Genomic DNA, 144,179 nt, shown 5'->3' on the forward strand with positions numbered 1-144,179 from the left:
CTCGGGGCTAATTTAACACCACGTGTGACACAATACTTGCTCTATACGTAAACACACACAGAACACACCTATCCAGTATCTACATGCATCAGGTATATGCGCCGTCAAGGTATCGATTAAACTCGCAAAGCCTCCGCTGCAAACGTCGCCCAGACCTGAAGATTGGGGGTGGGGGGGGCCCGAACAAAACAAAACAACAACCACGAAAATCGACGCGAATCGCCTCCGCGGCCCTCTTTGTGGTTGTTGTCGTTGGTTTGAAAAGCGGCGCTCCTGGGCGCCGTCACGCAGAAGGGATGGGAGCACCCTGCGATGTTGGTCTCAAACCTGAGCCTCGGGGTGCAGGGGGTGGTGGGGGAGAAAGAGGAGGAGGCAGCTGCTTCTCCGAAACAACAAAAAGAGATTTTTTTTTAACTGGAACTTCACCCTTGGAATTAACCGCAAGCCCCCCACCCCCCCAAAAAAAGGTGAAGTCTGAATGCGGCCTTAATTCGCGATGGCTTGTTTGCGCGGTCACCATAACGACTGTGGGTGAGATATTTTTTTATTCTCCGAAATTTTCTGGAAGGCGGTGCGCGCGCGTGTGTGTGCGCGTGGGTGTGCACGTGCGTGTGAGTGTGTGCGCGTGCGTGTGTGCGTGTGTGTGTGCGCGCGTTTGTGTATGCGTGGGTGTGCGCGTGCGTGTGTGTGTGGGGAGCGGCAGTGTAGCGGTTAGCGCGCTGCGCTATGAACCCGGCGATCCGGCTTCGATTCCCTGCTCACGGCCAACACCAGTGACGATTATTTGAACCGGTCATGGGCCTCCCCTAGGTCCACTCAGCCTCAAATGAGTACCTGGTTCGGTGTGTCAACATCGCCACTAGGGAGACAAAGGCGGCCGGGCGTGGTGCTGTCCACCCACCCCCTCGTGTGCCGTGCCGGCCTTTATAGGTGCTCGCTAACAGCACTTGCCGCAACAGTCTGTTACAGGCTATACAGGCGATCTTTGTTTGTGCGTGTTGGTGGAGGATTTGTGGGGGTGTGGAGAGGGGTGGGTAGAGGGGGGGGGCGTCGTGCCGATTGCCACATGGGAGGAACCCCAATTTAATCTTAGGCGTTGCGCCACGAAACTAAATGTAACAACAGATTGTGTGTTTGTGTGCACGTTGGACTTCTTTCGCGCCGTACGTAGTCAACCGTGATAATCGGAGGTAGTGGGGAAAGGACAACGAACTACACACAAAAAGCAGCTCTGAAAAAATGATCTTTCAACCAAGATTTCAGAGTGCATAGCTGCCGGTGGCTTCCTAATATCAGAAGAAAGAGGTGTTCCAGACGGCCGCAGAAGCGCGTCTCAAAGCGCGCGACGCGGCGACCCGTCTTTGTTCCATTGTTTACCCAAAAAGCCTCTGCCAGGATGACCGGATATATATGCGTGTACTTGGGTATGTTGCCGAACGTGCTAATTGGAGGCGCCGGGGCAATGATAACAAGCGAAACCACGACAACACCATGAAGAATCAGTTCCAAAGAAATGAAATTAGAACCTACACGGGAGACCGAAGACGCAATTTTGACCGCGATTCAATTGAAGCGGGCTTCTTAGGCTGGCCACGTCTTCATCGTCGTCGCTGGAACGGACGATGGCCAGCGGGCCGAGAACAGCGACGGAGCGGCAGCCGTAGGGAGTGAACGCATCGGAGAGGAGCGTCCACCGCGGAGATGGAGCGGTAACATCGGCTCGTGTGCGGGCGCTAGACAAATCGCGACATCACCCGGCCTTCACAGATGGCGACGGCCGTGGGAAGACTTCGTCCAGCAGTCGAGGACGATGACGACCACGACGAGCCTGTACAACGGTAACAATGATATTAATAGTCGTGGTAGTTACGATATAATTTGAACGTGAGACGTGGCCACCAAACGTTACGTCTTTCCTCCTCGCACGTAGACGAACGTGCTAAGCGGACAAACGGAACCGCTCCTTGTGTGTTGATTTGAAGCTTTCGTGACTGCAGGAATCCATACTCTTTGGTTATTTCGGTAAAGTCACGTCGTTAGAAATAAAATAAAATGAAACAAATCACGACGTTTCGATCGCAACACAAGCGGTCGTCAACAGGCACATTTGCCTGATGACGTTGATATTAGTTCAGGCACCTTTCTTTGCCTGATGTCGACCGCTTGTGTTGCGATCGAAACGTCGTGATTTGTTTTATTTTATTTTTAACTACGTGACTTTACCGAAAGAACCAAAGAGTACGCTCCTTGTGTGTCGAGTTTGTTGTCAGTCCCACGCACCTCCGATGAGCGCGGTTGGCTACGTACGGTGTAGAAAAAAAAAGGTGCAACATTACATGCACACATACCCTCGACGAAAAATTGCAGACAAACAGGAAGGTAGCTACGCCGCCGGTAAGCCATCGGCATGCGTTACCCAACCTCGGCAGCCACCTCGACATGAAGATGTTTTCAGCCAATTCATGAACGTTTACTCATGCGGGAGGACACCGGAGCATCCGGGGAAACCCCACGCGTGCGAGGGAGCAACACACGATGCCCCACACAAGGGAGAGTTGATATTAGTTCACATGTTGCCGTTCCCCTGGCGAGCCAGGGTACGGCACCTCTTCGACGCTCCCGGAGAGCGAGTTTGGCAACTTCTGCGTGGCGGTGATCCACCAACCCTGGCTACTGCCTCCACAGCGCTGGATCACTATAGGCGGCCACGTGTAGCAGCAGTAGCAGCGTAGCCATCACCACCACTGCCATCACCACCACTGCCATCACCGCCACCACCACCGCCGCCGCCGCCAACACCGCTGCCACCACCACTACCGCCACCACTACCACCGCCACCTGCATCACCACAAACTGCACCACCACAACCTCCAGCGCCACCTGATGATATAAATATTCTGCGGATCCTGATCGAGAAACTCGGCGCGGCAGACCTCCCCGCCCCTCCTCCCGGGGGTCACCACGCGAGCCCACACACAGACCTTGGCAGTCCTCCGTGGTACGACCACCACCACCTCCACCAGCACGATGATGATGATGACTTTTTGTTTTGTTCGTGCATCGCTCGCACAGTTTCGAGACGCGCTCACACGTCGACGCCCGCCGCCGTCTGTCGATTTGTTGAAGTGCCGTGCCTCCCGTTGCCGAGGCCGCGGGGCTGTGTTGTTGATTTTGTTGTTGTTGCAGAGACAACACGCAGATGATCGCGCGTATCCAGGGATTACGCGTAAATGCAGAGAAGGGCGGAAAATAAATGTTGGCCAATTCTTCTTTTTTCGGGGGGGAAAGGGGTGGTGGGGTTGGTTTTGGATTTTGTTTCAGGACTTGAAAAAAATTAAAGGTCAACGGTTACCCACGGGTTTCTGAGTAATAGTCAGCGCTCAGACACTCGTGCAAATTCCACGTTACTGTGCCGGGGTCCAGTATCTCGGCATGGCAACCACTGTTCGCATTTCATCAAGTGGTTCTCACCACGTCTCGCGAATTCTATTTTTTTTATCCCAGGAAAATGGTGCTGTAACGATGATGATTGTAGGTTTGGTGCTCCAGGTTTGGTGATCATTTGCCCAACCAACTTAGCCAGGGGTGGAAAACCTACGACCCACCGGCTGGATACCGCCCATGACTTCATTTATTACGGCCCACCACCACCACCACATGAAACATATAATTGAGAAATAATCCCCAAAATGATAGTTATCCACCACTGCAAGGATCTTAGCTGCACTAATCGGGAACTAGAGGGGGAGATTGTCAAGCTGTAAAAACCACCATGCTGTGGTTCCCAAACTCGGGTGAGTCGTGGAAATTCCACGTTCCTATGGTGAGTGCAAGGTCATCAAAGGACGTCCTCTGTTTAAATGGGGGGGGGGGGGGCGGTGGCGTGGTGATTAATGATGAGCGCACTTCACTACTAATCTGTCAACTTGAGTTTAATTCCAACCACGGCTAATCGTCAGTGGTGAGTGACATCTGAACAAGGCCGATCCCGACCCTGATGCCTGCTGTATATTTTGAGTTTGCATGTTCTCCCCGTGGTGGCATTGGATTTTCTCTGGGTCCTCCGGTTTTTCCTTCCACATTTAGAAACATGCGTTTACAGCAGCCAAATAACGTACGTGGCTGCTGTACAATTTTCCACGTGATAAGCCACTTCGTTGAGCTATCATTCGTGGCCACGTCGCTTCTGACAAAGAGCTGTGAAGCTCAGTGGGGGCCTTACCTGGTGGGGAAAAATATAAAATAACTTGACCAACCTGCACTGACCAGCAACGGTGTGGTCATGGTCAAACATCCTCCGCAACCGGCACGGAAATGCCTCCTTCTTCCTCCAGCGGTGGCCGGTGGCGAGGTGCCGTGAACGTCTGAAAAGTCGGAACGGCCGTTCTTTCCACGAATCCAGCCGCGCCGTAAAGTTTCGAAAACTCCCCTTGGAAACCCGCTCAGGCGCGTTTTATTACGGCACGGCTACATTTTTAATGCAGGATTTGATTTTAGTTCACACGCGTGTGATCCACGGCGGTGGCAATGGCGTTCCGCGGTTCTTTGGAGCTCACCCGACAGGGCTGTCAAATGACAAATGCGACGATTTATACCGCGACAGGCAGCACCCAGAAGCAAGCGAAATGCACGATGTCTTTGCTCGTAGTGTGCGGTGTGTGTGTGTGTTTTTACAACTGTATTTCAGTTCTGTTTTTATTGTGGTATAAATGTTTAATAGAATTATATATGAACATGAGATGAAAACGCTTTAGGTCGTGTTTGTAAAGAGCTATCCTGCTAGGTGTGAATTATTTGCTGTGTTTTTGACCAAAGAAAGAACAGGGAGTGATGCTCCGCTTGTTGCAACCGTTCGCACCCCGCACTTGCAACACAGAGGCCTCCGGTTCGATTCGATTTCCTGGCGCGGCAGTCGAAGCATTGGGGCAGGTTCGTTAAATCCCCACCGCCTCTGTTTGCACGGCAGTGGCATTGTGTACGACCGGCAGGTCGCGTGTGCTGGAGTAAAGTGTGGGTACTCAGTCGATCGATGCAAGATTTGTACCGCGTCATATTCAGCGGACATCTGAGATGTAAGACGAAAAAAAAACATTGAGACGTTAGACGAAATTAATCGGAAACAGAAAAGCAATGTGTTTAGTCCGCTCTTAAAAACACCGATTGTCACAGCTGGACGGACATCAGTCGGCAGGAGACTGCTCCAGACCACGTGGGGCTGCAGATTTACAAACTCCGTCCTGCTGTTCTGCGCCGAGTGGATCTCACGCACAGAGCACCAGATCCCACCTCCTCCAAGACATCTGGCTCAGTTTTACACGGAGGCTTTCGCGACCAATATTATTCATCATCAAGGTTTTTTTGGGTTGAGATCGCGTAAGCGTAAATGTGTCGTAACCCTCCGTTACGTAAACAACGCGCCTATTGGTTACTACTGGCTCAGCGTGGAAGAGTAGGCCAAGGTACCCTCTAGACGGGGACACTCTTGGGCTCCATGTAGTATTTGGGAGGTCCTTGTGCCAGCAGTGGCGTGAGCACGTCAGTTGCAGGGCTGCACCTTTACCCCCCCCCCTCACGCAGTCCCAAACGAGCGGCGGTTAGTGCGGTTTTGTGTCGACGTGAGAGGTACAAATGCAGGGGGGGGGGTTGGGGGTGTGTGTGGTCGGGGTGCGGTAGTGTAGCGATTAGCGCGCTGCGCTACGAACCTGGCCACCCGAGTTCGATTCCCGCTCACGGCCAACTCTGGTGACGATTATCTGAACCGGTCCTGGGTCGACGGCCGGGTGTGGTGTTGGCCACCCAACCCTCTCGTGTGCTGTGCCGGCCCTCATAGGCGCTACTCTCTAATAGCACTTGCCCCAACAGCCTGTGAAGGCTATACGGGGGATCTTTGTTTGTCTTTGTTTGGAGGGGTTGGAGGGGGCTGGTGTGACGAAACGAGTGACACCGCCGCTCTCTGTGGCTTTTTAAACGGTGCGGGTCACGGTGCGGCGGCCTGGTCTAGCCACAACCCGGCACCTTTTTTTTTCTTTTTTGGAAGAGGCCAAAAGCGTTGTCGCAATGAGGAAGTTTTGCGTCCCCCCCCCCACTGGCACTTTTCCTGTTTTGACAAGAGAAAATTTATTGCGCGGTGGCTTTCGCATCCTAATACCGCACCGGCCACGGCTGGATAGCAATCTTGGCCTGGGCGCATGGGAAGGAGTGGGTCTGCAGAGATAGGGCCCCAACTGATTCATGGGCTGGTCAACGAGATCTCATTCACTCGCACGAGCGCAGCATCTCTCTTTCTTATACAGCACTATTTTGTAAGTATATGTGGGTTGACCCCACTGTAACTATCCTCGGGTTATCATTATCATCATCAGCCATGATCAATCCACCGTTGGATGAAGGTCTGCCTGAACTGTTGCCATCATTCAAGGTCTCTGCGATGCAACAATCCGTCTTGCGCTGGCATGTTTCACTGCTGATTTCGTTGCTTCATCTCCGCGGTGGACGTACTGTTAGACGTGTTGCCTCCTCCATGTTATATTAACCTATAAACTAAAGCAGTGGTTTATAAGCTGGGGTGCACGCAGGCCTTGGGATGCGAGATGCCCTTTCTGGCGGTGCGAGACATGGCCTGATTTCTTTAGAAGGTAAATCATCGACAACGCAAATTAAGTACGGGCATGTAAGTACAACTACTTTGTTTAATCAAACCCCTGTGTGTTTATCAACATCATACATTTCTTAACGATTTAGAACCAAATGGGCGCAGGCTGCAGGAAAGGTTAAGGACCACTGAACTAAAGGGTTTCACGTTGCACACATTTGCGTTTCAAGACATTTATATTTTTCATACCCGTTCGTTTGTGTGCATAATGTGTCGTGGAGTTGAGTGGTGTGCTTGTGAGCCCAACAACCGCCGTTTGATTCCTTGCCATGCCCGACATAAGTGTACGAGCGCTGACCAGAGCGGTGAAATAAGTGTGGTCAAACAAATCCCATGCCTGGCATTGTGTGGTGGGGGAGGTCTTCGTTCAGCAAGTGGATTGACAAAGGGCTGTACTTCATAATTATTGCCCATCCACTTCAATAACGGTGGCAGTTATAATGGAACAATTTTCCCCGCACGTTTGGAGATTCATATCTGACTGCGATTAACCTGGGCAAATTCGGTTAGATATTGTCTCGTTCATTTTCTCTTGAGGACGTTCTGGGGCTATTTGGCTGAGTCCCACGTGCACTCGTTTTCGCCACACCTGGCCTTGACTCGGCAAGCTCTAGAATTGAGGGTATCGTCTTTAAGCCACTAATAATTTAATTTTCAGTGGTGCATGTTGTGCATGGCAGCTCCAAGCAAAAAAAAAGCACGTGGGCTAGTTATTTACTCACTCCCCCCCATAAAAGTGAAAGACTTCACCGCAGCCGCTGCACATCTTTCTTTAATAAATCCTATTAACGCCGTTCTCTGCTAGAGGTCCTGCCCAGACTCCTGACTGTGATTACAACTGAAGGCAAACAAAGTCTAAAATACGACCCAGGGACCCCCAGGCACCGGGTCGCAGGGGCGCCTGCATCGCAGTGCTGGAGAGCGCGACCACAGAGTTTGAGAAGTCTCACAAAGGGAGCGAAAGCCGCCTGCGCGAAACTGCGAATGCGTCGACCTCGCGAGCCGTCACTTTGCGGCGACGTGTGCCGTACTGTTGAGTTTAGGTGATATTTCGTGAAACATATACGCGCGTTAAACCTCCCAGCCTAAATTTTAAAGAATATTAGCGTAACTGGGGCAGACGTTATTGAAACCGCGATAGAGAGAGAGAGAGGGGGAGCTTGCAGGCTGCATTCTGAATGGATGAATGCAAAGACTGTTTTGATTCATGGCGCTGCTGGCAATTGTGGTTTTCCGCGCTTTCGCGAACATTTTACAGGTAGTTTAATCTGCTCTGAGCGCTCTAAGCTCCCTTCCAAGACTAAACTATCGTTATCGGGCACGTTAAGTTACGACAAATATTGAGGTCGTTTCATTGCAGCCTGCGACGCGGATAATTTGTCCCCGCGTTGGGGTTAATGCGCGTCCAGTTCTTCATCTTTCACGAGCGTCATGCGGTCTCTGTGTGCGGCCTGCTAGTAGGGGGGACTTTACACTAAGAAATTAACTTTCGATTTAAAGCTTTCGTGACTGCAGGGATTCATCTTCTTGGTTCTTTCGGTAAAGTCACGTAGAATGGAAATAATAAAATAATAAAAATAAACATAATTTCGATTTAAAGCTTTCGTGACTGCATAGTATTGATTTGGAACCCCCCCCGCCCACCTCCTACGCATTTTCCATATGCTGAATTCCTCTTGATATGCAAATTATTTTGTTTAGGCGCTCTTCTTCCCACCTCCCCCCCCTCTAACCCAGCTTAAATATACGCTCCAAGCTTGGGGTGTTTCATTCTTCGCCTGAGGATGGCTGCTTGCGTTGTGGCCGAAACGTCGTGAGAATTGTTTTATTATGTTTTATTTTTATTATTTTATTACTTCCCTTCTACGTGACTTTACCGAAAGAACCAAGAAGATAAACATAATTATATACAATTCTCACGACGTTTCGGCCACAACGCAAGCAGCCGCCCTCAGGTGAAGAGCAGGTCTGTCGGAAAGACATTCATTCATTCAGAGGCTATCTTTCCGACAGACCTGTTCTTCACCTGAGGACGGCTGCTTGCGTTGTGGCCGAAACGTCGTGAGAATTATTTTATTATGTTTTATTTTTATTATTTTATTATTTCCCTTCTACGTGACTTTACCGAAAGAACCAAGAAGATAAAAAAATGTACCTTTACAACTTGCGGGTCCTTTCGTCAATCCGCTGCTGGATGAAAGCCACCGGGGACGTGCCGTATCGGTTTACGGGCGTTGTTTAACCATGCCTCACCTTGTCGGTGGAAGCGAGGGGTGGGCACCAGGAATGGTTCGGATATCCCCTCGCGACAGATGTTGTTAGCCATGGCCGGGGATGTGTGTAGCTGCTGCTGCTGATGACGATAACTCAGCAAGCAAGGGGTGGGTTTCACTGTGTTTGTCGCACGCCCGCATCATGGGTGCACCGCGCTCTCTTCAGGAAACCTCATTGCTTATCGTGAAATGAGACTTGTATGTGCTTACGTGTGTTGAACTTCTTTTCCACCTCTACGTAGCCAACCGTGCCAATCGGAGATGCGGGGAAGGAGGGCGGCTGGGACAACAAACGTAATACAAAAGGCAGTTTTAAAGCGATTACTTTTCAATCTAGATGATTTAAAAGTGCATAGCTCCGGTGGCTTACTAATATCGGAAGGAAGAGCGTTCCAGGCAGCCGCAGAAGCGGTTCAATGGCTATCAGCCACAATCCTCCGCTGCCTTGAGGATGACCAGAGTCTGCGTCATGGTTTTTGCCCCTTGACGAGGTCACTGGACCCACGACGTGCGTAATGCTCTTTGTTTCCCAGGCATTGCGAGGTCTATCGCTGTTTTAATTTTGCACCCCCCCCTCTCCCCTGAGTCGTGTAATCTTGCTCCGATGAGCTCATTTAAAAATTATTATCATCGCTGAAGGCTTAACAGCTTAAACTGTCCAGTGCATTGCATTCATCGGATCTAATGCGCTTCATATCACTGAGCAAATATGTGCACGACCACCGTTCTTTTGATCTATATCTCAGAAAACCAACAGTAACTATGCTCTTTTCGGCTGGACCTCTTCCAATAACCGCCCAGAATTATTAATGCGGCATATATTTCTCTCTCTCTGTCTAAGGGACTGGTGGTGCAGCGGTTATAGTGCACTGTGCTTTAAACATTTCGTGACCAGAGTTTGATCCACCGGACGCAGTTAACATCAGTGGTGAGCGATGGCTCATTGACCAGCATGGAGAAGTATGGCTTAACAATCCTCATGACCGACGTGGCCTTCATCGAGCAGTAGATGAAAAAATTACTTTAAGTTAACTTAGATTAATCCCCCTATCTGGTTCTCTGTGCCCTATTTTTTAACTGCAGCTGACTGTCGTGTAGGTTTTCGCGGATGTGCTCGATAGGTTTCCAATGTGCGTTCGGATCGTGGAGCGAAACGTCAGACATCGTGCCGACCAACAACGTGGGACAACTCGAAAACGCACCGGACAGCTGTACAGCTGGCTCCATTCAGAGACTTCAAAACACCCAACTTATTTCTGGACACCACTAACATTTATATATTTTAAAATATCAAATGCCGTTTGCATCTATCATCTGCGCTTGCACGTGAGAATACTTTGAAGCCAACTCAACATGTTTTATTATTTTTGTTAATGCCAAGGGATTGTGTTAACCTCTCCTTCCAATCAACTCAACTGCAACAGCTTTGAGCTAAAATTTCTGCAGCAATCATAGGGTTCTGCAGCTGTTTCAGCAAAGTCCAAGTCTTAAATCGTTCGACCCTCCCCCCCCATCGATAATCCTTTATTCAACAGCGAGGGTCTCATGCGAGTCTCAATAATCTCTCAAGCAGCGATGTTATAACGATGCCTCAATTCATATCGAGTCTTGCGCTGATACATCCGTCGAATCGCGCGTGCAAGAATCGATGCCAATATGGTGTATGAAAAGGGCTCATGCCACATAACCGATCTGGCCACGAGAGACCGCTACATTAATCACAATATTAAGTACATTTTTCGGAAAAGATCAAGGCGATGAATTGGGACGACGTTCACGCCCACATTTTTTTGCTCTCTGCTGAATCCTACTTTGAAAGTTTGGCCAATTCCTCATCGAATGCGTGAGCATTTGGCAGGGAACCGCAGTGCCCGGAGAAAACCTAAATGTACGATGGTGGGAGGGGGCTTACTACCACGTAAGTATTTTACCAAAGAGAGAAACGTGTCAGCAAATCTTCGAGCAGCTCCTTGCCAGTATACAGGCCAGTTCGTAACACACTCAGAAGCACAGTATATATAACTTTTACTACTTTTCTTAAAAGTGTCAATTACACGTGGCAAATGACTCACAAAACAGAGTTTCTTAGACAAAGCACTCCAGGTAGTCCGCGTCTCAATGTTTATTGCCATTGCATTAAGAACATGTTTGCTTTTGTACCGATCCCACTCCCACACACCCCCCCCCCCGCTTTTTTTTCAACGTAATTTTTTGTTTGGAGTTGAGCCCCCCAAGTTTTTTCGAATGTTTTTTTGTATTTGTGGAAGTTGTCGGTTTGGAGCCGCATGTTGGGCCCTGGGCTTGTGCGTGGAGCCGCAGTCCAAACAAGTCCGCGGCGCTCGTAAAACGCCGAGCGGCGGCACCAACTTTTGTTTACGCGCCGAGCAAACACGCGGAGGCATTGTTTGAGCCGCCCCCGCTGTAAACACACCAGCTTCCCTCCAGGTCAGCTGACCCGAGGCTTGGCCTCCCCTTGCTCCGCCTGACCCACGTGACTGGCTATCGGAGGCAGGAAGCTTTGGGGTGGGGTGAGGTACCTTCCGCCTGACACCCAGCAAATGTTTCCCCCAGCCCGTCCGGCCGCCCGGCCGCCCGCCCACTCGCCCTCATAAAGCCCTCACCCTACCCACCCCCTCTGAGTGCACCGGTGGTGGGCACTAGGAGTAGTAATAGGGAAGCTAAGTAAACACTCGGGTAACCAAGCCCCCAATTGACGAAGCCGATACAGTTACACAGAGTAGTGGGCGCAGGGGAGGAACGCGCAAGCGAAGGGAACCCCAAGTAGTTCAAGCTGCGCGGAATTCATGAAGCGGTAGGGGCTCGGTATGAGCGACGTATGAGGGCACTAAATAGTTCCAAGGATACGCACACGTACTAAGCCGCCTTGCGTGCAGTGGCGGCACGAGGAATACACAAACAAAGCAAAGCTTCGGGACCCAAGTAGTTACTTTTTTCCAAAATTCATAAGAAAAAAATCCGAATTAGCAAAACATGTTTCGTCGTTCCCATAACATTCCTAAAATAATTCGAAATAATATGTAAACTGAATTATTTCACCACAACTGTAATACAATTAAGTTATTAGCGTTGAAAGTTCATGCAGAATATAATGTTTGTAGTGAAATCATTTCTGCGTTTGGGCCACCAATATTGTCTGTGAGGCACCTTTTTTGTTGACATTGTTCCTACCGCACGGCCCTGGCAATGCCAGTGGCATTGCCTGCCAGATGAGCTGCCCGGGAGAGTTACGAGAGCGAATAAAGAGGTCAGGAAGAGTGCACAGGGTCACCCATGCGTACGTGGTCAGACTCGGTTAAGGGTGACCTCAACCCAGCCAGGAGGGAGCCCTTGGCTATGCTGACTGGTGCGGCTCATCCAACCTGGGTAAGACTTGCTCCTTCAACATCACCCAAGCGGATAAGCCGGTGAAGGTGGAAGAGCAATGAGCGTTTAGCGATGATGGCATTGTCGTGGGCGGCGCGCTCATGAAAGTGAAAACAAAGCGGAGGGCACGGCGATCGGCTCTGCGGTGCAGTTCATCAGCACCGCCGTGAGCTAAAGTCTCGGTGCGTCTTTGTCGTTGACACTGAGCTCAAGTGACGCAGCGGCATTGCGTGGTTGGGGTGGTTGGCATGGGCCCTGGTGCACAGGATGAAATGGGGCACCGTGCCTATCCGATTCTCCCCCCCTCCCTCCCCCACAGCGCTTCCTAGCCGAGCGCCCTCGGGGTTGTGTGGCCTGCTGCATCTGGCCACCTGCACCCCGGATAGCTGTGCCATGGTGCGCAAAGTCTGTGAGTCTGCGTAATTCTGTCGACCATTTAAGAGGGTTTTTTCTTCTTCTTTTGGGTGAGATCGCGTAAATATAAAGGTGTCGTTAAGCCCACCACCACCACCACCCGAGACAGCCAATTAGTAAGGGTTGTCACGTAAACAAAACTTGTCAATTCCTTACTCGTAATATTGGTCGCGAAAGCCTGCCTACGTGTTAAGTTTATCGAGTGTGAACACATGGGTCTCTACGCAAACTTAAATGTGTCTACGTACGGCTGTGGGTCCCTATGAGTGCAGTGGCCACGGCACGGCACTGGCTATGGTTACGAACAAAATTGAACGCAGAGGAATGCTGGAAATTAAGTTCTTCCACGAAATGTTTGGACTTTTGAAAAATTACGCAGGCAGTTTGAATCCTTATAAACTGTGTCGTGGATTTTTGTGTGAATAGTCCGTGACTTTTTTGTTTGCTACTTTGAGCGCACTTAATTCTCCAATGTGCTGGAACCATTCCCGCAGTGGAAACACATTTCGCTTGGCGATGGGTTTTCCCTTTCGAGCAAAGTTAATTTGGGGAAAGAGCTACTGATTACATTCAACGTTAAGCAACGCACACTGCAGGGAAAAAACCATGTTGGTATTATTTTAAGCATTTTTGTTGTTCTTACAAGAAAGTAATATGTTGCTTACCAAGTTTGTTAGTAACAAATCAAAACCATGTGTTCATCATATACAAAACATTTTTGCCAATTTTGTTTTTACATGAATCCAGCAGTCCATACTTTCTAAAAATACAAGAGTACAATTTGGTTGTTTCGGCTGAAAAGCTAGAAGTTTGTTTATTTTTAATAGTCGACTGGGATAATGCATAATGTATTATGAGCATAATATTGAAAAATAATTCAATTGTATAAAAATAATACCTGAATGCCATAGAAGTTCTACCAGTGGCTCAGGTCTGTAAACAGGGTAAGAGTCCTACCCCACAAGCATCCCAACTAAGGTTGCAATCTGATCTGCTGACCAAACGCGAACATATTTCACACTCAGCCGAGTTCGATCACAGGAGGTCGCCAACGCAAATAACAGCAGCCATTTTTTTTATAAATCAGTTAAAAATAAAACCTCAACATTTCAATGCACTGTGTGGTGAACACGAGACGGTGGACCTTAATGAATAACTGTCACGAATCAGTCCTTAAAGAGTCGCCGCATGCGGCTCCGCAGCTGCGGGATCGCCGACTCCCCTGGTCTATCAGGACTTATGTTGCCTTGCTCTGCAATGAACTTCCACGCACTGCCACTGGAGGTGCACACAAATCAATTCCTGCCACCCGAACGCAGATGTCAGTTTGGGTCAAACCAGGACAGGTGGCAAACCCCGAATCTGACCGCGCATGCACATTTGAATTTCACACGTGTCTATCACTTTTAGTGTCCCTATATTGAAACTAGCATTTAATGTTCGTTGAAAGGTTTTGCCAGTTTTTTTGGACCAACATCTTACCCACGTGCTCACAACATGTCACAGATTGATGCCACAAAATGCCTCCCAGTACGGTAATGACTTAAAAAAATGCAGATATTTGGGGGGGGGGGGGGGGGGGAGTGAGTACAGTATAATTATTGCATTTTTTTGTAAGTATAACAAATGAGAAACTATAAGCAAAGAGCAAGTACAGGAACTCAGGAGAGAATTAAGGTTAAAGTCTAAGAATTGTGCAGTGAGTGGTCACGCTTTCGTTTGTACGCTGGGCTATGGATCTCGACGACCTGAGTTTGATTCCTGGCCGAAGCTAACTTTAGTGACGACTGATATCTGAATCGTTGCTGGATTTACCCCCTGACCAGCGCGGTGTAGTATGGTTAAGCAAGTCCCATGACCGATACGGTGTGGGGAGAAATTTCATTCGGCATTACGTATGAAGAATTCAGAAAATACAAAATTTAAGCAAGGTGCAATCTTCTTGGTTCTTTCGGTAAAGTCACGTAGAATGGAAATAATAAAATAATAAAAATAAAACATGTTAAAATAATTCTCACGACATTTCGGCCACAGCTGTCTCCCCGACAGACCTGGTCTTCACCTGAGGACGGCTGCTTGCGTTGTGGCCGAAACGTCGTGAGAATTATTTTATTATGTTTTATTTTTATTATTTTATTATTTCCCTTCTACGTGACTTTACCGAAAGAACCAAGAAGATGAATCCCTGCAGTCACGAAAGCTTTAAATCAAAATTTAAGGTGCAATCATTTAGCAGTTACAATAAATGAAGAATCATGAGAATTGTGAAAGTGTAATGAGCAAGTACAAAGACTCTGCGCACGCATAAGAATTGGAGTAAGTATAAGAACTGACCGAGTTCCAATAAGAGTGATGCACGAGCAACCAGAATCATCATCACCACGATCTGCGGCAGCAGTAAAACGATGAAACAATTAAACAGTTGGCGACAGTTGGCAAGCGGACAATCTACAAACTAAAGTGAAAGTGCACGAGGTCACACGATGTCTCAACGGCAAAAAACTCTCGGTGACTGTGGAGAAAGGAGAGGCAAGCACACACCCCCCCCCAACCCCCCACTGGATCAGCAGACCACCCGTCACCTCCTCTCCCGCCATCTCTGGGACTCTCCAAACGCCTCCCTGACTCCACCGCGGGCCACTGGCATTCCCTGACCTGCACCCCCACCGACATCATCATCGTCGTGCTGCTGTCAGTCCCACATGCTTTCAAATGTACGGCGACCCTCACTTACACTGATGATGTCTTGTCGGCGAAAGTGGCCCCCACGCCACGCCCTTTGAAAATAAGTGAAGAAGAACTGCCCGGCTCCCCACTCCGACCACCCCCGCTACGAGCCCACCCCGTGCCCTCTCTCTCGACCTTGCTCTTCTTTGCCCGCTTCTCCACCCTCCACCCCTCCACCCTCTCTACAACATTTTTTGTTTCCACCGAGACCCCCCCCCTCGCCACCGCCGCCGCCTCCTCCTCTCTCCACTCTGCCCTGTTGCACCCCCCCCCTCACGGAAGCAGTAATACACTGCGGGCGGGTTCCTGTACTCATTAACGCCATCCTCTGGGAGGAAGCGTCTTGTGGCGCGCGTGCGCCCAGCGTTTGTTTGTGTGGCCCACACGCAGCTGCGCAACGCATTGCGTGCGCAAAGACAAAGATGCCCCCCCCCCCTCGCACACACTGTGGGGGGCAAGCGCTGTTAGCGAGCGCGTATTAAAGCCGGTGCGACACGCGAGGGTGGGTGGGTTTGGCCAGCACCACGCCCGGCCGCCTTTGTCTTCCTGGTGCTGATGTTCGCACAACGACACCGGGCGCTCATTTCAATCTGAGTCGACCTAGGAGAAGCCCAGGGACTGGTTCAGGCGTTCGTCGCCGATGTTGGGCGTGAGCGGGAATCGAGCGCGGGTTGCCGGGTTTTTATCTTTCAACTAATATTTGTGGCCAGCTCGCTTCTGAAAATAGCTACGTAGCTCGGCGGCCTTACCTGGTAAAATAAACATATTTTAGTGAAGCGCAGTGCGCGAACCACTGCGCCACCGCTCCCCACACATGCACGCACGCACACCCACCCACCAACAGACCTGCATTCCCGCCCGCTCACCCAGTCTCCCCCATCTGCACTTGATTCACTCATCCCCCAATGCCAAGTCAGACTGTTACACAGCCTCTGCTGCATTCACTCCGAATACAAAAAAACTAAATACGCAAACTCTTTTGTTTACTTACATTTGTATTTGCATATTTACCCATTCAGTGGGCCATGTGGCACAGTTTGCATTGGGTCAATAATATCGCTAACAACAACCCAAGTGTTCCCCTGGGCGGCGTGTTTAGTGGCCGGCTAACTTGTAGACGTGATTTCCCCCCCCCACCACCACCACCCAAGTGTTTGCAAGAGGGAATACAAACTTGTCCTAGATGTAGCGGACCGCAATAGCGGCGTGGAAAATAAACACTGTAAATCCTCTGGGCGACTTTGCACCCGCTGGGTGGACAGCTGTTCCAAGGGCATCCTTGCACCCGCAGGGCGACAGCGAAGCTGTCCTTTCACATCCCGCGGAGGATCTCGCCGCTCTGGAGAGAGGCCCAGGGTTAGGAGATCATCACAACACGCTCAGTCAGGGGGGTGCCTGGCGTAAACCCCAATGGGGGGACCTAAAACAGAATTTATTTTAAATGTGTAATATCCGAGTGCGATGACAGTCGAGGTATAGACGAGATAACAGATGTGGCGAGATAGGAGAAATGAAGACGGAGTTGTTGTGGTCAGTCTGCGGGGCAAAGGTCTCGGCCGTTTCCTCCGAGTCCTTCCTTTCCCTCATTGCCTACGTCCATCGGTGACCTCCACACTCCGTGATGCCGTCTCGCTGCCATTTGTTCCGAAGTCTTCCTCCGCTTGTTTTGCCTTCTCCCGGTCCTCTTGCTCCGTAGTTTAATTTTCCCGAACTCTCATCAGAACGACCTCATTGGCTGATCGATGCTAATCATCGACGTTGCGCGTATTGTTGGCGTTGCCAATCGCCCTGCCGCTTTAATTCTTTCACTGAACCTGGTGCAACTTGAGTGGGCCCGAGGCCTTTTTGCTCGGTTTTCTCGTGCCTCGCCGACCCGCCGCTGATCTCTCTTTAACCGCAGAGAAGCGGCCCTCGCGAAGGGCCCACTCGCCTCTTACCCCAAGACAACATCGCGGTTGTTCCTGCGTCGGTGCGGGCGCGCGAGTCCTAGAGGCCTCTGCGCTGGGAAGCCGGGGCAAGCATTAGGCTGTTGACAGCTCTTGGTGCTTGGTTAATCAGGGCCATCGTGGGCTGGGCTCGTCGAGGTCCTGGTCCACCTCAAGGCTCATCATCGTCATCAGCATCAGTGCAGCGATCTGCGGGGAATGCTTGAAGTTGCTGCTGCTGCTGTGGCCTCTCCCCAGGGAGGCTGAGACTGTTGACGGCTGCGCCTGGCGTGATGAATGATCCAGGCCCGGGTGCAAGGGTCAGCCGAGTTTGGGGCAGCGGGGGTAAATGGAGCTGACGCCGTTCTGCCGCAACGGCTGTGAGGTCGTTCCTGGCAGTGGTGGTGGCCGCCCACTGGGGGGCCTCGGAGCTAAATTTATTTTCTTGGTGGGCCCCCCACGTTTTGATCCGTAAAATATTTTTTAAAATGCGTTTTCTTGGGTGCTTAAATGCCCCCCGCCCCCCCCGGCATCTCAAAGGCATCTCAAAGTGCCTTACATCTCATCTCAATGATTATGATACCCAGCTGTTGCTTATTTGTTTTTGACCGTGCAAACTCAGAGCGTGGTGACGGGAGGGAGATGGCGGCAGGAGCCGGAGGTGTCGTGAGACGAGAAAACAACGTGGACGAAAGAGGTGCAAAAGGATACAAGAAGAGAAGCGAGATACAGATGAGGCAAAGGCGTAGTTAAATGAGAGAGATGTGGACAAGAGACAGTGTGTGTATGTTGAAGATTTTTCGTACCTTTCTTAGCCAACCGTACTAATCGGAGGTGTGGTGGGGAAGGACAACAAACTAAATACAAGAAGCAGTTCTAAATAAATAAAATTTATATCTAGATCTAAAAGTGCATAGCTCCTGTGGCTTCCTAATATCGAAGGGAAGAGCATTCCAGACGGCCGCGGAATCGCATCTGAAAGCGCGCGATGCGGTGATGCAGTGAGATGACAGACGGGAGCTGCAGTCAAGATAGAGACGAGAGAGAGAGAGAAAGACGAATGAGCGTTTCATGTTAATTGCCTTGTGATGCTTATTCGGCTCTGAGTTCAAGGTGATATTCGGGGCATCCAGAATTTACTTGAATGAATCCGGGACTCCTCGAGCCAGTTCGGTCTCCCAAGTTTCCCCGTGGGTTTCTTATGCCCAGTGCCATCACGGAGACACTGCCCCTGCTGCCCTCGAATCTGGAGCTCCACGGACAATGTTACTCTCTCTGATGTTACTCTCTCTGATGTTACTCTCTCAGATGTCACTCTCTCTCTGCCTTGCGGTGACCACCACAACCACGTGACTTTTCTTTCGTGTTGTGCGCGGTGCTTTTAGCGCCGCAGCGCGTGCATTTGTAGCGTTGAATTTAATTTGTTTGCTGGTGACTTTGTGTATTTCATATCGAAATCGCCTTAGGTGTTGTTGCTGCTGGCGGCAATAAAAGTTGTTTAAAAGTCAAAAGTCTCTCTGCCTTGCTGGCTGCGATGTTCACGACCCGCCGCGGAAACGCCGAGTGAAAGGGAAAAGAATGGAGCGTTTGGAGAGAGAGATCGGAGGGCATGATGCAGGCTGCACAGCGATTGTGCATCGATTAGCCGGGTGAGGGGTGTAGCATAGCTGCGCGCAAGCGCGGTCTCTCTTCACGAGCGAGCGGTCAACGCAATCAGGCGAAGGGCCTTGCAATCCGCGTGTACGTTTAACACGCGGCTCGCGAAGCTATCTCCGACGTAAGCCAATTGCTCCCGCTGCGGGGTGCGTCAGAATTTCCAATGTCGTGCCAAATATGTCCCTCTCTTGCCCATTGTTTTGGTCGCAGTCGCTTGTTCGCGAAGTTCTTTTTTTGCTGCACGAAAGGAAATTCGTCGTTAGAGGGAATGCGACTGGAGCCGGTCACGGAATATGTGTACAACTGTCATCAAAACGACGACGACAGCTGGATGTAGTGTGTTTGTAAGAATGAATTTGATAATTAAAGCAGCACGCGCGTGTGCCTGGATGATAAACGTTTCATTCAGTGCGTATAGCCTGCTGTAACACATGGATGCGAAACGTGGACATTGGCAGAGACAATGGAAACAAAATGAATGCATCTTAAATTGCGCAAAGAAGCGGGGAAAGATGCGTGCTGGGAATTACGGCAAGAAACGGAAAGCGGAATCTATAGATCGGAGAACATGGGCTTGGGCAGAAACATCCTCATCGCGACAGGGAATGATGTCACCAGTCTCGAGCCTGGTGACAGAACAGCAGCCAAGAGAGCAAATGCGCCATGGAGGCCGACCACTGTGGAGATGATGAAGCGGACGGTATCGGCTTGTGTGTGTGTGTGTGCGTACGTATGTGCAATTTATGTTTAATTCGTAGTTTCGTGGTAATACATTGAAGGTGGAGGGGTTACCAGCCCCTCGCACCCGTCCAGAGCCCCCGTTTAGCCACAGTTGGCACAGTAGGGGGCACAGGTGGTGCATCAGCCAGTCATCTCGGTCATCTCAGTCAGTCGACCCGTGGCACCTGGGTCTGCCCCGTGACCTCCTGCCAGCGGGCGTTCGACACTTCACGTGGCCTCAAGGTGCACATGGCCTGGCACAAGCGTCGTGGTGACGTCACCGCCACTTAGTGGCGAATGGCGGTTGTTGTGTATATGGCCGACCGTGCTCATCGGAGATGCTGGAAATCGGAGGTCGGCAGGGGCGAGATGGACTGCCGTATCGCGGAACGGGGAGCGATGGCAACGGCTTGGGGCGGCCTTCATCCGGCAGCGGAGAGACCATGCCGCTGTCGATGATCATCATTTGCTTCACCGCCATTAACGCTTTCCCGCACGCCGATCCTGGTCATCATCGCCTTGAGCGGTCATCCCAGGGGCCCCAACATCATCCCTTAAGCCCTCCCTGCCGCGGAGAAAATGACCTCGTGACCCTGACGCCGTAGCAACCGGAGTAGAAAACGTCCGAGAGGACGACCACCGTGGAGATGGATCAATGGGATCAGGCGCATGCGCAGCTTGTGTGGGATTGTTACATTGTGAGATCGTGAGAGATGGCAATGGTTTGGGGAGGGGGTGCTTCATCTAGCAGTGAACAGACCTTTGCTAATTATTGCGATTTTGATTCACTGACCTTTCTGAATGCCGCACATCCCAGGTGCTCCTACGTCATCACACAAGCCCTCTCTGCCAAGGTGAAAGTGACCTCATGATTCCGATGCAGTGGCATTGCAAAACGGCAGCTGTGCCCGCAAGGAAACAATGTGAGTGGCATTGGCTGGAGAAAAGTAGGGCACCCAGGTGTCACGTGATTCAGTGCGAAAGTCACCCACCTGCAGGGCTATGAGGTTTTTGTATGTGTGTTGAACTTCCTTCCCACCGTACGTAGCCAACCGTCCTAATCAGAGGTGCGGGGGATGGACAACAAACTAACAGACAAAAAGCAGTTCTGAAGAAATGAGTCAGTGCAGCAAGTCCAGTGCTGGCTTATTGGTTTCTCTTCTTCTGAGCGTTTGTCCCACTCAGTTGGCCTCTAATATCTGAGTCCTCCCACTCCGCAGTTTTCGATCCATTACCAAACACGTTTATATCTGCGAAGGCTTCCGCCCCGTGTGCGCGTGGAATTTCTCTGGGTACCCCAGATTTCCACCCGACGAAATCGCCCAGAATGCGTCTGATGTCGCCGGCTAAGCAGGGCTGAGCCTGGATAATGCTTCGATGGTTGACGGCCCAAGTGCAAAAAAATACTCGTTTTAGGCTGTGGGGCTACGTGCTTGGGCATCAGAGGACAATGCGGCAAAGTCCATTGTTGCACTGCGCGATGCTGCAACAGCTATACTCATCAGCCACACGACCGCGCACTCACCTGTGTGGTAGAATCACACGGCATGGGGAGGTCACAATCCAGCAGTGGGTTGACGACAAAGGCCTGGACGTGCAGCCCCATTTCTCTCGCGCAACAAAATACCCGGTGTGGATTTTTTCAAATGTGTCAGGCAGTACCCTCCTGAAAACGGAGTCTCAGGAGTCACTTGGGGACTCATTTTAAACATTTGCCAGCCCTGGCCCCCTTCCCACCGTTCACCCAGCGGCGTCGCTCTCCAGCTCTCCAGCTATCAACGAGGATTTATAGCCCACGGTGCTGTAGAGACGGAGAGTCCATTCACTGAGCGAGAGGTGGAATTGCAGTGGGCAGCTTGTGCCCTGGTGTTGCTCGTGTGTGTGGCATTGGTTGAGTAATGAATGCTTGCGCTGGCATACAAATTTGGGTTGAGTGGTGGCATAGCGGTGAGCACACCGCGCTTTGAACCCAGCGACACATGCTCGATTCCCAGCCATATCTGCTTTAATGCTTTCCATCTTACTTGGAAGTAATTATAAAATATTGTAGCCACATAGTATTAATGTATTTAAACGGACAAAGAGCCTAGATGCATCAGATATTGCCGACGACATACGAAGAAAGAGGCTGGGAGACTCAGCGAGGCTTTCCTGAGTCAGGAATTGTAATTCTTAGCACTCTACCTGTTTTCATATTTAGTAGATAATTGCATTATGCAACGCTACCTTATCAGAAAGGCTTGTTGGCCGACACCCTTCCTTAAATATTGTCAGTACCAGTGGGATACCTATTGAGTGTGCAGGAGGTGCAACTGCGCAGAGGCCTACTAGCTGAAGGGCTCAGGTGCCTCGCTACAAAGAGAGGGGACAATTGAACGTGAGACCCCTACCCTATCCCCCCCCCCCACCCCATTGCATTACTCGTGTGGCACAGCGCCTATTACAAGGGACTGGTAATATAGAGACTTGCGCCCTCGTCATTTGCAGTGGCATTCACGTGTCAGTGTGTGAGTGGCAATCACGTGTCAGTGTGTGAGTGCAGCGTGCAGGTCGAGGCAGCAGTTTGCAGCAGGAGGCTCCCTTGCGGTGAAACATCACTGCATGGAGGCGATTTGTAAGAGTCAGAATCTTGAGCCGCAAAATGAACATACACGTGTTGCTATTTTGTTGTTGCTTAGTCTTGACATACATCTATATTTGTATAAACGTGTTATACGAACTGCGTTTTTGTGTTTAGTTTGTTGTCTTTCCCCACTGCACCTCCGAATAGCACGGTGTGAAAGAAGAATTCTAGATTTGAAGTTTTCGTGACTGCAAGGGTCCATACTCTTTGTTCGGTAAAGTCACGTAGGTAAAAAAAGGAAAATAAATTAAATCACGACGTTTCGGAGGCAACACAAGCGTCCGTCTTCAGGTGGAACCGTCACAGAAAAATTGCCTGAAGACGGAGCTTGTGTTGCCTCCGAAACGTCGTGATTTAATTTATTTTCCTTTTTTTACCTACGTGACTTTACCGTAAAAACAAAGGGTAAGGACTTAGATGTGTGTCAGTGTTTTGATGGGTTTGCGGATCTAGAATTGTTACAATGGCTTTGTTGAACTACTTTTACTAAAACTGTTTAAAATGGAGGGCCTAGGTAAGTATTTTGTTGTTATCGATATTCAATGAATGTGTGGCATTTGGAATAGACCCTGCCTCATCATTTTTTAAATACTACACTTGCACTCGGGCCAATGCCAACCACACTACACTACTGACCATTACAGCTCAGGATAAAATGTGCAAGTTGTGGTTACGTTAGTTAAGCTTCATGTCCAACCTCATGGAATTGTTGTGCAGATGTCAGGGAATGGCTGATGGTTTAGACGCTGTCATAAATGCGCTGCTCTGCAGCGAAATATAATCAGAGTTCAATGCTGGATGGGATTTGCAGTGCGCACGATAATATATATACCTGTGACAACGGATATATTTATTTTTTAAGTGCTAAAAAATAATTATTATTTAAAAGAAGTAAAACGAGACGTAAAACATTCAAGTTATAGTTTACCATGGAATTACCACTTTCAATATCAATCACCTGCGACAATGACATTGTATTTGTGATCGATTGTAATATAATGTCGAGGCTTACTTTTAAGCTGCTGTTGTGTTACGGGCAGCAGAAACCAGTTCGGCAAGAGCCATTGTTATACTGCATGTCTATGCTACCCGGCTTCACCAACCGGCTTTGACCAGCATGGTGAAGTATGGTCCTTCATCTAGTAGTGGTATGATGAAATACATTTTCAGAACATTTAAATCCACATGTTACGCACTTCAGACAATGTGAATTGCACGTGATAAAATCATAATTTTATTATCGTGGTTGTGCTGATGGCGGAATTGCCACGACCGCAGCTGCCGATGATGGTTGACTACATTTCGTGTCTTCCTTTGTTGTTCTTCCCCCCGCACTGCCGATCAGCACGGCCCGGCGACTTACGGTGCGAAATAAAGTTCAACGTGCACGCACGCACACACGCACACACGCACACATCATATCAGCGCTATTAAAATCCGTGCACATTTCCCGTAAACTATTTGCCAAGCGAAGAGTTGGGGGGGGGGGTGGTGGGGGGTGTTGCGTGGGGTGGTAAAAAGGGGAGGCCGTCATCGCTTGGCCGGCCGTGGGTCCGCCGTGTCTGGCGTGCCCACTACAGCACCACGTGTCCTCGCGTGTCCAGCATCGTGCGTGCGTGCGCCCGGCGGGAAATACCTTGGTTTTGAACTCTGCATCGCCTCCTCCTACTCATCCTCCTCCACCTCCTCCCTCCCTCCCTCCTCCTCCTTTGCCTTCACTTTCCCAGAAAGTTCACGACCTGCCCACCTGCGGCGCAAACAAGTGTAATAAACACAGCGGAGCAATTGTGTGGAGCAGCGGCGAGCGGGCGGGAAGAAAATCTGGGAAACGGCGGCGTCAATAATAGCGGCGAAGCCTAACGAGCTTAGGAAACGCGGAGTGTGTGTGTGTGCAGTGTGTGTGTGCGTGTGTGCGCGCCCGTGCGGTTAGCGCTACGCTGTGCTATGAACCCGGCCACCCAGGGTTCGATTCCCGTTTCACGGCCAACACCAGTGACGATTATCTGAACAGGTGCATGGGCCTCCCCTAGGTCGACTCAGCCTTAAATGAATACCTAGTGCGGTGTGTACACATCGCCACTGGGGGGACAAAGGCAGCCGGGCGTGGGGTGCTGGCCACCCACCCCCTCGTGTACCGTTTCGGCCTTCATAGGTGCTCGCTAACAGCACTTGCCCCAACAGTCCGTTAAGGCTATACGGGGCATTGTTGTCTTTGTGCGCGCGCGTGCGTGCGTGCGCGTGCGTGTCGGGCGTCGTTCAAGGACTGCCGCCACCATCGTCGCCACCCGTCTTTCTGGCTGCTTCGTGCGACCCGGGCCCCCATGGGGGGGGGGGGCGGGTCAAAGAGCCGCCGTCTCGCGGGGCTCCGCCGAGCCGCAAGATGCTTCCTCTGCTGCCGCGCGAACCGCTCCGCTCCCCCCCCCTCAACCCCCCCCCACAGCCATCCGAGTGTGTTGGTTGGTCCTATTTTTAAGCTGGCAGAATTGCAAGCGCGCACAATTTGTACAGCTGTGGCTTGCGACGGTCAGCCCAGCGGAATTCGTTTGTGTCACTTGGGCAAGTTTTTCTTCGTGCTTTTGTTTGTTCACTTTCAGTAAATGTTTGAATTGTGCTTTGTGTTTTTTTTTTAAATCGCTTCAACATTAATGGACAATGCGCTTCTTTCAACTGCAACGTCTATATTTACAAGGCACATAATGTACCCATTTTATAAAGCACGATGACCAAATAGATAAGAAATTATGGGTGTACGCAGGCTTTTACCCCGCCATACGTAAGCACAACAATCCCCTGACTATATTTTGTTAATTTGCCTTTGGGTGTGTGTCGGGAGTGGCGGTGCAGTGATTTGGCCATTGTGCTATGATCTCAGGCAGATGGGTTCAGTTCCAGGTCATCACCCCGCCAGTGGCAATTTGTGGGTGTCTCCCTTAGATTGGCTCAGCTGAAAATGAGTATCTCCTGCAATGTGGTCAAGATCAATATTGGTGAAACAAACATACTCGGTTTAAATCGCCTTATTGTACCGTAGCCGACCTACATGGATGCTCGATAACTGCACTTGCCCCAGCAGTCTAAGAAGACTGCATTTTATTTGGCGAATATAATAGCAATAGCAATGCCCTTCTCAAAACTGTCTCACTTACAAAGTTGTATTTTGGTTTATGATTTGCTGATGAATATAAACAGCGTGGTTAAAAACGTGAAATAATATAGTTCAGTTAAAAAACACATGTTAATTGATTGAAATGCAATCAACCCTGCATAATGGCGTTGTGCGCCTCTTGAACATGCTTGAGGTCGTTACAAAACGTAGTGTTTCACATTCGATCGGCGTACTTTCACGTAGCCTCTTTTTATTGCCTCTTTTTTTTTGCGGCGGTGCTAGTGAAGTTGTCAATGTAAATGTAGCTACATTGTATTTTAAATGATTGGTCCTTGGGTGGCCGTAGACTGAGCCGGAGATCATTCAATATTCCGCTGCTTGGGCCGTTAGGCTCACGGTCCCATTGGCCCCAGAGTGGCAGTTTTCCATAAGCAGATCTGTACCCGTCTGCCGCGACGAATGATGACCACGTTGTTATTCTTGATACAAATATAGAACGAGTTAAAATAACCACGCGCAAAAAGCTTCATCCTTATCGGACTTTTATCTGGAAGCCTATAATTTTAACTTAGCTCCCCCCCCCGCCCCCATTGTATGGATTCAGCCTGGCAGGAAACCCCGATCTGAATTAGGCCTAAAATATATCTTAAGTGGCCGGGTGGCTCAGAGGTCATGACGCTGGCACCACGGAGACGCAGGGTTCAACATCAAGGTAAGCCACCTGCTATTAAAGCGAGCGCAGTGAGTTGATGGTCTCATCCAGGTTGCCAATGACTGTAAAAAAAAACACCGTAACATTTCATTTAGTTCTACCCTTAAAGTGGCAAAATAGCAGTTAAAAATTAAAAACAACTAAATTAAATCACGACGTTTCGGGCGCGACACAAGCGTCCGTCTTCAGGTGGAGACAACGTAGCGAAAGCACAACCGCTTAACTTTACTGAAAAAAACAAAGAGTTTTTGGGAATAAAACAAATATCAATTTGACTGTCATGCTGCCCTCTATGGTATGCGGACCAGAGGTCACTTTCAGGGACCTCAGAGGTAGCTCCATGATGTCCGCTTCTGTGAAGGGTTGCACTGCTCTGAGAGAGATCCGAATGGATGCTTTATCTCGTGACGTGACGCCGATAGCACAATCGGATTAAGCATTGGGGAGAATTGAAAAAAATATTTGCAAAAAAAAGGCCTAAATGTAAATGAACTGAAAGTAGCGTGTCCCTGCATCTTTGTTGTTGTGGCTGTTGTTCCTGATGTAGTTTTGGTATATATTGTGTTTCGTTTCATCAGTATAGTCCATTGTTTAGCCAGGTTATGAATTGCAGCAATGCCTTATAATAGTTACCGGTCTATATACTCAAATGATAACCCCAGGCTACAGCTGTTTGTGTGATTTTCTGTCTCTATAAAGGGGTCTCTGGTTATGTTGCAATTGTTGAATTTTTTATTGTATGGTTATCGTATTTCTGAACATATAGATAATTTACCACTTTCATCTGTCCAATTTCAAGCATTACCTAAGGGTTAATTCTGCCTTATTATTCATTTATAAATGCTTTAATGTTCACAGTTCTGGTAAAAGGTTGTGGATATAAATTAGGAAATACATATTATGTTCTTGTGTGTTTCAGCAAGGTGATGAGATTTTGGAAGGTAAGGTGAGGCACATTGGCTTGGCATTGATGCTAATAATCTTTTATTTTGATGTCTACTTAAAATAAGAAAATTACATTTTTCGTCTCCATTTTGCGCTAGATATTTCGACATTTTGGTCTTATTAACCTCTATTTATGTTAAAATGTTCTCAACGCAGAGCACATACCGCCATTCATCAGACCAAAAAAAAAAGTTCATTTTTTCTGGGATTGGAATAATCAGTTTTTGTGGGACTCTTGAATAAGAGTCTTGAATAAGAGTCCCACACGTGACCTATTTACCCTCTACAGAGTAGGGGGCATACTCTACCACAAGACTTGCTAACGAGCTTGTTGCATGACGGTCAAACACATTTTATAATATTTGGTTTCATTATCAGAGCTGAAAATTCGACAAATTAAGGGTAAAACCACATTTCCATTTTTTTTGCTGGGCACTCGTTTATTACTGGGCTGAGACCATAAACTCAACATGGATTTGCACACAGGAACTCAGCAGTGCCAATTCCCTGCTCTGACCTTTGAGCCACCCCAGCCACTTCCATTTCGCTCCAGATTAATAATGCCAAGCTCACCTCCAACTATGCTACAGCTTTGTTTCTCGGGCAGAACAGTCACATGTTTCTCTTTTTTGTTCTCAATCAAACAAATAATTTACTTTTTTTCAGAGAAACTGCTTAGAAGCTGCCGGGGCGTTTGTGAAATTATAAGCAATACATTATAGTTGCACCAAATGTATCATGTTCATCGCGTGCGAAAACAAGACCAACGAAAACATAATAAAACCTGCCACTGTCAGTGTGCAGGTTTCATGACATTTCTGCAAAAGCGACTGTGAAACATTTTCACGCTTGGGTTCAGTGCGGTCAATATTGAGAAACTGGCTGGACATTTGGGAACACAGAGTGAGCGGTGGTGTGATCTAGCGTGGGTGTGGTGGTGAAGGTGGCGGCGGTGGCGGCGGTTGAGGTTATAGATTTTTAAGCGATTCACAATGCGTTCTAAGACATTTTCCGAGGGGCATGAGAGCCAGTTTTTGGGCCTCTCCTCGAGCCAGCGAGAATCTGCTGAGCAATGCTCTGGGCAAGATTAACTACCAGCATTTACGATAATCATAACTGGTCGATGGATGAGCAATAACTGGACACGTTTAACCACTAGCGTCTATTAAAGGGCTGAGGCGTTCACTGGCCAAGATAAGTTGATGACATCTTACACTTTTTTTAGAACAGCGCCTGGAAGATGATGCCACAGGACCATTGCTGACGTAACTTCAAATGGCCCTTTCTAGCCGTGTGAAGGACACATCTCTTAATTCCCCGCAAATGAGTGTTCGTCGCTCGTCAATCAAACTTACATTTTAAATCTCAGCTAGATTTTTGGCCAAATTAATACATTTGTATGTAATTTATTGTGATGTTGTTTTTGTTGTGTGTGTGTGTGCACTCAGTGGTGTCTGGGCTTGAGACCATAAACCTGCTACACTTGAGGACCCCTTTTTCACGTGAGGACCTGCTGCCAATTTTTTTTGTTTACTCTTTTGAAACTTTGGGATTTTTTTTCCCATTTTCTGCCAGGTCTCCCTTGCGACAGAGCCTAGTCTCAATTGCCTGTCACCTGGTTATAAATATGGAATTTAATTAAATTATTGATTTATCGATTGAGCTACTCTTACTGGGCAGTTGGGGTTCGGTGCCTGGGCATACCTGGTTGGAATAGGTCAGCGTGGCCCGGAGAGAGAGAGAGAGAGGGTGAGAGGGGGGGAAAGATGGAGAGGAAGACACAGAGATTTCCCAGTGGGAACCCCAAAAACCCGAGGTAAGGCTCCACAAGCTCTCTGCTGTCGGACATTATTGACAGCATGCCGAAGAGGATGACAGGCCTGCAGCCGTACACGATAAATAGCTTACCCTGTGTCTTTGCAACACGGTTAAATGGGTCTTAGCCTGTGCACAGGGTGTATAAAGGAACTTTGCTTTGTTTGTGTTCACCTTTATAAGATGTATAACAATGTTGGATGAATTTATGGAGATTTGAAGTCACCCTGAGGGCACAACACTCCGTGGGAAAAAGTAATTGATTCGGAGTTGCAACTTTTTTTTTTCAAATGTAAAAAAGTCATCCTTCAAATCAATTTGCATTTAAAATTTTAAAGAAGTATGGAATTTTGCAAAGGTAATGAGTGCTACACAGCACTGTTTTTTTTGCCCAGGAATAATTGGGAACCATTCCACATTCTTACAGCAAGGATTATGTTTTTGTTACATCGCTTCATACTTAGCATTTCTTCTATTTTAATGTATCAATGGATTTCTCATGTAATACCTGTTCTGGTAATGGAAATGCAATTTGATCTGGTAGTTAAGTGCAACAAATATTCAGCAATTAATTTGTTGTATTGATTATACTCTAATTGTGTAATTATGAAGACGCACTTGTTTGGATCTAGATTTTAGAGATGCTGTTAATATATAATGACCACGTCGCCAAGAATGCAACTGAACTCGTAGTGCGTTCATAGGTGATCCCCATGCACAGCAAGGTTGTCATCGGGCCACAGGGCAATGTGGTGGGCAGCAGGGTGCAGTGAAGCAAGGTCGAGTGTTATACTGTACTTCTATGCTCCCCTACACATATACTCTCATGCTGAACTATGACCCACAGAGTGTGGGGGAGGTCCTTATTCAGCAGTGGGTTGACAAAAGGGCTGTGCGTGTTCATTAATATATCACATTGACTTAGAAGCAAGTGGTGCCCGCTGCGTGCTATTCATTTATATCTTCACCACAGAGATGATGATGATGATGACATTGATGACTATTATTGGCCGTGTCAACCCAGGCTGTGTTTCAAACTGCCCTTGGACGCCCTGCCACTCTCACCAGCTGAGCCACAGTAAATATTCCAGAGACGCTCAAACGACTCATAATGACAAGCGGTTCAAGATCTTTTTTCCCCTCGTTGTTGCTGCTGCTGCTGCTAAAGTCAGCCTTCGTGCTTTGCGTGGGACACGGACTCGCTGCCAGATGTTACACCGGCGCCCGCAGTTGGCTCGTTTCGAACATAACCGCAGGGCAATGATCGCCCGCAGTCCCACATCACGTCTGTCCTTCCCCCGTGGCAAAATGAGCGTTAGTGTGCGTGCGGGCGACACGGAGCGATGGGACACGCAGCAGAATTATGATAACAGGGCCCCCCCCCCTCTCCTTGCTGATTGCAATAGTGACAGGGCACTTCAGCGAGCAGCTTTATAAAAAAAACATAAAGCCAAAAGACTGATGTCTCGGAACGAGGCAGGGCCAATAATCCTGCACGGCCCTTTCAAGATGACAAGTTCGCTACGCGCTCGCCGCTGGTCGCGATTGTCGTGCAGACAGTGAAATTTCACGCGGTTCGCTGTTGTTCACAATTACATGCTGTGTTTGTTTTCACTCGTGTAGGCCTCGCAGAGGAGAAGAAGAAGAAAAAAAAAGGGTCCCTTATGATCCCTGGAGGTTTAACTTTCCAGGCTCGCAGTGAAAAAATGTGTGCGAGACTTGGACGGCAGCCCAGAGCATAATCACAGCTCGGAAATATGCAAATACGCGATTATAATTACAGCAATTCTCGTTACAAGCCTGTATGTGTGCAAGCCCGCTGCTGAAAATGCCTTCTGCAATTAACTCTGAAGTTCCCCTTGTCACGCGTTCACAAAAGGTTTTTTTTTTACCCGAGGTAATTTAAAGGCACCATCTATAGCCATAAAGGTTTAGCTGCGCTAACGTGTGCCCCTTTGCTTGCTATCATTCACGAGCATAATAAGTGTCTATATAAAAGAGCAAATTGTCTGTGAAATGTATAAATGTTTTTTTTCCTTCGCACTCAATAGTTGAGCTTTAGAACAGCGGCATAGGGGCATTATTTATTTATTTCATTCAAAACGTATACAATGTACATTATTAGTGCTGGGCTTTAAAAAAACATACCATTAAGGCACCACGATAATGGTCTGTAAAGAAAATTATTCACAATTGAAAGGTAAACCGAGGATGTAGTTTTCTCAAATTCCTATTGTACCCCCCCCCCTCCTCTCCCCTATGGGGGGGGGGGCATTCATTGTGCGTCGGCCACACGAATACCGCGGGGAGCCTTCGGGCGACGTCAATTCATAATAAACCGTGGCCAGTCGTTTCACAGGCAAGTATTTACGACGACGTGATATGAATTGGCGTTATACGAAGAAGAAGGGGGGGGGGGGCGATGCGATGCGGGGGGCGGCGAGTGGGGCATCACCTGAAACGTCGCCTAACGTATCGTTCCTACCTAACTCTTGACGAACGCGTCGAGTATTCGTTTTGCGTTTGTTGCGCGTTTTACGAGAAACGCCGCTTTCCCGAGCCAATCAAACTCAATGTACTCGCAGAAGCACGCTCGCTTTTCCGCAACGACCTGTTTGATTGGCCCATAAAGGCGCCTCCCCGCGAGATGGGGAAACGTGTCCTCGCATCTCCAACATAAAACCCGCGGCGTTGCGCTAAGTGACACGGTCTGTAATGAAAGCACTTCCTTTTAAATGACAGCGCGGCCCAACCTCTCCTTACCCCCCCCACCCCCTCAAATGAAGTGGTTGGGTGGACCTCAACTGCCCCCACCCCACCCCCCCTCCCTCCCTGCACGCCCCCACCTCGATTCCCTTATCCCTGGACACAGCACCAAAGGGTGAAGGCGACAAGATTAATCAGTCACCCTCTATCTCGCACTAACACTCCCCCCCCTCCCCCCCTTTTTTCCCCCTTTCCTAAAATAGCAGGAACTTCGGGTCACAAATAAACAACGCAATTTGGCCCTTATCAGATTCAGGTAGGGGGCTATCTTCAGTTGAGCACTTTCATCAGCTCCTCGTCCAAAGTAGACTATTGATACAGAATTCCGCGAGCGATCTCGCGGCTGCTTTGATGAATTGCACTGCCGCAGAAAGGGGATTTTGTGTGTGTGTGTGTTGTGTGTGTTTTGTCTTTTCCAAAGGACGTCGTCGGCACTTTCAAACGGCGAATAACAAGTTTCATTCGAGACTCGATTCAGTGCGGAGGATTGCGTTTTATGCGGGGAACAGAACCCAAAGAGAATGGTTGCGTATAAATGAAAATGTATTTAACTTTACCGCACGTCGTGCGAGAGCGAATGTATTTGTTCTGTCACCGAATATGCTTCTGGTGAGGTTATTTGAAACATTTTGTCCTTCTTAGAAAATTGTTGTGTGTTTTTGTTTGTTCCTGGGTTTTTGTTGTTGTTGCAAATCTATCATTGTGTACCTTTTCTCAAACACAATTCGCCTTTGACGCCTCTTTTCTCGGTTGGCTCGGGATTGTAAGCGGTTGAGGTCACTGGTGAAGATTCGTTTATTTGTGCTTCACACCACGGATTGGACTCAAATTTGGATCGTGCCAGACGCAGAGTTGGACGTTGCCAATTCAGGGTAATCCAATCCCGGTGAATATTGCCTTTCCAATAGACAGGTTCTCGAACCTAAAGCACTCACCACTATGCTATCCATTACCAACAACTATTGCCACATTAATGTCTTAGCATAGAGTAATCGAAGTCACAATACCCAGTAGCGCTCCGATTTTTACGGGAATCCCATATTAAAAACAATTCCAATACAAAGTAGTTTTTACGGCCTATAATATATGAATCTTCAGCCATGATCTACCAACTGCTGGATGAAGGCCTCCCAAAGCCATCACCCTATCTCTTGCCAATGCGATTCACCTATCTCGGTCCTGCACGCGAGACAATTCCATGGCTCCACAATCCACGGCAGACGCCCGTCCTCGCGGGCAAATTCTCTGATTCGGTTACCACCCCGTAGGTAGTCGATCACCGCCCGTCGCCAATTCCAGCGACGTGTTCCTGCCCTAGCCCACTCACCTTTCGCAACAGTGGCCGAGACGTGTCTCTGTCGCGCCCTCGTTCCCCTATCCGCGGTGTCCCTCTCCGTGTCTCTCAATTCCCAGCGCGCAACTCTCTCGCGCACTTTTCAGCTTTGCTCCAATTGTCGTCATCGGCGTCCAACGCTCCCGATGTCACAGCGGGCAATATGCACCCACCACCAAAGGTGCGAAGCGAGGCAGCGGCCCTCGTCTGGCGAAGCGGATTTGGCAAAAGTGCCGGGTGCCACTTATCGGCGCGGCTTTCGTTTCCCTGCGCCCCCCCCCTTCCCATCGCGGTGTCGCGTTACGGTACATTTACGTGACGCCAAAATAAACCGCGTGGAATTATAAAAAAAATTGGATCGCACATTTTGGGAGTTTGGCGGGCGGCTGGGGCGGCGGGCGGGGGGGGGGTGACAACGCGATTCCTTTTTCTCGCCGCTGTTTCCCGTAGACGACGCGGTAGGATTTGAAAAAAAAATGTTCTCGGCCCGCGAAACGGCGCTTGAAGAATGGGGCGTCTGCACGTGGCTCAGCCAGGTGCCGCGGCGCTGATAAGTTGACCGCGCCGATGCTCGACAGCGACGCGGAGGCACGGATGGGTGGTGTCGTCTCTCCACCCCCCGTCTCGTATCGCCCCATCGGCCTCATGAAGGTGTCGCGTCAGGCGTTCGAGGTTGAGGCATTTCAATCTGACGACATCCGGTCATGAATAATGCATTGAAGCTGAGTTATGTATTGTATGGGTGCTTGTGTACAGCGCTGTTGTGGCCGAGCACGTGTGTTCGCTCGTCTGTATGTGTGTGTGCCTTTGTCTTTGTGCGTGTATGTGGGAGCGAGGGACGAGCGGTTAGCGCTACGAACCCGGCCACCCGATTCGATTCCCGCTCACGGCCAACACCGGTGACGATTATCTGAACCGGTCCTGGGCCACCCCTAGGCTTGACTCGGTGATAAATAAGTAGCTGCTTTGTTGCGTAATCGTCAACTCTGGGGAGACAAAGGCTAAACACGTGTAGCACTGGAATCACGGCATCATTGTGCACCATGCTGATCTTACCACGTGCTTGCTAACAGCGCGTGCCCAAGCAGTGTGGTGGAGTGGGTTAGTCGACGATGTCAAAACATCGTTTTGGTAAATCTTGACTTAAAGCTTTCGTGACTGCATGAATACATATTCTACGGGTCTGTCGGTAAAGCTAGTGCTGGCTTCGAGCTGTCGATCTTCACCTGAAGACGATTGCTTGCGTTGCGATCGAAACGTCGTGATATTTAAAAATATATATATTTTTCTATCTACGTGGATTTACCGAAAGACCCATAGAATATCCTTTTGGTATTTTCCCCTCCCACCAATGGTATTCTAATTGTGCTATTGGTAGCAAGTCATTAGACAATACATCTATTTGCAACGCTCATTGAACATTGTACCCCATGTGATTGGGAATGGCCACAGCAGTGATTTTCCTCTGAAAAATCATTGTAATGGCCTTTATAACCTTACACAGTAGGGGGTGCGATTTCCCACTCTCTGCTGTGAGGTAGTTTGCTGCATGACAGCTGAGATTTTGTATTATTATCAAAGCTGAAAATAGTATAAACTAAGTGAAATCCGAAAGATAATATAACGGTGCTTGTGTGCAGTCATTTGCTGGCGGGGCTAATACGATCAATTCACTAAACTTCCAAACCCAGTTTAATTACCAGCAGCTCCCCCGAATTTGAATCCAACATCTTAGCATCGCTGGCTCCGAGCTGTCTGACCTCTCAGTCACGCGAACACCTCATCTGAATTAAATGTGCACTCATAACTCACAATACCGAGTGGCAATTATTAGATGAAGCTGGTTTGTGCATCCCCGCAAGATACGTGGCACAGCGTGGCTGGCATGAACAGGCCGCAGGAGAAAATGTCGTCACTGGCCACACACACATCTTCACCTCATGCGTTATGCCAGCCTGTGTAGGTGCTCACAAACAAACACGTGTCCCAACAGTATCTCATTCGCGATGTGCAATCTTTGCCTTGCGTACACGTGTGTGTGTGTTGGTGGATGCTCTGCTGCTAATCCCGCCACCGAGTTCGAATCCCGCTCACAGCCAACACCAGTGACGATTATTTGAACCGGTCATGGACCTCCCCTGGGTCGGCTCAGCCTCAAAATGAGTACCTGGTGCGTTGTGTAAACATTGCCACGGGGGGGGGGGGAGGTGGCTGGGTGTGGTTGCTGACCACCCACACCCTCGTGTACCGTGCCGGCCTTCATAGGTGCTACTACTCGCTAACAGCACTTGCCCCAACAGTCTGTTAAGGCTCAAAGGGGGGTCTTTGTCTTTGATGGTGGATGCTGCCGCGCTGTTAATGGATAGCGCACTGGACATGCGTTAGAGAGATTGACAGTTCGAGTCGATCTCTTGCCCCACCGCTTCTGTCCACCCAGCAATACAAATCGGTAACAGCGCAGTCGGGCCTCTGATCGGCAGGTCTTTCTGCAGGTGGGGTAAAGTGTGGAGAGTCTCACAAGATGCCTGGCCAGCGTGGTAGAGTAGGCCAAATACCCCCCCACCCCCACCCCTACTAGAGGAGCTATCTCTCACTCGTGGGGAGGACACACCCTTCCGCCAGCAGTGGCGTGAGCAAGCAATTGCGGGGCTGCACCTTTTGTTTGCGGGCGGTTTGACACCACGTGTGCAGGGAATGTCCCCGGCCCTGTGCACTCGGCCGCGTCTCGCGGGGCGCTATTTGTGGAGACGTGCTCCATAAGGTGGAGCTGTTGGCAAGGGAATGAGACGATCAGAAGGGTGGGGGGGCAGAGGGGGGGGGGGCTATGACATTTTGCGGGGGGGGGGGGCGGTTGGGATATAGGGTAGCAATTGGGAGTGAATGCAGTAAGCAGAAAATTAATACCGGTTCATCAACATAACCCATAAATGTTTAGTGGGCCCTTAAAATTCATGCAGTACACATCGTGCAGATGGTCAGCCGGTCGCCGGCTAAATTATTCAGAGTTTATTTATTTATGGTGTAAACACCATTACATATTTTATTTTACAGCGAGTTGTTAAATTATTGTATTCCTTGACATTTGTACGAGTGGTTCATTTCTATCATCTGTATGTTATTGTTGCGAAACAAAGCAACTTTGAGCCATTATAAATGTTTACTGTTGAATTTACAGATGTAAACATTACGCGGCTGTATACAACCCGCCCACACAGACCTCTTTTATTTGCTCTAAATTTTCTTTTGTTTATTACGGTAAAATCACGTAGGTAAAATTTTTTCTAGAATGAAAACAACTGAAATAAATTTAAATCAAATCACGACGTTTCGGGCACAACACAAGCGTCTTTCTTCACGTGGGGACAACGAAGGGTAAGCACAACAGCTTAAGTGTGTCTAAGAGGTGGCTGTGACGAGTAATTATATAGTCACGGGAGATGGAGGGGGCATGGTGAGGAGGGGAGGGGGACGGCGACGATGTCCTCGTGACTTTACCGAAAAAACGGAGTATGGATCCTTGCAGTCACGAAAACTTCAAATCGTTAATTGCTCTACATTAATGGCGGAACGATGCGTTGATTCAACATCGATCCCACATCTCACGACACATGCATCGAATATCGTCTGTAAGACTCGGATGCGTTTAACGTGCATTGCACCTGCGTAAGTGTATCGTGTTTTTACGCGTGATGAGATTGCGTGATCTCGACAGGCACAAGAGATGCTACCGTGCACCACAGTATCAAATAAATATTCGATTATTGAATCAAATCGTGATCCCGAGTCACTAAAATCCATCACCAGGGTTCCTGTGGGAGGGAGGAGGGGGGGCAGAGAGAGTTGGGGCACCTCCGATTAGCATGGTTGGCTATGTACGGTGCCAACGAAGTTGAACATACATGACATAGATCTATACTCCCATTGTCAATCCACCACTGATGGAGGGCTTCCTACGCCATCCGGCCACCTGAGCGATGCGACCAGACGCGCGCTGCTGGTTGATGTTAAGCAAGGAGCATAGACGTGGGAACGTAGAGGTCTTTTATCGACCCCCGGAGGGATGATAGGTTGAGTCAACCGCCAAAAGCAGGAGTTGAACTCGCCAACCTTGCGATTGCGAGCCGCTCGCTTCACCGCCGATAGCGTCAACGAATACTATTAGTAATAATAGTCATGATAGTAGTAATACTTAAAGTAATAACAGTAATAATAGTAGTAATACTTATAGTAATCATAATAAACTTGAAGCCGTACGACCTTGGTGCCCGTTTCTCAATGGCGCAAGTCTGGAGCCAAGTTCATCCAAGATGAGCCGAGCTCTGCCAAACGAGCGCATGAATGGGATCGGCTCTTTTTTCATCTTCTTCTTTCGGATGGGGTGGTTGGGGTGATGGGGTTGGGGTGGTGTGCGAGGCCCCTTTTACCGACAGGGCAGGCACCGGAGCCGCGAAAGGGCGGCCACGGTGTAGCTCGCTACAGATCAAAGGAGGAAGGGGGGGGTTGCCTCGCCACCTCGATTTGGGCCGCGGGGAAACCCGAGCGCTGGGAGCGCGCGCGCATTCACTGCTCGCCGGCCATGCCGCGTCTGCTTTCTCTTCACCCCCCCCATCCTCCCCACAGCTCTTTTTGAGATAACGTCGCGGGCCGCGCTTGGTCCGTCCACTGCTCGGGGCATTGTCGTGGGCGGCGGGAGTGGCGTTGGGGAGACATCGTGTTTGCGATGAAACGGCGAGGTTCCACAACTCCTTTCATTCAGATCACTCCACGTTCAGTTATCGCCGAGGCTGTGGTGCTTTTGTTGGTCGTGTTCCCGTGCGGGCAGCCTTTGAGATTTTTAGGGAACGTTTCGTTTTGTGTTTTGGTGGTTGTTGTTGTTGTTCGCTGTTTTTGATAATGTCGTTCTTGTTGTTGTTGTTGCGGTGGTGTTAAAATTGCGGTGTTTACGGTTTGAGTTTCTGAGAAAGCACGTGGAGCGAACCGTCGGACATTGTGCCAGACAACACGCGATACAACCCGGAAATGCGTCGGAGGCCTATGATGTGTGTGCTTGTGTAATAAACGACTGGACCACGATGTCTGTCCCAGTGTCCTTTATTATTCGGTTCGTGCTGTACACCCACACGGCTGTCTTTACTCTGTAGCTTCTCCACGGTGCTGACTCCAATGTCGGCCCGATCCACAACAGCAGCTCCGCTGCTGTTTCTCTCACACAGCCCCCCTTGGCTGTACTCTCTGCTGCTCTTCTCCCTCCGCAGCTCTCACAGCTTCTTGCCCTCTCTCTCTCTCTCCGCAGCTCCTCCTGGCAGCCACACCGCTGCCTCTAACAAGCAGCCCCCTCTCTCTCTCTCTCCGCAGCTCCTCCTGGCAGCCACACCGCTGCCTCTAACACGCAGCCCTCCTGGCTGTCTCCTCCCGCGACAACTCTCCGTGCCAATTTGCGCCACTGCGTAACTGAATGACAAGGCCCCGTCGATGGCCTTTCTTTAACAACAACAATAGGATCGCGCAACACAGGTGGTGGGTGAGGTGGAAAGCCTTGCCGAGTGTCTGGTGCGTGCCGACATGCCTGTTTCGGAGGATCTTTAGCCGACTTGACCGGTGCCGAGGCCTCCTGCTGCGGCGGAGGCGGGAAGCGGGCCCAGCAGTCTCTGGCGTAGTGGCCCCTACGCCCGCAGCGGAAACATTCGGCCTCGTTGCGCCGAAGCGCAGGCCTCGCCTCCTGACGGCCCCGTTCTGGTAGCACCGCGCGCGGTCTCGGCCCGCCGCGTCCCGTCCATGGAGCGGAGGCGGCCGTCAGTTGTTGAGGGCCCCGGTCATCCGGAACATAGACGGCCTGCGCAGGGTTCCACCCCAGCGCATCCCCTTCTTTGACGGGCCCCCCCGTCCACGCCGTCACTTGTTTCCAGCGACGGAGGTTGAATTGCGCATCGAGACACTTAGCAGCCATCCGGGAAGTTAGCTTCTCATGCCCACACACAGGCATGGGGATCCCTAGATCCCGAGACAGCTCCAACATCTTCCCTAATATGAGAGGCTCAAGCAGGTCCTGTGGCGTCTCAGGATAAGCTGCCATGGCCAGCTCCAGCACCGCACCCCTGAACGCCACGGGCGACTCCTCTGGTGCTCGTTGTCGTTGAGCGAATCGCCGATGCGCATCATCTGGTGGCTCATAAGCATCGGCCATTTCTTGAAAAACACCACATAAAGTTGCCTTCTTATCGGTCGCTATGGAACGGAAGAATCGGACAGATTCGTCGTCCAGAAGAGTCGGCAACACCTCCAAAGCCTCCGCATCGGTCCATCTTGCTGTGCGTACCGCCGCCAAGAAGCGGCAGGCGAACGCGCTCCAGTCCCCACCGACGGAAAATTCTTTAACTGTTGTAAGGTGGCGACTCCGACTCCTCTTCCCGCCGTCTTCCAATGGTGGTGGTTGTGATGGCAAATTCAAAATGGCGTCGGCCCGCGGCGTGGCCAAGATGGCGGTTTGGCGCCACGGAGCGCGCAAAATGGCGGCCTCTTGCCGCGTGGGCAATGGCGGCGGCAGGACAGGCAACGTGGCGGCCCGCGGAGCACCACTTGCATCATCCATCGTCCCTGGCGCGACGAGATGGCATAGATGCGCCAGGACGTCCTGAAGTGCCTCCAGTTGTACCGCCATCGCTTGCCATCGTTGATCCGCGTCTGATGATGTCGACGGACCCGCCACCGCGCCAACATCCTCCACACCCGTTCCCGTGGTCGCCTCAGCCTGGCTCTCCTCCACCACCCCAACAGGATCCGTGGTTGGAGGGAGTTCGTCGTCGTCGGACGAAGAAGCCGATGCAGGCGCCGGATTAACTTTCTTCCTCACTTGTTTCGACATGCCGTTGCACTTCCGACACCAGTGTAATAAACGACTGGACCACGATGTCTGTCCCAGTGTCCTTTATTATTCGGTTCGTGCTGTACACCCACACGGCTGTCTTTACTCTGTAGCTTCTCCACGGTGCTGACTCCAATGTCGGCCCGATCCACAACAGCAGCTCCGCTGCTGTTTCTCTCACACAGCCCCCCTTGGCTGTACTCTCTGCTGCTCTTCTCCCTCCGCAGCTCTCACAGCTTCTTGCCCTCTCTCTCTCTCTCCGCAGCTCCTCCTGGCAGCCACACCGCTGCCTCTAACAAGCAGCCCCCTCTCTCTCTCTCTCCGCAGCTCCTCCTGGCAGCCACACCGCTGCCTCTAACACGCAGCCCTCCTGGCTGTCTCCTCCCCAGCTGCACACCACTCCGCAGCTTCCTCTTATCTTCGGGGTTGGCTCCCGATCGCCGTCGGCGCCCCCCCTCTCCACACTTGCCCGCGTGGCCTCACTCTTTTCCGCTCGCACCCCGACTACCTTCCCCTTCCGGTTTACCCGCTTAAAGCCCCGAACCTTACCCCCACGTCACATGACTCCACCCCCCGTGACGTCACCTCCGGAAGGTCGCTTACGCCCGCATTACACTTGTATAAAGGGAAGGGGTGGATAATTATCAGGTTTTTTTTTACTGTCGTATCAATTGGAACCGGTTTTTATACTGCTGAGAGAAAAAAAGTCAACCTACGAATCGATGGAGGCCTCTTCACTACGTGTCGGTCACTGGTGTTTGACCATTTTTCACCATGCGAGTCAGTCTGGGTTGTGGAAGGAAAGTCTTTGAAAGCAGGATGGCTTCAGATGTTACCGATGTTAGTCATGGCTGGGAATAGAACTCAGGTTTGCCCAGTTAAGCATTCATTGAATTCAAAAGGGTATTGTGCAGCATTTATAAATGAATTGTTCTCAAAATAAGAATGTCTATTGTTAATCCAGGAAAGCCTCGCTGAGTCTCAATAAAAAAAAACATCAGCAGGGTCCTGCTACATTGGGATGTTTGACCAATCCCCTGAAAGAGTTGTGCCTTGTGGTGAGAATTAATCTGGAGGACCCATACCACCAATATGCGTGCTGTCATTGCAATATATATAAGTACACGTAAACACTTTCTTGACCAAATGGGTTTCAGTTTTCTGCAGTTATTGTTTGTTGATTGCATTGTAAATGTACTGATGGCGAATTATTACGTAATAAAACTGAATGATAGTACGGTTATAATTTAACTTAGGACATTCCACAATAAATTCAACGCCGACGCTGAAAGTATGACAAAACGTTGCCAATAATATGCTGATAATATTTCAAGGCGTCGGAATATATATATTTAAAAAAAATCTACTGAAACAAAAATGTAAATAAAAAGGCCGGACCCGCCAAAAAAGTTACTCTTTTCATACGGCCTTAAATGGGAGACGCACTAAATCACTGAACGGCGTTGTTTTGCAAACGAACTACCGAGTGAGAAGCCGTTGCGAAATTCATAAATCACGGAAGGGGCAGCGTCGGCGAGATTAATAATTCAACGCCGTGTGGCGGGAGTCCTGTGAAGGAGGCCCCACTACCCCCCCCCCCGCTGCACCGAGAGGCCGTAGCGAGTTAAACCCTCAACCCGTAAAAAAAAAACCCGCAACGCTTACGGCCGTCGACGTTCGCCCCGGTGTCAGGCAAACACAAACGACGTCGTGCACAGGAGGGGAGGGGAAACTCTAAAAAAATCCCGCCCGAGGAATGAACAGAGTGTTCAGCGCGTGATATATATCACAATGATGGCAGCCCCCTGCTGTACCGTGCGCCTGATGAATGGAATACAGTATGTTTAGTTAGGCCGAGAATTTATGGCCTGAAAAGTAATACCGAAATTATTTTCTTTTCGCTTTAGTTAACGCATATATTTTAAATATATATATCTTTTCGAACATTTTATGCCGAATGCGTAACGCCATTCCTTGGCGTTACGCATTCGGCATGACAGAGGGGTAACTTACGACATTATTTAACGCAATTTTCTCGTAAAAAATTTTGTTCGTGATTTTTACGCTGTGCCTTGGAACACGCCTGACGCACGCTGGAGCTTGGGAGGGTTAATCTTCTTGGTTCTTTCGGTAAAGTCACGTAGAAGGAAAATAATAAAATAATAAGAATAAAACATAATAAAATAATTCTCACGACGTTTCGGCCACAACGCAAGCAGCCGTCGTGAGAATTATGTTATTATGTTTTATTATTATTATTTCATTATTTCCCTTCTACGTGACTTTACCGAAAGAACCAAGAAGATGAATCCCTGCAGTCACGAAAGCTCTAAATCGAAACTTGGGAGGGTTGTGTTGCCTCTGCGTCTCCATGCTGCTGCTGCTGCTGTGTTTTGTCCGTGTTTATGGATACGTGTACTTGTGGCTGTGCCCACACAGATGTGTGTTTTCACGTGCATCTGTGCGAGAGGCGTGGGGATGGGTGGCAGAGGAGAGGGGTGGCTGATTGTGCAAGTGTGTGCGTGCGTGCGTGTAGTTTACCCGTGCACAATCAGGTCACAGCCATTGCCTCCGTATACATTTAAGCAGCCACTTAATTAAAGTGTCGAAAAAGCCCCCTCCCCCATCACCCCCCCCCCCCCCCCAGTGCCAAAATGGTTTATGCTAAATAGACTTTAATGAGGGTCAAATTAACTCTGAAAAAAAGGCATAAAAACAAAACAGGGTGTGGTGGCGCTGCGGTCCGATGTGGGGAGGAGGAGGAGGCGATGGATTAAACAAAAAAAACCGGCGGAGAAAAGTGCAAAGAGCCGGGTTAATGTCACAAGCGGCTTGCCGGTCACGCTTGGAGGCAGTAATTGCCGCCACCCCAAGCGAGGCTCACCGGGTTTTGGTAAGGGTTAGGAAACTGACGTGTAACGGACCAGCGCACACGGCCCACCGGTGACAGCCTCGCTGAGTCGTCCGGCCACCGTTGGGACCCCCCCTCCCCCGGCAGCCTGCCTCCCTCCCCAGCTACCCCCCCCAACCCCCCTTCTCTTCTCTCTCCACCACCAGGCGTTGCTACCCCCCACCCCACCAGCCACCCACCCATCCACCCGTGGGTCCCCGGCGCAGGCCATCCCCAGGCGAAGCCCGTCCGTCTGTCCTGCTGGCGGGTCTGCCTGTCTGACAACCCTGCTTCGCTACGGCGTGTCTCTTCGGGAGTTGCGTGAATCGACCAAGACATTTTGTGTTGTTGCTGTTGTTGAGGTTGTTGTGCTGCTGGTCCGTCCAACACCCTCCCCCCCCCCGATTTCTTAGTATATTCCTGCTCTCTTCACTTTTGCTTGCATCTTCGCTATTTCTCTCGGCGTAAGTTTCTTCTTCGCACGATATTTTTGATCGTGTCTTTTGTGAGATTGTTGGGGGAGGGACGGTAGGGGGGGGGGGCTTGCAGGGACGATCACGAAATAGACATCGTTTGGGCCATCGCTACCACTACAATACTAATCATTCAGACGCTGTCTTTCCGACAGACCTGTTCTTCACCTGAGGACGGCTGCTTGCGTTGTGGCCGAAACGTCGTGAGAATTATTTTATTATGTTTTATTTTTATTATTTTATTATTTCCCTTTTACGTGACTTTACCGAAAGAACCAAGAAGATGAATCCCTGTAGTCACGAAAGCTTTAAATCGAAATTTAACACTAACATTTTTTTCACTTATTTCATAAAGCCAAACAGAGGTCTATCTTGGTGAAATGAGTATTACTTTAACGCAGCCAGCTGATTCTTTTTGGCTCTCCGTAACTACAAGGGCTTCCTGCTGTCGCAGGTTCGACCAATGGAGAGAAACGTCCTATTGCTGTCTCTCTTCTCTCTCTCGCCAACACATCTCCAACACTCCATTTTCGTTATCGCCCTCTGTGGTGTTCATCTTCCTCTCATTGTGAACCCCTTTCCTCTCTGTTTGATCAACCCTCCTCCTTCTTTTCTCTGTCTGTCACCATTCGTTATTGTTTTTTTTAATGAGATAAAAGTTAGATTTGGTAAGAAAGGGTCTATTGTGTTTAAAGATCACAGTCAATTCCGCAAAAGCCTCATGAAACACATATATCGTGAAACATTGTTTTTAACATTAACCACTTTGTTCCAGTAAAACATCCCGATCTGAAAGTCGCCAAATGTCCCCCAACAACACAATTACATTACAGTCAACTTTCCCTGATAAAAAAAAAATCTGCATCTAACATTCAATATGGCTGGTCCCCTAAACAAAACAAAAGTTACATCAAAGGTTCACTTCAATAACACGTGTGCGTGTGTGTATGTAGACTGGAGTGAGTTTAAACACGGGAGGCCAACCCAGGCGCACAAACGATCGCCGTGAGTATTACTCTGAAGCTTAACCTTACATCTGTTTAACACGTGGCAGGCTTTCGTGACCAATATTGTTCATAATCAACGATTTTTGGGTTTAGATCGCGTTATTCATAAATGTGTCGTAACCCTCCACCACCCGACACGGCCAATCAGTAAAAAAGTGTCACGTTGACAAAAGACAAATAGTGAGCTAAAGCAGTGAACTATTTGTCCTTTGTCAACGTGACACTTTTTTACTGATTGGCCGTGTCGGGTGGTGGAGGGTTACGACACATTTATAAATAACGCGATCTAAACCCAAAAATCGTTGATTATGAACCTTACATCTGTCCGTCCTCGACTGGAACACGTTGCACCAGGCCGGGGGCCCACGTGGCGAAACCCAACTTCTCGATGGCGAAGCGGATCACGGCCAAACAAGGAAGAAGGACGCCAACCCGGCACTGCGGATTCCACCTCGAATCTTGCAACGCGCGCCCTCATCCCCCAAAAAATCTGCGGATACAAAATTGGACTCCTCAGCCAGCTCAAGAGCCACCGCTGAAACCTGACGGACGTCATCCTTGAACCACCCGGGGGACTGACGATGACGGTGCAAGGATACCATGGGGCCCCCCTCCTACCCAATATCTTCCATCCACACCCGTTAAATTTTTGCCTCTCTTCATATCCTGCTGCACACTTGACAGCCATGCCACTGGATTACTTTAACACACGTACGGATATAATGCACATTGTTTTTACAATAATCGCCATCGGCGGCAGCCGTGGTCATTGCACTTCTGGATGAAGGCCTCACTGAGTTTCTGCCAACTCTCACGAATCCTGCGATGTAGTAATACACCCGGGCACCTCCACACGAACAGATTACAATGTTTATTGGTTTTTAATCAAAAGCTTTCAAGCTGTTCTTGGTGTGCCTAACAATCGTGCAAATACACGTAATAGACGCAAAACTACATCTCCCCCCCCCCTTAAAAAAAAATCCAGCCGTCACAGAAAACAAACAGACAATTTTGGGTCATAAATGAGACCGTGGCTAATGGCGCACTCTACAACAACAACACCATTGTGCGAGGAGCCACTCACAATCCCTCAGCAGCCACTTAAGCGCGTGCTCGCCTTGGAGAGAGAGCGAGAGAGCGAGAGAGCTAGCCACTGTGAACATCACCTCTGGGCAATATCAAGTGCAGACCCCGTGCGGGAGAGCTGGGCCCCGAGGCTTGAGCTGTCAAGTGTGCAGGCGGTGCAACTGCAACAGGAAGCCCACCGGCTGGGGGGCGGGGGGGGGCGACCCCATGGAATTAATTCTTTCACCAGGGCCCATGTCAACCACGCCATGCCACTGGACTTACGGCGAGGTGCACAGGTTTGCGTTGAGGCCCCCCACGATCTTACACGGATTCCTGTTGACACGTCGAGAGCCCCATAGACTTACAGAGTGGCTCACAGACCCGGCGCAGCGGCGTAGCTTACCGAGTGTGCAGGCGGTGTAACTGCGCCAGGGCCCACCGGCTGGAAGGGTGGGGGTGAGGGGGGAGGAACCCAGGAGGCGGGTTCCGAAGAGGTGGGGAAAAAATGTACAGCGGCTGGCGGACTCGTTTCACCAGGGCTTTAAATCTAGATTGGAAATTCGTCTCTTAAAAAAACTGCTTATTGTTGTGTTTAGCTTGTTGTCCTTCCGCTGCACCTACGATTAGCACGGTTGGCTACGTACGGTGCGAAAGAAGTTCAACACATACGCCACTGATCCGGCTGCCCCCCACCCCTCTGTTTTCGTGAGCGCTCGCCAGCTCACTCAGACACAGCCCCCCCAAACCATAAACTCTAAACTCTACCCCCTCTCCACGCCACCCACCCCTCGATCTACCACTGGTGGGAGTGACGCGGAGGTGGAGATGGGAGAGAGAGAGAGAGAGTGGGCGAGGTGACATGGCTTGCACACACACACACGGGGGGGGCGGGGGGTGGAATGGAGTGGAGTGGGACCCACTAACAGGATTATGAATATCAATGGAGGGTGGCAAAACGGGCGTGAAAAGGCATTAGAGCGGCGTTTACACGGCGCGCGCGGCGAGCCAATTAACGCCCCCCCCCCTCCCGCCCGCCCGCCTCTCAGCTGTGCTTTCCGCGGCTTTATAATGACGGCCCCTGGAATATTTTACACGCGCCTCTAATTTTCCCCGTTGTCTTTTGATCGCTTGTCCCTCCCCGCCGCTCGCCCTCGGGAGACCGAAGCACGAGGCACCCGGGCTCTGACTTAACACTTCAACTTGCCATATGGTTAACATACACATTGCGCGCCTCTCGCATATTTACCGTCGCGATTCCATTTTCATTGGGGGGGAGGCGGGGGGTGTCTTTGGTTTCGTCGAATAATATAATTGGGTCTCTCTCGTGTGTCTGCGAGCTCGCGCGCGCGTGTGTGTTGTTTGTTAGCGTGTGTTGGTGATCGGTGGTGTGGCGGTTAGCGCGCTGAGCAGCGAACCCGAGATCGATTCCCGCTCACGGTCAATACCGGTGACGATGATGTGAACCGGTCCTAGACCTTCCACTAGGTCGACTCAGCCTCAAATGAGAACCTGGTGCGGGGTGTAAACATCGCTACTAGGGAGATAAAGGTGGTCAGGCAGAGTGCTATTCTCCCCAAAGCAGGGTGTTCCCTGCCGGCCTTTATAGGTGCTCGCTAACAACAACGGCCTCAACACTCTGTTGTGTCTATACGGGGGATCTTTGTCTTTGTTTTGTTTGTTAACGTGGGTGGAGAGCGACGGCGCAGCGGTGAGCCCACTGAGCTACAAGCCCCGGCGACACCGCGGTCCGATTCTCGGTCACGGTTAGCATCGGTGGCGAGTGGATATCAGCCTCAGAAGAGGACCGAGTGGGGCGTGTAAAACATCAGCACGAGGGAGACAAAGGCTGCCGGGCGTGGTGTTGTCCGACGCCACGTGCACAATGCCAGCGCTAATAGGCGCTCGCGAACGGCGCGTTACCCAATTAGTCTCTGAAAGATGTCGATTTAAAGCTTTCGTGACTGCAGGGATTCATCTTCTTTGTTCTTTCGGTAAAGTCACGTAGAATGGAAATAATAAAATAATAAAAATAAAACATAATAAAATAATTCTCACGACGTTTCGCCACAACGCAAGCAGCCGTCCTCAGGTGGAGAGCAGGTCTGTCGAGTAGACAGAGTCTGAATGACACACTCCAGGCTTGGAGCGACTATTTAAGCTGGGATGGAGGGGGGACTCTGTCTACTCGACAGACCTGCTCTCCACCTGAGGACGGCTGCTTGCGTTGTGGCGAAACGTCGTGAGAATTATTTTATTATGTTTTATTTTTATTATTTTATTATTTCAATTCTACGTGACTTTACCGAAAGAACCAAGAAGATGAGTCTCTGAAAGGTTATACGGGGGGAGTCTTTGAGCGTAAACGTACCACGTTCTTGACTTCCAGGGATTCAATTCCTGACCCAGTGCAACAGCAGTGGCAGGTGGTATCAGAAGATTTGAATCTGGCCCATGCCTTTCCAAGGTCATCGTCACAGATCAGCCATCATCTCCCCACTACTGGATGACGGCCTAAAACGAGTGTCTGGTGAGGTGCCGTCAAGATTTGGACCGGCGTAATAGAATGGGGTGTTGGTCATTGCTGGCGTTAACGGGTGCTCGTTAACTGCGTTGGCTACATACGGCGCGAACCAAGTTCAACATACATACTCTGCGTACGCAAATTTATTTCCGTTTCATCTTCATATCTACCGTAATCATTATCGACGCTTCATTTGTTTGTATTATAACATTTTCACTCGTCTGATTTGTTAAACTATCACTGAAATATTATAGTGTTTTGCTTCAAAACAGCAATATAGTAATATCCAAAGCGCGCATTTCCCCACGATCGTTGAGACTCGTGCGCTCTAATGACGCACTTCCGATGTAAATTGTAACGCGTGGATGCGTATGCACATGTGCAATTTTTTTTATTCTAATACGCGCCAGATTGTGTTGTTCACGGACACCGTAGGGCCCATTTGACCCTACTTCCCCACGCTGGTCAACGGCTGGATTGCACGCGATAGATAACGCGCGCGCATGCGACTCCAACACATTCGATGGTGCGCGCAAACGAAAACAATGATTCAACCTCACCGTCAAAAGGAGACACAGCGACAAACCAATTTAAATGTGTAACTAATGCTCCAATTTCCGCCACTGTTTAAAGGTGGGCGGTCGCACGGCGATGTGTCCGCTCGCCAGACGAGGGCCGATTTCAATGGATGCGGCCACGGTGCTGATTACATGGTCACGTGCTGCAGTGTTAGCAGAAACAATTCTATTGACTTCATTTTAACGTGCAATCATTTGCAGCCATTCGTCAATTCACTGCTGGGCGAAGGCACCCCCCCCCCATCCCCCCACTCGCTAGCCTCCCACACACATGCTGTTTTAGTTATGGGGGTGGGAAGGAGGGAGGGGGGTTGTTTGGCCATACTTCGTCGGGCTGGTTAGTTACGGATTGCTGAAGGTAGGGGAGAGTGCCTAGGACAAGTTTAGATATACAATAATAATATGTAGTGCATTTTTTTTAAATCGAATCGGATGCAATGTTCGATAAAGTACTCGGAGGCGTAGAGTCAGAGCCCAAAGTGCCTCATTCGCTAGCCTCAACGGCGGCTGAGAGCATGGACGGGTGAGAGCCTGGACAACAGAGCGTCTGAACAGCTAAAAGCCTTGAAGAGCTGAGATCCTGAGCAGCTCAGAGCCTGAACGGGTGATAGCCTGAATGGGTGAGAAGATACTCTTAGTTTTTTCGGTAAAGTCACGTAGGTAAAAAAAGTGACTTTACCGAAAAAACTAAGAGTATGAATCCTTGCAGTCACGAAAGCTTCACATCTAGAATGGGTGAGAAGAGCCTTGAGCTGCTGCTTGAAGGAAGGTGGACAGTGGCTGGATGCTGCGTGTGTGCAGTTGGGAGAGAGTTCTCGGCGGCTGGCGCAGCTGCGGAGAAGCATCGCTCAGCTAGGACAGTCGTCAAGTTCAGCTGAGACTGTGAATCAAGCTCAGGTTAACGCATTCAGAGCGTTGCCAGATTCATCGCGCAGTGCGGCCACCCACGTGTCACGAGTACTCCAGCTTCATTTAACTCACGGAGTTAATGCAATGTCGCGTCCGCAAGGGTCAGATGTACAATGGGTCGTCAAAACTCTTTGAAATAAGTTATCATAATAGCCCATCAATCTTGTAAGCCATCACCAAAAAACATTTTTAATCTAGGCGCAACAAAAAAAACACAAGTGTAAGGGGCATGTTTGACAGGCGAGGTTGCCAGGTGGCTCAAGCATCAGAGGGCATTGAGATGGGCAGTCATCTGTGGATTAATCCGCATTCTCACGAGCAGCGAGTTTCCCATTCACTAATGACTGCACTAAAATAAAAAAGAATCACATAAAATATAGTTATTCACTTGATTAAAAAAATATATTTTAGCTTTGACAATGAACAATGTCAGTTTGATTGCCTTGTAACAAATGTTCTTTGCAGGAAATATAATCAGGGATTTTCTCGTGCGGGTAAAGAAATCTACTGAAGGCACCGCAAAGTCATTCTTCGACACTGCTGGCTTGAAGAGTTCCGAACGGAAATGTCTTCATCTTAGGACATCGTGCCGATTGGACAATTTTAAATATAATCGCAAACGAGCGACACAATTAAACAACCGCAATTGCAATGCGGGGGTGGTTGTACGTCTCTGGTGGGGGCCTTTCTCTGCAGGTTCTGTGTCCATCCACCCGCGTTACAGGCACCTACTGCTGGGCACGCGCAGCCTTCAATTCATCGTCGTCTGAAACGTTCGCTGGGTTCACCACTACACCCCCCCCCCGCCCCCCCACTTGTCTGAGATCCCTCTCTGTCGCTTGTCATTCTGTCACGAGTTTTGTCCGATGATAAGCCATTCCTTATGCCTACTTGCCCTGCCTTGTGTCCCACGGTATTAATGTTGAGTGCGGTCCCTCTGAATCCATATCTTCCTTCTCGTGTCTCTTCGCATTACTTCCAAACAACGTCTTCTTTGTGCGATTTACAGCTTTCTTTTTTCTTTCCAACCCACCAATTTCATTGCCGGCGAACATGTTTATGATCCGGATGTCAAAGATTGGCTGCGTGCGCAACCAATTCAAGACCTTCCCGTTTTTGGACACAATAGCAACCTCTGCTCCTCATGACAACAATTCACCTTTCTTTCTAGATTTGAAGTTTTCCTGACTGTAAGGATTCATACTCTTAGTTTTTTCGGTAAAGTCACGTAGGTAAAAAAAAATGAAATAAAAATTAATAAAAATCGAATACAAATATTATTTATTTATATAATTCACCTTTCACCGACGTAACCGTATTCCTTTCTTGGGGGCTCTCTCCGCGTCTCATTCTCGCCGGTGTTTTATTTTAAAATTGGGACTCGCATTTTTAAATATTGACTAAAGCTGATGCTTGAGCTGTCCTTTACTTTAAACACTTGGGTGGGGCGGGGGGGGATCTCCAGGAGGGTCACCCCCCCCCCCCATCCGCTCGACGGTCCACATCAAGCCACGCTCCCCTCGTGTTGACGTCGCCGGCTTGATCAGCTCACCCCGTCGTGTTCTTGCCGCCCCCCCTCACTCGCTAATAATGTAAAGCAAAAGAAAAATACTCTCCGGCAATTGGACCTGCGTTATAGCTCTGGTGACCGTTCATGGCTCGTTCGACATTGTGCCCGACGTTTCGCTGCCAGTGCCTGGGGGTTTTCTTCATGAGCGTTCGGTTCCAGAAGAAGTGTCCGGAGCGAGGAGCGAAACGTCTGACGTCATTGCCGAACAGCACACGGTAGAAACCCGAGAGATATTTACTTATACTGGTAGGAACCTCCTGGTTACAACAGCCCACAGGGGATTATTGTGTCCGTCCGTCCGTCGTGCATCCAAAAATGGGAGGGGTGGGGCTGGGTGGAAAGGGAGCGGTTAGGTGGGGAGGGGAGGGTGGGGAGGGGCTGGGTGGGGAGGGTGGGGCTGGGTGGGGAGTGGGAGAGGTGGGGCTGGGTGGGGAGGGGCTGGGTGGGGAGGGTGGGGCTGGGTGGGGAGTGGGAGGGGTGGGGCTGGGTGGGGAGGGGCTGGTCACCCCGTGGTGCCCTTATGAAACTCAACGTTTAACCTACTCTTGCCGGCTTGTGCCCACCCTCACAGTCGGCCATATTTTAGGAATACACCACGTCGCCGTTGACCCTGGCCATTGACCGAGCAACCCAACGTTCCTACCAGCTCCCTCCACAGTAATGTGTTTTTTTTATTTTACCAGGTAAGGCCAACTGAGCTAATACAGCTATTTTTCAGAAGCGGTCTGGCCGCAAGTAATAGCTCGACGAAGTGGCTTATCACGTGGATATTGATGGCAGAAAAAATACTCTGAACGCGTGATGTTGATTCTAAACGTGGAGTGAAAAACCGGAGGACCTGGAGAAAAATCCGGACGACCATGGGGAGAGACATGCAAAGTGCAAATATACAGGTGTCAGGGTCAGGATTGTGCCCACCACCTCCTGTATAGCAGGCGAGGTAGTTAACATCTCGCCACCTTGACACCCATCTCTTCTTTCTGCGTCTAGTTTTCTCCTTTTTTAAATCCTTTATATTAAGTTCACTTGCGCGCTTGCTTGCTTGCTTACGACCATGCAAATCTTTCGGTCGTTTTTTAACCCACTTCCCGTGATCCAATCGAGCTGACATTTTCCACACAGACTCGTTGTGCGTGACAATTAATGTTCGTGAAATTTTTTTTCCAAAATTTTACACTTTTTAGGACAAAAATATTATATTTAATTACCAATTGCTTAATGGTGCCATGCAATCATCTGACCCGTAGGTGGCAGCCATCTCAAACCAGAGGACGAGAAGACTCTAGCCGCCACGCATATAAAGGATTTATAGTGAAAAACTTTGTTTTTACGGGTTATACTTGTTTCCGTTCCCTCTGCCTCTCTTTCCTGTCTTCGCGATCACAACTGAAGCTTCTTCTCTCGATCCGGTGGCCTCCGATTAGCACGGTCGGCTACGTACGGCGAGGACGAAGTTCCGCGTACGTACGTACATCTATACCAGAGGCAGCCATCTTGCGTTTTCTGGTCATGTTTTTGTCTATGTTTGCTTTGTTGAATTTATATTTATTTTAAATGTGATTTTTTTTATTGCGTCGACGGCCCACGCTGTGCTTATTGCGCCGGTTTCCTGGTGTTTTACCGCTCGTGATCTAATTCCCGTGGTATAGAGCGGTATTGCTCACCTGCTTGATATGTAATTTGTGCCCTGGCCCTACCCACCGTGGTGTCTCATTGCTTTCCACCACGCCATGGGCCACCTTTAAAATGCAATACGTTTTTGAATTGTGACCAGTTCAATTGCTATAATCTTGCAACGGCAAAAATATATATTACATGCGAGGAAATAAATTAGCAAACGATCCGCTAGCTTTGACCAAATTTCACAGGTGGTAGGCATCGCTTACCTTATACTACACTTTACTTAACCGATTGGCCCAGCAATTGAAATTCGATTGCAGACAGATAATTGGATATACAATAAGAATTTATGTAATTTATTGACTCATTGATTTTTTTAAACGTTTGCCACTGCCACCAGTGATAAACCATCAGCTACAAAAAAGTTTAAACGATATCTTACGGCTTTAATTAAATTAACAAACCGGATTGTTAGGAAATGCAGAGTGAAAAAAATAATTAAAGGACGTATTTCTTTGCCGCAGATTTAATCAGTCATGAATTTGGTTCGATGACAATCTGTAGCCATAACAGACGCGAAGGGCACAGCGCATTCGTTAATGATAACAATGCCCCCTTTGTTTACCTCCTAAAATCCTCACCGAATCTCAAGACGTTTTTTTTCTTCCCCGGAGAGGGCGCTGCATTCGACTGTTCGTACGGAAACCCGAACACCCAGAGAAATCACAAGCGAGGAGAGAGAAACACTCCATGCGTCGCACAGATGGACTCAACATGCAGCTCCGCGGCCATGAAGAAGGCTGCGGGCCCTGGTGTAGGCCAATCCGTTTCAAAGACAATGCATAATATGTCATTATCAGAGCCATCATTGGAACCTCATTTGCCAGTAAAAGGTTCCAATGGTGTAAATGCTTCACCCCGAGCTCTCATACTCTGATGGTGCATTGTCTTTGAGTTGTGAGCCTTTTGGCGTCATCTGGTCCAACCCATGTGAGACTAGGCTCTAAGGAAAGATGTCTCGGGTGTGGACCAATCAACTTCAAGGACAGTGCATATATTATCAGAGTTATGTTTTTTTTGTTTGCATTATGGCTGCAGGTATTGTGGTCTATGCAAACATGACTCCTTGTAAAAAAGGTGTCAGTTTTGTTGCCAGATAGAAGGGTATCAGAGCCATGTTTGTGTTTGCTTGTTGACCACAAGCACTGTGTGTGGTTAATGCTGTGCTGAAAAATATATCTATTTGGTGTTTGAACATCTGAACACAACTCCTGTTTTATTATTGCCTGAAAGGGTGAACACATTATTATTATTAAGGTTCATGCCATCTCGTGGTGGCTACCTTGCACCACGTGACGTTGACGAACGCGAGCTCTGCAAAATTCTGACTCGACGGCGCGCACACCACATCAAATATAAACCACGTGTAAAATATAAGCCATGTCACAAAAACTGACTTGCTCAATCGTTTCTTTTTTTCTTTCTCACGAGTGCGGAAAGTATATATGCCCTCGCGTTAGCCATCTGCGAACCCAAGCACAAAACACTGGCCCCCTTTGTAATGTTAATCTCATGCAGCGCCTACTTAATGCATAATCCTTTCGATGTGCTTTCATTAGTTCACTTTGATAGTTGTTACAAATGTATCAAATTAAGCAAATGACTCTCGGTCCTACCGCTAATTCTAATAATTAGAATTTACAGCCCTTCATCAATCCACGACTGTATGAGGGCCTACCCACGCCCTGACGGTCATGGGGGGGGGGGTTGTTTGACCATACTTCACCACGCCGGCCAGTGGGTGTTGCTTAAGGGCACACCCAGCATCGGCTCGGATCTCAATCACCACCGAGCCTCAAATCGAAAACTCCAGTCGCCAACAGCCCAGCGCGCTAACCACTGCGCCACCGCTCCACTCACAGTGATCCAGATCACACTCGGAGCCTTTATCCAAAGGCGATATCCCCCCGCGACGCTGGATGTGCTCACCGTGACAATTTACCGAGGATTTAAAAAAAAATAATTTTGGGGGGGGAGGGGGGGCAGACATGATGTGGATACACACTAAGTACGAGCGCCGCGAATGACGTGCCGATGATTAGTCATGCCGTCTTCGCCCTGCGAGCGCATCCGGCGAACGCCGCGCGCGGGCAGACAATCCGCTTGGACCCGTCCCTGCTGCTGAGCCGCTTACAACGCGCGCGTAATTTTGTTTTTTTGCAGCCCCCGCCGCCGCTCTGCGGCACTGGGTGGTTGTTTTAACAGCACGCCTCTTTAAGCGGCGGGAAGTGTATTTGACACAAGCGAGGCAGGAGCGGCGGGGGAAGGAGGAATTGGGGGGGGGGTAGGGGCGTGCAGGCAAATGCAGGGAGGCTTCTTGTGACCCATGCTTGCATGAAGCACGGTGGAGGAAATGAATGTCGGAAAGCAAAGAAGATGCCCACGACTCGGTCACCCGCAATGCGTCAGGATCTGCAGGTCACATTGAAGACCCCAAGCAGGGGTTGAGCCTGGTGAGTGCCTTGATGGATGGCCACCGTGCGTGCGTAACAGGTGTTATAAGCTGCGGGGCGTGCGTGTAGGCTATAGAGAGCGGTGCAGGAAAATCCATTGTTCACATGTACCATCTATGCTACCCAGTCTCTATCGCCCGCCGTCACTAATCTGCACTGAAGTATGAGCAACCACCCCTCCCCGTCACGCCTCTCACGGCATGGGAAGGCCTTCATCCAGCAGCGGATTGACAAAAGGGCTCTCTCTACGTGTACTTGTATCGACAGAGGGGGCATTCGCAATTACCACCCACGGCATTTTTACAGCACAGTGTGAGAAGATTAGGATTTTAACAGACACCCATGGTGGCCAACCCAATAAATGCAACTTCAGTACTTGCTTGGACTGCTTAGTGGCATTATGTAAAACATATAAACTCCCTCCCAATGCTGAAGGCTTGACAGTGAACTTAGCAGTGAAAGTGTATTGGGTGACATCCGCGGAAAGGCTGTTAACGCTTCAACTGAGACATTGACAGCTCAGAGTCGGGTGCAGTCTATGATTTGTTTTTTTCCTTTAGTCTTATTTACGTTTTTTTTACTTCTCTCTGCACCGCTCTTGAAGAACAAACATTATAAGTGTCTATCACGTGCTGTCACGCCATCAGTCAGCGAGGCAGCGTGACTGTTACGAAGCAAAGCGCGTGCATCCATTTTACGCTGACAGAAATATATAAAGAAGCAACAATAAGGCAAGGGAAGGATGCAAAACAAAGTCGAGCCTGAATCTAGCATGTGTAGCGGTGAACCCAGCGAGCGTTTCAATAGGTGCGCATAACGTGGGTGGATGAACACATAACCTGCGTGTTTTGGTTTCCGTGTTAAATATTATTATTATACAGATTTTCGGGGGAGCGGTGGCACAGTGGTTAGCGGACCGTCCCACTGCTCCCAGCCACGCGATTTCAATTCCTGGCCACTGTTAGTGGCAGTGGTGAGTGGAATCTGAACTGGTGATGACCCCCCCCCCCCTCACATTTACCAACCGGCGGGGACCAGCGTGGTGAAGTATGGTCGAATAATACCCGATGACCCATGCGGCATGGAAATGTCTTCATCCCGAAGTGGATTGGCAGTGGATTGATAGTGGCTGAAGATTATGATTATTACTGCAGCTTCACAGTTTGAGAAAGTACGCGATTTATGCTTCATCATGGAGAACTATGGGTAAAGGCAAATATAAGGAGAAAACTCCATTCTGTAACTCCGCATATAAATAATACGTCTTAGCACATCAGCCTATTGACTTTCCAGACCAGCATGTATTTAAGCGAGCGACCTCTGGGCCGGTATTTTGAAATCGTATCCGTGCCCTCCTCGTAAAATCTGCCCAACACAGACCATGTGACTCGCGTGCAACGGCTTTGGCGGGCTATGCGGCGTCCCTTTAAAAAGGCACTTGAATAAACACTCAGCCGGCCCCGGGATGAGCTCCTCCTGAGCGTGATTAATGGCACAATTGATCCTGTGATTGATCGGCAGCCTGCCACTGTTAATCACGCACTTGCCTTAGGGCCCCTGGGCAGGGCGGGTGTCCCCCCCCCTCTTACTGCTCGCATCCCGCCCCCGTCTACGCCGCACACGCACTGCCCACACGGGCAGAGAGATTCAGAGAGGGGGGGGGGGTGTGCCCGCAGTAGCAGTGGTGGCACTCAATGGGCAAGTGTTCTTCATTGCAAGACCCCGCGGGTCACTTGCGGCCCCCTGGTTGCCTTTAGTGCGGCCCCCGACAATACACAACACGTGACACCCCCCCCACCCCCCGTCATGCCGTCAAACCCCCCAATGGTTTCAAATGTGTGGCGGCCTTCACACTGATCTCGTCTTATCGGCTAAATTGCCCCCCCCCCAACCCCCTCTGAAAAGGGCCGAGGCATAAACGAACAAAGTAAAAGTAAAGGGACCCAGGCGGTTCAAGTGGCGCCGGATTAATGACAACATTGGGGCATGTGAAGTATCAGCTCTTATTCAAATCTTAAATAAAGACAGCGAGGTAATTAGCATAGCCCCACCCAGATGTGAACTCGGGTTTACTTTGTGCGCGTTCCCCGAAGCCAGCAGTGCGATGCCCTCTCCGTTGTCTGAAGCCGTTCGCTGGACTTACAACTTAGACACACATTTGCAGTTGCTGCTCATTTCATAAACACAAGGAGGAGAGAGATTAACATGAAAAAGACGATGAGTCTGTCTGAACGCTATGTTGCCTCTGTCTCTGTGGGAGGCAATGCAGCGCAGAGGTAACACTTGTGCCTCACAGCAAAAACCGCCTGGGTTCAATTGCCAGATCCGGCACATCTATGTGCGGAGTGTATATGATCTCCCCCTGTTCTGAATGGGATTCCTCTGGGTTCTGAATGTGGTTTCCTACCATAATGATAATCATTATAAAAAAACCCACACAATGCAACTAGTATTGGTCAAACATTGCAATACGGAAAAAATACTTGCAAAATACAGTACTCAATTGAGATCACATGAAGCAACATCGCCCCCTACTTGCTAAACTTTGTCAGGACCCTCCTGACAAAGAGTCTTGAGACTCAGAGGCTTTCCTGGGCGACCAAGCAAAATGCCAAATAAAATGTTCTCTCATCTCGCTAGATCAGTATATATATTAACATTCACCTATTGCACTACATCTCTATTTAAAAAAAAATATTCTGGCATTTTATTCGTATTGTATGAATCGAAACTACGAGGGGGTTGGGGGGGTTGAAAAATAATAATAACTGAGGACTCCCGATGGGCCAGCACTACCATTGCACAATAGGGTGTCAGGGTGGCGAGATGTTAACTCCCTCACCTGGTATACAGAAGATCATGGGTTCAATGTCAACCCTGACGCCTGTATATTTGGACTTTGCATGTTCTCTTCCTGGTCGCATGGATTTTTCTCCCGGTCTCCCTGTTTTTCCCACCACATTTAGAATAAACATGCGTGTATAGTGTCTGGCTGCTATACATTTCCACGTGATAAGCCACTTCCATGCGCTATCATTTGTGGCCAAGTCGCTTCTGAAAAAAAGCTGGGAGATAGGAGAGATTGGGTTGGGGGTGTAGCGAGTGGGTGGTAGTGATCTCATCAGCTACATCCAAAAATAATGAAACTGAAGCTGCACGTGGACTCCTGTGTGTGTGGGAGGAGGAAGAGGATGAGGAGGAGATGGTGGAGGAGTGATGACACTTTGTAATTTTGAATTGTTGGGAACGTGCCAGTGAGCTGGGCACCTCCGATTAGCATGGTTGGCTACGTACAGTGCAAAATAACTTCAACATACACACGAACAAAACACCAGAGATATTTCAGGGCTATATGGGTATATCAGATATATGATTTACAAGCCTAAAATAAAATTTTGACCCAAAAGGCAGTCCGCCCTGTACGTAATAAAACAATCAACCTCTGGGCTGGAATTTTCTAGGGCTAAAATTAAATACCATATTTTTTTCACAGTTGTATTGTTGGTTATAAAATCAACGACATTTGTTAAAAATATCAGCATTCTACTGCTTATAGAATGTATTGCTGGTATGTCGAACTTCTTTCGCACCATACGTAGCCAACCGTGCTAACCGGAGATGCGGGGGAACGACAACGAACTAAACACAAAAAGCAGTCCTAAAGAAATAAAAAAAAATCATAATATCATGTTCTAACATACATCAGTCTCCCACTCACGTCATGCCTTGACTAAATCACCGACAATGCACCTGATCTCATCAGACCTCCGAAGCTATGCAGATTTGAGCCTGGATAGGGCTTGGAATGGCAACCACCACTCGGCATACATCAAGTGCTGTGGGCTGCTGCTGGGGCTGCGTTGTCATGAGAGGGTGGAATTTCGTTCCTTGCACTGCAGCCCGTTCCAACCAAGCGACCACACCGCGGCTTCTCATTCTCAGGGCTGGTTATGAGATCCCGTCAAGGCTATAAACCTGACGCCTGCTGGTCAGCAGTTACCGTGTGTTTTGTATCGGAGGGTGGTCCGTTAAAACTCAGCGTGTTAGAGGAGTCCCACGGCCCGGGTTTGTTTGTTCAAGCCATGAGTTAGTTTATCCATCTTTCCAACTGTGTCATAATGAAACAGCACGATATGCACCACTTTTATTATCACCATTTTATTATAGCCACTTTTTAAGCAATTCCCCCCCCCCCAACGCCCCCTATTGCCCCACCGGCTTTTGCAGTTTTTCTCTCCCCCCCCCTTCATCGAACGTGATAGAAAATCCATGCACACGTGGTTTTTTTTGTGTGTGTTCAAGTCCGACCGAGCAAGTAAAGAGGATGATTGTGGGAAAGGCCTCCATGTGCTGGGACGCTAGGGTCACGTGACCTTTCCACCGCAGCAGCCCACCCCTCCGCCGCCCCCCCCCCCCCCCCCAAAAAAAATATATCAGCAGGTCTCGTGAATACACAACTCACCTTGGCACTTTGTCGGTGTGATCGTTATGATGCGAGCGTTTACAATATTGGATTGAAAACTTTCTGTGTACCGAGACGGTTGTGGGGAGGGGAACAGGGCAGTCGATTCGTGTACGCACGGCAGCAGTAATTTATTGCTCGCTTTCGTCATTGGCGTTATGCCTTCTGTGCATGCTGAATAGATGGTCAATAACATTTAGCGTTTTAATCATAGATAAATTGAAACTTAATGTACCCGAATACTTTTGTGCTGTGAATGGAACAAAAAAAATCCGGAGGCCCTTTTTGAAGGCACGATTTGATAGAGAGGCTTAACATGGAATTTGCTTAAAATTAATGGCATTCCGTTTTAAAATCATTTTATAGCATTTCAGGTTTAGTTAGTCTTCCATCGCAAACTGAAATTTGGATTTACATTTTTTCCCCTCCTTGTTAATGAATGGTTTAAAAAAAGAAAAAAATTGCATACGTATAGAAAAAAAAATGATGTGGCGGTTGCTGGGCCAGGCGTCACCCTAATGAATCCCCAAGATGTTATTAACGAGCTATCTTCACGCGTCTTGAGGTGAACTTTATCAATTATTCATCGCAGCTCGGCAGGCTGTCACACTGCACGCGTCTCCGTGGCACAGCATCTGCCACGCTGTGCCTCTTGTAGCGTCGAGTGGCTGTTCCCCTTCCTGCCTCCCCCCCCACCACCACCAATGCCACTGCCCCCCCATCCACAGTTTTTTTTGTCATGAGCTCAGAGTGAGTGTGTACATATATATGTGTGTTTATTTTTGGTGGGGAGCGGTGGTGTAGCGGCGATCACGCTGCGCTACGAACCTGGTGACTGGGTTCGATTCCCGCTCACGGCCAACACTGGTGACGATTCTCTGAACAGATCCTTGGCCCTCCCGTAGATTGAATGCGTCTTAAATGAGTTCCTGGTGCGTTGCCTAAATATTAGCGCTTGGGAGACAAAGGTGGCAGGGAAATTGGAGTTGTAATCACATGGCGTTCATTATTTACATCGCATTACAGCTGTAATCATCAGTGTAATTCAAAGACAATGTCTTGCTTTAAATGCTTACATGTAAATGTTTATATCGAGTAAGCACATCGGCAGTGAGTGAAAACATTTTTGGGAGGCTGAAATTAATTTGACCGGGAGGGGGCATCAATATTAATTAAAAACATGGGACAAAAAAAACGTTCTTTCTATTTACCTCTCAAAACAAAACAAAAACGTAAGTTTGCCACTTGCAAGGCGCGTGGTAGACTGACGGCCAAGGGCACGGCGGGCTCCCCGATCGTTACAGCCCACCGCGTGCTCTGCTCGTGGTCACCGCGTTCCCTCTCCCCGAGTCCGGCTTCGAGAGGTCTCACTGCGCCGCAGGGCTGCGTGCCGATGCTAGAGAGCGGCTCCAACGTGTGTGTTGCGTGGGACTCACCCCAAGTTAGCCCGAGCCCGCCACAGCACCGCATCTGCGCTGTGCGCACACACACACGGATGCTTTACAGGCGCGATCGCGTCGTCATACACGCGCGCGCGCAGAATATGGCGATGTTAAAGCCACGTTGGGCCGTGATGGAATAAAAAAAAACTCTTTCCAAAGTCGACTTGATTACGAAGCGGAAACAAACTTTCAATGTAGTTTCTCATCAATATCACTTCCGTTTTCCAACCGTGCACAGAATACCCCCCCCCACCCCGAAAATTGACTTTGTCTCTTTCATTGTCTCGAGTCAATAGCGGGATGTGCCAGTTGCGCGTTTTGCCAATGGGGGCCCCTCCCCTTCAACCCCCTCCTCCCTACCCCCCCCCCCCCGCGTGCCCACCCCCTTCCTCCCTTACCCCCCCTCCCAGCCCTCGCCCACCCCCTGCTCAAACCGGCATCACCTCTGCCACCACCAGCACCACCACCAACTACTCAACCAACCAGCGGGCAGGCCAGGCAGGCAGGCAGGCAGCCGTGTACAGAGGATGCCGGATGAAAGCAGTCGGGTTTGAAGAGCAGGGCTGAGCGCTGGGGAGAGATCTATCGGGTGGGGAGAGTGGGGGTCGGATCGCACGGTGGGGGGCGGTGTGGGGGGGGGCTAGGAGTGTATCTGGGGGGGGGGGGGCTGCGGCGGTGGTGGTGGAATGGATTGAGGTCGTGTTGAGGAGGCGAGTTGGAAGTTTTCTCTTTTGTTAGTGGTGACAGCCTCCTAATTGAATGATGAATGTCCCGCTTTCTGCCGGCATAATTGAACTGCCAGCGCCTTTTTGATTGGTGCACGAGTCTCATCCGAAATTGCGGCCTTTGTGAGATCCGAAAAGGGTAAAAGGGGCGACCGAACGAGAGTTGGCTACATTTTTTCCCCCTTCCTTCCACCAAATTGTTATTTTATAGATTGTTTTTTTTATTGTTTGTTCTTTTGGGCCCTCGATTTGGTTTACTTTATGAATCAACAAAAAATGTGTTCTCGTATTTTCCTATTCACCGTCTGAAATGCGCAATAATTTATGAACATGTCACCTGCCCGCGTTGAGAGGCACAAATCTGTTTACCATCAAATGACTGCGCGGTGTTTGTGAATCATTTTATCAATTGAATATGCTCAATATTTTTTTCTCTCCGCCAAACATTGATAGATGGAAATTGAAAATGCATCAAACAGCGACTGGGAAGGAAAAAAATTGCAACCCACATCACTGCTCGCTTGTCTGATTTCCATAGCTCTGGAACACAATTTGCATCTGTTATTGGGTTTATCAGTTTAAAACATACACATGGCTTATCATGCATTCAGTATATCGTTTGGATGATAAATGAGCTATTTTTGTTATCATTTTGACGCGTCGGGTTTGTTACGCTGTGTTTATATTCCCAGGATGTGCCCTTTGTAATGTAAACACGAATGAACCTCCGAAACAATATTTGGAGGCGCACCGCGGTAATTAATTACCCACCGTCGCAATATCAGAAGGGGAATATCAGGATCGTAATGCAGGGTGCGTTACACAGCATTTCGGCTGCGTTGTTCAACCATAAATGTACAAAACACAGCCTTAGCAATGATTACGATGACGATTATGATGACGTTTTTTTTGTTTGCTCTGAGCACAGTGTGAGAGAGAAATCTGAGAAGATTAAATGCGATCCATCATGGCTTTATCCTCAAGTCCATTGACTTAAACTGGAGGTTTCGGCGCTTGGCTCCGTAATGCTGTTCGACTAGATCTGCAAACGCGTCTCCACGTTATTGCCCTTTCGACCGAAGTGAACGGAACGGAACAAGAAAAAAAAATTAAACGCATTTGGGTATCGGGGCGTGTGACGCCTTGGCCCCCCCCCGCCTTTTTTTCGTGTCGTACCGCTCAATCATGCGTTTAAAATTTACATTCTGTCAAAAGGGCGCGCGGCGGAGTTACGTGGCGGTGTGGTCGCGAGAGAGCACCGTCGTGGGGAGGAGGTGGGGGAGGAGTGGCTCCTCGACAAAGGGGACTCGTGCGTCGGACGAGACGAAAGAGCCACCACCACCACCGCCACCCCCCCCCCCCCTGGCTCGGCCCAGGATTTGAGCGCTGCTCCATCTGCGCTGGGTCACGCAAATAGGGGCCTGCGATAAATTATGCTAACAACAAAAAAAAACCCCGGCAGCGTTATTCCGCGGGGGGCTTGCGACCTCGAGATATCATGTCTCTCCTCTCCTCTCTCTCTTTCCGCACCTCCTCCTCCTCCTGTTCTGCCCGTGTAGGGGGAGGCTGCGTCCGCCCACGCAGCGAGCCAAGCCCGGCCCCTCTCGCACTGTCACCCCTACTTTGTGCCGCTGACAGGGACGATGATGAATGGGCGCCCTGCTCGTGCGACAGAAGGCCGAATTACGCCCCAAAATTGAGTCATTTATCATCCCGCGGACAGGTGTCAGTCACGCTGCCGGGACTGACACCGAGGGAGGTAGGCGAACTGCGTTTAAACCTGCCCCCCCCCCACTCTCTCTTGCTGCCCCCCCCCCCACCGCCCATCGCCTCCTGCACCCCTAAACACTATCGTATGAGAGTGAATGAATGAGAGAGAGCGAGCGAGATGCAGCGAATGAATAAAAAAAACGGGAGGTCTCAGCTGTATTCTGCCGATTCATTTAGCCTTTGGTGTGTGTGTGTGTGCGTGCGGGTGTGGCGTGTGTGTTTATTTTTGATTGTCGCCATTCTTGTTGTTGTTATTGGCAGGGTTGTGCGTGTGTGTGTATTTTTTCTTTGTTTCATTTTTGCGGGTGTTTCTCTCTCTCTCTCTTTCTCTCGCTCCCGTTGTTGCTGGTGAGCTTGTAGTGGAGAATTGACAAGCGGCTGAGCCTTCTTGAAATTGGATCAGATGACAAAAGCGCCCGGGCTCTCCATAACTAAACATAGCCGCATAATGTAGCAGCTCATTTACGAATTTTTTTTTTTCAATCTTGAATAGCGCGTTCGGGGTACAGGAGGGAGGATGAGGGAGATGGGGGAGGAGAGGGTGGGGGGGGGGATTGTGGAGGAGTTGACGTGGGGGGCAGGGGGAGGGGTGAAATTGTGGTGGGGAATTGGCGGGGGGAGACGGGAGGGGGTTGAAAACATTGTAGGGGTGCTGGGGGATGCGGTGGTGTTGATGGTGAAAACCACTGGTCCCAAACAGTCGAGGAATGACTGCATAAAACTGACATACCACAAATTAAAACGGCGGTTGTGCCTTGTAATGAACAATCCATCATTCAGGAGGAGAATTGAAAGAAGAAGAAGAAAAAATATCTTGGCATTACAATAAGTGACTCAAAATTGGAAAACTTTTTATGTCTGTAAACACCAGAATATTAAAGTTTAATGCGCTCTCTTATATAAAAGGGCCTGTGGCTTTTTTTTGTGTCACCTCAATCCCGCCCGTGGTTTTTTTTTGCCTTCATTATTTCGCGTAAATGAGCAATAGCACACACAAAAGAAAATAACAACGGCCGGACGTCTAAGGGCATACGCGCTTCGAGCATGTGCCGACCACGCGACGGAGCTTATCCACACCCAGACTGTATCGATAGGAAGCGTTAAGTGGTCATCGCGGTGTTACGCCACCAACCGAGGCTGCGACCTGCATTTACACGCGCGGATCTCCGTGCAGGTGACAGTCGGTGGATTGTTGCGATGCAGGAACACGACTCGTGGAGGACTTAATCCAGCAGTGGATTCATCGTGGCTGATGATGGTGATGATGCTCATCTATCTCTTCTTCTCAACCTGTCTGTCTACCTGTGCGTCTGCCTCTTCGACACGTGACGTACAAATATAGATCTGCGATGTTTTCGGGTTAGTCCTGAAGTTCAATTCCTGACGAGGCTCTTAGGAGTTCACAGAGTGCAATGTAGGGCATCAAGGTGGCGCAGTTGGTAACGCGCGTGCCTCGCAACAAGTACGACCTGAGTTCGATTCCCGACTCGGGCGTCTGAGTTTCTATGATCTCCCCATGGGTTTCCTCTGTGTTCTCTGGTTTCCTCCCATAGTTTAAAAAAACCCCATACAATGTTAACTGGTAATGCCCATACAACTGTGCAGTGGACACCTCCAGGCTATCTGCCCATGGATCGTGATGATGAAGATGATGATTGGCCAACATCCCAATGATAATTGTTTTTTTACCCTTTTATCTGGCAAAAAAAACTGACACTTTTTTTTCAAAAGGTGTCAGTTTTGTTGCCAGATAAAAGGGTAAAAAAACAATTATCATTGGGATGTTGGTCAATCATCATCATCATCACGATCCAGATAAAAGGGTAAAAAAAACAATGATCATATTTTGCTACCGGCAAAGGAGGTTCCAATGGTGAACATCCCAATGTTCAAGATTTTACGTGCAAATGACTCGATTGGAATTACGCACGGCAACATCGCCCCCTGCATGGCCCTCCAAGTGTAGCAATCATGATGACAACACCCAAAAAAGACGTGGTAAACCAGGGGACGGTGCAGCACTTCCGGGACAACCAACGTGGAAGAGCGTTCTGAACAACTCCGTTTATATTCCCGCTCTCACGCACCCACGTACGGGAACTTCGCCCACACGTGTAGTAGTTATTTACTCGTCTTTATGTTAACACGCTCCTATCCCCGGCTGCGCTCTTTCTGTGCCGCAATGCATCAATGTAGACGCTCCCGTTAATATGTCCGCCTGTTCGCTCGCTCGTGTGTGCACGTGAGACCGACCCCATTCGCCAGTTTTCACAACTGAGACGCAGCAGCCCGGGCATAGGCTAGATCCACTTGGAACATCCTGACGAAACGCTTGCTTTTTTGGGAGAAAACAACCTTTATTGCTCTCACTGATCGGATTACAAGCCAAAGTTTCCACCGCTCCAACAAATTTCATTCGCACCGCAGCAAAATAGGAACCCCCTCCCCCTCCCACCTTGCCACGCTTTTGCGGTTTTTTTCGTCCTCAAAATTAAAAGGGGGCATTTTAATTAACGGAGGTTAAAGCGTCGCTCCTCGCAACGGATCTCTGGCCAACGCCGGCCTCCTCCGCTGATCGTGAGCGCCAGCACCGTCCCCTTCCTTGAGAGCTCCGACGGCACGGCGAAGTTTCGGAGCCAGGGATATCTCTCGTGGGTTTCCACAGCCCCCCCCCCACCGACCGCCTCCCCCCCCCCACTCTCCTTTCATTTGCTGTCGACAGATGTGTGCGAATTTTGTTCCACAAGAGTTCTCGCAATATACGTAATATCTACCCAAAATGACTTTGGCTGCACGATGCGTTTTTGTTGTTGCTGCTGCTGCTCTGGCTGCTGCTGCTGCTGCTGTATCGGCGTTGTGTTTTTGCTTTGCCGATCTCTAAACTCCTTACCATTGATCTAGCCGTCAAACAGATGATCTTCCATAAAATTGAGTGCCCCCAGTAAAACGTGAGGTGGGGGGGGAGTGTGGAAAAATTGCAAAGCAGACGTTATCTTACCTCTCCCTGTGATGTTTTTTTTAAAGGCATTCTCTCTCCCGCCCTGTCTCTCCCGAAATGCGACGTCGTTTGCTCCAACTTGGTTCACGCAGAGAGTTACTCCGCTGGCCACGTGACGTGTTCTTCAGAATTGTCACGAATGTGGATTCCTTTTTGCGTCATTCCTTTTCGCCGGATTCGTTGGTATTTCGGTAAAGTCACGTAGGTGAAAATAAAAATAATATAAAGCAAACTGTTTCTTGCTGTGGCTGTCCCACCTGATGACGGAGGCTTGTGTTGCTTCCGAAACGTCGTGATTTAATTTAATTATTTAAAAAAAAATCACCTACGTGACTTTACCGAAAGAACCAAAGAGTATGGATCCTTACAGTCAGGAAAACTTCAAATCTAGAATTCGTTGGTATTGTTTGTGGATCTTTTGCGCCTAGTTTGCACGGTCAAAGGGGCCGTTCATAGATGACGTCACGCACCTAGGGGGGGGGGGGTCAGACATTTGTGACGATGTGTGACGAGGGGGAAGGGTTGAGAAATGTGACGTCACATCAAAATGCGCAACTTTACATAAATATAGACAACACGTTCTACTTAATTATATAGACTTTTTAATCAATGTTTTATCCTACAACATCAGAGTGCAGCGCCACATTTAATACGCACGACAATGACAATAGTGTAAAGCGATTTGAAGCATGTTTTATTTTTGAGAGGGGCCTGACTTTTTGTGACGCCGTGTGACGAAGGGGGGGGGGGGAGTCAAAAATCGTCCAAAATCGCGTGACGTCATTTATGGACGGCCCCAAAGTTGCGCTGGCTCCGTGAGCTTAGCATCGCTACATTTGAGGACCGTTTGCATGCATTGCAAAAACAATCGATTCTTATCAGCACAATGGAACTCATCTATCGCGGGCGTGATAATTAATTTCGCTCGATGAATTGACGTAGTCTTACATTCACAACACACATATATAGTACGTACATTCGTATTAAGTTCATATTTCAAGGAACAATATGCAAGGGCAGAGAGGGCAACTCCAGCATCAGAGGACGACGATACCGGACTGAGAACCGACCAAGGCAAACTAGGTCGCCTACCAATACTTTTAAATCTAAATCGAAATTTCATTTCTTAAAAAAAAAAAAATTAGTGTTTAAGTTATTTGTTCTTCCCCCGCACCTCCGAGTAGCCATTGTTGGCTGCGTACGGTGCGAAAGAAGTTCAACATACATACACTACGCACTCTTTTGCTGTGTAGGCGTTTATAATTAACATTGTCGAGTGCAGTTGCATTCATCAGCTTATAGCTGGTGAACGTGGACTAGTCTATTGAGAAGGTTGTGCGTTGCATGTGGGGAGGACGAGGTGATGGTTGTGGTAAATTGCCCAAGCACTATCAATAACGTACTGTGTAATTAACGGTGTAGAAGCATCGTTTGCATTGGCCAACAATTGTAAGTTTTGATGATTTTAACACCGTAGACCGCATTTTCCATCTTCGCAAAATGATGAAAATTAGAATATTCTTCACAGCGTTATTGCAAAAATATTTTATTTTTCATGTTTTAATAATATCAATAATAACGCACAGTACAGTAACGCCCTTCATCAGTCCACTGCTAGAGGATGGCCTCCCCATGCCTATCGACGTGTGTTTGATTCCTAGCCACGGCTAAGATCAGTGGCGAGTGATTTCTTGGAGAGTCTTTGGTCACCGTTGCCTTTGCAATTGCGGCACCGAAACTCCGTAACTCGTTGCCTTTCAAGGTCAGGGGACTTCCAAGACACTTTACAAATCTTCACATCTCGGCGAGAAACGCATTTGTCAAAAATCATTTATGCTCTGGGCTCTCGATATGCCAGTGCCGTCACTGTGTTCATCTGCAAAGAGCAAGTGGGACTCAGTGGTTTTCCTTTACGCATCGCGCTCGCCGCTCAAATAAAAGCAACAGCCTGGGCCAGACGTGCGTCTCGACGGAGCTTCATCTCGACTGGACTTTCCCCGGAGTGCGTGCCGTTTTGCAGGCCTGTGGATATAATAATTCGTACGCCTATTACATCAGTTTGTTATGCTATTACCCTTCTTAAAACATTTATAATCTCATGCTGGCTTGTTTTAATGGCTTTAACAGCCCTTGTGATGGGAATGTGAGAGGAAGGGAGGATTGATTTTGGTGTGGCTTGGTAATTGGTGTCCCAGCGTGGTGTATCATTACCCCAGAGTGAAAATTCTTTGCGAAGGCCCTTTTTTATCGGGTTGAAATGCCCCCTCGCTCCCCCCACTGCAATAGCAACAACGCATCGTTTTAGCAATCCTCGAGACGGATTTGAGACTGCGCTATCTTCGTTCAATGTTTTTTTGTTTCTGTTTCTCATACATTTTTCTATTCAGTTGAAGTACTTAATATTGCTTTAACAAAAAAATGTTTCTGACAATGGGATCTGCGCTATAGCCCTGCGGTTGTACCGCGCGCTGCTCGGAATTGTGGCCGACATTTCGCTGCGAGCGCTGGGGAGATTTCTTCTTGAGCGTTCAGTTCCAGAAGAAGCCTCCCCCGCACGCGGAGTGAAACGTCAGACGTCATTGCCGAACAGCACACGATAGAAACGCGAGAACTATTTATTTTTTTTTTACTAATTTTTCATTTTACAAGGTAAGGCCCACGGGAGCTATATCCTCTTTTTCAGAAGCGACCTGGCCACAAATGATAGCTCAACAAAGTGGAATTTTATAGCAGCCAAACACTCTAAAGGCGTGCCGTTGATTTTAAACGTGGAGGGAAAACCGGAAGGGACCCTGAGAAAAATTCCACGCGTCCACAGAGGAGAGAGAACATGCAAACTTCAAATATACCGCAGGTGTCAAGGGTCGGGATCGAACACACGACCTCCTGCATGCCAGGCGAGGGAGTTAACACCTCGCCACCCGCGGCACGCTCGGAGAGGCCGTACAAAACAGCCGTGGAAGACCTGCGCGGTTGATCCTCCCCGATGTTCGTCGGAGGTACGTAAGAGCGGCATCAAAAGCGAGATTTGTTTATTTCTTTCCTCCTTATTCATCTCTCAGCCATCGTTATTGCACGTGGACACAGTCTAAACAGGGCTGGGAACACACACACACGGCAATGCTTCTCAAGCAACATCTCAAATTTGGGCATTAATTTACCAAGAAAGATAACCCTTTCATTAATTTTGCCCCATTAATTTGATGAATGTTGCACACAAAAGTCAGGCGACTTGAATGATGGTGGACCGCATTCAAATCACGTTAATAAAACTGTGCAAACCGGGCGAAACGAGCACTTTGCCTAGTTTATGTCGCCACTGCAGACTGCAGCACTGTAAATTTGGTGTCTTTGCAAAATGCAAATGTCTGTTATAATTCCTCGGCGGAGGCGAAATTGGTTATCGCAGCCTTTAATTTGTTTTTGTTTGCCGAAATACCGTGGCGATATGGAGATTCCGAGAGACCACACAATAAATCTCCCCTTGCCTAATGAAGCCAGGTAAGAGTGGGCATAATAAAGGATTGTATTTTGTGCATTATCCCCGTGTGAGTGAGAGTTTACATGCAGGCGTATTCTGATGGTGACAAAATTACTTCCCCCCCGCCCGCCTCGCATTCGGCATTTTTCCAGAAATTATTGTGTTCGCATGTCCCCGCCTCCATGCCACGAACATTAGAAACAGAGTTGAAGCTGTTGAAATGACCCGTCGTAATGTAGAATAATAGTAAGGAGAATATTCTAACCCAAAATATTCACCCGTTTGTTGTCTTCAGGCTTTGATTTGTGGTCGAGGAGACGTAAGTTTGAGCACTTCGGGCAGAGGCGAGTGGCGATGCGAGCGACGGTGTGGCGATGTGCACAATTCAAGTGACGTGAAGTGAACTTGAATGGTGGCAAAGTGCTGACTCTCGGTGGTTTGGAGTCACTTTGAGATTGCCACGGAATGCGAGTGCCACCAACGAATAGTTTGTTGTAAAAAAATAATCACGATTATTATTATTATTCACATTATCGCGCAAGAAGGAGCCCCGTTTGCACGAGTACGATTGTGTGCCGCTCAATATTATTCGGCATTTGGAAAGGTTTCAGTTTTACCCGGATCACATCCTCCTCTCGAATATATTCCTTTTGGAGGAAAAAATCACCTGCTGAGAATCTCATTCTGATCGGTTCGTATCTACAGTATGAACAATAATAATAGATTTTACCCTTTCCGGTGATAAAACGAGAGGTGTTAAGATGTTCAAACACCAAATGGAAACCTTGCTTGCATGTTCACCACAATTAGTGCGTGTGTGGTGAATGCACTACTTGATTCCTTACAGAAAGTTTATAGTTGGCGTTTGAATATCTTAACACCTCCCGGTGTATTGCCGGAAAGGGTTTGAATCTACTCTTATTTGTCATGCTTTGATACTGGCAAAAATGTCCCATTATGTTTGCAGGTTGATGGGGATGCCCCTTTTTATTATCTGCATCGGTCCGGTTACTCCGACCACGTGCGTTGACTCGCAACGCGTTTGTTGTCAACTCCGTCGAGCAACCAGCAGACGTTGAGGGATCGTCTCTAAAACTCACTGTGGCTTCAGTTTAACAGACAAATTAATACTACCCAAGCGGCTTGGATCTTTGAAATAACAAACTGGAATCGTGAGTACGGATGTTGTGTAACTCAGCCACACTCGCGCCACATGGTGTCCTGTGTGTCGTGTTGTTACAGATGCTAAGTTGCGTGCCTCGTGACAGGTACATTACTGCTGAGTGTACCCGTGCACTGACAATATTCACACAAACGTAGGCACTTTTTGTAAAAAAAACAATAATCCCTGAACGCATCATCACCGTCAAAGTCGTCGTTATCGTCTACCTATCGAGCAGTGCCCTGTGGCGGTTTTGCCTAAGAAGGATTATCTTACGCACATAGATTAGCACAGGGCTGTTTAGATTTGGCACGTGTTCAGGTGGAGGAGGAGGGGGGGACAATCTGCTACTGTAGTTTAGTAATTGTGACAAATTATCCAAATTTCTCTTGCGCACGATAGCGCGGTCTTCAATACATTTGCCGTCGTGTATTTTGCACGCGCGGGGGGAATGGGGGCCATCGGTTGGCCATGTCGTGTGCTGGTTTGGTACTGTCACTGCTACGGTGCAATATTTAGTGTGGCCAACATCACCGTGGAGCTGGCAGTCTGCGTTTGATTCCTGTTCACGGCCATCGTCAGCGGCGAGTGGTGTCTACTGAGCCCATTTCCGGCCACTCACAAACCATCACCGATCCGCATTGAGCGGCGTGGTGGAGTAAAAACTAAAAGCTATTATTTAAAAAATGTATTTTAGCAGCTAAGGCCCATTGAGATGTATAGCTCTTTTTCAGAAGCGACCTGGCCACAAATGATATCTCAAGCAAGTGGCTGATCACGTGGAAATTTATAGTAGGCAAACACTCTGATGTTGATTCTAAACATGGATGGGGAAATAACCGAAAGACCCGGAGATAAATCCACGCGACCACGGGGAGCGAGAAACGAAAACTCCAAATATACAGCAAAGGCATCGAACCCACGACCTCCTGTATACTAGGCGAGAGAGTTAACATCTCGCCACCGAGTAGATGGGTCACAGATTCCGAGGAGTTTAAGGGGATGATGGTGAAATCCGCCACTGCTCAGAGTGAACACGGCGCGCTCAGAGGGAGCGTCAGCTTTTGTTGTTGTTTTTGGTGAATTCGTGCAACATTTTAATATGACGCGTTCAGGTCCAGTCAGATTTTACGAGACCTTCCCTTTTACCTTCTCAAGCGCCCTCCTCCCCTTCTCTCCTTTCTCTCTCGCACCCCACCCACCACCACCGCCGCACCAACCCCCACTACACCCCCTCTCTCTCTCCCCCACACCGCACAGCCCCCCCCCCTCCCCCCATCGCTACACTTTGGTGGTTTATTTTGCTCCGAGATCGCTCGCCCATTCCGTCATGTCGCAAGCAACGCACGCGGCCTTTGCAATTTAATCAAGGGAGCGAGAGATTACGGTGGATGCGCATTATTTTCACCTTCGCGCCGCGCCGCGCCATCCGTCTTAGTCGCTCCTGATTGCATCCGAGGAGCCGATATCAGCTCGGTGTCAACGCGCCAAGCCCGCCCGTATGTGAGCGCGCTCGGCTCGCAGATGGAAATAACAAAAATATAATTTGCGGGTGGGAGGTTGCTTGGGCTTGGCGGGTGTCGGCGGTGAATGTGGTGGGGGGGGGGTTGGCAAGTCGGGGGTTTTGTGGCGACGTGTGGCGCAAAGAAATAAATAAAAATGCGCGCGCAAACGACTGCCGGCGAATAATAATAATAAAAATACGTAGAAAAATTATACCGGAGAAAGAAAAAAAATAACGCACGGTGATAAATCTTTCGCGATTGTGGGGCGCTCCTGTGGAAATTGCGAAAAGGCTGTAATGATGCCCATGATACGGAATTGAGTGCGAGCGTGTGCAAGGGTTTTGATTATTTCGGTATTTTTCAACCGCTACTACAGTGGGATCAAAATCCCGCGTAAAACGCGGTCCCGATCTCGGCCGTAACCTGATTTGGTTAACCGCGATAAATATCCACAATTGTCTGCCGCTCCTGTGCGCGTGCCGGCACGGGGCAACGCGATGACTCGGGGCTACATTGTAAAGTGCAGTCACATTCACCGTGGCCTTTTGTACGTAACGCACGCCTCCTCGTTCTTTATCCAACCTACACCAATTCGAGTCATATCAATCTGCCGGGAGAGTAATGAAACATGCGGCCCGGAGTATTGACACGTTGTCAGCGGAATCGCCGAACTAAATGGAGGTGGCCCTCGACGGGAATATTGAATATCGCTAAACGTGTATATTTTATTTTATTCCGAATTCTGGCGACATGTCAATGACGAAGGCATCTTGCCGCACGGACAAATAAAGCAACGCTTCGCTTGCGATGCATATGAGAGCGTTCGGCAAATGCGACGATTTTTTGTTAGCAAACACTATTCTATCACCCATGAGTTTTTATATAAATCTAAAACATGTGTTTTACCTATCCTGGGCCCCTCTTTAAGCCACACTAACAGTCACGGTGAAGTATAATCAAACAGCTCCCAAGGCTTACTTGGCGTGGGCAGGCATTTATGCAACAGTGGATTGACAAAGCGCCGTACATTATTCATATTATTTGCTTTTCTACGTACTGATTAGAAACTAAATCAGTGAAACATAAAATGCGCTCAATATCGGCAAAGAAATCCGCTCTCCGAAATAATATTTTCTTTCCTTTTTAAAGAAGGCGTCAAGGGCGCCCTTGACAGCTGATTGGTTAGTTGTCATTGCTTAAGAGCGACACCTATTGATGCTCGGCTGCATTACAAATATAGTTGGACTTCGATATCACCGCCACTCTATCACGATCATGTTTCGGTAAACCGCTTGAAGCTGGACTCGAGCCGGGCGGAATTGAGCGGGTGTCAGAAAGGCTACCCCGTGAAACAAAAAGAGAAAATGTTCAAAACAGCAACCGAAAAAGTTCCAACCGTGAAACTGTTCAGGGCCCAATTAAGCTGTGCGTTTCAAGTTTTATTAATCTGTAAAGATGTAATTGTTATTGCGTCATTAGGTGTTACTTAAATGCAAGTGTCCGGGGATAATTATATGTACATGTAAGGTATTTAGCAATTATAGAAGTATTTACAGTATGCCAGGAGTCAAGCAAGATCGCCTATCTCCCCAATCAGCCCAGCTTTCAACCAACACCATACGATTATTGACATACAGCCTTTAAACCACGTTCATTTTCCCGTCATTCCACTCTTAACGCGAGAGATGAAAAAAAATCAGCCGTGGCGAGATGATGCCTCTTGAGATATAAAAACAACAAGTTCCAAACAACGGTCTTGTTTTTCCTGGAAACACAAGGAATATGTAAACAGTATCGAAAGAAAATGTAACCGCGTGCAAATTCATTGTCGTGGTGGGGCAGGGTTATTATTATTGTTGTTGTTGTTGCTGTTATCGTTACGCAACTCACAACAAAAACTCCGGGAAGACTTAAAGAGATTTCCCGAGACAGCGGCCGCCTCGAACAGAGGACGCGACTGGGAAAACCAACACAGGTTGAAAACCCATCGTTGAAGGCAACATAGGATGCTCTGCAGAATCTAAGTGCCGCGCTGAGTAAACATTGTTAGCCGTAAAAACAACAACAAGAAAACGTTACCCACAAACAACGACGCTTGCTGTACGCGCCGAGTGTCCTTGGCTGTTCGTACTCCCACAACGCCGCGCCTATTCCAGGGATCACAGAAATAGGAAAGGCACCGGGGGGGGGGGGGGCGTGTGGGGGAGGTGGGGGGGAGGTGGGGGGGAGGTGGGGGGGGAGGTGGGGGGCGCGGGGGGGGGACGTCGCTTCGCTTTGACGGCGACACAGCGGGAAAACTTTGCCGTTCCGTCTGACCTATTTTATTTTGGGGAGGGGGGGGGGCACCAGGGGGTGGCACCGCTGGTAAATGATTCAGCCGTGGGAAGGGAGTGTGTGTGGGGGGGGGGGTGAAGTGTGGGGGCGAGCAGAGGATGGTGTAGCGCGGGTGATAGCAGTGGAATCCAGTGGGAGTTGTGAAAAGGGGTGGAATTCTTCTTCCGACCGCATCTTTCCCGTGTAAGGGAGTGCGATCGGCTTCGTGCAGTCGAAACCATTGCGGACGGATGTTTTGCCGGGTCCCGCGCATCATGGGGGCTGCTTTTTGGGCGATGGTACTCGAAGCACGAGACTCAAGGCACCTTTGGAACGTCGAACGGGGAACCTCAGCTGCGAGTGAAACCAATCGACCGCCCTGGCTGTATTTTTTTTTTAGGCGGCCAAAAACAAAACAAATATTACATTTAAAATTGTATTTAAAGCTTTCGTGACCGCAGCGATTCATATTCTTGGTTCTTTCGGCAAAGTCACGTAGAAGGGAAACAATAAAATAAAATATAAAACAGTAAAATTCTCACGACGTTTCGACTGCAACACAAGCAATCATCATCAGGTGTGAAAACACCTGATGAAAGAACCAAGAACATAAATATCACTTCGTAATTATTTTCTTCTTTCGACTATATTTGTGGCAAATCTCATCGTTCTGGTCCTTCTCGAGCACCGTTAGAATTTACATCAGTCGCACACTCAACCACAAATCATATACACAAAGACAACAAACAAAGATCCCCAGTGTAGCCTTAACAGGCTGTTGGGGCAAGTGCTGTTAGCGAACGCCTATGAAAACCAACACGGCACACGAGGGGGTGGGTGGCCAGCACCGCGCCCGGCAGCCTTTACCTGTCGAGTGGCGATGTTCACACACTGCACCAGGTACTCATTTTAGGCTGAGTCGACCTAGGGGAGGCCCAGCACTGGTTTAGATCATCGTCACTGGTGTTGGCTGTGAGTGGGAATCGAACTCGGCTGGCCAGGTTCGTAGCGCAGCGCACATCTATGCATTCTGACACACAGACAGACAATATACATAACCAATACCTCCACTCATCCCTCTGGGTATTCCACTCTTCATCTATGAAGGCTTTCCACTAGTTCTTTTTGTTAAGTCGGTTGCAGTGGGGGCTAATTGACTGCTGTCCACGAGTACTCTGTGGGTGCTTGAGGCCCTCAGCTCGCAAGGGCATCCCCACCCATTTGGCTGGCACAGAAATGTGTTAAAACAGCGGAGCCAACCCCATCCCCCAAAGATGTTGAACTTCTTTCGCGCCGTACGGAGCCAATCGGAGGTGCGGTGGAAGGACAACACACTAGACGCAACAACAATCAATTCTAAAGCAATGCGTTTTCAATCTGGATGTAAAAGTGCATCGCTCCAAGTGGCTTAATAATTCTAGATTTGAAGCTTTAGTGACTGCAAGGATTCATACTCTTAGGTTTTTCCGGTAAAGTGGAACCGTCACAGCACGATTGCTTGATACAGCAATCGTGCTGTGACGGTTCCACCTGAAGACGGAAGCTTGTGTTGCCTCCGAAACGTCGTGATTTTTTATTTATTTTACTTTTATTAATTTTATTTTTTACCTACGTGACTTTACCGAAAAAAACCCTAAGAGTATGGCTTATTAATATCGGAAGGTTGAAAAATATAGCAAGTCCACCGCTGCAATCGACGTCCGGGGGAATGCATCCATGCTGACATCACAGCGCCTGATTTTGAAACTTTAATTTTCTTTGAGACTTTATTGCTTCTAACTTTTACCGCATATGTCTCCGATGAAATTTTGTACGGATAAGGGTTTTGTTTTAAAATGTATTAGTGTACGGCAATATATAGTCCGGTTTTTTATTTTCTAAATAATAACTTGGTGTTGGAACATAACATACGCGGTTTGAATCATTATTAATATCGTCAAAGTCGGGGAGTTTATTTTACCCGGTAAGAACGTGAGCCTGCATAAGATCTATTACAAGATCGACCGGGTCAAGATGTCCAGAAAAGGTAAAGGTAGTTTGACGACCATCCCACTGACATCTGCCAAGCCTCCACAGAGGCTACCGAATGGCTTAATATCTTCGATATCCACATATATTCCTAACTTCACCTTGCCATACAAAAATAGAAGCACAAAGGCGGGGGGGGGGGGAGCGGACATGTATGGCAATAACTGATGATCATAATTATTGATTGTTTATAATGGTGATGACCTAATACAAGCGATGTTGTTCAACAATTTTATTTTGTCGGCACATGTGCGGGCAGACACAGCGGACTTTTCACCCGGCGTGGTGAAGTGAGGTCCAACAAACCTCTACGACCAGCACGGCATGGGAAGGCCTTCATCCAGCAGTGGAGCGGCATTTTGGCGAACCATCGAACCAAACACGGCCACCGCATCGCGCGCTTTCAGATGCGCTTCTGTGACTGCCTGGAACGTTCTTCCTTCCGATGTTAGGAAGCCATTGGGAGCTGTGTACACTTTAAAATCTGAGTTGAAAACGAAGTTCTTCATGACTGCCCTTTTGTGTTTAGTTTGTTGTCCTTACCACGTACCTCCGATGAACACGGTTGGCTACGTACGGCACGAAAGAGGTTCAACATGTACACGTTTAAAGACACGGCATTATGACGACGACTGAGAATGGTGGTGACCTTGATGATGATGTGGATGCTGACGACTTCGGCAATGTAAAGTCCATGTTGTTTCAGAAAATAAAAGCTAAATGCCTTTTCCGTGTCCCCACATATCGACGCAGTGTGATATTTATTTAGTTAAAATCAGCTTCGTGGCTTTCCAGTCCCACCATTGTACAGCAGCATTTGTTTGGGCAAGTAATTGCTGCTTGAGCAAACATAAGCAGACCGCCATTCTGTTTCTCAATACATAAATACAGATTCGATTCTCGTTTTTGCTCCACGCATCATGCGTTTGTGTACCACGTGACTTCACGCGTTCATAACGATGAAAGCGTAACGTATTTGCGTTGGTGTGACTTTAATATCGGGACAATGTTTAAACGTGGTAATACAGAATAAACAAAAACGCTTGTGTCAACCATTTCAGCGACTTATTTAAGAGTTTAAATACCGTAGACACCTAAAAAAACACACGTTGTTTGTGACAGTAGCCAGTGGTTTCTAAAGCGCGTAATGATGTTGCCATGATGATCTGCATCTGTTGTAGCTATTTTTTAATAGCATATTTCATTTATGAGCCGTGTTCTCTTTTTGCACACCCTGCAATGCATCTTCGCTGCATTGTCTATCCTATCTGTAATGGACTGCAACGTTATCGCATCGCCAGGATAATGCAGCAAAGGTCGCATTGTATATCATGTGCGGGTCCTGGTAAATATTTAAACTATATCAATGAATGAATACATAAAACCTACAAACGAGATGTGTTTGCATATGGGTATGCACTGGCTTTTAAAAAAAAAGTACTTTACAGCGTCACTGGTTATGCAATTGTGTAGGCAGTATGTGGCGCGTATCTAACACATATTATAGGCTGCTGCGAGCTTGTGACCAATGTAAATTGTGTTCGAGAAGGGTTCAACACATCTCGTTAATATCGGCGGTCTTCGCCGAGTGAACACGTTGTACATGCCCAGCCGTTTTGTCAATCCACTGCTGGATGAGGGCCACCCCACGCTGTGAGAGTCATGCGAGGTATACTTTGACCATACTTCTCCACGCTGGTCTGTGCGGGTTGGTGAAGGTGGGGGAACGTGGTAAGTACCGTATTGTGCAGTGGAATAGTGGATGTTTCTGCACTGACCTCTGTTGTCCACGACAAAGCCCCGCAATCTATAGCACCTGGTATGCATGGTGGTCAATGATCCAATCGCGATCCATGCTCAAGCCTGATTAGCTTCCAAGATCGGATGAGATCAGGTGCATTGCACGTGGGGTTTGTAATTGGCATAACGTGAATGGGAGACTGGTGTAATTTATCACGGTTGTTTCCTGAAGGGCGAGAAAGTTGACATTCATCACGAATGCAGTTGAGTCAGAGGTAACCTCAGCGGTTGATTGGTTTTACTCATCAGGCAGGTGTAGCCGGTGGGAGCTCACCTGCGATTAACCACAAGTATAATTGAGTACTCTGTAGCATTTGGGAACCTCAGAGACCATTTTACATAGCTGCGGGTAGCCAGCCAGGTGCATTTTTAAAATTATTACTTTCAAGATCATACGACGGTGCGAGGCACGCCCCAGATAGAGATTTGCTGGCTCTCTTCTAGACCTCTGAAATTTGCTGCGGCGTTGTGATGTGGCGGGTTCCTCTGATCGCTATTGCAGATACGCAATTTGCCCTTCTGAAGAGGACCTCTGAAATCAAGTTGTGCCGTTTCACAAACCCCCGACCCCTGACCCCTGGTGCCCAGCTGTTGTGGAGTCGCCCCACTTTTCCGGAGGACCGAACACAAAGTAGGGCCTCTCTGCTCATTGTTCTCCGGACTTAATTATCATTATTGTTTTTGTTGTTGTTGTTATTGCTGCTGTATATTTAGGCCACCCGTGCCCCCCCTCCCCCCCTCGAAATGATTTACGACGGGAGGAAGGAGGGACGGGGCGGACCGACGACACAGGGTTCGCCTAAAGTTCCTACATTTTCGTGGTTCTTTCGGTAAAGTCACGTAGAATGGAAATAATAAAATAATAAAAATAAAACATAATAAAATAATTCTCACGACGTTTCGGCCAAAACGCATGCAGCCGTCCTCAGGTGAAGAAATGTAGTTCCTACATTGTTTTACGTCCTGTGCTTACGATTTTAAACTTTGTTGTTCCCCCCCATTGTCAGTGAACCGAGTGATTTGCCTCCGGTGGAGTACGAATCTAAAGCCAATAGAAAGTGGGCAAAGCCAGCTGCTACTCACGAGTGCCATCGATTTGTGTGCGTTTATGATGCGCGATATATGTGATCTTTGATTTTCACTGTGGTTGCCATGTATTGTTGTATTATACTTGTGCTGTGGGCATCGTATAGTCAAACAAAGCGTCCGTGTATGGGAATCTTAATAGTAGTGCATCACCATCGCCCTGTGTGACAAGCATTGCCTCTGAAACTGATGTCACAGAAATACGTTGGAGGTTCCTTCAAGTGAACTCTTATTCGCACGAGGGGTACTGCACTTTCCCACGTGACTGCTATGAAATATAACATCACACGACAGTATTACTAACATTCTTTCTATTTTGCTTTTAGAGCTGGAAGATTTTGCCAAATTCAGTCAAAAAGGTAATTTAACTTGAAAATTTTTTTTGTGTGTGCAGTCATTTTATGACGGAGCCGTGACCATCAACTCACGATCGTTCAGCACCCGTTTTAATCATTTGCGGCTGAGACAAAGACTCCGATCCAAAAAGTCAGTGGCGATGACTCGGCGCTCTTCCCTAAAAGCCACCAAACTAGTTCACACGGTGGGAGGGTTTTGGAGCAATCGACAACACGCCTCGGCAGTCGACGAGTTAACCTCTTGCCCACAACACAGCTAAAGATGATGTCAATCGCATATGTACGTGCTAATCCATAGGCGAGCAATTAATTTGAGCTAAGACTGCAGACCGCCTTCCAAAGATCTCAGGATTGGGTCGGAAACTCAATAAAGCGCACGGGGGGGGGCGAGGGGGGGCTGACGCGTGGCTGACCAGCCCTTCAATGTCCCTGAATTCCCACACGCTCCTGGGCACAACGCTGAGACATCCCCACACCGCGCCTCGCTCTCAGGGGGACACTGGGACACACGGCTGCAAATTCCAGAGGTGGCAAATTGTTTTCCTTCCGTGACCACCGAGTCTCTTCGGGAAACAAAATTGATTGAATGTAAATTAAATCCTCATCGGTGAAGGTGACGGTGCATTCCCTGAATTTTTTGTCTGTTGCGCCGAAGAACCTCCACTCGTGAGTGCCGCAGAGGGCTTCTCTGAAAGGAGATGTTGGTCTCTTCGTCCGCGCCGGCCAAACATCTTGGAATGGATTCTAGATTTGAAGCTTTCGTGACTGCAAGGATTCATATTCTTAGGTTTTTTCGGTAAAGTCACGTAGGTAAAAAATTAAAATTAAAATTAATAAAAGTAAATTAAAACTAAAATTAAAATCACTACATTTCCGAAACGTCGTGATTTTTATTTTATTTAGATTTTACTTTTATTAATTTTAATTTAAATTTTTTACCTACGTGACTTTACCGACAAAACCTAAGAATATTAATCTTGGAATGGGTGGAAGTATCCACACTTTACGCCACCGCATGCGACCTGCACATCGACTAACTGCAGCCTAACCATTTGTAGTGCAGGGGACTTGGCAAGCAACTTGATCAGTGTTTCAACTCCAATCTAATATGAAATATACATAAATAATTATTCATTATGTTAACAATTTCATTTATTCATGAAAAATCTCAATTGTATATTTCTTTTATTTCTATGTTTTTTCTCTTATTCTCTCTCCCATTTATTGTTCTTGCTTTTCTGTTCTTTGCGAGTTCACAACTAGGGACTCGTATTGTTCTGCTTGTTTTTATCTGGTCATCTAGACGTCGTGTCGCCCTGGTTCTGTGCTCTGCCGTATTTATTATTGTCGAAAATATGAATGGAATTCTTTTGTTGATTTCTTTGAGGTCTACGTCTCTACAACAGCCGTCTAAACATTTCAGGGAGGGGGCGGGAGCATCTATTCCAGAGATGCACAAGAGAGATGCAGGAGAGATATGCAATATATGCAAGAAAGAGATGCAAGAAAGATGCAGGAAATAGATATAGGAAAGAGATGCAGGAGATCTGTGTAGGGGATGCATGAGAGATACGCATGAGAGATACGCAGGAGAGATACGCATGAGAGATACGCATGAGAGATACGCAGGAGAGATACGCAGGAGAGATACGCAGGAGAGATACGCAGGAGAGATACGCAGGAGAGATACGCAGGAGATGCATGAGAGATGCAGGGGATACAGAAGATGCCACCAGGATGGCACGGAGAGTGGCACCACCTACCCCTGGGTGCGTGCCGTGTCCGCTGACGCCTCTCGCAATCCTCACATCGGCAAGGCATCAGTCGGCGTGTCGCGGCGTAACGATCGCTCCGTCCGCGAAGATTAATTAGCGAGCCTCGCCCGAGCGGACGGTATAAGCGCATCTCGTTAATAAGGCGTGATTTATTCGTCTTTGTTTATCATTATTTGTTTATTTATTTTACTATCACCCTTCCAGCCGGCGCTCGGACGCGTTCTGCCAAATCCACGCCATTATCCGGTGGCTGGGCCGTGCTCAACGTTTTCAGAGGTAGGGAGTGCTGGGGGGAGTCCAAAATATTTCCATCGTGAGACGAAGTCACCCAAAAAATTTTTTTTTGGGAAGCAACATCGATTGCGTTTATGAATTAAATTTTGATTCTCTGGCATCAAAACAAATTGGAACGTTTAACTTGCGTCAAGAATAATTAGTGTTGCTTTTTTGGTTAGAATGTTGCATTCGTGAAGAGTCTCAAAAGCGGTCTGTGACATCCGATGCTATTTACGAGGAACATTGAATCATGCCAGGTGCACGTCTCGGTGCATTTCCATGGGAACTGTAGGATAAAAGTCTTCATAGCAGCTCTCCGCCTCCTCCCATGAGCTTGGTTGTATTATTTTCATTTTGTTTACCAGCAGCATACTGTAAATAGGAAAGTGTTCTGGTCAAGTTTTGCTCAAATTAATTTGTATCGTGTTGTTTGAAGAGGGTCGTTTTTTTTTTGCCCCATCGTCCTTTATCAATACACTGCTGGATGAAGGCCTCCCCATGCCATGCTGGACGGGCGGGTTACTTGACCAATCTTCACCACGCCGGTCTGTGCAGATTGCCGAGCGGGGTGGTGGTGGGGGGGGGTTCGGTTTTGTCACTCGCCACTGATGGTAGCCGTGCGAGGAATCGTACTCACATGACTGGTTTCAGCGTGCAGTGCGCTCCCCACTGCATTTACCACCTTCCTCCATTCATTTTGGTGTCGCATATTTCATATTGACCGTTGTTTATTTAAAAAAAAAAGTGTCACCAAGTTTCGGAAATAGATAAGTGATGGTTGGCCAATTCCTTGTGGAGTATTTGAGCACGTGGTGGGAGGAAAATCGAACACACTCACAGAGATAACCTATTTGTATGGAGAGAAAACACTGAAACATCTGTACGAAAAAAACAAAGGTCAGCTACCTTCGTGCTGGGCTGCCCCTTGCTGGTGACCACAAAAGCCTTGTTTGTTGTCTCCTGAACGTGACGAAATATAATTTACCGACGCACCCACTCTTGCCTCCAAGAGGCACATGCGACAACTATTAATAAACCCCGGCCACCTATGTCTGTTATAGGGCCCCTCCTGCCACGGAGTGCACCTATCCTGGCACAAGCGCTATTCTGGCACAAGCGCCTATAAGCACGGTTGGTTACGTACATACGTGACACGACTGCCCCATATTTGTCGAATAGCACTTGTATTGTTGGTTGCAGAGTTGTGGCACTGCGTGGTGAACCGGTGACCTGAGTTCAGTTCCTGGCCACGACTAACATCAGTGGCTCGTGATATCGGAACTTTTCATGGGCCTCCCTTAACAAGGCCGCACCGATCGGCACGGTAAAGTACGGTCAAACAACCCCATGACCAATGCAGCATGGTTGAGGGCCTTGATCCAGCATTGAGTCGACATAGGGATAGACATTATTATTGTTGCCATATTCACAGTCAGACTCAATGCCGTAGAGGAAAAGGGGCGACCTCTCCCATCAGAACGCCTGCACGCATCTCGTCTTAATTTCCTGAGTGTTGCCAATGTTGACAAAGGGCTTAAAATAAAAAAAATCATTACAAGATTGTATCTATTAAAACTCTAATTTCATTACAATATTGTATCTATCTATTTTCGTACAAATGTACGAATCGCAAAGTTGTAGATCTTATGCCATTATAAATGATTGCAATTGTGTTTACGGCCGTCTGGATCGCTCGTTCTTCCGATATCAGGAAGCCACTGTAGGTATGCACTTTTAAATGTAATGTTAAAAGTAATAAAACCTCAGAAAAATGTAGTTTCAAAATCAGGCGCTGTGATGTCAGCATAGATGCATGACAACGAACGTTGATTGCAGCGGCGGACTTGCTATCTTTTTTCTACCTTCCGATATTAGGCTGCGACTTGGAGCGATGCACTTTCAAATCAGCTCGATTGAAAACTCATTTATTTATAACATATTTTTGCGTGTTTAGGTTGTTGTCCTTCCTTCCGCACCTCCGATCAGCACGCTTAGCTACGTACGTTCCACATACCGTGCATAAATTGCCCAAACCCGAAACATCTGTGAAGTTTCACAAATAGTTGTCCACCGTGGGGGGTACACACAGGTGCATTGACGCCCCCCTTCCCACCTTCCCCCGTCCCCCTTCCAACCTTCCCCGACCAAACACAGCGAACCCTCCACGAACCGGACCCCTTGAGCAATTGCATTAACATTATTGGGGCGCACGTCATCCCACACAGCCGAGCAGTGTTCACAACAAGCGCGCCCACTTCGCAGCTTTAAAAAAAAAACCCTCTTTGAAGGCGAGCACTCACAAGCGAATTAGCTTTTAAGCGTATTAATGCATTACGTTCCTATGTTTTTTTTTCTCCCTTTTGACGTTCGGGAAAACATTCGAGAGCCCAAACAAACCGCCACCACACAAGCTGTAATTCCCTCGCAAACAAAAAAGAAAGTCTGACCTCCCTTTCATCGCGCATCAAAACTTGGGGCGCGACATGTTTCCCTTGCCAATGTTGACAGTAAACTCCGAGGCCCTCATTACAAGAATTACCAGAAGTGTTTGGTTTTTTGAAGCTAGCCTCAGCCAAAGCAGGCATGTGGGCCACATATATAATTCAGAGCGCTCAAAAAACGTCTCGAGCCCCTAATAAATGGCACAAGTCAGCATAAAAAAGGTGCTTTCTTTTGGCAGCAAAAAAGGCCTTATGTATTTTTTTGTGGCCCTGCCTGTCACGCGCCTTTCAGAGGTTGGCGTTGAGCAACCAAGGGGAAAATCCCCAGGGCACTCACGCTTCGACTTGGCCACGACCGCGTAAAAAAATTGAGCAATAGTTATAGTTAATAACTCATAAAAGGTCAGGGGTACAGCCCTGCAATCACTTGGCGATGGCACTGCTGCCTGAAGAAGTCTCACCTGGGGGGACCTCGAGTGGGTATTTTTGACCTACCCTCCCACGCGGGCGAGACGACTTGCAAGAGATGGGGGCACCCACCCACACTTTACCCCACCCACACTTTACCCCACCCACACTTTACTCCACCCACACTTGACCCCACCCACACTTTACCCCACCCACACTTTACCCCACCCACACTTTACCCCACCCACACTTGACCCCACCCACACTTGACCCCACCCACACTTTACCCCACCCACACTTTACGCCACCCACACTTTACCCCACCCACACTTTACCCCACCCACACTTGACCCCACCCACACTTGACCCCACCCATACTTTACCCCACCCACACTTTACCCCACCCACACTTTACGCCACCCACACTTTACCCCATCCACACTTTACGCCACCCACACTTGACCCCACCCACACTTTACCCCACCGACACTTTACCCCATCCACACTTTACGCCACCCACACTTTACCCCACCCACACTTTACCCCACCGACACTTTACCCCATCCACACTTTACGCCACCCACACTTTACCCCACCCACACTTTACCCCACCCACACTTTACCCCACCGCTACGCGCTACCCATTGTTTGTTTTTGTGCGTGTGTTTAGTTTGTTGTCCTTCCCACGCAACCTCGGATTAGCGCGGATGGCCACGTATGGTGCGAAAAAAAACTGCCACGCTCGGAGACCGATTGAACCAGTGACCTGTAGATTGCAAGTTCGGAGTGTTAGCCGCTACACCGCTGTGGTAGAATCTCCAGTAACTAATAACCGGTTGTGATTCTCCTCGTCTGCCCATACCAAGAGGCTGTGATTTAATTTTTCTTGGCACATAACAACGCGTCGCTTCATCGATTGAAATTGATTCTCATGCCCATGATACATGCGTGGAATTGTGCACCCAATAATCAATTGTTTTACAACGTATGCTAACGCTGCGTTCAGGCTAATTGAGTGAAAGATAGCATGCACACGCCGCGGAGCAAACGTGAAATACCACAAAGAAGACGGTGGGAACTGTACCAAGACAAATGGATTCTTGAATTGATTCACGGCCGCTAAACTAGGGGTGTACTGAAAAAAAACCGTGGTAATCCTCAATCATATTGAAGGCAATCGTACTAAATTATACAACAACAAAAAGTTTTGCTGGCTGGCTGGCTGGCGAGCGGGCCGGGAAATGTGCAGTGATGATGTCACTGCGTACACCTGCATGATGATGTCACCCGCACTCCACAGCGTTGGGCCGGCTCATGCGTCGCGATGACGTCACGCTCCTCCACCACAGCCGAGTATCCTGTGCAAATGCACGGGCAGTGCTGGCTGTAGTGCAGTGGTGGTAGTAATGATAACAATCGGTGCTTGATACGGCGTCATTCATTCAAACTGCATCTCTCAGTGCTGCACAATCGACAAACATGGATGGGAATATATATATTTTAAATGTTTTCACCCAATTTAATGAGTGTTTATATATGTGTGGGAAGCAACAAAAGCACGTGGAGAAAACCCATGGGCGTGAGGGGGCACCGATCTTATCCCATACACATAATCCATGCTTGCTACGTTACAACGCTTCAACATCCACTTTAATTTAAACACATTCCTGCGGAGGGAGCTGGTAGGAACGTTGGGTTGCTCGGTCAATGGCCAGGGTCAACGGCGGCGTGGTGTATTCCGCAAATATGCCTGACTGTGAGGGTAGGCACAAGCCGGCGTGAGTAGGTTAAACGTTGAGTTTTATAAGGGCACCACGGGGTGACCAGCCCCTCCCCACCCAGCCCCACCCCACCCAGCCCCACCCCTTCCACCCCCCACCCAGCCCCACCCTCCCCACCCAGCCCCTCCCCACCCTCCCCACCCAGCCCCACCCTCCCCTCCCCACCCAGCCCCACCCTACCCTACCCACCCAGCCCCTCCCTGCACGACGGACGGACGGACGGACAGACGGACGGACACAATAATCCCCTGTGGGCTGGTGTAACCAGGAGGTTCCTACCAGTATTAATCGCTTTCTGGTCATCAACTTATACCAAGATGCCCTCGATTGTCACAATTCTTTTGGATCGCGGAGCGGGTGAATTGTCATGTTCCTAGTGAATGTGAATGCAACCTTATGGTGATAATGACGACGATGAGGACAACGATGGAAGATGATGGCGATGATGATGATCACCACCGCCGTAGGCGATGCATGCAACCAAACGGCAAAACATTTGCGTGCGCCGATCCACAAAAACAACCACAGCGGACATTGTGACCGCGTCTGTGCGAGGAGCCCTCTCGCCAAGCGCGAATGAAAAGGGGTGGCAGCATTTCTCACGGAGTTCTTGGCACCGAACGATCTGCCCTTTCCAAAAAAAAAAAAGCGCGGAGGATTTGTTGAGCCACGAACATTGTGAGGGTGCACACAATCCGTGAGACTTTTTATTTTATTTTTATTAACAGGGGTCAGGCTACGAGACACGGGGAGAGAGAGAGAAGGCGATGGAGGGGAGTGAGAGAAAGGGTAGACAATGGGGTATGGATGGCGGCAGGGGGTGAAATTGTCAGTGAAATTGGACTAATTAGCCGCGCTGCATGATTAATGAGTGCTGCTCGCAGCCATACGGTGCACGCGTTATTTATTCCGCGGTGCCCAAATGTCGTTAATATCAGCCGTAACAAATTAGGCAGCGGGGGGCCAGATACGCTGAAGCAAGGTGATTACGCACGCGTATTAATTAATTGGAATGCTGTGTCCCCCCCCCCGCCCCAAGTTTCGCTTCCTGGGCGCACGCGTGTTTACGTCCACACGCCGAAGGACTGTTCAGGCAGAATTACACTTTTTTTATTGCGCGTATGGTAATTTTTGGCAGTAAGTTGTGTTCCTTAAAAATTCCAAAATGTCATCGGCTGCGACAGAATAAGCCAGGGAAATGTATCGCTTTTGCTCCGCTTCTTTATTTTGGCCTGCCGTTGCCACCGAAAGGCTTGTTGGCTACCGTTTTACTTGAGGACGATTCGTAGCATCGGTATTTTTTTATTATTATTAAAGCCTCGTGTCCAGGCGCTTGTGAGCGAAGTCGTCGCCTTTCCATAATTAAAATGTTTCTATTTTTTTCCATGGGGCTCTATGTTAACAGCATGCTGTGTGATACATTATAGGTGTGTCCTCCTCTTATCAAGTTGCTTAAATGCCCCCTTCCTCTGTCCACATCGCAGTATCAACGGGTGAGAACGCCACAGATGATCGGTAGGTCGGATGTCGTGGGGAAAAGTGTGGGTACTCCTGCCTCCTCCATGATGTCTGACCAGCTTGAAAGAGTAGGCCAAAGTACCCTCTGGAGCAGTGGTTCTCCACCAGGGTGGGTACGCCGACCCCTGGGGGTACACTACACTATACACTACACTATACACTACACACTACACTATACACCAGAGGTGGGACAAAGTCATTGTTATGCAAGTCCAAGTCGAGTCGCAAGTCATCAAATTCATGACTCGAGTCTGACTCGAGTCCAAGTCACATGACTCGAGTCCACATCTCATAGGTGGGACAAAGTCATTGTTATGCAAGTCCAAGTCGAGTCGCAAGTCATCAAATTCATGACTCGAGTCTGACTCGAGTCCAAGTCACATGACTCGAGTCCACACCTCTGCTATACACTACACACTACACTATACACTACACTATACACTACACTATACACTACACCAGTGGTTCTCAACCGGGGTGGGTACGCAGACCCCTGGGGGTACGTGGCCATGTCCCAGGGGGGTACGTGATGTGATTTATAAATGTGTGACATTATATCATACGTGACAGTCATTGGTGAATATTCACGTGTGAATCTGCCAACACACAATAACTACTTCTACATGCTAATCCACATATTAATCTAGAACGATATAAAAGACCTTTCTGGACTCGTTGGTCGTAAACAATGTGGGTTTCCCAGAGTAACCAGCGAGCGACAACAAATCGCGTCGTGCGCGCAGGGCGCCCCTTGATGTTGTGTTTTATTCGCGTAATAAAACACTTGTCCAGTAAGGATAAACCTCACAAAACTGAAAATTGGGATACAATATTAATCTAGACTTGAAGCTTTCGTGACTACAGGAATCCATACTCTTTTTGGTTCTTTTGGTAAAGTCACGTAGGTACCGAAAGAACCAAAGAGTACAATATTGATGTTCATCATTCTTACATTTATTTCTCAGAACCATGTTGAGTCAGGCGAGAGAGGTATGTATACTCGGTTGAAGCAAAATTCACCTGGGTGGGGGTGGGGGGTGTAACAGTCGTAGCCAAAAAAGTTGAGAACCACTGCTCTAGAGGGACTCCATAGAGCTGCCCCCAGTGCCGGATTAAGCTAGTGCGGGGCCTGTAGCATATGTAATGAACTGGCCCTAAATAAAGAAATAAAACACGCAAATATTAAAACACATACATTTTTAACTTGCAAAGTAAAGTAATTGTATTTTTTCTGGCAACAAAACTGAAACCTTTTTTTACAAGGAATCATGTTTACATTAACCACAATACCTGCGGTCAGAATGCAAACAAAAAAACTATTATTATATTTTGGTACTGGCAAAGGAGGCCTCATGGTGTAAATGCTTCACCCCGAGCCCTCATTACTCTAATAGTGCGTTGTCTTTGAGTTGTGCGCCTTTTGGCGTCATCTGGTCGAACACCGTTTGAGACTAGGCTCTAAGGAAAGCTGTCTCTGGTGTGGACCAATCACTATCAAGGACAATGCATACATTATCAGTGTCTTTTTTGTTTGCATTCTGACCGCAGGTATTGTGGTTAATGTAAACATGATTCCTCGTGAAAGGTTTCAGTTTTGTTGCCAGAAAAAGAGGGGAAAAACTATTATTGTATTTTTTCATTTGCTATATAGCCAGATAATACTACAAATCGCTAACCTTAAACACCCAGTCGTTCGTAAAAGTTGAAGACGGTATAGTACTCTAGTAATAGAGCAAGTGCAGAATCACTGAACCGAAATTGATAGCTTTAAAGCATTTGGCGTGGGCCCCTTGAAAGTGCGGGGCCCGTAGCTATTACACGTGTTGTAGCTACTACACGTGTTGTAGCTACACCATGTGTAGTAGCTACTACACGTGTTACGTGCCCTCCTGCCAGCAGTGGCGTGGGCAGGAAATATGAGGGTTACACTTTAATGGGGATTTGTTTTTACTTTCTTTTATCAGCCCTAACGCATCCGCAGTAGCTTGGTGAACGCGTCCATTGACCGGTTTGCCGTTGAGTTTTCGAAATTGCATTGTTGGTTGCAGTGGCGGCTCCTGCAAAATCTCTCAGGGGGGGCAAATGTCTGGATGATTGATAAGGATAAGGTCCACCCATGCAATGGATAAATTAGCAGCTTAAGCATATAAAGGCAACTTCACTTCTTTAATATTAATGAAAAATAAAGTGACTCTTACAATACATCTTGTTTGTTTCTATACTCACTATTAAAACAAACCACTCAAGTTTATTTACGTATGATGACGTAAGCACGTATGATGACGTAAGCACGTTAGGGCGAGCCCTCCCGGAAGCTATAGAGAATGCATTGCAGCGCCCCCGTTCGAAAAAAATCATCTTTGAATGTAAGTCTATGGGACCACTCGGGGCGATTCTCAGCCGGAGTGAAATCGCCCAAAAAGAGGCGGTACTCCACAGAACGTGACATGACGCTGATTGGACTATATCCAGAGGCACAGTGACGGCTAGCGTGACTCTGTGGTTGAATGACATTGGTGGTGCGTCGCCCAATCGCCCTAATGAAGAAACCGCCCCTGGTTGGTTGTGTGTACAGTTTCAATCTCGAAGATGCAACAAAGACTTGACCATATGACGGGAAGAAGAGTATCTTTCTCTCTCTCTCTCCCCAAAGAACGGACGATTTACTTTACGTGTAACCACAATACCTTCAGTGGTGTACAGTATTGTCGCGCAATTGATAATAACAAAAATACAACAGCAAAAACAAACCCGTGTTCTTAACGTCCTGGGAAGACTTCACGCTCGCCCAAGGTAATGTCTGCCTCCGAATGAGGACGACCCTGGGACGAGCAGGACGGGTGACTACCCCCATCGGGGAGCGCGTGGCAGGCGCGGGGGACGGCGAGCGGCCCGGAGTGTCCGCGGACGTGACACGTGATCGAGTTGTGCGGAGCCTTGGCATGACGTCCAACGTCGCGTGAACGATTGAACATTTATCATTAAAAATAAAAAAAACTGTTCGCTCGCCGCATTCTGCGTCACTCGGTACAACAACAACAAGAAAAACAACGAAAAAAAAACCCCCACTGAACGTTATGACCTGACGTTTCCCTGTGAGTGACGTCAAATCAGATACCGGTTTACTTGATATCACCTGACGTCAACGAACCCATGGAAACAGCCTTGTCACCGCGCTGTTAATAAACGCATAAACGAGGGGAGATTATGTGTTAACCTCGGGATTGCGGCTCATGGTTAAATAAATGTATTTTTTTGCATCGCTAAAACAAAACAAGCTGCGAGTGGGGCACCCGTGGCGTTGTCGTTTACCAGTGGCTTGAGTTCGATTCCCGCTTGTGGCCAGCACTGTGGTGAGCACTGAACCACGGTGAGCATTTTGAACTGCTTATGGGCCTCCCCCGGGTCGACTGGCTGTGCTGCGGCGTGGAAACGTCGGACACTTGGGGATGTGCAACGGTCGGCTGCCCGAGCGTGGTGTCCTCAATAGGTGCTCGCTGAAAGCACTTGCCCCAACAGTGTGATAATGGTTATACCGGGGCATCTTTGTCCCTTTGCATCAACCAGCTGACCTCCACACACATGTAATTTGAGACATTTTCATCCTGTTTAAGCTGCTGATAAACCCTATTTCTGGCAAAAGTCATCCTTGAAAGGGAGGTTATTTTGTTTTGACGCAGGAGGAAAATAAATATGCAACTAAATACATAATTTAACCACTTCAGAGATTATAAATTTATATTATTGTTTCATAAGCCTGCACATAACTCCTGACAAACACGGCTTCGAACGCGTTTTATATCAACAGTGGAAAATATAATAATGAATCACATTCACCATTTGAAGAGAGAGAGAGAGAAAAAAGAACCACCAAACAATATCACAACCGTAACGCGACGTGACTGACCACACACACACACACCTCGTCTCTCCTTTATTTCCCCCCCCCCCCCCCTTCTGAGCTTACATAAAAGGAATAATGTAGAATTATAATAATACGTATAATTTATACGCTCTCCGTTGGACGAAGCGCTGTATATTTTGCTTCGCAGGAGATTTCTTTTGAAGCGTGCTAAGTGTCCTTTAAAAATGTATCACTGGTCCGGGTTACGGAGCGTCGTTAATCATCGGGGCACAAGAGGAGAGCGGCGTCACGTGGCTTCATGTAAATCAGAAGTCGCCTCTTACCCCAGGGAGCTCGCTTTTCTCCTCGCTCTCTTCGGGTTAACTTCCTGACCAGTGAAAGGAGCTCAACTCTTCAAAGGGCTCCTTCACTTTCGTGCTCTCATCCCCTTACAACATCATTTAAAATAATAAAAACAAAATGGGGGGGAGGCGGAAGAGGAGGGGTGGGTTGGTGGGGGGAAAACTGCCATACGTAATACATAAAAACAACTGTTTTGTTGGGACAATTAAGACCTGCTAATTTTTGTAATCCTTTTTTTTCTGTCCGTCCGCCTCCGCCTCCCCGCCCACCCACTCACGTCCCACTCTTTTTAGTGTATAATGGATCGCTTGAAGAAGCAGGGGCAGCGTTTACAACAAGACAGGATTACAGACTCAGTAAAGCCATGTCAATGCCCCCCTTTCTCTCTTCTCATTCGACTGCCTGGCGCGTTCTCGATTCAATCCCCTTCTTCCCCTCCCTCCCCCCCTCCCCCCAGTTAGTGATCTCCCGGTTTTGTACATCGAGGAGCAAAAGTCAGGTTCAAATTGACTGCAAACAGTGGGTTTTCACGAATGAGTGTCCATCCCTTGGGCTTCGACCTCGGGGCACAGAGGACCTGCTAAGTGCACTGACACCATAAATTTAAACCACCGAGCTTCAGGTGCACCGCAGTCTTAAAGACTCGGCAGCCTTGCGCCTGTGTGGCGGTTGTTGTTATTGTTGTTGTTATTGTTGTTGTTGTATGGTCGAGCATGTTCCCGCACATCCTCCGTCGCTCCGACTATCTTTGTTGCAGATGAATTGTTTGCAAAACTAATATCATCGATAGGGAGGCGAGGGGGGCAAAACAAATGTCAAGCCCCGATATGTGTGCCTGCTGGTTTTTGTTGCTGTTGTTGTTGTTGTGAACGTAATTCCGTTTCGGGGGGCAAAGGAAGCGGCTCGTGTGCAGATGCCGGCCGAATTGTAGAATCGCAGGATCCCAAGGGGGTGGCAACGGTTTGGGAAGTCGTTCATCTAGCAGTGGATTGGCCACGCCAGATCGTGAGATATTCTCCGAGAGGTGACGCACATCAACACTATTTTGTACAATTCCGGTTTAATTTATTTCAGAGGAAATGACCATTACCAAACGCCTATGCATTTGCGCTCAGCATGGCGATCAATTTAACGTTTTGTGGGGGACAATTTTTTTTTTCATCAGAAATGATCTATGCCATGCTCTTTAAAAATGTCGGGGTACACCCTCTGGTTCCCGGGATAATGTTTGTTGAACTTCATCGCACGCTTGGCCGTGTCACTGCGGTGGATGTGTGAGCACAGATTTACCCCCCCCCCCCTTACTCACTGCGACTTCATAAGTCACTGCGCTGACACGGACGTTTCGTGGTGCGGGGCTGTTTATTAGCAGCGATTTGTCCGTGCTGTGCAGACCACGTGCCTTATATTGGTTTTGGTAGATCGTGTCATCGCGAGCGACAAAATCATCATCATCATCAGCTCTGATCAATCAACTGCTGGATGAAGACCTCCCCAAACCATCGCCATCTCTCTCGATCTCGCATTGCACTAATCGAGCCGTCACCTGCGCAACGGGCTTATTTCATCGCTCCATCTCCACCGTTCGCCCCTCCTCGATTGGACGTCGCGATCCTTGTCCGCCGCTTTCGTCATTTATTCGTGACCACCGGCCATCATTCCATACAGCGACGTTGTTGTGCTCCCAACCGACTCACTTTTCTGTAGCGGGTCAAAAAAAATGGGATGGGAAGGTGAACCGCGAGGGTGGGGGGTGAAGGAGCTGTGGGATGGGTGCTGTGGTGGGTGTCGAAGTCAGGCGGGCGGGCGGGCGGAGTGGGAGGGAGGGGGTGAAGGAAGTGGGGGCGGGGAAGAGGACACACATTAGAGATACAAAGACAGGCGGAACTATGGGACTATCTCTAGACATCTAGAAGAGGCCATTTATCATGCCGGTGTCACGTTCAATTGTCTCCCCGCGCGTCCGTGCCACCCCATCCCATTCCGTTTCGGCGCAATTGCGCAAGGTGTAGATTGCAAATGTCTGCGCGTCCTTGTGTTCAGTGTGTAACCTTCCATTGAGCTGCCATGCTCGCATAAACATACCGCAACGAATATCACCCACCTCGGTGGCCGTCGCCGCCGCTGTTACTGCGGATAGAGCGCAATGTGCACACGCATCATTCCTCATCGTTTGAGGACCGTAGGGAATTCCCAGATTTTATGAGAAATTATACTGGCAGCGGAAATGGAGAGAGAGAAAGAGATAAAATACACATGTGTTGCTTTAGTTGTTTACCGAAGATGTGGGAATAAAAAAATAAATGCAGGAACATTTTGGAAGCGTACAGAGAAGCCTTGTCGTTTTTCGTGACGGAGGGCTCGAAATGAGCGTTCCTTTGTTTTTTTTTGGCACGGTAATCTAATCACGGATATTAGAAAGGCCGGCAAAAACAGGATGCGGTGTGCTTTTAGTAAAAAAAACCCAAGTGAATTCTCGAAAAGACATTCTAATTACTGCCGTGTGAATAGAAAGGTCTAAAAAAGAGCTTATCCATTTCGGGCTTCCTTACTCGGCACTAGAAGGCTGGCCTAACGATTAAATGACTGAATGATAGATGGTTTGAATGAATGGATGCCCAAATGAGTGACCGATTTGATAATTGGATAGGCCTGATGCAAATGCCACGAGGACAATCTATAATCCATTCGTGCATAGCTAATAACCTGTCTGTTTAATATTAATTTAGTGGGCAGGTAAGATTTTTTAAAAATATTATTATTATTATTAATGTCGAATACCACGCTGCGGGTGTTTCCCGAGCGCGTTTGCACCTTCCACGTTCAAATTGTAGCATTACTGACGTTGCGTTGATATGTGTTACCGTACAAGGAATAGGGCAAATGTATAGTTACGTAATAACGAGAGAGAGAGAGAGAGATGCTATCCATACATCATAAATGGCAATGTACATTTTGTGTACATTGTGTTTCGGGCGATGTCATATATTTTATTATGATACGTGCTACATACACATATTTATCACGGCTGATTAATGTAAGTCAACGTGATTTAAGCGTGAGCAGATGCAGTTAAATTTGTTCACAAAACAAACACAAACCCATTAATTTCACATTTCATCCCCGACCATCGCGGGCAGCACTTTCTATAACGGCAAAACAATTATAATTAATTATAAGCCGTCTGATGCAATTCACGTGGCTGACAATTGTAATTAATTCCTCGGCATATGCCGCTATCCATCTCTCTCATTAACGGACCTGCCACGTTAATTTACATCACGCGTCGTGGAATTATTTTGCCAAAAGCCAAAATACGCAAGCTGTGGTCAATTAAAAATGAGTTTTGTTCCACGATATATATGTGTATTTTTTTTATTGTTTTCGCTCTCAAGAAATTGGCTTGGCGAGAGTCATTAAAAACGTTGCTTTATAAGCACCGCGTGCACCGATCGAGTGTGGCAATCGTCATAGGCAACCATTCTCACTCTACTGTTGGACGATTGATTCTCATTGATGAGACCCCGTGCTACCAACTCAGCCGCTTGCTGTTGCTTCCAACATGCCCGTTGATGTCCGTTGCTCCAACTCCGCTTGGGAATTCCCGTTGTTTGTGTTTGTGAGCGGTAGTGTAGCGGTTAGCGCGCTGCGCTATGAACCTTGGTGACCCGGGTTCGATTCCCGCTCACGGCCAGCACCAGTGGCGATTGTCTGAACCGGTCCTGGGCCTCCCCTAGGTCGACTCAGCCTGAAATGAGTACCTGGTTCGGTGAGTAAACATCGCCACTGGGCAGACAAAGGCGGTCGGGCGTGGTGCTGGCCAGCCACCCCCTCGTGTACCCGTTCCGGCCTTCATAGGTGCTCGCTAACAGCACTTGCCCCTACAGTCTGTTAAGGCTATACGGGGGATCTTTGTCTTTGTCTTTGCCTTCTGGTGTAGTGTGACCATCGTCATGCCTGACCACCTTCGTCTTCCCACTGCTGATGTGTGCGCATCGCATGACAGGGACTCATTTAAAGCCGAGTCGGCCTAAGCGGGGAAGGCTTGGCACCGGTTTCGGTAATTTCCATCGATGTCATTCGTGGCCGGGAAATGAACTCGGGCGCTAACAGCACCTGCCTCAACAAGTCTGCAGAGGCTGTACGGGGGATCTTTGTCTTGGTCTTCGTGGCCTCCTCTCGACAGATTTTGTTACGAGCTTGCTTCATCAGACGCTTGTTGCGCAGTCGACCAAAGTGGCTTGCACGAGCGTTTTTATTATTTCCAGAGTAATGCCACGGAATTCGCGTGCTTGCTCGACGCGGCCTCCTCCTTAGTTATCGCAAGCGCACATCTGTCCCTGGCCCTGCGTTGTCGTTTTTACAAAGTGCGACCGCGTTTACGATGGTGCGTCACGCGTCCAAGTTGTTGCACCAATGTATTAGCAATTTCAATTTTTTTTTTCGTGGACATAACGCAATATTATTTTCAATTTTTACCACCGTGGACGGACAGGTCGTCGTAGAGCTGTGCGGGACCACGTGGTGGGGGTGGCAGATGCCGGGACGGAAAATTCCGTCATTGCACAAGGTGGTCCAGATGCCTTGTGACACCCCCCCACCACCCTCATTTAATTATCTAAAAACGTAATGTTATTTTAAAGTCAGGTTTATTTAAAAATAAAAAAATACGTTAAAGGGTCAATTCATTGAGGGTCACAAGATATTGGACCACCCTGTACTGCACACGACTTCTCTGCTTCCAGGAGTCCGCCTTCTACAATCCGTACTGACCAGCGAGGTGAAGTATGGTGAAATAACCCCCACGGCGCGCACAGCGTGGGGAGGCCCTCATGCACTCGTCGAATGACAATCGGGCCCTAGCCGAGCTTGACCTTCGCCGAGCTCACATTTACATTTACAAGCAAATGTCTCTCTCCGACTCGCTCTCTCCGACTCGCTCCTACATTAACATTGGCTGCCCCGCCCATCTCTAAACATTTATAAACAGTCTGCTTCTGCAGATTTCCCCTCTTTTTCACCTGACGACGGTTGCTTGTGTTGCGATCGAAACGTCGTGATTTAGATTTTTTGTTAATTTTTCTATCGAAGTGGCTTTTCCGGTAAACCCAAAGAATATGAATACAAAGCATAGGGATGGACTACTGATAATTCGCCGTGTTTATAAAATTAATCCCCTTTGTCAATCTGCTGCTGGATGAAAAACTCCCGATGCCATGTCGGTCATGCGGCTGCTTTCGCCATACTTCACCACGCTGGTTAGTGTGGGTTGGTTAAACGAAGCTCTGATATCATACCCCCCCCCCCAATATTCATTATTCAAATATGCTCAAAATGTCCCCCCCCAATATATTGCTATAAAATAGATGTATGTTTATATGATTGTGGTTATGGTTGTACTTTATTAATCCCTAATCTCTGCCATTACATACAATGAAACAAGAAAATGTAAAAAAGAAAACACCGAGCAATGTAATACAACACACTATTAGACATCTTTATTATAAAAAAATACGTAAAAAGTAAATCCTATGTGTTCGTTATTTTTTTAATATTTTAGGCAGGAAATGGCAGGACATGATTTTTCAAATTTATATTTTTTTTCTGGGGGGGGGGGGGGGTGGGATCCCAGACCCCCTGAAAGATTTGGTCCTCCCGAATGTTGACTCCATGGCTACGGCCTTGAATCAAAGTGTTCACGCGCGTAGACCAATAGCTCTGTGGGCAAGCAAACAGAGTCGAGCTCCACTTCGTCAGCTTACGTAGCAACAAATGCTCGGGCAGAGACTTTCATCCGAAGACATAGCAAGCGAGTGGGCCCCGTTCCTTGATTGTAATGTAAACAATTAAGGTATAACTCTCCCGTGTTCTCGCCTCGTAAAGATGTCTCTGCATCTCTGAGATGGCTTGCCTGCTCACGCCACTGCTGACGGAGGAGTCTCTACTCGCGACAGCTGAAGAGGGTATTTGGTCTACTCTTCCACGCTGACCAGATGAAAATTGTTCGGAGTGGAAACACCTGGTGATAAATGCTTCCCTCGAGTAAACGCAGTTATTTTGTCGTTTTCGAAAGTGAATTCAAACGAAGATGGTACTGATGGGCTGATAAATTTAACGTGATAAATAATTCTATTGTTCAGCCATTTGTCCATCAACTACTGGAGGACCATGTTTCACCACACATGTCAGTGCGGGTTGGGGAAGATGGGAGCTCAAGATCGATTCAGACGTCACTCGCCCTTCATTTTAGCCATGGCACAGTGTGCTAGCCACTGGACCACGTGCATTAGCCAAAACATTTTAATTCACAACACATTACGCAACTTACATTGTTGGTAATTGTTCTGATAGTCTGAGTCTGAATTTCTGTGTATATGTGTCTAAAAATAATAATACTAATCCACAAATGCCTCAACGAGACCTGGATTTTGAGTGGTACTTTTAACCAATTCCGTTAATTAGTGTTGGCATGTGGGAGAAAACTGGATTACCCAGAGAAAGCTCTGACACCCAAAAGCTTCACGCAGATTTACTTTAAGAATCCATTGTTGTAGGACCATCTCCCGGCCACCTCGTAGCAGGCCGCTCCCCCCCCCAACAGCACCGATATAGCCCAGGCAGCCTCCCGCCCAATTGCTAACCAGGCTCAAACCTGCCGAGCTTCGTAGGTCTGACGAGGACGGGCCACCGTTCTGGGTGATTTGCTCGCAACGTGTTTGTGTAAAGTTTTAAAATCCGTGTCGGGTGCTTTCTCTGAAACTCCACTGTTGACGTTAAGTAAATACAAGGTGGGTGGGTGGGGGGAGAATGGGTGGGGGGGGGGCAAAACAACAAAATAAATCCATGTTTCTACAATGGTGCAATGTCAAAGCCTCTGCTTGCTCAATCGGTCACGTGACTCGCGATCAGGAGCGCGCCTGACGAGGACGGCGAGCAAGAGGGCAGCTCACTGCGTGTCCCGTAGCGTGTCCCGTGCGCGTTTGACACCAACGCCCACTTCCGGCACCGTCAATCGGTTTACTTTTTCATCTTTAACGGCGAGTCGAGTTTGAAAACTCATTTCAGGAACAAATATGTCGTCGACAAGGGAGAGCTGGGAGAGCCTAATGAAGCAAATGCACGAGTTCACGCGATCCGTTGAGGACGGTTGGTGGGGTGGGGGGGTCAAAATTCGCTTCGGAAACGTGGGGGAATCTACGCGAGTTAAGTCATCTGCCTCGGAGGTTGCGGTGACGCATTTTGCTAGGGAGTGTGGAACGCGTCCCCGAAACTCAGGGCTGAGGGAGGGGAACGTCCTCCTAACAGCGTCCAACGCGACACACAGCGAGCGAGGAGGTCACCATCGTCGACTCAGGCTGCAAGGCAGACAGAGAGCGAGGAGGGAGAGATGGGGGGGGGGGGTGCTGGGAGGGAGGGATAAATGGATGCCATATGTAAAACACTTTTCCCAGGTCGTTTTGAGCCTTGTGCTTGGCTAACAGATTTATTGATGGGTGCAATGTGCACGGGGATTTTTTTTCGTGACGTTATTATGTTTAGTTTTAATGCTTCTTTGAGCTACGCAAAAAAAACACAATATCAAGCAGCTGCAACGGACGATAACATCTGGTGGTCAGTTTATTTTGTGTATTGAAAAAAACAAAACGCAAAAGAATTCGCGGTGAGCGGTTTTTTTGCGCGCTATTAATTTACTTGTCTTTTTTTTACGAGTGTATAACAAACACGCACTTGCTCTGACTCCCCGGGAGAATGAAAATGATGTCGACGCGATGAGAGGTTCTTTTTTTTTATTATTATCAATCAATAAAAAAGGGACCCAAAGTGAAATATTGCCGAAGAAAATGAAGACGTTAACGCGCTTGGGGTCACCGTGTCTTTGTTTTAGGCCTGCGCGTTCCAATGTTGTCCCTGCAGATGTTGAGCGCCTCTCATCCCACGCCTCTTCACTCCTCTCCCTGCTCCTCCACTCCGCGAGATGTCCTCGGCAAAACTGCGCAGACAATCGGTGAACGAGCACTGAGATTGAAGTGGTGTTTGATTTGTTTGTTATTCAATTCAAGGTGTTCATCAACGATACTGTAATTGTTCACGTTGCGCCACACGGAGGTTAGAAAAATAACCACACTGTGATCATGTGTCTACCTTGGTACAGTAAAGGCGTGCGAGGCATTCACTTGATATAGGCAAATATTTTTTTTTACAATAGTTTGATATCCGTTGTCAGCTGTGCTCTGTCCGCTCCTTCACAGTCCCGTGATGCCAAAGTCCGTCTTACTCCTTCTTTGATAATTATAGTCCATAGCACTGCTTCACCTCTATGATGGTTGTCCTCTGATGTGCGTTTTCCACCCTTTAGCTGCCGTTCTGCCACCAGTCTTGTCCATAATTCCTTACAGTGATGTGTTCTACCCAAGCTCTCTTTTTTTATTTATTCACATGCAATTCAATGTCTATGATTTGCATTTGTTCGTGTGCTACTGTTTCTGTCTCTTGTAAGCTTTCTCAGAATGCACCACACTCGTGCTTTCCTGGCGTTTGCAAATACTCAGAATGCTGCGGAATCTTCTCACAATTCAATTTTACGTTCCGACTAAAACACCTCTCCAGCTTCCAAAGCCTGACACCCAACCTTTAACCCTAGCCATTAAGCGTAACCTTAACCTTTAAGTCTAACCATAACCTTTGATCCATAATCATAACCATCGCCCCTTAACCTCTGACCCCGCTCTGCTGTGCATCCTCAGCCCTCTCAAATAGCAACTGCTTGGCTCTGCACGTGTGTCAAGTCGACTTCACAGCGTGCAATCGGAGCTTGTCCACGCGCGCCGGTGACTTCAATAATTTTACGAGTCACGACGGAGCGAGGGTGAGAAGGCAAATCGTGTCACAGAATGAGGACAGTGGTTCGGACCGAGTGTTATACCACAGGTGCTCATGCGAGCGCTGGCGAGGATTAGGATGTGCGTGGCGGTTGAGGTGCCAGAGACCAGTCCACCCGCAATGCGCCCGATCTCAGAATCAAAATAGTTATTTAAACTGGGGGAATCCGATGAGCTATGAAGCTCTTTGTAATTTACAGATGTCCAGTCGCGGCAGGTCAGAGCGTTACAACAACAAACAATACAAAAACACAATTTGAGTGTCAATTATTGGAAAGGTTAACAAATCACTAAAAAAACATTTGCAAACAAAACTCAACTATTTTAGTTTCGCTAAGCAGGTTGGAGCCGGCATAGCGCTTCGACGATTGACCACCGTGCATTATTATCTTGGCAGTTGTGGGGCACGCCTGTAATCCCGCACTGTGGAGGTGAGGGTTGATGGATCACACAAATGCTGTGAACTCCCTTCCCGGAGGCATCGAGGTGCCATACCTTGGCTCGCCAGGAGAAGGCGGTGCGGCAAATGCGAATGCCACCTGTTCCATATCACATTGCGAGGGCCATCTCCGACAACGTTGGTTAACCTCCCGCACGTCGACACTCGTTGATTGGCCGATAACACCTTTATATATAGAGGACTGCAGAGCTGACGGGGGACCGTGGGGGAGACGGGGGGGGGGTTATATTGTGCCGACTCACCACCTCGCTGCTCTTCTGTGCTTGCGCCTGCTCCTGCCTCTGAGTCGCTCTCTCTCTCTTCGAGAGTGAGTGGGTGTCGTGCAGCAGCGGCGGCGCGTTGCAAGTTCAATGCAGGCTGCCATAGGCCACTGTGAGGCTCTGTCGGGGGCATCACAGGCAGTGCAACAAAATCCACTGCTGGACTGTGCTTCTATGCGCTCACGTTTACACTGCCGGTCTTCACCGCGACGCGCTGACCAAGCGTGCCGAAGTATGGCCAAATGGTTCCCATGACCTGCACAGACACGGGCAGGCCCTCATCCAGCAGTGGATTGACAAGAGGGCAGTTACTGATACGTCTGAACAAGTCTACACATTTAGAAAGCCTTCCGGGGCAAGGAATCTTCACGATCGAAACGTCTTCTGCACCGTCTTCAACGGAGCCCTGAAAAAACTGGGCCACGTTGGAAAAACAAAAACACCTCTGAAGTGTATCGAAGGGGAGAAAGATGTGATGATGCTTTCTGGCCTCCACTTTCAGGAAGATCCAGTCCGTAGCGAGAGCCTTCGTTATGTTTCCTGCCCAAGATTTTTCGGAGGGGTCCACAGGATCCGCATGGTCAAATAACTTCCACAACCTAATCCTGATGGTGTTCGAGGGCCTGTGGTCAAGTCACTTGGAATGTGTCCGCTCTCATCAGATCTTTAAAGCTAAGCAAAATTTGAGCCTGGATAGCGCTTGGATTAGCAGTCGCCACACATGCCAGACGATTTAGTGGCTAGTGGCAGGCAGTGCTGAAAATCCACTGCTGTACTGTACTTCTTTGGCCGCACGTTTAGGATCGCTGCTTTGACCAACGCACACCCCCACAACCCACACAGCCTCATCTAGCAGTGGATTGACAAATGGCAGAGCAGGTACCATGCAGTTGAGGCAGGTGTGTGGTCTAGGTATACTAGGCATGTCTTGGCATTGGATGGGCGAAGGCTGTAGGTGTATTGTGCAGGACCTTGGTGTTGTATGGGGGAGGAGTTGGAGGGGTGTTGTGGGATTGAGGGGTGGGTTGGGGAGGGGGCACAGGGGTAGGGTTAGGGTGGGCGTTTATTTACGGCAGTGTTTGCAGACGTTAGCCCAGTCTGCCTCGCCACACAGGCCACGCTCATGCTGTTCAATGATGAACGACCGTTAGTGCAGTTCATTTCGGGCCCGCCTGATTTATTAGCCAAGCAGGGCCGCCGCTGGCAGGTCAATACTTTATTGGAGTGCACAATGTCAGCGCCAAGGTCATCGCACGTTCTACACACACCGACGCACCACCGCGTCGCTTCCCCGCATCCTCCCTCCACCCGTACCGCCCCCCCCCCCACACACACACAGGCAAAGATCCCCTGTATAGCCTTACATAGACATTTGGGGCAAGTGCGGTTAGCGAGCACCGATGAAGGCCGGCACGGCACACGAGGGGGTGGGTGGCCAACACCACGCCCGGCCGCCTTTGTCTCCCTACTGGCGATGTTTACACATAGCACCAGGTTCTCATTTGAGGCTGAGTCGACCTAAGGGAGGCCCAGGACCGGTTCAGATAATCGTCATTGGTTTTGGCCGTGAGCGGGAATCGAACCCGGGTCGCCAGGTTCGTAGTGCAGCGCGCTGACCGCTACACTACCGCTCCCCACACACAGCCACACACACACACAGCCACACACACAGACACACACAGACACACACATAGACACACACACAGACACACATACGCATGCTGCATGCGTTCTGCCGTCAGCGCCTACTCACCAACACTTTTGCGCACACGGCGGCAGCGATAAAGCAAAGCAACTTTAATCACATCCGAGTCTTGATGCGCTGTAACTTTCGAGGCGCTTCAACAACAACAACAAAATAGGAGGGGATATAAAGACAGAACACGTGGCATTCCGACGGATCGCTGCCTTTCCTGGTGATACCGTAATTTCGTGTGTAAGCGCTAATGTTTATTTTTGTGTAGCCTTGTGCCACTTAACCTGCGTTCCTTTTTTTTGTAACGGGTGCGAGACTCTGCTTGCGTGAACGAAGGCGTCAGAGGTTCGCAGATTCCAAGCCAGGTGCCCAGCGGTTACTGTCACCTGTGCTGGAGAGCGCAACGCGACCACGAGAGGGGTTAAGACACGAGGCCGAAAAATGTACCGCCTTTAGAGGCTGAACTTTTTCACTTGTGCCGGCCAATTACGTACATTCGCGTGTGTGCGTGTGTGCGTGTGTGCGCCCACACGCGCACGGACACGGACACACACGATCCTCCTCTTAAGTGCTTTATAGAAGAGCCCCACGATGCGACCAAGGAACCCACAGTCGAGTACTGTACTGTAATAAACTATTGATTCCCCCCCCCTCTCTCGCTCTCTCTCTCTGAGCAAGTTTGAGAAGGTTGGAAAGGTGAGTTAGAAAGGTGGTGTTGAGAGCGGAGGCGGGAGAGGGAGTTGGGGGGGGGAGACGGGGGTGGGAAGATAAACCCAAAATCTCAGTAGAGGCGAGGGTTATGGACGCTGCTGAGCAGCGGGAATGATTGTGGGAAAGTTTGCTGGCAGTGGAAAGGTTGGGAGAGAGAGAGAATAAAAGTTGCTTGTGAATTTGTATTCTTAGGAACATGCGTGCCCGGGCAATGTGTACCTGGCCCACTTATTCCCCCTCCCACTGCCATTTCTGCTTCGACACTTCAGATCCATAACGGTAGCGGTAAGGGAAACACAATCGATGGCAACTCTATTAATGTGAAATAAACTGTCAATTACGCGCCCGGTGCCAATGAGTGTTGTTTTTTGTTGTTATAAGTTTCCTCGTTCCGATTCCCATTTTTTTTCGCACCCACTTTCGTTTTAAAATTTACCTCTCTCCCCCTCCTCTCTCTCCCTTCTTCGGTTTATTTTTCTTAAACTCTCGACCCCGTGTCACGCAACACAAACAAACCGCCACAGTGGTCGATTTCTGATTATGAAGTGCCTTGAGCTGTGTGGCAATAGGTTTTATTGCGTCTCAATTGCAAGAGAGAGGTGGTGGGGAGGGGAGTGGGGGATGATGGAGGGGGAGAACGGGGGGGGGGAGATGGGGGTGCGGTTACTTTGTAAATGGACTCTGTTGCAGGTATGAAACAACATGTGCCTAAAGCAGTACGGGTCTGGTTTCTTCGGCCTGGGTTAGGAGAGATGAGGCAAATTGGATCGTTTCAAACCAAAAAATAAATAACTAAAGAAATCTCACCGCGGGGTCCCACCAAATGCCACGTCGCCTCCGGCAAAAAACTGACAATTATCAAAATTGCATCTAATCACTGTCGTAGTCCAATTTCCTTTACTAATAAATTAAGGTCACATGTAAATTTAAAGCGTAACACATGGGTGTTTTATCTCCACTCCGTCGGTATGAAAGGTTATTATTACTATTGCAATGAAGGGTTTGGATAAAAATGCACGCTCAAAGAATTTTAATCTGAACTAATGTATGTAAACCACAAGGATATTATTTTTTTTAGGTAAAAAGTAGACCGCCTTTGACCATATCATCGATGCACCTGACCTTGCTACATCCTCAGATGCTTAGCAGAATTGAATCTGTATAGAACTTGGCTGGGTTACAGGACTATGATGAGGGCAGCAAGGGGCAGTGTAATACAAATCCGCTTGTGTACCGTGCTTCCATGCTCCCACGGCTATGTTCAGTGTATTCACCAACCAGCACTGACCAGCATGCCGATCTAAGGTGAATGAAATCCCATGAACCGCAATAGCACGAGAATGCCCCTTATTCAGCAAAAATAGCTGCATGTTGTACAAGTCGACTTTACTATACGTGTGTGTAAATAATTCAATGAGCATACATATGCAACATGCACTTACGATGGCTAATTGCGGATTCCTGCGCATTGTTGGTTTGAAAAACTGCTCGAAATTCGTACACGGCGTTCGTTTCGCGTCGTCTGCCGATGTGAAGGTGCGCACCCCATTGTAAGTTGGCCCTGATCGAGGCGGCTTTGGCCAACTGTTTCGTCGTTCTGTGCAGTTTCTCACGAAAGTCATTAACGCCGAGCCAAGTTGAGCCCCTTCCCGATTTTCACGCACCCAGGAGGGGGGAGGGGGAGAGGGGGCCGAGCGCGTTCCGCGGGGCGTTAAGCGAAAGCGAGGGTTTACGACGGGAGGGCCTGCGCCTAGCCATCCGTCTCCCGCCTTCATAAAGTCCTCAGCCTTGTATCTCACCCAACTTATCGATTCTACATTATCATTTGTCACGGGTCGCACTAAGTCACGGGGAAAATACAGACCTTATTTTTTGTTTCCGACCACCCCCATCCCATCCCATCTCACTCTCTGAGAACACAGGCTGTGTGGGAAGCAAATTATTTGTCGTTTCTTTTGGGGGTCCCCCGTGATTGCGCCTTGATTAAAATAGAAGTATCGTGTTATCCGTAGCAAGGTCGCCCAGTGCACGAGAGTCAATCAAATTGCAGGTAAATTGTACATTAGCCCTGAGTCGAATTCATATATTTATATATTTTGTTGGGTTTACATGGTGCGCAATTTTTTTGTTTATAAAAAAGTAAAATAGATAGACTGGTATTCCAGGTTGGTACCTGATGAGATTGACTTTCATAAAAGATAATTGTTTTTTTTATAATCGATAACATGACCAGTTGCAGTAGTTCAAAGCCATGGTGGTTTGCGCACTGCGCTAAGAATCCGGTGACATGGGTTCGATTACTGGCACGGCTAACGCCAGTGGCGAGTGATGTCTGAGCTCGCACTGGGTCCAGCAACCCGCAATGACCAGCGTGGTAAAGTATGGTCAAACGACCCCCCCCAATCATTTACATCCCCTAAGTTAAAGCCTTCATGCAGTCGTGAATTGACTGCAAATAAAAGCGAAATGGACCGTCCCCAAAGATGCGGTATAAAATCATATCTGTTAAGTTTGAAAATGTTTTTCATTTGTTTTAAATAATACTACTGTTAGTCACTTCCTACATAATTGTTAGTCATTAAGTTCATCCAGAACACGGCTGAATTTGGCTAGGATGTTTACAATTGGTATTTTAATGACCAAACAACATGCGGAAAACCTCAGGAATCATAGTTTAGTTATTTAAAAATTCTACACAAATCTATTATATTTTCGCCAAATTCCACATTGTGTTTGCGTGTGTTTACACGTTTCTATCAACGTTGTTTTGTGTTTCCGCTAAATGACACGGAAGAATTCCTTCCCGACAGAGCAAAATCGCTGGCAGCTCACGTTTGTGATCGCACGACCATCATCGACCTTGATTCGTCAAATTGCGTGAAAATTCTGCAGGTGGACCTCGTGAGGCGGTGTGTCCTCGGGGTTAAAGAGGGGCTCGGGCGAGCGTTAGTACCGGTCTCTTCGAATGAGTGGGGTTAAGAGTGGGGTCAGGGGTTGGAGGGTGGGTGGGGAGCAAGAGGATGGCGAAGACAGGGGGGGGGGGGGGCTCATATACCCCAAGCCTGTCCGAATTGACCCCGGTTTTTAATTTGGGCCGGGGCAGCACAGCAGTCTGGGATATGGGAGCAAGCTTCGGTTTCAGTGTAATGACCATGGTTAGGGCAAGCTCACTAATTACACTATCAATTTCACGGGAATGCTACACGGACCGTCGGTGTGGAGTTGTGGGCCGACGCGAGGGTTACGGGGGGGGGGGGGGGGTGGGGGCACTGGTCACGCAGTAAGGTTACGTCAATGGCTCCTTCCAAGAGTTATTTCTACAACTCATTTCAGTCTTCCGTGCCTCGCGATCGGCAAAAAGCACCACGAGTATGAAGACCAGGGCTGGCCAGCGAAAGGCCATTTTTGTAAAGGTTTTGCGGCGGCGCTCGGCAATTTAGCGTTTCAGGTGGATTAAAGCTATCGAATGTGTGGCGATTAAACATTTTGTTGATATTTCTAAAGCGATGCGTAAGAGTTGGGGGGGGGGGGGATATGCTTCGCGGCATGTGTGAGCTCGCATGGAAATTTGCAAGGAATTCACGAGATTGTAAAATATCCGGAATTTATGTATTATAACAAATGAATAATCACACATGCATGCTGCTGTGTGTGCACGCATACCATGTATATTTATATCCACTTAGCGAGTTTTTTTTTCCTCTCTCTCTCGGAAAATGTCAGTTTTCCGTGCTTTCTATCCCCCAAGTTGGTGAAAATGTTCATCCTATTCACTTGGGGTGTGTGCACTGAGTGTTCACACTGTCAGATCCTTGATTGCAGTGCCAAAGCAATAAATCATGACACTTGTAATAAGCACATGTCAGCCTTCAAATACATATCCGTTTTTTTTTCTCTCTCTCTCTCTCGTCTCAAAATTCCGCAGGAATATCGCCTCGGAATGAAAGCTAAGGCCAACGTGACGATATTAACGGGCGGGATTGTGATAGTTTTGCAATGCGCGTTGTGTTCGAGTGCGTTTTCTTGGATTGTAGAGGCAACTTTTATTTTGGGATCCGCGCATTACTCTGCGGGGCGAAGTGTCACGAAGATTTCACACTGCTGCTCTATCCAGCCATTTCCACACACATGTCGGTTTTCCCTGCAGCCTGTAATGAAAGCTCTCGCCACCTTTACAATCGAATTTGATTTCACTGCAAGGCACCACAATGTGATACATTCTCATGTTTGTATTGGCTGTTGAGGTCACGTGACCTATTTTGATTACAACGTGGTATATACAAATAAATTTAAATAATTATTAAAGGGGTGCACATGCAATTCTACACGTGGATCACGACTTGTGAGAATACATTTTAATCGATGAATCAATCGTTACATCTCTAGTTTTCACTGCACACTATCGTTTTGTCTCCTACACACATTCGGCAAAGAGGAATTGGCCAAACATCACAAACAGAGAGTTCTCCCAAAAACGATCTTGAGGCTCGGTACATTTTCCTTGGGTGAAACATATGATGCATTGTTAGAGATGCATGCTTTTTCTTCTTCATAATATCGTTAAGAATATTAAGAATATGGAATTTTGGTATTTGTGCCCTGCTCATAACAAGTATAGTGTGCAAGTGGGTCTGGGGGGGGTGTAATTCTCCATGTAGTTTTACGAATTTAAGTAATCTGCAAGTAACTTTTATTTTGTCGTTGTCAATGTGGACCATGACGCACGGCCTACTCCTCATCGAATGACGCCACCGCATCCCCGTGGTCGGTAAACGGCCTCGGTATTAACCAGAGAGGCCCCTTGGGCTGAAACGAGGAACTTCTGCAGCGAGCGGGCAAATTCGCTCAATGCACGGCCAGGGGCTCGTGTTTCGAATGCCACTGGACATAAGCGACAGATGGGTCTCGTTTGAATTCTGACCTGACGCTTGAAACACTGACGCCGAGTTGATTTCATCCCCCGTCAATGCGTGGACCACGGATGCTCGCACTTGATGCGGAGTCAATCGCGGCGAAGTCCTCGCCGTTGTACAGCGTCTTGCTTGGATGAAACCTCTGGACACAGCAAGTAATGAGAAAGGACACAAAACCCACTTTGCACCTGCCATTTTCCTCAGACGGTGTATACGCGCGTGCATCTCACGGGCACATCTGTAACAGGCATCGCGAAGCCTTTAAATTAGTGTTGAATTACCAGGTCCGCTGTGTAAGCAGTCTATCTATATCGCCTGAACGTGTGAATAACTGGGATGGGCTGTTGGTGGGTTGGCGAGTGAGGGCCGAGGTGAGTGAGTGGGTGTCGGAATCTCTACTCGAGGACAAAAAAAAAAGCACAACAAAGTAAAGCCTTCCTTGACGTGACGATCCAACATCAGTGGGCACGCACAGACCCACACGAGAGAGAGAGAGGTTCATCATGAGCACGCCAATTTTGAATCGTCCCCCCCCCCCTACCGCGTGTACACAGGCCTCCGCTGCTGCTGCTGCTGCTGCAGCTCGTAACCGCTGCCACCCCGATGCTGAGCACGAATCTCGAGGGGGGAGACGGTGAACAGAGCTGCTACATTTTTTTTCGATTTAAAGCTTTCGTGACCGCAGGGATTCATCTTCTTGGTTCTTTCGGTAAAGTCACGTAGAAGGGAAGTAATACAATAATAAAAATAAAACATAATAAAATAAAATAATAAAATAACAAAATAATATAATATCTTTTAATGAAATGAAATAATATTTTTTTACGTTTTCTTTTTATTATTTGATCACTTCCCTTCTACGTGACTTTCCCGAAAGAACCAAGAAGAGAGCCGCTCATCTCTGCCCGCTTGCTGGGCACAGCCGAGGCTCGCTACGCCGCCCCGCGATGCCCGATTCGGCTCCCTTGTCCCGTGTCCCATTGGGCTCAGTCGGCGACCGCTCTAAACCCCCGCTGCGACTCTCTCTCTCTCTGCTGCGACGCTTGCGCTTTTTTGTTTTTGGAGTGGATAAGCGGGCAGCGGTGCCATCCCACTTCACCCCCTCCCCACCCACCCCGCGCCTGCTCCCCCCTTTGTGGATATCCTCACCTAGTCTTGGCGTGGACAGCACGCAGGACATTCATAGAAGACACGTGCGGGCGTGCTGATTCTTCTTTCGTACGGCTGATGTAGACGCAGAGCATCAGCTACGATTTCTCGTCCAGGTGGCCGAGCCACAGATGACCGCGTCAGGAGCTCGTGGAGTGGTATCGCTGTGATGTCTCCTTCGTATTTGTGGATCGGGGCATTATGTTTTGTACGGTCCGTTCTGGAGGACCACAGTCACACACTGGAGAGTTTTTTTTATTTCCCATTTGTGCATCAGGTGTCCGCATCTGCCATGGCTTGTGCAGTGGATGCGGTTTAGGGTGGACCACGAGCTTCGTGGAAGATCAAACCGAGGGAGCTTCTACGTTGGGTCTTTCACGAGGTGCGTGCGGGTGTGCTGATGGGCGGGTCGCTCATTTTCCTTTCCTGCATTGAGTCGGACTGTAAAGCTCTCTCCGTGAACTGACAATTTTGGTGGTCATCGCCCATCTGATGGTGATGTTTTCACGGCATTGTAAATTCTGGTATAATACTAATTATTATTTTCAGCCCTGTTGTCAATCTACTGCTGGACGAAGGCGGATTTCCCTAAGTCATGTCAGTCATTGTTTGACCATGCTTCACCACTCTTGTGAAAATTAATTCCCCACCCCTCCCCCTCCCCAAGTACAAGTTCATGAACAACATCAATATGAATCGCAGGTTTTATTTAGACAAAAAAATGTTTAAATTTTCTCATTTATAACCCTTTCATGGCACAGTTCCTGAGAACTCAGGGCACTTCCAGGATGTTTTCTCTCCCAAGCAACCCCTGTATATTCCATCGAGCCCCAGGGTGCAGCCGCGATAAGCACGAACGGTTATGCATAGTGCGAAAGAAGTTCCACATACACAAATACACGAGAACGCCCTCACCCCCTTGGAATGAAATGTCCTCGCTGGGAAAGAGACTGTGGGACTGGCAACTCACTTGGTAATGTTGAGGATCTCTTTTTGACATGCGTAGGTCATGAGCCCAATGAATCAGTCACTGAGTCAGAAACCGTTTTGTTCTTCCAGGTGAAAAGCCAATGAGACCAACAGTTGTATTCTTGGTTCTTTCGGTAACGTCACGTAGAAGGGAAACGATACAACAATACAATTTTCAAGAAATGTTCTTGCTCTGGGTTTCACACCTGATGATGATTGCTTTTGTTGCAATCGAAACGTCGTGAGTATTTTATTGTTTATTTTTTTATCATTTCCCTTCGTGACTTTACCGAAAGAACAAATAATATGAATCCCTGCAGTCACGAAAGCTTTAAATTGAAAAGTTTTAAACTTTTATTTAAGGGGATCCTGGGTAACCACATCAACAACAAAAAACAACAATTTGCAAAGTGTCTTAATGCCATTGCATATCATGACTCTTTTAGAAGGCAAATGCAGGAACAAAAAATTGACGCAAAATGTGCACGGAAAAAAAAACGTTACAATTGTAAATAAACCTAAGCAAGCCTCACATGCAAGTTCTTAAAATTAACATCTTGAAATTAACATCAAGTTAGCACGCAAGTCTTCATAATAAACTGGTATTGGACAATTAAGTTGTCCTGTTTTGTCATGTACAACACGAGTAATAACAATTAGACAATTAAAATAGCAACTTTTGTTTGAGATTGTAATACCATACCAACGTGATGTGTATTACACTTGTGTCCAGTATGATAGTATTACCTCTGCTATTCACTTACATTGATTCAGCAACCGCAAGATGAGATTGTATTAATGTTTGTTACTAAATGGGAACATTCGCGCACATACACAAAGACATAGATTCCCCGTTATAGCCTTTAACATGATTGGGGCAAGTGCTGTAAGCGAGGACCTATTATGGCCGACATGGCACACGAAAGGGTGAGTGGCTAGCAACACACCCGGCCGTCTTTGTCTCTCCCAATGTTGTCATTTTCACACCACACCAGGTACTCATTTAAAGCTGAGTCGACCTAGGGGAGGCCCCCAGAACCAGTTCCGAAAATCGTCACTGCCCTTGGCCATGAGCAGGAATTGAACTCGGGTCGCCGGGTTCGTATCGCAGCGCGCTAACCACTACACTACCCCTCCGCACCATTCACAGACGCGCGTACACACGCCACGTGTACACTCGCGCGTACACACGCCACGTGTACATACGAACCTGACATTGGTTTCTAGCTGTGAGCACGACACTGAAACGTAGACTATAACACAACAGCACAGGTCATTAAAATCAGACGCTTGCTAGCTGGCCACAGAGCAGCAACGTGTTATTGTCCACACATTTGCAAAGCAGTCAGATCGTGGCAGAGCAACTGACAAAGCGCCCAGAGAGCTTTGTCCTCTCCATTCGAATCGTGAAAAGGTCACGAGATGGTTTGTCCCTTTGGTGACATTTTGGTAAAGACCAACGCAGCAGGACTCGGACGAAGTCCACCTTGGCCGGTGTCACACACGGGGCCCTGTCGTGCTGTTGTGGAAGGTCACCGTTAGATTTCCTCTTCTTCATATTTGTAAATATATATTTTAGATACATTCCGCTTTCTTCTGCCAGCAGTATGACGAGCGTGCCTCTGACATGAAAAAAAAATCATTAAAAAGAAACGCGGCGAAAATGTTGGATTCGTAAATTAACTGTGTTTAAAACGTAAGATGCATTCTACGGTCCCCATTGTAGCTTGTTTTATGGGGGAAAAAACATTATAATATCACAATAGAGTTTGTATGTGTGGCAGTGTGCAATATGGGGGGTGGGGTTCTATGATCAGGGAAAATGGAGATAATTTTTTGTTATTGATCTTTTTGCAGAGGGATTAGAGAGATAAAAAAAATTACAACGCATCTGATGAGAGGTGGGGGTTGGGGGGGGGGCTAGATAGGGGTAGAACTATCCTGGGGCCTAATAATCAGGGGCCCCCCAAAAGTTACAAGTAAATCCGTTTAAATTGACTTGATAGTTCTGTGAGTAAATCTATCGTCAGCGTCAATAACATGGAACCGGAATCTCCCGGAACTGCTCTCAAAAAGATATTAATTAAATTGATGGCGACACGCGAAATTTACGTGATGGAAAGTGAATGCAAGGATGATGAATGCATGCTAAAGATGGCGACGAGCGATGTAAAGAATGCACGTGGGCCTCCAGTCAATATTATTTTCCGGGACCCCAAGTTTCTATCGATGGGCCTGAGCGTAGGTACAAGAGTCGCGGCGTTAATGCCACGAGTTCTATAAACTATTTTTATTTTATTTTACCAGGTAAGGCCCACCGAGCGACATGACTCTTTTTCAGAAGCGACCTGGCTATCACAAATGATAGCTCAGAGAAAGTGGCTTATCACGTGGAAATTGAAAGCAACTGGAGGACCCGGAGAAAAAGCCACGGAACTACGGGGAGAACACGCAAACTCCAACTGTACAGCACGCTTCAGGGTCGGCATGAAACCCACGTCCTCCTGCATACCAGGTGAGGCAGTTCACATCTCGTTCGCGACCGCGGCCTCCTGGCCACTTTGCGCCGCCGCTGCCGTCGGCGCAAGTCGGTGCCATCGCGGTTTCTCCGCGGGACATCACCGACGAGTCTCCGGCGCTCGTCAGGCGCGTTAGCATTGCGGTGCGGAGACGTGGCGGCACGGCGCAGCCCTTCGCCGGGACCACCGCACGCTCGCCGGGGACCACACAGCCCCCGGTCAAGACGCGTCACTCTGTTGATTTTCGCCGCCGCCGCCGCGTCCTCCCATATTCCCGTCGTCTCTGTTTTTGCGAAGCGCTCGGCCCCGCTCGCCCGCCCGCTTGCTGATTTATTTATCAGCGGTTTCCATAAAGTCCCACCGTGCCAGCCATCCCGGCTGTAACCGCCGCTTGAAGCATTGACAAATGACGCGACATGGCACCGCGTCGCCGTTGCCATCGTATTAATTTGACGGCGCGTTCGTGGATTTTTGCGCGTGCCTGCCTTCTTATTTATTTATTTAGTTGTCGTGCTTTTTTTTTTACATATATACGTGTTTTTTCTGAGTTTTTTTGACATCTGAAAGAAGATCGTCGGCGACGCGTCCGTCGCCGCATGCCTGGTTTTATCCAGCGTTAACAAAAGCTGTCGTTTTCCCCTCCGACGCGACGCTTGTCCGTTATCATGAATCGCGTTTGGTTTGCAATTAGCGACCACGGGGGTTGAAACGGGCCGATTGTCGTCCCGCGATCAACTGACATCGCCGGGAACGTTTCCTTCGACTTTCACACATCGCCACGGAGAGAAACAACGTGAAATAAAACAAGGGCAACAAAATACCGTGCGATAAGGGAGTGTGGGAGCCCTCCGTGCCATCAATCTTTCCCTCCTCTGCTCGAGCCGGGCTCTGTGCGTGCGCCACGCGCTCGCGGTCGCTCTCCGGCGTAGGCCCTGTCTGAATCTGATGTGTTTGCTGGAGATGTTTAAGTGATTTTGTCAGATGCCATCACCACACTCTGCATATTTCCCCAGAAAAGCGAGCGAGCGTTAACCTTGTCAGTGGAAGCGTCCGACGACATTAATCAAAACGAAATTACCATCCCCTCGTTCTTGCTCGCTCGCTCTCTCTCTCTCTGCCACCTTCCTTCCCTTCTATTCCTTTGCGCAAAAATATGTTATTGCCGACCTTGGAGTTTCACATTAACAGCTGCTCAAGGCTTCCTGACTCCCCACTGCTCTTTCAGAAGTCAAAGTTTCAATTGGTTATTTCGCAGCTTCTGGATATTGTGGTCCTTTTCGATAGGCGAAGCGATTATTTTCTTAACGTACTGGTAAATGTATTATTTATTTTATTTATTTTGAAACAGAAGAAAAGTTGATTAAATATGGAAAGTAAAAATGTCGCTGCTACTGTTTAATGCATGTGGACCTTTAATCAGTCCTAATTCAATTTGACTCAGGTTTTGTAATTATTTTTTTCTTTGCAGAAATGACATGTTCCTAGCTGCCTTATTTTAAATTGGCTAATACCAGACTAAAATATACATTTCATTGATTTCCATTAACTAAATTGACATTTGCCAATAGTTGTCCGAATATAACTTACATATTTTTTTTATTGCCGTGCGGACGTTTATAGCTGCTGTGGTAATTATTTTTATTCGCACTTATTCCTAAAACATTCGTAAATCTTCCTACATATTTAATATTGTACACTCATTGAAAACAAATCTTTCCATTGCCGCTTTGAAATTATATTATTTTCAGTCGTGTGTCAAATATACACTTATAATAAAAAAAACAATAGCAGAAGTTGTTCATTTTTGAAAACATAAAATCTGTATAATAATAATGAGGATGACACTTTTATTATTTTTTATCATTACAATGGGGGGAGTGATGGCAAAGTGGTTAGCACTGAACCTGGCGACTTGAGTTAAATACTTGGCCACGGTGAACATCAGTGGCAAGTGACATCTGAACCAGTCTCTGGCTCCCTCTCCACCAACTTGCACTCACCAGTGCGGTCAAGTCGATATGAACAAATCTCATGACAGACCTAGCATAGGGTATCCTTCATCCAGCAGTACATTGCTTATGTTATTATCGCATATCATTACAATGGTGATGGGGCGGTGGTGCAGCGGTTAGCGCACTGCACTGTGAACCTGGTGTCCCGAGTTCGATTCCTGCCTGCGGTTATCATCAACGGCTCGGTATATCTAAACAGACCCTTGATCTTCCTTCAGCAACTATTAACGATTAAACTCATCCCGGTCTCTTGAGTTCTCACTTGCTAAACAAAATAAACTTTGAAACTTAAGTCCGCATTGACCAGCATGGTGAGGTATGGCCAAATAACCCCCATAAACCAACACGGCATGGGGAGGCTATAAAGCAGCATTGGATTGACAAAGGGCTTGAAATTATCATTTCACTTTATACGGTCGAATCAATGCAGCAGAGGAGAAGAAGGAGCCATCTCAGCACGCACGCACGCACGCGTCTAACCCCCTTACATTCACATCATTTTATCGTGACGATTTACATTTAATCTATTTCCGTACAGAATGTTCAAATCGCCAAGCCGTAAGTATTATTCAACGGCGTAATTGTCGAGACAAGCTTTCGGTCGGCACGGGTCACCTTTTAACATTGAGCTTGCTCTGTGCGCGTGTACCCCCTGCACGCTTTCTCGATGATTAATGACGCTACTTGGGTATGAATTGACGGGACTGCCCCCCCCCCTCAAAGGTGACATCGCTCCCACGGTCAGCTCCCCCCAAAATGATTCAGCGTTCTTCCCCCCGCCCAACGCCACCCACACACGCGGGAGACCGTGGCCGTTTTGGAGCCGTCGCCTGCCTTTGCGTGGTGGTGGCGGGCGGGAGGAGGAGGAGGGGGGAGCAGGGGGGGGGGGGTATCCGCTGTTTGTTTTGCACCCGGCTGTTTTAAATTCTGCAGGAGGTTAGCGCCGGAAGATGGATGAGTCGGAGAGCGCTTCACCCCGTGGGAGGCGTCCGCGTCGCTGGCCCCTCCACCTGTTCCGCCCCCCCCCATACTACCCCCCACCACCCCTCCCCCACCCATCCCCATCGCACCCATCACCTCCATCACGACCCGCGGAGCTAGGGCAGCACGGGGTCGGAAGGTCACCGAGGATGGGGGGAGGGCACGGGCTGGGACGGGGAGGAGAAGGTGCATTGATAGAGAGTCCGTGATTGAGAGATGGCGGTCAGAGATCACGAACGAGATGCACTTGAAAAAAAAAACATTGGCGGACATCGCAAACACGAGAGCGGCGAAAGTGCCTCTCTGCTCAGATGACAATTGGGCAGTGCTCATCCCCATCGGACAGTGGTGGTAATTCCACATTCCTATTACGGGCTACGATCGCCCTTAATTGTTTTGAATACTTTTCACAAAAATGGCATCTGTTGCGTGAGATGGTTTGTGGCTGTATGTTGAGTAGCGTCACGTCGCTGCGATTAAACATTTTGAACGCGTGTAAAAGTATTTATTTTAAATGTTAATGGCTGTTGCACGCAATGCTTATCGCTGACCTACATCTGCCCAAACCATGCCACTTACACTCTCGAGGCCATCTTTGTTGAGTTTCAGTGAAAAATGCATCATAATTACGTACGCTGCGCTCTCTATGTGCGCATTATGATTAACATAAATTGCTGCTTTGGTGAATTAAATGGAGTTCCAAAAAAACCCGGCAAAATTAGCATGTCACGTGAAAGCTTGATTAATCTTTTCATCGGGAAAAAATATCTAAATTTATTCATTTATCGTAATTCATAAATGGAAATGTTACCTTCAACATTTAAAGCATATATAAGCATAATTCTGCGCCGTGGCTGCACATATGCATGAAATAGGTTTATTCAAACAGCCTATTAGTTTGGTTTAACACGTAGGACTGTCGCGACCAATATCATGCATAATAGTTTTTTTTTGGGGGGGTTAGATCGCGTAAATATATAAATGTGTCGTTAAAACCCGCCACCACCCGACACAGCCAACTAGTAAGGGTTGTCACGTGAACAGAACGTGCCCATTGGCTTTCCAGACCAACATTACCCGGCAGCATTTGTTGAAGCAAGCAAACTCTGGGATAACTTCGACTTTCGGGGTCTCATCAGCAGAGTCGGGCTTGTTAAACAAATGCTACTGGTTACCCAGACGTTGTTGGTAAGGGCACTTTATCTAAACTATGTGGCCCTGTTAATTGTATACATATAATCAATATTGTATTTCAACTGAGGTGGCTCCGCAGGAGAACGAGTGGCTTGATGCACAGTACGAGGTGGAAGGTTCAAGCCCTGGTTATGGGTTGCCTAAGCCCATCATCTCTCCGGGAACAGAACAAATTCGGACCGCTTTGTAGGTAAGTCAACAGCGGTTTGTCCTACGAATAGACCCAGCACTCACTTGAGCAGGAAATCACCTTCGACTTAACAAAAAAATCCAAACTCATTCCGGATTGTTTGCGGAGTGTTACGGGCCAACGGCAAATGCAAGCAGAGCTCCCGTTCCTAGCGTCTCCCGGCGTCGTGAATTGGTTTCGAGTGCGCTGGACCACCTCGGCTCCGTGCGCGTGACCGCACCGCGTTGTGTGCGGCGCGCGCGTTCTCGTTGCAAGCTCAGCGCCGCCGCCGTTGATCGTTTATCGAGGAATCCCGTGCCTCGGGATGCGTCGGAGGCGACGGAGGAGGAGGGCGTGCGGCGAAGAGTGTGCCGGCCGACGTCAGGTCGGGGTGGTGGGCTTCGTGGTCACGGCCGTGACAAGCCCTGTCTCTCCGATAACAAGCGATCGCGCGGCAAAGCGACAGAACAGAGGGCTTGTTAACAAAAACGGGCCGACAGGGCAGGCGATGGAGCACGCGGGGGGGCTCGCGGAATGACGGGGGGATGGGCGGGGGGGGGTGCAAGGGCGGATGGGTGGAAGGGAGGTTAGGGTTGGCGGCTAGGTTGGTTTGGGGTAGGGGGAGGGGGCGCTGTCGACATGGCACGGGGGGTTGGGGGGGGGGCATCCAGGGGGAATGATGAATGTCTCGGGCGATGTGACACGTTGGCTGTGCCGCGCGACTGTCATTGCGCGGCGGCGGAGGTGGCACACGGCGGAATTGGCGTGCCACGCTCGACGCCCCGCGTCCACGGGCGAGATGGGTTCACGCGGGGAGAGGTTCGCGCAGGGTCTGCACGTGGGACCGGGGATGAGTTATTGCGCGGGGGGCGCGGGGAGGGAGCGAGGGGGGGGTCGTTCACCGCAGGAGGCCACGAGAGCGGCGCGTCTGATTTTACGCGGCCCTTAACTGTCACGATTATTTTTCGATTTAAAGCTTTCGTGACTGCAGGGATTCATCTTCTTGGTTCTTTCGGTAAAGTCACGTAGAATGGAAATAATAAAATAAAATAAATAAAGCATAATAAAATAATTTAAATGTATTTAATAAGATAATTGTAATTTATTTTTTTATTTTATAATTTCCACGTAGAATGGAACTAATAAAATAATAATAAAGCGTAATAAAATATTTTTTATTTATTTAATAAAATAATTTTAATTTACTTTATTATGTTTCATTTTTATTATTTTATTATTTTCATTCTACGTGACTTTACCGAAAGAACCAAGAAGATGTCACGATTATATTTTTGTTTTGCAACTTATTTAAGTGTCGCTTAAATGAGTGGCAACGAGAGTACTTTTTTTTTAATTCCCTTATTTATTTAGTCATCAGACTGACGCTGTCGTACGCATGGCAGGTTTGCATATTTTGATAGCAGTGTTTATAGCGTTGCGTTTACTTGCTGTTCTGTGTGTTTGACGGTGACACTGAATTCCCAACCACCGCAAGTCGTAAGAAAGTAAAACTGAATATAATCCCAAGTGCTCGCCGCTAATATTGAAACTACATATTGAGGACCAAGCTGTGGATTGTGCATGATAAAATAAAACAATGGCGATAACAATTATAAATATTAACGTGAATATATTCTGTGGGTCTTTCGGTAAAGCCACGTAGATGTAAAAATAATAAAAATAATTTTAAAAATATTATTCACGCTAACCGCTGCGCCACCGCTCCCCAATAATAAAATTATAAAAAAAATATATTATTTCATAATATAAATAGATTATAATTTTTCTTATTTTTCTATCTACGTGGTTTCACCGAAAGACCCAAAGAATACGAATTCCTGCAGTCACAAAAGCATTAAGTCAAGAACGTAAATATGATTTATTATCTTTCAACAATGCGATTGAAACATTACCAATCGTGCATAAACTTGGCCTATTTACCCACTCACCCCTGCCATAAGAATGTAGAATTTCCACCACTCGCCCGGGGCTGTAAACAGGAGATGAGCAGTGCCTGATCATTTTGACTTTGACTTTAATCTTTCGACAGTAGTGCACGATTGTTAACATGCTTTCACGCGTGTGTGTGTGTGTGCACTCGCACACACGCATGTTGGGGAGCGGTGGCGCAGCAGTTAGCGTGTTGAGCTACGAACCCGGCGACACGGGTCCAATCCCGCTCACGGCCAACACCAATGACGAATTATTATCTGAAGCAGTCCTGGGCCTCCGCTAGCTCGACTCAGCCTTAAATGGGTACCTGGTGTAATGTGTAAACATCTCATCTGGGAAGCAAGGGTGACCGGGCGCGGTGATGACCACACACCAACTCGTGTACCAGACCGCCCTTCGTCGTGTCTCACTAACAGCACTTGCCCCAACATTCTGTTGAGGCTACACCGGGGGATCTTTGCCCTGAACACACGCACGCACGCACGTCCATGCAGCGCACAACGCTGTCAGCCCACGCTTTTTTTTTACAAATGAAGTTTTTTTTGCCGGGCGCGTTATATATAATTTCCTTATTTTTTTCGCTGAGAAACAAAGAGCCTGGGCATATCTTCCCCTGCCAACCCCCCCTCCCTCCCAACGTCTCCCCTTCCACAACACCCCCCCCTGCCTTCCTCTTTTCCTGTTGGCCCACAAGTCAACTCTAACCCCCAACCCCGAAAGGTATATATCAGTGCAAGTTCAGGAATGGGGGTCGCACGGACTATCACCAAAGAATCTGTGCAAAAAAAACAAATATATATTCCCACAGTTGTCACGTGCACCATGTACGCTGGCCACATGGGTCTGGCTTGTTTTTTTGCATTCGTGCAATCTTACAAAGTGTATATAATGTTAGCATTAAGTGAGAGCTACGGAGCCTGTATGTTATGTTTTACCAGTATTAAGATGACTAAAAGAAGAAGAAAATACGGTTTGGCAATAATACAGGAGGTGTTAAGATGTAAGAAAAAATACACCTATTTCAAGGCATCCAGTGTGCATTGATCATACATACTTGTGGTCAAACATGCAAAAAAAATACGCTTTGATAATAATGTATGCCAATCAGTTTCAGATTTGTTTTCGCCTGGACTGTGCTTCAATGGGTCACCGCCATGCACAATGCATGGATGCTGTAAATGCTGTGTGCATGTACGTATGTTGAACTTCTTTCACACCGTACATAGCCACCCGTGCTAATCGGAGGTGCAGGAGAAGGACAATAAACTAAACACAAAAAAGCAGTTCTTAAGAAGTTAGTTTTCAATTGACATGATTTGAAAGTGCATGGTTCCAGTGGCTTCCTAAGGCATGTATGTTGAACTTCTTTCACACCGTACATAACCAGCCGTGCTAATCGGAGCTACGGCAGACAGCAGTGCAGCAAAACAAAATCGATGGTGGCTCTGTATTTCGCCCTCCACCTTCACAAACAACCCGCACTGATCAGCGTGGTGAAGCATAGTCCGATAAATGCAATCATCAACGACCCGCACGGCATGACGAGGCGATCATCCAGCAGTCGATTGTCTCACGTGCAGTGTTGGTATATGCGCACGCATCTGTACTCGTGTACGTGATTGTTATTTTAAGCAATAGTACGGGTTTTGTATACAGTCGGTGCCAATGCGTGCATTTAAGAAATCCTGGAAATCCAATAAGCAATGTTTTTTTAGTGTAACTTGTGCTGACCATGGACTGACCTGTCAGTCAATTGTCAAAAAAACCACCCCGGCAATAATGATGTTTTATTAATAATGAAGCAGTATTGACTCTTGGCCATGCATACCAGCACTTACGAGGGAATATACCACATTTTGCGTCTTGCTAACGTTAACAATATTGGACTCCACATGCAAAAAGTTGTATATCATCATTATCATCGAATTGTAGCGCGTACATACGGCGCAGCGCTCGTTGTCAATGCACTCGTTGATGAGGGGCCTCCGTACGCCGTGCTGATCGTGACGCGTTATTTGACCATACTTCACCACGCTGGTCAGTGCGGGTTGGTGAAGCCGGAGAGCATAGATGTGGGTGCATAGTGCAGTACGACGATGCATTTGACGTACTGCCGCCTTGTGCCCACAACGCATCCTCGCAACAGCCTAGAGCCACGTGCTCTGTGCCTGGTGGCCGCCCAAGCCTCCATTGTCCAGGCTGCGCCCTGCTGAGCTTCCGAGATCTGATGAAGGCCCATTGCAGTGCGGAGCAAACTTTGGACCGCGGCGACGGCTTTTGTTCATGTTCTCGCCTTCATTCAAACGCGTAATATATTTCGTGATGCATTTTGTGAATCCAATTTAATGCGATACATTTTGTTAAGCATGCCAAATTATGGTAAAAATGTGCCAATTATAGCAACACTTATTATTAGCACTAAGCTGAATTGGATTTTTGAAAAAAATGTTCTCGTTTTTTTCTATGCCGCTGTAATCATTGCTAGCCGTGTTCTATCCACTGCTGGATGAAGTTACCCCACGTCGCAGCCATCACTCACAGTCCTGCGATGCCCCATCCTCCCTCTGCTCCTGCTCTTTAGATATTATCTCTGACGCGTTCTCGCCTTCGGCTGGCATGGCATGACCAGTCTCGTCCAACAGACATCGTAACCCCTCGCAATAGCATCTCCTGCCCATGCGTTCTTCTTCCTGTGTTTCTCAATGCTATTCCCAGCACATCTCTCTACAAGCTTCTTTAAGGGCCTATCTGCTATTGTTCAATGTTTAGCTTCGAAATCAGATTCCATTTGTTTGAGCCATATCCTACGTTTATATGTAGAACTTCTTTCGCACCGTACGTAGCCACCTGTGCTAATCGGAGGTGCGGGGGAAGGACGACAAACTGATGACGAACGCTTGTGTTGCGATCGAAACGTCGTGGTTTTTTCATTTTTTTATTTGAACCTATCAACGTGGTTTTACCGAAAGACCCAAAGAATATAAGAAAGTAGTTCTAAAGGAATTAGTTTTCAATCTAGATTTAAAAGTGCATAGCTCCAGTGGCTTCCTAAAAACCGAATAAAGGTAGTCAACTTTTTTTATGGGCACGGTGGCATATTCCATTTCGCTATGAAATGCAAGTTGTGGAACCTGTGCTCAGCTTTGAATACAGCTTCACATTTATCACGATTATGCAACAAGCAAATACTGAACATTCTTTACCGCCATCATCATTAACAAACACCAGCCAATAACTGGAAGATATATATTATATCAACAACGCTGCAAACTGTAAATATTTGGCAACGTTTATGCATGATAGCGACGTCGGACCATTTCTAGCCTACGCCTTTTGCCCAGCGCGCTTCAAATGATACAATGCAAACGGTGTAAATTTTAAATTACATTCCCATTGCGTGTCGTGCTCGCAGTGATTACCAAGGTCTGTTTTGCAGCAGACTTGGGCTTGGCGTTATGGTTCTTGACCCTATTACATTACCAGTAATTTCATGGAGATGAGAAAGGAAAAAAAACTCTCCTTCCAAGCACCATGCATCCAGCAATGTACATACACATATATCCAGATACGCACTTATTCAAGTGACTGCATGCACTTGTTCATACTTATTAAAGACCGCCATATATTTAAGAGTTGCATTAACATTTAAATAAAGCCCGGCTACTGAAGGGTGGAATTCTATATACTGCACACACACAAAAAACCCTCCCGTCTTGTGCCACCTTTATTTTATTTATTTACATCTGTTATAAAAATGAAATTAATCCAATACCGTGGCGAGGGATTTCAATAAGTATAAAGGCTTTTTTTTTTACTGTGGAGCCACAGTCTCCATTGTTAGGGTCACAGAGCAAGAGCGAGGGGGTACAGGAGGTAAATTACTAGCCGGTGTCGTATCAGAATTACTGCATTGTTATTATTACAAATTCTGTAGCTATTTTGGAATATTGCTCGTGCCTGCTAATGGCATGCGCCGCACTAGAATTACGAGTGCGGTTTACAGTTCGCTTTGTAATAGCACGCATTTGAATTCTGAATGAAATATTTCACAAGCGGATACACAAATGCATACCAAGTGTTACAGATTACCTGCAAACTGCTGTGTATATTAGATGAGGATTGTGGTGGGCGAGGAGAAGGGGGGAATTGGCGGGGGGCGGGGGGGTGTAGAGTGATGCGGTGGTTCATGCACTGCAACTATGAACCAAGAAATATGAGTTACATTCCCTGTTATGGCTACCATGGAGGGAGTGGGTGATATGCCAACCAGTCATGGCTACCCTCCTGTTCACCTTCCCACAGTGGCCAAACTGATGCAGTCTGGTCAAACAACCCCAGTGACTCTTGTGCTACAGGGGAGGCCTTCATCCAGCAGTAGAGCAGCAAAAGGGCTGCAAATTGCTTTATTAATATTATGAGCATGAAACAAGTGCTAGCTTAGGTCTGAGAAGTGCAAATTGCTGTAGTAACAGACAAAAAAAAACAATTACAAGTGATCTACATTTAAAATATACATTCACGTTTCCAATTATAATAATTTTTTAAACATTGTGATTAAATGCTGACTGGTGTCAAAACTATTTTATAGAACTAAAATAAAAACTATAATCACTACTTTGCAATATTTAAAGTAATCATGTGTACAATGAGGATGCTCTTGAGTGGTAGAAAAAGGTTCAGATGCAATTATTTGATTAGAGTCATAAATGGAAATTGCACATTACACAGGCTAATTATATTTTGAAATAATACAAAGTAATATAGAGTTAAGCACATTTACCATACATTTATTAACATAAAACATATATGCAACATTAGCTTGCCACAATACATCACCGATAATTTTAATAGTGTAGTCTGTTTTTTTTTTAAATCAATTCACATGTAAGTGCTTGCAAAGCACCACGCTTTGATGTTACACAAAAAAATGAAACATTCGTGTTTTAGCAGGCTGACGTAAGTAATTACTTTTTTTTTTATTACGCAGAGAAGTGTTCGTAACAATACGAATGTGCCTCTAATGGAGGGCGAAAACAACGATGTAACATTTCTCACCGATGATCGAATCAGAATGAGAATACATTTAGACTGCAGTATCAATCTGATGAGCGATTAAGCTCTTTTTGTCGTCACATCATTTCAGAACCCAGGCAGGGTTTTTAGCCTGGATTCGTATTGCACTCGGATGAGAGACTGCTGTGGGACATACCTTGGGACACGAGGTGACCTGGGAGTGAGTGTGTAGATTTCCGAATCTGTCTGCGCGGAACGTCGAGTGGGTGTCTCTCTGGACCGCTCCATGTCTTGCCACAGACCAAGCGCCTCTTTAATGGCTTTGACCACACATCCAATGCTCAGCGAGACTCTCTGAAGGTAATTAGAGGGCATCATTATTAATTATCCAGTACATGAGAGAGACAATCGAATAACCAGATGATAATACAGCTGGTGTAAAGTTGTTGATAATGATACATAATATAATTTTAAATGTCGGGGGTCTGAACCCTCATTTGCATTTCCATTTTTTCTCACGCCCTCCACTCACAAAGCACTGAGTGTTGTTGTCAATACACTTTGAGACGAGCGAATAGACGTACACTCACAAATGTTAATGGCCAAGCAGCGAATTGAAAAATAGTCTTGAGATTTAGCAAGGCTTTCCTGGTTAAATAATTGGCATAATTATTATTACAATTAACGGCACATGTGACAAAGGTGAAATAGCTGAACCGACGTGAGGTCAGACTGAGCAGAAACACCCTCACCTGCTGATTACACTCTAAATCGGCTTAATTTTGTTCACGTAAGGGAAGGCCGCATTTAAATATAACGCAAGAGAAGCTTGTCCGCTTATTGCTGTACGAGCACTTCTTGGGCAGCTCCCTGGTTCTGTTGATCGTCACTTTCTTATCACGGTCACTCGCCACAACCCAGGACCGTAATCGCCATCAGCTGGGCCATCACCACCATCGTTACTTTAATTCTCTCTTCTGTTTTACTTACTCTGGTCTGTGCCATGAAAACCTGCAAGGCGATTCGAAGAACGCTGTTTTATTTTTCATTTGTGGGGCGTTTAGTTAATTTGCGTGTAAGCACACGTGTAAAAACACACACGCAGGCACACACACACACACGCAATTTGTTTTTCCTGCTGGACATGTTGATGGATGGATGGAGTGGCCCAGAATCATTTGGGGCCAGTGGCTCATAACATAACACAATTGGTTCCTATGGGGCCAGCATCATATATGAGGCTGCTGCCCGTTTCTGTGCGTGCATGGGTGTGTGTGTGTGTGCTATTCTTGCCGTATGTGTGCATGTGCACGTGAGCATACATACATTCATACAGAGGTAACATAGTAGTTAGCGCACCGTGCTGTGAAACTGGCGACCCGAGTTCGATACTGGGTCATGGCTCACATCAGAGGCAAGTGATATCAGGACTTGTTATGGGCATCCCCTCGATCGACTCAGCCTTAAATGTGTAGGTGGTGAGGTGGGTAACAACATCAGCACGAGGCCACTGCAACCCTCGTGTGCCAAATAGGCATTAATAGATGCTCACTAATAGCACTCACGTCACGTGTGTATATACATATGTGTGTGTGTGCGTATAAATGGCAATATATATCCATTGTGTATGTGTGTGCATGTGTGTCATTTACCGACCTGGGTTTGATTCCTGATCAAAGTTAACGTCAGTGGAGGAGTGATACGTTAATAAATACTGGGTCTCCCCTAGGTCGACTCAGCCCTAAATGAGAAGCTGGTGTGGTGTGCCGAAATCAGCCTAACCCTTATCAGGCTAAAATAGATTATCGCTCAAAGCACGTTAAACAATTGTCTGTGAGTGCTATACGGGGCATCTACATATTCTTGAATCATACGTTGTTGAATGCCTTGTGTAAATTCATGAAAAATAAATGTATTCATGCCAAGGCGTGCGCGCGTGTGTGTGCGCGTGTGTCCGGCAAAAACAACCACCTAACTCCTCGTGGTGCCGGACGGCAACGCTGTGGTGGGCAGTGCCGTGGGGGGAGGGCCAATGTAGATTGGTCATTTCCCTCATGGCGTCTGTAACCACCACAGCGGCCAAATGGTAGCTCTGGATGGGTGCGAGGGGCCGGTAACCCCTCCACCTTCAATTAATTGCCACAAAACCACGACTGAAAATTGTAATTAATAAGCTTGTGCCGGAGGCCCCGGGTGGACAGGCGTCTATGACGTCACCTGGCCAAACCCCATTTGGCGGAGCCAGGAGACTGAATCCATACCCTCGGGGCTCCTCCAGAAACAACAAAAACCACTATGGGTGGCCACGTGGAATGTTTGAACGCTCACTGCGGAGGAGAGGCTGCCACTCCTCTGTCGGGAGCTGGACCGGTACCACCTGGATCTCTGTGGTATTCAGAAGGTCCGGTGGACCTGCTCTGGCTCCTGCCACCATGAGGGGTGGACAGTCCTCTACTCGGGACAGGAGACTGCCAAACAACAGGGAGAAGCTGTTCTTCTGAACAAAAGAATGATGGGGGCGTGAAAGTATGGCAGTGAGGTGTGGGAAGCTGTAAGCCCCAGGCTACCTTTGGCTCACCTTCTCATGAACTAGAGGCGAGGAATGGTGGTCGTGGTTACTTATGCCCCCACCGAAGACGAACATCCGTGGAGGGATGCAGGCAAGGCCGATGAGTCAGATGCTTTCTATGACCTCCAGTCACAGGTGCTAGCTTAAGTGGCTCCTCTGGATAGAGTCATCTTGTTGGGTGACTACAATGCCCAAGTTGGTCATGATTCTAGCACCTTTGTCTGGAGTGATTGGAGGGCATGGGCCAGATCAGCTCAATAACAACGGCAGGAGGCCGCTAGATTTTTGTGGAGCCCATGGGCTTGTAATTACCAACACGCTGTTGCGGCATCAGCACATCCATTCAACATCATGGATGCATGCCGGCTCTAAGCAAGAACCTCTGCTGGACTACATAGTGACGGAACAGTGGATGCGGGCCCATGTCTATGACATCAGGACCTACCGTGGAGCTGATCTGTCCACTGTCCATCAACTAGTCATCTGTAAGATGTGCCTGCCATTCTTCCACTCCGGTGGTGGGTGAACACCCAGGACCCCATTCGAAGCCATAGTGGCATGGTCTCAGCTAGCTGATGAAAGTTGCAAGTGAGAGTTTCATCATCGCTTGCAGCTGGGGTTGGCATCGTCCCCCACTCCTTCTGATGTCGAGGGGAAACGGGCAAGGTTTAGGACTGTGGCTCATGCAACTGCAATTACAGCTTTGGGTACAGGGTCCAGACCTCATCAGAGACCCTGGCTGACAGAGGTGTTCAGGCTGGCTGAGAAAAGCGACAGGCCCACTCTCATCGTCTACAGCATCCCACATCAGAGAATGAGGAGGCTTACCGCAGCCTTCGCTCGGAGGTTTGGAGACCCGTGAGGTGCTGTAAGGATGGTTCGTTGTCACGGGTTGCTGAGAGGTTGGAGTCTGCCTCAATGGCCTGTGATCACAAATCGCTCTTTAATTACATCAAAAAAGTAACCTGCAGCACCACACCTACTACCATAATTAGGGGAAAGAACGGTGATCCAATCTCCGACCCCCAGGAACAGGTTTGCAGACTTGCTTAGCATTTCTACGCTTGAGAAACGTGGACCCCCCTAATGGAACATCTTCACCAGTTAAAAACATTTAGGCTGGTTTGCCTACGATACATCCTGGGTTTAACCAGGCTGGATTGTATGAGGAGCTCACAAATCCTTGAAAGATGTGGACAAAGTCCCATCGGTGAGCTCCTCCAGCAGGCAAGGCTCGTTGGCTCGGTCATGTAGCCTGCATGCCCAAGCCACCGCATGCATAAAGAGCTTTTGTTCGGCTATATAGAGGGGACTAAATGGGCGCGGCACGGGCTAGTTAAGAGATGGAGTGATGTGGTACAGGAGGATGTGGAGCTGAGTGGACTTGTCGATGACTGGTACCAGCGGTGTCAAGATCGGCCTCTGTAGAGGAGGCTCGTGAAGGACGCTACTGGCCAGTTGGAGGCAGTCGCCCTCCAACATCAACGGAGGGCAGAGGAGTGATGCTCAGAACAATGAGCGGAGCGCCGGGTGGCTAAAGCACAGCAAGTTGGCACAGTAGGGGGCACAGGTGGTGCATCAGCCAGTCATCTCAGTCAGTCGATCCGTGGCACCTGGGTCTGTCCCGTGACCTCCTGCCAGCGGGCATTCAACACTTCACGTGGCCTCAACGTGCACATAGCCTGGCACAAGCGTTGTAGTGACATCCCTACCACTTAGTGGTGCATGGCGGTTGTTATTGCAGTGGGGAGCAATAGTGAAGCGGTTAATGCACTGCACTGAGAACCCTGTGACTCGAGTTCAATTTCCATCTCGCAGTCGACACCATTGAGGATTATCTGAACCAGTCTTGGGCCACCCCTAGGTCAACTCAGCCTCAAATGAGTATCTGGTGTGATGTGTAAACATCTCCGCTGGGGAAACAAAGGTGGCCGGGTTTGGTGTTGGCCACCCACCCCCTCGTGCGCCATGCCAGCCTTCACTGGAGGCCGCTAACCGCAATTGGTCCAAAAGTCTGTTACAGGCTCCACGGGGATCTTTGTATTTGTCTTTGTACATAGCCACGAGTGCACTGCGTGAGTGCGTATGCATTCACCAGTCAGCCTAAGTGCGTCAACATTAGCACTGGGGAGACAAAGGTGGCTTGGCGTGCACCTTGCAGGCCTTCATAGGTGCCCACGAACAACACTTGCACGCTACGTGGCGGATTTTGTCTTTGTCTGTGAGTGAAGTTAAAATTGTGCATTGCATGCGTATATATCTTTTTTTTCAATGCGTGCCAAGGTGAGTGCGTGTGTGTACATAGCAATGTGTGCACTGTGCATGTGTTTGTGTGCGTATGCAGTCACCAGTCGACCTAAGTGCGTCAACATTGGCACTGGGGAGACAAAGGTGGCCAGGCGTGGTGCTGACCTAACCACCGGGGTCGTACACCGTGCAGGCCTGGATAGGTGTTCACCAACAACACGTGCACGCTGCAGAGGTGGGATATTTATATTGCTCTGTGAGTGGATGTAACATTTTGCATTGTGTGTATGTATTTAATAATATATATGCATGTCACGGTGTTTGCGTTTGCCTATACAGCCGTGTGTGTGTTGATGGGGAGCGGTGGCATAGCGGTTCGCGCGCTGCGCTACGAACCTTTCAGCCCGAGTTCGATTCGGTGACGATTATCCGAACCAGTTCTGGGCCTCCCCGAGGTCAACTCAGCCTCAAATGAGTACCTGGTGCATTGTGGTAAACACCGCCAAACGGGAGGCAAAGGCGGCCATCGGTGCTCCCTAACAGCACTTGCCCCAACAGTCGGTTAAGGCTACGCGGGGCATCTTTGTTTTTGGCTGTGCAGTCACCAGCCGGCGCTGTGTGTGCTGTTTAACCCGTCCAATCACGGTTGACGTATGCAGCGATTCGCTATGTTTATAACGGTGACATTTGTCAGTCGCTCGAAAAAATACACAAAACCCGTAAGCCTTTCGCGTGTCCTAACTGCAGAGGAAACAGCTATTTAATCACGCAATTATTCTAATTAATGCAATTTGTTGATGAATGGAAATCATTCGAGTGGAAACTGCCAAGGAGTGACCTTGTGTGGTATTGTTGAGGAATTTGCCGGCTTGTTGTTGATGTGTTTGAAAGTGGTGGTGTGGGTCATGGTGAAACTTTTAAAATGTCACTCCCTCTCTGAAAGCAGGAAATAAGATGATTATTAATGATTTTGTTTTTTTACAGATTACCTGCCTATACCAAGTATGACCCGACCCTAAGTAAATTACTGCAAAAAAAAAAGTCATTCCTTTGTTTATCTAAGGAGAAGCCAACGAATTACTAGGTTCATTTTCCGGACAGTCTAGCTTGCTTGGCAAAGCTGCCCAATTTGTTTTAGAGATTTATTTTGCATTCTATATATATACGTATAGACAAACCATTACAATCTTAATACATTATTTAGTGATACTGCGTTGTGCATAAGTACAACTAAACTAAAAACAAAGAGCAGAAAAATCCCAACACTAACAAACAACTCGACAAATATGTCAATAACACCGGGGCCTGCACAGGAAAACATATACTGCATATAATAAGCGATGTTTTGGGCAATTAGCCGGTCCTCATATTGCATAGAAAGGCCAGAGGGAGAGAGAGACAGAGTTGACGAAGAAGAGTTGGAGAGTGTGGGGGGCTTCTCAGCGCCTCGCCCGTCGCCCCCAGTGATGTCCTCTTCCCCCCCCCCCCATTTGTGCAGATACTACTGACTCTATTGTATGTGGGGTGCAGATACTACTGACCCTATTGTATGTTGGGTGGGGTGGGTGAATTTGTTTTTGGGACAGGGGTCGACAATTTTTGCAACTTGTTGGATAAACTTTTTACCCCAACATCTACTTTCCTTAACTTTTTGATTCAGGCCTTCTGAAAGGCTCTCATCGTTTAGTTCACGGACAAACGGACACACGGAACGCCGCGCTTTACTTAAATAAATGTTCAATACGTGCAAAAATTACGTATTCCAGCATAATAGATAACGTTTAACACGTAGGCTTTCGTGACCAATATCATCCATAATACAGTATTATTATGGATAATGGATGAAACAATCGTTGACGAAACAATAATTATATTGATCATACTGGTTCAGAAGGCTCTTATAATTCATTTTACGGACAAACGGATTGCCGTGCTTTTATAATAGATGGTGCCTGCTGAGAGGTGCGTGAACAAAAACACGTTTTGATGGTGATTTTTTTAAAATAGGCATACGAAAAGTTACCCAATCGTAGCTATTGAGTAACAGATAAGCCCTTAAACAATCCAAGTATTACTAAAATTATAAAACGTTCCTGGCACATTGTATTGTGCCAAAGTTAGAATGAATGAAAGTGTAGAGTTTCTATTTTAAAAAAATCATAATCATAACAATCACACGATTACCATCTTGTGCTTTCTTTGAGAAGCTAGCCAATGTCAATTAACAACAACGCTTTAATAATTATTATGGTGATAAAAAACAATATATTATTTCTGGAGTAAGTGAATCATACTTTCAACAATTTTAAACAAACAAAAAAATGCATATATCGAACGCTATGGATAAATCCAGGGCACCATTTTAGCCGGGGTCAGTAGAACCAGACAATATTTCTGTATCCAGCACACTCCATGCAGAATCGCTCTCGCTATGTATGGCTGCGGCTAGCGGGTTTGCGAGTGCACCGCAGTCTACCAACGACGCAGCACATATCCGTTGAGAAATTAAGCCCTTGCGCGCACGCACATTGCTGAGCGACATCGGTGCGTCTGCGCACGCGCCATCGTGTACACACGAAGTTGCTGCGTCAGGTGTACGTGTTTGTATCAACGTGAAATCCCCACGAGTGTACACACACGCACGCGCGCGCGCGCGCACGCAGGCGCGATATTTACCCAACTTATTCGCGGTGATTTGAGTGACTTTGACTCTTCCTATTTGAATGCTAATTGCGCGGCTGGCTGGCGGAGGGACGTGACGTATAATGCGAGTCGATGGTTGCGATTTGGAAAGCGGCGCGCAGCCTCTCTCCTGGCAGATGATGAGGTCCCGGATTTAATTAACTTTTGGTGTAAAGCGACAGCCGGCTGCGGTGCCACCTCGCGTTAAGGAGCCCTCCTTCTCAAAGCCCCCCCACCACCACCACCCCCGCACTGCACTTAATCTCTCTCTATTTCTCACCCCCCCCCCCGCCCGCTCCCACCACCACTTCTACTCATCCCTCGCCCACAGCAGAAATCCCCACAGTCTTCGTCTTCTTATGAGACGGCGTATCAACAGCTGCGCGCAAACCGCACGCGTCCTCCTTCATTTGTCACTCCACGGTGCGACTCTCCGGTGAATTGAAGGGGTGGCGGCAAGGAAGTTTTGAGAATGTCATTTTTGTTTGTTTGTTATCCCTCTTTCTCTCGCTCGCTCGCTCGCTCTCTCGCTCTAGCTCTGCGCGAAGACTGACGGCGTTACATTGCGCTTTAATGCAAGGGGGTCGGGGGCAACCTTTTCTTTACCGACGGCCAGATAGGATATTCATATTCTTGGGTTTTTTCGGTAAAGTCACGTAGGTAATTTTTTTTTAAATTAATAAAATAAAAAATAAAATACAAGTACTTGATACAGCAATCGTGCTGTGACGGTTCCACCTAAAGACGGAGGCTTGTGTTGCCTCCGAAACGTCGTGATTTTTTATTTTATTTTACTTTTATTAGTTTTATTTTTTTACCTACGTGACTTTACCGAAGAAACCTAAGAATATGAATCCTTGTAGTCACGAAAGCTTCAAATCTAGGCCAGATAGGACTTTCAAATGCCTTTGGGCGCACATTAGCACGCACGCGCTCAGTCGCGTCTGTCGCTGCGAGTGGCCCTTGCAGTGACAGACGTGGCCGAGCAGGGCGCTAAAATTTGGAATGCAGCATTGTTGCCTGGTCGAATGTGTTCCCCTCTAGCAACCGATTAGTGCGGCTAAGATGCTTGCAGTTTGGCAATGGGTCGGCCTCATGTGGCTGCGGGTTTAATGAAATTAAGTGGCGTCCTCTATCCAGCCTGCGTGCCATAGCTTCCCCATCCCCATGTTAATATCACAAACCAGGGCATTGCTGAAAGTGCGTTTTTTTTACTTGCGCACAAATAGAAAGATCCTCCGTATAGCCTGAACAAACTGTTGGGGCAAGTGTTCCTAGCGAGCACTTATGAAGGTCGGCATGGCACATGAGGCAGTTTGTGGCCAACACCATGCCTGGCAGCCTTTGTCTCCCCAGTGGCGATGTTTGCACACCAAACCAGGTACTCGTTTGAGGCTGAATCAATCTATGGGAGGCCCAGGACCGGTTCAAATAATTATAATCGTCACCGGTGTTGGTCGTGAGCGGGAATCGAATTTGGGTGGCAGCACAAAGTAGCGCTAACTGCTACACTGCCGCTCCCCACTCTCGTGCACACACACACAGACACACACAGACACACACAGAGACACACACGCACACAGTTTCAGTTTTCAGTTTCATTTATTTGGTATAGCCCTGTGAGCCATTCGGCTCTTGAATCGGGTGCAACCGAAACAAGCAAAAACATGAACACGCAGGACTCGGAGTAAAATTAACACCGAGTTGGGACTTTTTCAAAAAATTCAGAATTTTTTGACAACCTTTGAACCTGACAATGTTATCGTGCATACGTTACGTTATACAGCAGTTGTTTGAAAAACAGCGTTAGGTTACGTTAGCTTGGTGTTAGGATGGCCAATTGTGGCGTTTTATATCACTGACTTTCTGTCAAACCCTTTTCAGTGGAATTGTCATTCTCATAACAGTTGGCGTTGCGTTTAACCTTTTTAATTTCGCTATGATGCTCGTGAAATGGAATTAGTGAGAGAAAAAAACGTAAAGGATCTTATCGGAGGTTGATGCATTTTGAGAATAGTTTTATTACAGATTTAGATTCTCGCAGAGCGTGTAATGAATGCTGCACAATTGTTGCTCTCGATTTTTAATCAAGGTTGAACAAAAGTACGAATACCGCGCTAAATGCGATCATTTCAAAAGCGATTAGGCCGCCCGCTTTCACAATGAGACATTTCTTTTACGCGACTCGCAGAGCGCTCACACTGCACTCGACGTTAATGCGCCTCCGTTTATGAGCGCTACACAGTTTAACAGTCTCCATTCGAGACCGGCGTTCGTTGCGAACAAAAAAAAAGGGCAAAATTTAGAGCGCATTTTTTCTCTGTCCCCCTTTTGTTTCCTCTTGAATGAACCTGAATGCACGCGGGGCGTTCTTAACAAAATTACTTGAATTCTGTTGTAGTTCGTGATCTGTTTAGGGCACCGCATAAACCAATTATATATATTTTTTTCCAAAATGGCCGGGTATCGAGTTTGCTCCTCTTAATCACAGAAGTTAGTTCAATGCAGGAGGCCCTCTTTTTGCAATTTTTCTTTTTGGGACGGCAGAAAAGCCGACACTCGATATTACTACAGCATGTGATTGCGTGACACGACCACCAGCTCAGAGTCACTCAGTATTTATCCGATCAAAGCAGCCACCCCTTATTAGGCCTGACTTAAGAAAAATAAGGGGGCCCGGTCTTTCTGGGCATTCAAATGTGTGCTGTTGTGGATGTTTTGCGTGTTGTTTTTTTACTTACCAAACTCCATTTTATTTTTCGATTTAAAGCTTTCGTGACTGCAGGGATTCATCGAAATAATAACCTGAGGACGGCTGCTTGCGTTGTAGCCGAAACGTCGTGAGAATTATTTTATTATGTTTAATTTTTATTATTTTATTATTTCCCTTCTACGTGACTTTACCGAAAGAACCAAGAAGAACCATTTTATTTATTTTTCTCCACGCACGTGTTGAGGGATTCGCTGTACCAGACCAAGGCCTCGACGTGGAACTGTTTCGTCATGTTTAGTGTTCCATCACCACGCCACAGGCCCACGATCCCTTTTCAGTTTGTTTCTCTCCTCGCGTTGCTCGACATTGGAATTTCCGCCCATCGTTTCTTTTCCCCAAGTTGGGTAAAGCCTCGCTCACTTCAAGAAAGAGCATCAGTTCGTATCAATTGCACAATCGACCGTGCCGTTTGTTGCTGACCCCTTGGGAGTTTTGAACATTTGGGGGCCTTGTGGTCAGCAATCACGAAAAACAATGTTCTCTTTCTTTCTTTCTCTCTCTCTATCGCAATTTTGTTTTTTAATTTATAGCAAAATTGGTGAGGTAAAAAGGGTTGTGCTTATGTGTGGTTATTTTTGAATGCACAATTGCCAATACGCTATATTTATGGTGATTGTTTTAACGTTGATCAGAGTTACAGTGTACTTGCCACGTGAAATCTGCTCTATATCTCAAGAGGTAATGAATTAAACGCGATTGATTATTACACCTTAATAAATTCATCCTTGAAAACGATTAAATCCCATATTTATTTGTACTTAAATGCAGAGCATAGGCCCAAAAGCCTTAATTGTGAAGCGTTCAGCAACAGACAGCACCGTCAATGTTGTAACAGATGTAAGAGTGTGACACATTTCTTCAAGTGAGTGACGTTATTATCGGAGCTTGGGGAAAAGAGACGAATGGGAGGGGATTTCAAAGTGGAGCAGTGCGAGAAAAAGAAGCAAATAGGAAAGTGTTGTGACCTGCAGTGTGGGTGAGTGGGTGAGTGAGTGGGTAAGTGAGTGGATGGTTGGGTGAGTGGGTGGTGGGTGAGTGGGAGGGTGGGTGAGTGAGTGGGTAAGTGAGTGGGTGGGTGGGTGAGTAAGTGGGTGAGTGGATGGGTGGGTGAGTGAGTGGGTAAGTGAGTGGGTGGGTGGGTGAGTAAGTGGGTGAGTGGATGGGTGGGTGAGTGAGTGGGCAAGTGAGTGGGTGGGTGGGTGAGTGAGTGGGTAAGTGAGTGGATGGACTTCTTAGTGCATTGTGACTTCAGTATATCTGACCGGAAGCAGTCTGGGAGACTGAGTCCTCAATCATGGGTGAAGAAATCAATGAATGATGTTCAATGTGAATACAAAATGTTCATAAAAACATATATATATAAGATATATAACAAGTGGTATTGGCTGTGGGGCTAGGTTGTGGGGAGCAGAGGGCAGTGTAGCAAAATCCATTGTTGTACTGTAGATAGATCCTCCGATATCTGTGCCACCCACCCCCTGTGATTCCAGGATCAGCCTCACCAGCCACCTGCATATCCACAAACCCTGGCCATCATTGCTGTCTATGGAAGACCTTGAGGGACCCCAAATGATGATGACCTAACCCACACTGGAACCAGCGTGGTGTAGTTATGGTCAGTGTGGTAAGGCCCTCATCCAGGAGCGAAGTGACAAAAGATCTGGGACACAGGTCACCGTGGTTACAATCGTACACTTCAACTGTATTCCAATCATATGTTTGCTTTGAATTAATTCTCCGCGAGCGTGTACTTGCCATAAATCATTACCCTCAATCCACTGCTGGATGAAGGCATCTGCAATTTTTCGCCACCTCTCACGATCCTGCAGTGTCATGTCGGTCTGTAAACCAAAGAAAGAAATGTTACTCGCACATTTGCGTGACATTGCAGACAGCGGTGGAAATGCAACTTGGGTAATGCCTAACGTTTCAGCCTTTCCTTTGTGGGGTTTTTTTTTTCGTCGTCAAAAAGCAGAAAGAGCCGGGAAGGTTTCCGCGTCGTCAGACAAGCGACTCCAGAATTGGCGCCGAAACAAAGATGAAGGCAGGAGAGATTCCGGCGGCAGCTGAAGAGAGATTGAGGTCTCTCTTCAACAAGGGCCCAATTTGTCCACTGATATGCCAGGAACACAAAAAAAAACCACGCATAACAGGGCCCCTTTACTGTGGTCTGTGACTTTGTAACCAAACCTGGCAGGAATGGCAAATAATTAGGGCGACAATGGCATATAAAAGCGAAAGATCTAAAGACAGGTTACGCTCCTTAGTAATGATAAAAAAAAGTCTCGTATGAACATCTTCTATATTCCTACCTAATTTTCTCGTGTTTTCACCCCCCCCCCCTTCCCTGCCCCTACCTGCCCCCCCCCCCACCTTTCCTTGTTTTTCTACGTTTTTAGACATTTTACAGAAAAAATGCGCGGCGAGCTTTTTTTTGTAAAGGCGAATTTTTTGGTGTAATTGCGATCAGGTAGGTGCGAAATATAACTTGATAATGAATTATAATTTTTTTAAATCATAATAATCATAATACTAGACACCAATGCTGCATTGCGATATTCTAAAAGTAGTTATTCGTTGATTGAATTACTACATTGTTTCCCATATGTAAAGAGCTTGCGAATGCTGCAGCGGTGTTAATATTGGCGGAACAATCCACCCTCTGCTTGCCCGGCGATGCAGTCAATTGCCATTCAGGTTTGTGATTCAAGAATCGTCATTTTTTCAATTGGCGCGAATGGTAGCACCCCTCGTGGCTGCAGGGGTAACTTAACCCATGGCAAACGAAAAAAAACACTAATGAAATCAACGTCCATACAAGCAATTCGATGCATGTATTGTGAGTGTAATGATTGATACTAATTGATTATCCCCCCCCACCCCCCCCCCGTTAATAATTTGAGCTGTGTTGATTTATGCACGTATTTCTTCTGAAACGTTACATGACCACCGCTTGCAGCATCCTGCATATGGCACGTAATCAAGTCTTGTCGAAACAAGACATGCTTCCTCAACATCTACGCGTATGCGTAATAAATCAGTGACTCTGCCAACTCATCTCATTACATATTATTTGATGGGTTTTTTTGCCAGTTACCTAAAGAAGAAAGTTGTTTTGATCATGGCGCAGTACTTGCTGTGACACGAATCATAAAATCTGACATTGACAAGCAACGAAAGCCTGCCGAGTGCACGAACAGACACGGAGAGGCTCACACTTCAAGAGTCGCACTCACGAGACAGCGTGAGCAACACGTGGGTTATCAACCGCACGCGAGTCAGAGGCATCGCATTGACCAAAGACAAGTTACGTGGTCCTTGGCAAGGCAGGTTAAGATTGACGGCAGAGTGGCAGGCCAAGGGAGGGAACGTACCCGCGAACACGTCCACCGGGGAGATGGAGCAGCAGAAGCTTAGATGGTTCGTTTGCACGGCAAGACAGTGAGGAGTTTGGAGACAGCTTCCGAGATGCCTTTATCCAGCAGTGGATAGACCATGGCCGACGATGCTCATGTCTCGAAAATAAATAAATAAAACATTGCCAGTCGATAGGAACAGCCCTGAGTCGTTAAGAACTCGCCCCTAACAAATGATTATGCTCATCACCTGCACTAAAGATGACAGCAAATGACGCGTGCGGTTACATCTACGGCATTGTGGACTGCGCAACGGAGCAATTTAAGACCGAAACAGGAGGATTTCTCCATAGTTCTGGCTGTTGCCTGATGAGGCGGGTTGCAATCACCGGCGACGCGTCGAACTCGAATTGTGGGTTCACTTTCACACACAGCGGTGTTGCTGAACTACCAACGAATTTGCACGTCTTGCTAACGTGACAAACCTTACTAATTGGCTGCGTCGGGGTGGTGGCGGGTTTAACGACACATTTATATGTACGCGATCTAACCCAACAAAAAAACTCTATTGTGGGTTAATTCAAGTACAATGCGCGTTCTTTCTTGTAAACACGTGACCGTGAACACGGGGGGTGGTCTGCGGGAGTGGTGTGGAGAGAAGAAATAAAACACAAAACGGGCCTCCAGGCAACGAGCGCACCCCCTCGTAATGCCAATTTATTTTGAATGGGAGACTCGGGGAAGGCCAAAGCGCTTGTCCTCTGTTGTCGGCCCCCTCTATGTGCGCCTGCGTGTACGTTCGGCCTCGAGGGAAGCCCAGGGAAATGGGCGACACAAACAAAATGCCAACTGCACAAAGGGTCTAAAAATAAAAGCTCGTTAATCACGGCATTAAAAAGAATTGCTGACCGGCATTCGCCTCGGCGTGCCGTTTTTTATTACTCCTTTAACACTTTCTCTCTCTGTCTCTCTCTGTCTCTCTCGCTCGCTTTGAACTTGCACCTAGGAAAGCCACATCATCGCCCAGGGACTGCATTTCCTGCGTGCCGGGCCAACGACGGTCTCTCTGTGTGCTAGACGGAGCTCTGGAAAGCAGCTCTTGAGTGTATTTCAGCTGGCCTACTCTTCACCACTGGCCAAACGTCTTGAAGGAGATGGGAATACCTACACTTTACACTCCCCCCACCCCCACACGCGAACCTGCCGATCAACTGAACTGTGCTGTACCCCTTTCTACTGTTGGGTGGGCGGAGGCGGCGGGCAGGTGGATTTTAAAAAAAACGGTGCCGGGAGATCGAATTTAACTGACCTCCCCCTAGATAGCTGACCACAGAATTGCACTTAGCAGGAGTGCACTCGAGTCGTATTCCCGCTGGGAAATAGTGGCGCAAACGTGTTCCCATCTTTTCCCAGCCGGTCCAATTCACTCCAAGCGGTGGGCAGCATTAGCAGTTTCGTTTTTGTTTTGAAATGTTTTTGTTTGTTATTCTTCTTCTCCTCCTCCTCGTGGGGAACGTCGCCCTGCCTAGCTAGTCCGCAGAACCTCAGCGCCGCATATCAGGGCCACTTTCTTCGCGTAAACATCCACTGCGCTCACACACACACACGTGCAAGCACGCGAGCGCTTACACATGACCCAAGAAACAAAATGGCTTGCATTGATGGGACTTACAGTGGCAACAATAAACAACGTGGTCGTCGCTGGCGTGAGATGGGTTTTTTGTGCTTGAATCGGGTGAAAGGCGCCCAGGAGGTTGCGAGGTTAAAACACATTTTAGGGCTGTACCTCACGAACCTCCGGGGCAATCGCAGTGCAGGGAGCACCGGCACAAAAAAGCACTAAACATCAGGGAGTGAAAGCAGCGGTCAATTAAGTAGTCCTCTATAATAATAGCAATTTATGGCCCCGCGTCAATCCACTGTTGGATGAAGGCCTCCCCCCACCAGTGAGTGGCGAAGCGTGGTTGGCGAGGGATGAATTGGGCCCCAACCGCACCCCGCGTCCAGATTCTTTCATAGTCCCAGCGACCGGTACCCTGGGGCAGTTGCACATTCGATGGCCATGGCACTTAACTCCACATGCCTTTTGGTGTTGGGGAGTTTTGTTAGGCCATCACTCGCCATGCTGGTAAGTGTCGGCATCGGATAATGTATTTATACTGGAGGAATCTGATGAGCTATTAAGCTCTTGTTCACAGATATCCAGTCGGGGCGAGTAAGAACGTTACAACAACAAACAGTACAAAAACATGACAGGAGTGCAAAGTACAAGAAAAATAAGCAAATGACCCAAACACAAATACAACTAAACCATCCCCATCCTACCAGGCAAAGCCCACTGAGGTATCAACTTCTTTTTCAAAAGCGACCGAGCCACAATTGATAGCTAAAAAAGTGGCCCATCATTTGGGCATTTATAGCAGCAAAATAATATAGACGGTCCAAAGTGTGAGTGGGTGGCAGGGGCTCAGAACCGGTTCAGATATCGCTCACCACTGACGTTAGACGTGGCTGGGAATTGAATTCAGGTTCATTGAGTTGCATGTTGCACAACGCAATCTTCGTCCACTACCTTATTATACATCTGCTGTGTCATGTCGTGTAACTATAGGGAGCAACAGTGTAGTGGTTAGCACACTGCGCTACGAGCCCTACAACCAGAGTTCGATTCCAACTCACGGCTAACATCTGCGACGAATGTCTTAACCGGTGCTGGGCCTTTCTTATGTCGACTCAGCCTCAAGTAAATATCTGGAGAAATTAATAAACATCAGTACTGGGGAGACAAAGGCAGCCCAGGGGTGGTGGTGGTTGTGGTCCTGGCCACACCACCCACTCGTAACGCTGCGCCGTCCATCATAGGCGCTTGCTAACAGCACTTTCCCACAGTCTGTATGTCTGTAGGGGGATCCTTGGCTTTGTGTGTGGTTTGTTCTAAGACATCCGTTGTAATAATCGCCGTCATCAAGTTTGGTCTGTTTCAGCCGCTGTCGTTGTTAATATGCGAAAACATTTGGATAAAAATCCATAGCTTGCAGTGAATGTTAGTTCACCAAGAGTTGGCAATTTACCATTCCTCCCACCCCCCCCCCCATGGATGTGACGACTAATTAAATTAACTTACATTTCCGTGATTATCGCCCGACGCGATGAAATCTACTTTTTACAATTCTGTCGCTGAATTGAAATTCAGTAGTCACGTCCAACGGAGTGAACTTCGTCAATTGAAAGTGTTGCTGTTCACGTGGCCGCTCGTAAAATATTGTGTTTGGTCTTGCACGAGCCTATATCGGGTGCGGGATCCTCCATCATCTGGCCTGTTCTCCCATCCGCTTTGGCTTCCTGTTCGCCCAACGAATTGCGTGATAATGTCTCACTTGTCACAAAGATCAAAAATCTTCCGTATAGCCTTAACAGACTGTAGGGGCAAGTGCTGTTAGCGAGCACCTATGAAGGCCGGAACGGTACACAAGGGGGTGGGTGGCAAGCACCACGCCCGACCGCCTTTGTCTCCCCAGTGGCGATGTTTACAAACCACACCAGGTACTCATTTCAGGCTGAGTCGACCTAGGGGACGCCCAGGACCGGTTCAGATAATCGTCACTGGTGTCGGCCGTGAGCGGGAATCGAACCCGGGTCGCTAGGTTCGTAGCGCAGCGTGCTAACCGCTACACTACCGCTCCCCACTTGCCACACACACAGACGCACACACACACACCAGCGCCACAGCGTTCTTGCCACAAACGAACCACCAATAACGCCACCGATCTCGCACCAAAGGAGCGTGAACAGCAATCATCGCTCGAACTTCGGTCATCGGCGGCAGCGGAGGGTGGCGGGCTTTTGGCTCGGCCATCGAACTAAAGAGACGTTGGCAGAGGGCACCGCGGTCGCGCGCTTTCCGACGCGCTTCTGCGGCGGCCGTCTGGAACGCCGCCTCCTCCCTTCCGATATTCGGGAGCCACTGGGAGCGAGCGCACGTTCAAGTCCCCAAGGTTGAAGACCCATTTCTTTAGAACTACTTTTTGTGTATTATAGAGGGTTTTTTTTTTTTGGGGGGGGGGGGTTAGATCGTGTAAATAAGTAATTGTGTCGTTAAACCCGCCATCACCCGACACAGCCAATTCGTTTTGGTTGTCACGTAGACAGAACGTGCCAATTCGTCACTAATACAGCACTAACCGGTGTGTTGGAGAGCCAAGCCACAACATTTACAATCTGAGTACGACGTTTCGCCAGTAATTACAACCAGCTTCATCAGGCGACAGCCCGATTTGTGCTTCGTTTGTTGTCCCTCTCCCCGCACCTCCGATAATTATCACTGTTGGCAACTTGGCTACGAACGGCGCGAAAGAAGTTCAACATACGTACTGTTATCTCAGCGGTGTGGCGTGGTTGGTTGGCATGGGCCCGGGTTGCAGGGCAAAATTAATCTAGGACACCCTTGTCCGCGTTCTCTCTGTTCGGGGGTTTTGGGTGCTGTTTACCGCCTGCAAGCTCGATATAGTGACACCGCTGTTGTGCCAGCAGCTCCACCGGCTCCCGATTGGTTAGAGTCACACGGCAGATGTTAGGTGGATTTGCTAAAACAGATCCGACAAAACAGGGTAATTGTGCTCAATTCCCACTTTTTTCTAATTAACCTAATTTTACTTTTGCCGAGTAGTTCAATCTTTCGTGTGATAAAAAAAACGGTCCACAGACGCGGATACCACAGAGCTACGTCTGAAATATCTTCACTTGACCTTTGGCTCCAACAGAAGTCAACAGTCCTTTCCCACCCGGTTTTAGCCAGGTATTTTCTGCTGCCTCCCACACACTGAGCACTGATTAATAGAATTTGTCTAACGTCCCAATGCAGGACCGTTCTGAAAAAAAAAGACTCAAGTGAGACTTCCCTGGATAAACAAAGGGCATTATTGTTCAAGTAATCCATTTACATCGAGAGAATGTTCCACCGTGGAGATGGAGTGATGAAAGCAGATCAGGTGCAGGAGGTAGATGGATTAATTCTTTGCAGCACCATGACGGATGGCCTTCATCCAGCAGTGGACTGGTCATAGCTGCTGCTGCCAATG

General features: G+C 48.1%; 3 long non-coding RNA genes across 3 annotated transcripts; 2 read left to right on the plus strand and 1 right to left on the minus strand.

Annotated features, from left to right (window-relative positions):
• Window positions 1-24,089: 24,089 nt before the first annotated feature.
• On the minus strand, window positions 24,090-66,513 carry LOC144941909 (uncharacterized). The gene is made up of 4 exons (XR_013639288.1): window positions 66,460-66,513; window positions 60,736-60,999; window positions 60,353-60,478; window positions 24,090-24,121 (listed from the first exon to the last, which is right to left on the minus strand). It is a non-coding gene; the product is annotated as an uncharacterized LOC144941909 (long non-coding RNA).
• A 44,432-nt stretch (window positions 66,514-110,945) lies between these two features.
• LOC144941910 (uncharacterized) lies at window positions 110,946-113,979 on the plus strand. Its single transcript, XR_013639289.1, has 3 exons — window positions 110,946-111,046; window positions 112,629-112,731; window positions 113,941-113,979. It is a non-coding gene; the product is annotated as an uncharacterized LOC144941910 (long non-coding RNA).
• A 16,445-nt stretch (window positions 113,980-130,424) lies between these two features.
• Window positions 130,425-137,363, plus strand: LOC144941911 (uncharacterized). Its single transcript, XR_013639290.1, has 3 exons — window positions 130,425-130,525; window positions 133,304-133,395; window positions 137,236-137,363. It is a non-coding gene; the product is annotated as an uncharacterized LOC144941911 (long non-coding RNA).
• The last annotated feature ends 6,816 nt before the right edge of the window (window positions 137,364-144,179 follow it).

Source organism: Lampetra fluviatilis, chromosome 25 (assembly GCF_964198595.1).
Source record: "Lampetra fluviatilis chromosome 25, kcLamFluv1.1, whole genome shotgun sequence".
NCBI classification, from domain to species: Eukaryota; Metazoa; Chordata; class Hyperoartia; order Petromyzontiformes; family Petromyzontidae; genus Lampetra; species Lampetra fluviatilis.